The sequence below is a fragment of the Gopherus evgoodei genome, chromosome 4 (assembly GCF_007399415.2).
Source record: "Gopherus evgoodei ecotype Sinaloan lineage chromosome 4, rGopEvg1_v1.p, whole genome shotgun sequence".
In the NCBI taxonomy this organism is placed as follows: domain Eukaryota; kingdom Metazoa; phylum Chordata; order Testudines; family Testudinidae; genus Gopherus; species Gopherus evgoodei.
This window is the reverse complement of record NC_044325.1, coordinates 121,668,119-121,812,297: the sequence shown is the minus strand read 5'-3', so window position 1 is coordinate 121,812,297 and position 144,179 is coordinate 121,668,119. Positions and strand designations below refer to the sequence as shown.

Below are 144,179 nucleotides of genomic sequence, written 5' to 3'. Positions count from 1 at the left end.
ATGCATTTACTAAAATGCATTCTTACCCTTTAGCTTGCGGCCTACTTTTTAGATCATTTAAATGACTTTTGACACCTAAAATGAATAAAAACAAAAGAGGCCCCAGGACACTGAGGATTCTGATCCACCCCGTTTGAGCCCCACCCATGGTGGTACCTGCCTTTGAAGTTCCCAGGGCTGGGGCCAAAGTTGGTGTCTGCTCAGAGACATCACCAGTTTCATGAAATACCTTCTGAAATGCAGCCTGCTGGGGATGGGGTTATGTGTTTACAGTACAAACAGGGCAGGTGAGAGCAGATGCCAATGCTAGACTCCATTATAAAAAAAAACAAAACAATTTGACGAAAGTTGTGACTCTTCCTTTTTCTATTTCAATACATTTCTGCAAGTTGTTTCTTCTCTCAAGGTGGAAGGCCCACCCATGCCTGAGAAATCCAGGGAAACTCTGGTGACTTGAGGCCAGATTTTCAATAGAGCTCAACACTCAGTAGCTCCCACTTTGACACTTTGCCCAGATTTTTGAAAGACCTGCACCCGGGAAGCTGAGCTCTCCTGAAAATCTGCCCCCAAAGCACTTTCAGAGTGAACAGCAAAATCAGCCTCCTTTTTCAGCAGCTGTCCACCACTGGGGTTAATGCCCCTACCCTCTAATGCTCAGGAACCCCCCGCCCCTGCATTCTCTTCCTAGAACGTCAGACATGTGCCTGGAGGGCTGAGGTGCTTCTGCTGCCATCTTTCCCCACCAGTCCACAAACAAGGCCTCAAAACTCCACTTGGCAACATGTAGATGGATACAGCTCATCTCAGGGCTAGTTGTTTTCTTCTTTATTCCCAGCACCAGTGATCTTTTGCCTTTTGTCTGGATGATAAACAAGTGCCACGCCCCATTACACACCCTCCAGAGAAGAGAAAATACCAGCTGCTATCAAAGACCCCTGTCCTGTGTCAGTAATCTCCCTTTTCAGAGCAACCACCAGCACTTCCCTTTCCTTTCCTCCCCCTTTCTCTAGGAGTCAACACTGGGCTGCCCTTCTCTTGCTCACTGCAACTGCAGCTTCCTGTCCCCTCCTAAGGAGCGAGACCTACAGCTTTGGTTCCTCACCCCAATAGGGGACAGGAGATGCAGCAGTTCCTGGACCTTTCAGTGACAATCAGTGACTGGTCATTCCTCTCCCCATCCCACATCCCTGCGGAGAGTCTTATAGTGATGGTGGATCCTCTCCCTTGTTACAGCTGCCCCTTCTCTCCCCCATACAGTGTAGGAGGGTGGGGAATGAGTAACTCACTGCTAGTGATATGAGGGTTGGGGAGGGAAGACACAACACTGAAGAATGTCTGCATCACTTCTATGTTGCTCTAACAGATCTGCTGTGAGATCTACTCTCCCATGCAATAGTCTCCACATGGAACTGACGGAAGCACCATCACTTGGGACATCTTAATTCCCCAGTAGACAACTCACTGGAACACACATTGCAGAGAGCAATCCTGCACTGGCAGGGCGTGGTACTAGGTTAATTAATAAGGGTGGCTGTGAGCCTGGCATAGTGCCCCTTCCTACTCCCCCCCCTTACATTTTGGCTGTAATGTGCTGCAGATAAGGGGGTCTCTGGAGAAAGTGGAAGTGACAGCTCACTCCCCACCATCACCCACCAAGCCTTGATTGACAACAGCCACACAGAGATGTATGAGGCCTGCAAATGACCAACCAGGCACATTGCTGGTTGTGAGGGGCAGGGCGATGGACTGTCCAAAGGTTAATTTTAGTTTGCGCTTGGCAGACCCTCCAAGGTGTGGGGGGGGGGAGAGAGAGGGGGATGAAAATGTGATGTACTTTCAGAAAAGTCAGTGTCTCATAGCATGACCGTGTCAGGTGAACGAGAATGAGAGGAAGGAAAGAGGGATGGAGAAATGAGGGTGTAGTGTGAGGGAAGAGAGAGCTCACACAGAGATCAGAGGCCAGGATGCGGCATGGATACATAGGCAGCTTTGCCCAACCAGGGTTTAGAAGACAGAACTTCTTACAAATCTGATGCTGATACAGTGTGTTTTTTGGAACCCAAAGATGACTAAATTGGTGAGCTGGAAATTAGCTTTTTTTCTAAACCCAGCCAAACTGAATTTGGGAAAGCTGAGATAACACCACATTACTGAGATGTCAGAACTTTCAGGATCAATGCAGTTCCCTTCACTGGGCTTGTGAGATCTACTATCCCAGCTCCTTCCCTTTAAGAAAACAAGAATGGCCATATTGGTCAGACCATAGGTCCATCTAGCCCCGTCTCCTGACTTCAGACAGTGGCCAATGCCAGATTCTTCAGAGGGAATGAACAGCAATAATCAAGTGATCCATTCCCTGTTGCCCTTCCCAGCTTCTGGCAAACAGAGGCTAGGGACACCATCCCTGCCCAACCTGGCTAATAGCCATTGATGGACCTATCCTCCATGACTTTATCTAGTTCTTTTTTGAATCCTGTTAAAGTCTTGGCCTTCAAACATCCTCTGGCAAAGAATTCCACAGGTTGACTCTGTATTGTGTGGAGAAATACTTCCTTATGTTTGTTTTAAACCTGCTGCTTTTTCATTTAATTTGGGAGACTGTTGGTTCTGGTATTCTGTGAAGGAGTAGATAATACTTCCTTATTCACTTTCTCCACACCTATGATTTTATAAACCTCTATCATATCCCCCCTTAGTCGTCTCTTTGCCAAGCTGATAAGTTCTGGTCTTATCAATCTCTCTTCATATGGAAACTGTTCCATACCCCGAATCATTTTTGTTGCCCTTTCCTGTACCTTTTCCAATTCCAATATATCTTTCTAGAGATAGGATGACCACATCTGCATGCAGTCATGGGTGGTGGGTGAGTCTAGTGCTGGGGGAAGCAAGCCCCCAACCCCGCCCCTTCCACCTGAGGCCCTGTGGGAGTCAAACCTCCCCCCACTGTAGGGGAAGGCCTCCAGCCCCTGAGCACCCCCAACTTCCCTCCCACCCACTGAGTGGGCAGCGAGCAGCCACAGCCTCCCCAGCTCCAAAGCACGGGGTGGGCGAGTGGCCTTGGAGCACCGGGAGGATGGGCAGTGCGCAGTCCCAGCCTCCCCAGCCCCGAAGCACAGTCCCAGCCTTCCCAGCTCTGGAGCATGGGGAGGATGGATTGTGCGTGGTCACAGCCTCCCGGGCCCCAGAGCACATAAAGACCAAAGGTAGTGACCTCATATACATTCACCTGTACAAAGTCTAATCTATTTTATAAGTTTTATTAAAGTTACAATTAAAGTTTATGATTATCCAAGCATATAGCAATTCTATACAGACCTGTGCACAAGTTACAAATATATTTATATTCACATCCTTAACAACAGTGGTAGGGTCTGATGGTCTCTTACGGCTTAGTCATCAGTAGAGGGATGGTTCCTGCTGGACTCTCCCAGAGGGAGCTCAATTTTTCTGTTCTGGACATCCCAGAATGAGAACTCAGTCTTATGGACCTCACTAGGCCAAGTCCTTCCAACTTTTCCTAAGGATTGGGACCCTCTGTGGACCAGAGGTTCTATCCGTTTGCTGGATCAGGAAGAAGGACCTGAGTCAGTTTAAACACAAGTGCTCTCTTTGTCTGTGGGTCCCTGGAGAATCCAGTTTCAACTAGTAATGCAAACAGCTGCAGAGGTGGCTTCAAACACCTTCTGACTGGCGGAATTACATTAGTATACTCTGTTCCCCTAGCAGAGTTATATGCAATCTCACAATAACACAAACAATTGCACTTGGATACAATGGACCCCAAAGGTGTTACAATTTAATTCAGTGTGTTGTATCTTAATTCAATAAGGTTTGTCCATGGTATTACAGGACTGCCTGCCGCCACTATTTAAAAAAATAACTTATCTTGAATGGAATTATAGGGGTGAGGTAGCCACTGATACAAAGAGTTATTCCATCATATGTTGCAGAACCAACTTCAGTGTCCAGCTACTGATAGGAGAAGGAATCAGAGGACAAGAACAGTCCCTCAGCCTTGGGCGATAAGAATCAGAAAAGTTTCATCTCACCTGAGAGCATGTATAGTAACACAACACACATCATGTGCTTCACAATTGAATTGTAATGCAATATTTTTATTGTGATCTCAGGAACATGTGTATCTGCTAGACATCCATGCACAGGTGAACTGCATGCTGTGCCTTTTACCCCATGGAGAAGTAAAAGGTCAGAGTTAAGGGTTGCATTATAGTGTGACACTGAGGAATATGGTGTGAGGGTATTGTGTTATTCACAGTGGTATGCTTGACAGTTAATGACCGTGAATAATCATTAGGCTAGCGCAAGATAATGAGAATGACTCTCCTGTCTGAGAGTTGGTTGGGGCACTGAATGAGGATGTGGGAAACCTAAGTTCAAGTCCCTGCTCCACTCACTATTTAATTGTTTATAAGAAGTGGAACTTCAACAGGAGAGATTGAGAGAGCCCCACACCAGAATATCCCATAGCCCCAAATTCAAATCCATGTTCCATACTGGGGTATGGGGAACAGTACCTGGGACTCACAGATCGCACTGAACTAACACTTACCAACAGGGCACCGCCAGCACTTCCTCCAGCCATTTAGTGAATCTGCTCCTCTCTTGCTATTGTTAAAAGTGCCTGAAATCAAAATGAAAAATTTTGACTCAGGAGAAAATGAAATGTTTCAATTTGAATTTTTTTTTGACATTTCAACTCATCCAAAATTTTGAAAAGTTTCATTTTCTGTTCAACTCTAAGCGAAACTTTATTTTAATTGTTTGAAGTTGCCAGCAAACTGAAAAATCCATTCTATGCCCACTTCTGGTCTCCACAACAGCCTGCATTTATCTGGGGGGGGGGGATAACTTGGAGCCTGAAATCATGTGTCCCAGCTATGAAACATATTAAAAGAAGACAAGTATCAGGGGGTAGCTGTGTTAGTCTGTATCCACAAAAACAATGAGGAGTCCAGTGGCACCTTAAAGACTAACAGATTTATTTGTGCATAAGTTTTCATGGGCAAAAAGCCCGCTTTGTCATATGCAACCACCCAGACATAGGTGATGGTGGTAAAATAATCCAGGTGGTGACTGTGCCAGGGAATAATGCAGGGAGTGATAGTCGATGATCTGCCTGAGGATGTCAGTGGAGGCCATGCAAGTCTGTCTCCCAGAACAACCTCACAAGTCCAGGGCAGTGTTAAAGTCCCCACTCAGGACCAGACACTTGCAAGGATCCAAGGTGCTGAGGAAGGTGGATGCCTGGAGATAGAACCAGCCCCACTCTGCACCCAGTATCAGGATACAGATATTAATGAGATTGAGAATCAGCCGCTCCACCTGGAATCGGAGGTCCAGCAGATGACCTGGCAAGACTTTGACAAACCTCAGCTCATCAGGCCAGAGACCAGGGAGAGCGGGGTCACCTTCCCACTGAAAAATTTGATGACGTGCTAGCTACCAGCTACCCAGGGCTGGCTCCAGGCACCAGCCAAGCAAGCTCATGCTTGGGGTAGCAGATTATAAGGGGCAGCATTCCGTCCAATCCTAGGGCGGCATGACCGCCCTTTTTTTTTGCTGATCTGACCGCTCTGTAGGGGGTGGCAGCATGGAGTGAGGGGAGCGCCCTGCTGGGAGCCAGCTGAGCGCTCCATCTGCCCCAGCCGGTTCCAGGTCTGCAGCAAGCCTGGCAGCCTGCATCCTTCCCTCCCCGCCAACCGGAGTGGCGTGGAGCCCTCCTGACTGGTAGCGTGGAGGGAGGGGCTGAGTGGTGAGCACCCTGGCTGAAGGAAGCCCTGGCTGCCGCCCTTCTCTCTCTCTGCCCCACTCCCTTCCCTTCCCCGCTGCTAGCCGGGGCGCGTACTCCACTGCCTGGGGCACATCTGCAGCACAGGGAGTCCCACTAGCCGAAAGTTTGCACCCTGGCTCTGGCCGCCCCGCAGGTTTTTTTCTTTTTTTTTTGCTTCACCGCTCCAGCTGTCCCGCAGGTTTTTGGTTTTTTTTTTGCTTGGGGCAGCTAAAAAGCCAGAGCCAGCCCTGCAGCTACCAGCTGGTTTTGACAGGCAGCGGGGGTTGAAACTCTTGCAGAAAGATCACAGCGTATTCATCCCCTGTGTGAAGGTAGGACAGTACCTGGCACTTGTGGAGACTCACCTTGTCACTCCTGATGTTGAGAAATGTGATGGTGTGGGTCTGATTGGGGGAGTTGAGGATCCTCACAGCTGGTGGTGCTGCCTGTACCTGCAGAATGAAGCAGCAACCTGTGCTCGATCCCAGGGAGTCATGTAAGTTTCAGGCCCCCTGGTAGGCTGCAGAGCACTGTCCTTTGCTCCCTTTATCCTCCCCCAATAAGACTGTCACACTGTGGAAGACAAGATCAAAATCCCCCTAGTGCTAGAGAGCAAGCTGCATCTTGCTCCTAGATCTTCTTGAGTCTTCCAGGAACAATTACAACTTGTCCCACAGCATGCTGGGAGCTGAGAAGTCTGCAAACTCACCAAGCCCAGGGACACCCCTTTGCCCTCCAGCAGTGCTGGGGAAGGGATGGCGGGGGAGGAGAAGCCACAGCCAATAACAGGACTGCAGCAATTGCAGCCATCACTGCAGCGGTGGGAGCCTTCAGGCAGGGCTCTTGCCCTTTTTTCTGCCCTGGCCCTTCTTCCCAGTGCAGGGGGATATATAAGAAAAGGCACAGGGGGAAGCTAACCTCTTCTTCCCACTAGATTTCAGTGGAGTGAATCGGGAGCAAATGTCAACTGAGGGAATTAATTAGATAAATAGTATGGGGGGGATCTGCTTCTACAGCCACATTGAGAATGAAGGAGAGCACAAAAATGTGTGTGCGTGGGGGGGGTGCAGGTGAGTAGAACTCAAAGAAAATGAGGGGAAGCACCTGCACAGGCACACATGGGTGCGCAGAACAAGTGGGGCTGGGTGGGGCAAATGGCAGCAAGTAGTGAGGGGTCTGGTTGGGAAGGGCAGGGAAAAGAGGCAACACACCATGGGGGAAAGTGGATCACAAGGAGGACCACATGAGATGGGGGCAGCAAATTGCGAGTGGGGTACTACGCAAGGGGGGAGGAGGCCCAGTGACTGCTGGGCAGGCAGAAGGAAGAGAAGGAGGCCTACCAAGATACTATTGCAAATTGAAGGGAGAAAGGAGAAGAAAGTTATGGGGCGGGGGCACATGCACCTGCATACACTTGCAAAGAAGGAAGATTCTGCAGCATCTCCAGATGGAGGTAGGCAGGAAGGTGGATGGACAGCAGGAGCCAGGGAGGAGAGGGAGTTCCACACCACTTCTCCCCACCCCCAGCACCAGCAGCAACCAGAATTTCCTGCCCAGACTGAATCAAAATGTGCACACACAAATGAGCTAAATTAAGGTTGCCCAGACAGCCTAAAGCTTGGCGGTTCTGAATTTTTGGGTGCTTGGTCTTGCAGCCGTGATAGTCTCTTGATACAGAGGTTTTTTATATAAATAATTATATGCTAAGAGTCTACAACTTTCATTAGGCATCTTTTTATGATTATTTCAGTCAAAATCAATAGATAACATTCCTAGCCACTGTCTCTGAATTAATCCCTTTGGAGATGCACATGGGTGTCAGTGAGGGGAAATGCAGAAAATGGAGCATACACAAGACATTTTATTCTCTGTATATATCTGTCTCCTGCAGGGCTGCAATGTTGTAATCTCAGCACTGCATGTTGTGAGCATCTCTCCTTTGCTCTCAGCACCAGTCAGACCCTGACATACCTAGATCTAAAGCGGAACAAACTGGAGGATTCAGGAGTGCAGCGGCTGTGTGAGGGGCTGAAACATCCAAACTGCAAATTACACACACTAGGGTAAGTAACAGCTGGCTCCCTTTAGTCTGTGCCTGGTAAAACTGATGATGTGAGTTAAACTCAGTGTACGAGGATCACAATATCCTACAGTGCATGGACCCCAGCCACGGACCAGCCCCACTCTGCTCATCAAGTGAAGAACAGAGACCCACTGATTTGTTCACTGCTTGTATTTTACTAGTTAAACAATTGAACAGTGTAGTGGGCTCAGGCCTCAGCCCCTGTTGAGCAGGGAAAGCAGCTGAGCAACTGCCCTAAAGTGGCAGCCAAGGATCCCTCTGACTCAGGATAACCCTCAGGTGGTAGAAAGCAGGTACAGCCAACTCTGTACCACCCACTTCCCGCATCGCCCTGCCTTCATGTAGGGGGTGTGGAGGAGCATGGAGGTGTATGTCCAGACAGAGTGCATGGTGCTCCACCTCTCCTAGACCAGCACAGCATCTGAGGTATCTTAGGGCAGGCCTGAGGTTCCTCTATGTTAGACCAGAGGCTCAGGATCAGGGCAGTGCAGAGATGGCTTATAATCAGTTTCTTCAGTCTCATCGGCACTGAGTGTGAACTTGGTGCAGTTGAGGGCAGTGTCCAGTGGCTTTTAGCAAATTCCAGATGCAGCATATTTTGATGTTACAAACAGTATTATTTTAAGACAATAAAAACTACAGCCCAGTATTGCCAAAATCAAGAGAGCAAAAATCATGAGTTAGACCCCTCAAAATAATGAGATTACAAAAAAAAATGGAATTGTGGTGTTTTTAATGTCTTTTCACTTTTTAACTCCCTTCTGCTCCTTTGTCAAATGTAGTCAGATGTTTGGCTGGGTGTGTGTTTCCTCTGTGTGCTGTCTCAGCTCTGTGCAGATAGTTGGCACAGCAGACCTTGACCAAACTGCCCAATGAGACAAGAAGACCCATTTCAGTATCGAAGGCACCCAGCCAGGTTTATTGCCAATGAAGTAGAGTCCTAGCTCCCCAGATCAATGTCTGGAATTACACTAGCCTGTGTATGCCTGGGATAATGGACACAGCTCAGTGAATGGCAGGACTTTCCATTTTCCCTTTGGTGGGCCAAAGACACTCCCTCTGAGACTCCATTTTATACACCGATACAAACAAGTTACGTATTGCCCCTCTGACGTGGCTAGATCCCACCCATCATCTTGTACATGTTGGTTCGAGCAAAACATCTATGTCCATCATGCTGTCATCCTGACCTTATCTTTAAGACGGGACAGTGTGTTCCTGTTATCTTTGGGGAATATGTTGGTATCGAGATGTCCTGGTACCACCCTTCTGGAATGTGTTTGCTGGTATGTTTGGTGCATAGCACTCCTTAGGAATGTGTATTTCTGCAATATCAGCCCTGTTCTAGCCAGATTCTGTGAGCAGGGCCTGCGTCCAGTTCACAGCCTGACTTTGCTTTATGTTAGCAAAGCTTTGACCACTACTTTAGTCCAGGCTTCAGGCCTCATAACAGGCCTCTGATACAAGGGCTTCTGTCTCAATCTCTCTTCCTACTACACCAATGTGTGTATAATAACATCAGGTTGAAAAATCAATCTTCACTATGCACAAAAACACCTGCCTCTCCCTGGTTGCTTAGATGGAGTCTGCATTTATTCTCTCCTCACCCATAATGTAGAGGGACTTCTGTTCCTTTCCAATCACTGTCTTTACTTTCTCACCTCCACATTTATTTCCTTTGATAAAAGAAGGGCTGGATTGTAAATAGTCTGAGAACCACTGACCTAATTAATGAATCACAAGTCACACTCGCACATAGAAATTAAACTACTTTTTAGGGTTAATGAGTTACAGCTATGCATATTAAAGAACTTGAAACTTATTCAGATAAGGGTAAAAGCGACAAAGTCACAGTAAACACACGATGGAATTGGTTTAGCCTTTTCCAAGAAGCAGCACTTCCCTGAGCCCCTAATCTCCACTTCTCAGCCAGAGACAAGACAGCACTCCACCACTTGCATACTACACCCCTCCTTCAAACCCCTGCAATCCTCTCTCTCCTGCCCACCACATTATTCTGCAGCCCATTTTCCTGCACCTGCTAAATCTATCTCCTTCTCCCGCAAGTGCCCTGCTCCCCCTCACTTGCCTCATCCATTTTGAGCAGTGTCCCTTGAACTCTTCACAGTCCCTGTGCCGTGTCTAGCCCCCCCGAACTGGAGTGGCAGCCATTTTGCCTGTGGGCATGGCTTCCATCTCATTGAAAATAGCGGGAGGTGGCAACCAACTTTATCAAGGGCAGCCTCACTTCCACGTGAAGATGGACTGTAGGGAAATGGCAGCCATGTTGCTGGCTTCAGACTCACTGGCAGTAAGAAGGGATGGTGGCTATTTTTAATAAGGGAAAATTTGCAAGTTTTTGCCTTTCATTATGTTTTCAGGTCGAGGTGGGGAAACATCAGTATTGAAAACTCTAGTGATTTTAGCACGCTTCCATGTGGTCCAGACACTAGAGGGGGACAGAGACATGCTGGGTATGGTGGGTTACACTAGCACATCCCTTTCCTTAGACCAGGACTGTCAAGCTGTCTGGGAGGATTTAGAAGTGTGGGCATCTCCCAAGAGACTAGTCACTCACCAATGTCGATTTGCATCCTAGATCTCACACCAAAGAAGCAGGCAGCCAATCCTATAGTAAGCTATTTAGAGATTAATTACTAAGGGTATGTCTACACAGCAATGTAAGCCCAGGTTTGCATCCAGCCTAACTCCCCTTGTGTCCACAAACGGATTGTGTTAACCTAGGGCTTGAACCTAGGGTCACAAGATACTGCAAGGCTGGTGGGTCTGAACCTGTGTTAAGCTGGGACCTAGGGTCTGAGTCTTATTGCTTTCCTATGTGCATGTGGCCCTGGCTTGACTCAGTCCCAGAGGTCCTCCAGATGTATCACAGGGTTCCCTGGGCTGCATGTGCAGAGGTTCCCAGGCAGTGTGCACTGTGAGGGTGGTGAGTGGGAGTCAAGCCCTGGGGATAAACTTCACTGTTCCACAGCAGCAACCAGCCTGGGGTAGATGGGTGTTTTTCCCACTGAAAAACTTGTTTTTGTTTTGAAGTTTTTGTCAAACATCAAAACAAACTGGCAAAAATAAATAAAAAACAAACAAAAACACCTTGGTTAAATGGCTCATTTTTAAAATTAAGAGTTGCAAAGTTTCATTTAATAGTTTGACAGCCCTGGAGATTGACGTCCTAATTATCCTCAGAACAGGAGCACATGGGCATTTTCCTGCCAGTGTGACTCAGCCTAGGGATGGAGAGCCAAGTTCTCAGATTAGATGGCAGTTCAGTATCTTCACAAACTGCAGTCATTCTACTGAGACAGCCACCAAAGGAGCTAATTATGCAGTTTATGTACTTGTGTGCGCCTTATGGGCATCTGGGTCCCTTCAGTAGCTCAATCACAGTTAGGAAATAGGGAGGGCAGTAGAGTTTTCCCACAGTGCAATACATTCGTAGGGCTAGAGTGTTGACACTGGGGCAGGAGACGGGAGACCCACTCAGCACTCTGGGATTGGGTTACTTTGACTTGGGTCAGTGCATTGCAATGTGGACGACAGAGCCCTAGATTTGACCATATGTCAGAAAATTCTTAATTTAGGGTTGAAAAGCAGTGTAGCTGCTCAAGCCCAGGGTTCCCTGACACAAGCCAGCTGACTAAAGTCCCACTAACCCTGGGCTTACATTGCTGTGCAGACATAGGAAAAATAAATGAGTTATTGAGATGTTAAAGCAGATAAAATATATGTTCAAGTGAGTTACAGTCTATAGTTACAAAAGATAGCAGAGATGGTGGTAATCAGATCACAGAACAGGGAACCAAATTGATCACATTACAATTCAGCACAAATGGAGAAGAGCTTTACAAGATGTACATGGCTGGAATGAGGCACATGTAGGCAAAAACCACTTACTAGTGGTAACTACAATGAGAATAAAAATAAGACCAAATAAAAGATTCTCTCCTCCTAGAATCCAAACAGTCAAGAAATGAAGAATTTTTCCGTGGGTCCATATTTGAAACTTCTCACAGAAACCAAGCTGATAGGATGTGGGTTCTTTCTTCATGGCGGGAAAAGAGGAATGCGCTTAGAAACTTTGAACTCACACACAGTGACCATTTGCTTTGAATTTGCTGGATTTAACACCTTTCTGCTAGAGTTCTTCATTTGCATTACACAAGATTTCTTTTTTGTTTGATGAGTTACTTCATCACAGGGGTATATACAATGCAGATATTTGCTACTACAGGATAACGGTACAGATAAGTGAAAACAAAGCATGCAAAATCCTGCCAGTTTTTCATCAAGTTTAAATACTAAACACATTTAACATCTACTTTGAACTTTACTAAAATACAAGTCAGCTGGTCTAGCTTCCAGCTATAAGTTTGTCAGTTCTTAACTGATGCCTACGGCCTTAGCCAGAGCTGGCCCTTGGTTTATCAGCACCACAGGGGCCATGCTCTGAACTGAGCACTGGCACCCGGTCTCCCAAACTCGCTGCAGACAGACAAACCCCATTCTTCTGTTAAAGTAAATACAAGAGTAAGTGAAATGTTCCTGTCTTCCTGCAGCCAGGGTGGAGTTTCAGCCCCCACCTGATTTCAGCAGTGTCAGGCCAAGTCTGCAGCCCTACAACAGCTGTTAAAAACTCACCCCCTTCCTGAGCTGTGTTACTGAAGCCCTATGGGGAGGGGGCATGAGGAGCCTGTGCAGCAATGAGAGCTGAGATCTTGCTGCTTCCATGGAGAGATTCTATGTGCTGGATTTTGCAGCCCCTGCTCCCTGTGAGCGCTGAGTAGCCCCACAGCAATCAATGGGACTGTCCGTGTCAGTCAGTGCTCACTGCCCTGAGCAAGGGCTGCATAATCCAGCCCTTTACATGCAGAAAGGACATTACTGTCCCTGCCCAGAGCTCACAGGGTTAGTGGGGTGTGGGGAGAGCAGGCCAGGCTACAGACTGAACCAGTGCTTCTCCTCCCTTCCCCCAAGTGAGAGGCACCTGCTGGCAGTGAGATCAGCAGGCAGGGGAGTGTCAGTGACACAGATCCTGTGGGCTCTGGCAGGCAGCTGGGAAAGACCCCAGTGGTGGGCAGTGCAGTGACAGGGACTGTGGGCTCAGGCATCATGTCTGCAGAGAGAATTAACATCCTTTCCTTTCCTTATTTTCCGCACAGTTTGGGTGATGACCACTTAACTCCAGTAATGCAGGCAGAGCTGGATGCTGTGGAAAAGATAAAATATGATTTCATCATAAAGAAGTACCCGTATGCCTGAGTGGGAGCCACTGCACCAACACGGCTCTGGCCTGGCTGTCCTGCCACTAGCTGGGTCATCAGCCAGGGACAGCTGAGGATCTGGCTCACTTAAAAAGGATCCCACCATCCCCAGGGACTCCAGCATCATATTTCAGCATCTGTGGCAGGGGCCTGGGTAGATATTGTCAGGCCCCACCTTCCTGTTTGAGGGCAAGAAACTCAGAAGTAGGAGCTGGATTTGCTCCATGCTTGGCCTGCCCTTGCAGGGGGAGATGATTGTGGGGGCAGGGTGGAGCAGGAGGAAGAAGCGGGGCAGTGTATAGGGAGGGAGAGATGTGGGATTATGGGGTGGAAGGGTCTGTGACAGTGCAGGGGGGTGACCCAAGAACCATCCTTGGAGCCAGTGGATTCCGTTCCAGTAGCTCAGTCATTATTTGTTGCATGTTTCTGCCCCAATCCAATCCCCTTCCCTGCACAGCACCCAATTGCACACAATTCCCTGGCCATTAAGGCAATATTCTGTGTCCGTCTCCAGCATTTGTTTATGCCAGATGGATGTTTCTGTCTCAGTTTTGCTGGAGTCCAATGAAGATCATGAATCAAGAACTAATGCTGCACTTCAGAGTTTGTATTTTTTTTCTATAGTTTGTTCTGTTCTTGTGCTCCAGAATTCTCCCATTCGCCAAGGCTGGGGGAGTCCTCTGGGATGCTTTTCAGACCACTTTCTCAGGGCCAAAAAGCTTGCATAGGCAAAATGACAGTTTGGGCAGCTAAAAGAGGGTTCATTTACCCTTCTCTGGGTGCTCATGGCTTTATCAGAAAGGTGCTGTAGGTGGCCACAAAGGCCTGTGAACGCCCATTTGGAAAATAAAAAAGCAGGACAGGGAGATGATTAAGGCCTGGCCAGTCATCTGGTTGCATGTGCTGAGACAAATTCTACTGTTCTAGTTAAGCCTGGTTCATGACTAAGATATCCGCACAAGTGAAGACGCCCACTCGCTCACACAGCTACAACGCACACACAGACCCTAAGATGCACTGATTAAAATACTCCAAACACAGACTATGGGTTGGAGAGAGACACAGAGAATTCATATGTCTTGTGAGATTGGCTGGGGCAGAATCTGAACCCGAGCTTTGCCTGGCACTGAGCTAAATAGAATTAGAAGAAAATATGCATTTTAAAAGCAGGTCATGTTGGAGAGGGGCGGGCTGGGGATAGTGGGGGACTGTAGCCCAAGAGCCACTTGACTAAGTGAGTCCAATTTTCAACCACCCACTCCCCCCTAGGATCTCTACTGGCCTAGCAATTTTCATGGATTATTAAATGCTTAGAAAAAATCAGCTGCAAACTGCAACACAGGCTTAGCTATGGGGCAGCTCTTTTCCCTCCATAACTGAAAAGGGGCCTGTAGGAGAACCCTAAACTACTTTACAGAGGGTGACAGTAGGTGAAGAGCCATTACATGCCCAGTGGACACTTGTGCAGCATTCCCACGTGATATGATCTTGTAAGCTGAAATTTGGAAAGTCTTGAAAATAACCCGGAGGGGGGAGATATTTGAGGGAGAGCCCCAGGATCACTGGAAAAGTTATTGCCCATGAAATCTGAGATTCCCATGCATGTGGACACAGACTTCGATAGGCCATGTCTGCCACGAGGTGCTTGGTGACTGATAATGCCTGGCTGAGAGGTAACTAGCAATGAGAGTGCAGAGAAGGTCAACCACCTGTCTCCAAATGCTCCTTATCTCCCCTTGCTCCGTGGGGGTTACCACATATGTTTGTCCTTTGATTTAAAAATATTTCTATCTGAAGAAATGTATTTATTCCTTTCAGTACTGAGGCAACTTAGCTCCAGAGTCCTGAACTGGATGTTTCAGTCTGTAAGTTTATAGTGATTGGAGCAGCCGTGCAGCAGTTTATCCTGCTAACCCTATTTTAATTCCTCTCTTACAAGACTAGGGGGGAGACAATCGGTTACTATGACAAAAGGGCCAAATTCTGCCCTTAGTTACATATGTGCAGCTCCACTGCAGCACAGACGTTACACATACACAAGACCTGGAATCTTAGGGCTAGTGCAGGATGGTTCCTGCAGAAGCCAAAGTTGCTTCCCGGGGATAATTCAAGGTGGAATTTGTCCCTAACACACTCAGGGTGATTCTCCCCTGCACAGCCCCATGTGCTGGCAGCTGCGTCTGAGCAAAGCTGGTGAGAAGAGTGTATTAAATCTTACTAGGGAATATCACCTGATCTAGAGGCAATACTGCTGCTATTGGCGTCAACTGCAAAACTCCCATTGACTTCAGTGGGGCAGGAATAGGCTTTATGGGTCTGCTCCAAAGCCCACTGAAGTCAAAGGGAATCTTCCCTGGGCTTTGGATTCAGCTTTATGTGGAAAAACCACCTCTGGAGTAATCACCACGTCACACCAGCATGGAACCCTTTTTTTGAATGTGACTGGTCTGATTTGGAGCTTACGTTGGTGAGAGCTTTTTCCTCTCACACTAAGACTATGCCCCCATATGCGTCACATACTCATGGCCAAGAACCCACCGATGCTTTGATGGAAACAGGTATAACGCTGTACAAGCATAGCTCTGTGGCCACACTGCCACTGTAAGTACACAGCAGTAGCCCTGCCATTTCAGGGGTGGTATCTCAGGGCTCTGTGTGTCACAGGGAGACATTACAAGAACCGCTTTGCTGTGAGGTGTTGGTACTGTCCTCCACCTTCACATGCTTGCCTGTGGCAGTTCTTGATCATGTCACTCTCTGATTATTACTCCTCACAGAAGTGGGTAGAAGACATGGAGCAATTGGATGATGATCTGGTTCATCTCCCGTTCCTTACTGAGGGATAAATGGTTATGCAGTGAAGTGGGTGCTCAGCAAGCTGCAGAATGGAATTTGGGCAGCATTTTCTGACACATTGAAGATGGCTGACCCTGTGGGGCACTGACAAATCAGTTCTGCTCACACTGTATAGCTATGTGAATGCTCAGATTGTCGTGGTGAGACCTTCTAGTGACTGTCACATCTGGTGAAGTAGAACCAGCACCGTGTGATAGAATCCAAGTTTTGTGCTGAATGAGGCAATGGACCTTCATGTGATGAGCTTGTACTAACTCTCCAGCACCAGAACATTTGATTCAGGGAAGCTGCAGCAGTTCAGAAGTGGGTGGCTGTTGCTCTGTGGACGCTGGTTACACCAAACAGCTATAGGTCCATTGTAAACCACTTTGGGGTTGGCCCATCCACTGTCAGGGTTGTGGTTGTGCAGGTTTGTGAGGCAATGAACACTGATTTACCCACAGGTGGGTGTCACAAGAAAAGTTCCAGCACTACTGTTGGTTTTCAGAGAATGGAGTTTCCGAATTGTGCAGAGCCATCGATGGCACCCATAGCCCAGTACTTTGCCCCCTGCACTGGGCAAGTGAGTCAGTGAATTGAAAAGGTTACTAGTCAATCGTTCTGCAAAGCTTAGTGGATCACAGAAGCAGATTCCTGAATACAAATGTGGGAAAGACTGGAAAGGTTCATGGCACCACAGTGCTGAGGAGATCAGGATTGTACCTGAAGGGGGGAAAAGGATCTTTATTCCCTAGAAAAAAACTGTGTGTCTTGGCCAGCTATTTTGGGGGAGACCCCACATACTTGCTCTTGACTTGGCTCATTAAATCGTGGCTCCAACGTTAATGACCCTGGAACATTCAATTACTACATGCCAAGCAGCTGCAGGATGAACGTGAGTGCACGTTTGGTTTGCTGAAACATTGGTGTTGCCTATGCAGTCATCTGGATGCCAACGTGGCAAACATTATTCATAGAATTGTTACCTGCAGCACACAACATAACTTTGGTGAGGGAGAAGGGGAGTGCTTCCAAGCAGAGTGGGCTCAGTGCAAGTCTAGTTTACAAATGCTGGCATGTGCACAGCCATCCTGATTCCCAGTAGGCAGGGGAAATCAGGGCTGCCATATGTGCACACATCCTGGCACAGCAGGGAGGCAGAGGCTGACAGCTGCCTGTGCCGAGGGAAACCTTTCCACTCTGTAAAGCGGCTTGAAATGTACATAGGGGAACATTAGTACATACTCATGGGGCTATGTAGCTTTGGGAGGGTTTTGTTCCCTTGCAGTGGAAGGACATTAGCTGTTCGTTCAGGAGACATTGCAAACGTTAAAGACGATTATAACAGGGCACCTCCCTTGGATTATTACATTGGGGTTGGGTTTGTGCTGTTGAGAGTGACAGCTGAGTTGTTATGCAGTCATTGTTCAATGTTTTTTTCACTAGTCACACTTTTTAACACCACTCTTGTAGTAGGAGCACTTCAATGTTTTTAATGAGCTGATGATGGTATACTTTGGATGGGGAGTACTGCAGCCATTGTGGGGTTTTTTGTTTTTTTTTACTTTATTGTCAACAGTGCAAAGTGTAACTAACAGCCGTTAACCCTAATCCTGATACAGCTGATATTCCTAAAGGTTTTGGGTACACTCATAGGCCATGGCTACACTAGAGAGTTGTAGCACTGGTGAGGGGGTTACAGCGCTGCAACTTAGGATGTGGCCACACTTGCAAAGCACGGCCAGCGCTGCAACTCCCTGGTTGCAGCGCTGGCTGTACACCCGGTCGAGCCTCGGGTGTAGCGATTCCAGTGCTGGTGATCCAGCGCTGGTCAGCAAGTGTGGACCCCACCAGCACTTTTATTGACCTCCGGGGTATAAGGAGGTATCCCAGCATACCTTTTAAGCCTCTCTGGTAATCCTGCACACTCCACAGCCCTGGGCTCAGCTGACCCCATCTTTAAATGCCCCGGGAATTTTAAAAATCCCCTTCCTGTTTGCTCAGCCAGGTGTGGAGTGCAATCAATCAATCAGCGACCATGCCTCCACGCCCCAGACGAGCCCCAGCATGGAACAGTTCCGAGCTGCAGGACCTCATCAGTGTTTGGGGTGAGGAAGCTGTGCAAGCACAGCTGTGCTCCAGCAGGAGAAATTATGATACCTATGGGCAGATATCACAGTCCTTGCTGATAAGGGGCCATGAACGGGATGCGTTGCAGTGCGGGGTAAAAATTAAGGAGCTGCGCAGTGCTTACTGCAAAACCCGTGAGGGAAATCGCCGCTCAGGAGCTGCCCCCACGACCTGCCGTTTTTACAAAGAGCTGGATGCCATACTTGGGTGTGACCCCACTGCCAATCCTAGGAGCACGATGGAGAGTTCAGAACAGGGAGAAGTGGGGGAGGATGTAGAGGAAGCCGAGAGTCAGGCTACTGGGGTGGAGGGAGACACCCCGGAGTCCCAGGAGGCATGCAGCCAGGAGCTCTTCTCAAACCAGGAGGAGGCTAGCCAGTCACAGCAGCTGGAAGCTGCTGGTGAAGAAGAAGCAGAGGAGCGTGCTCGGGGTAAGCAGATTTTTATGTTTTGGGTGAGGACGGTTTGGGTTATGGCTGCCTGCATGCATGCCTAAACGTGGAATAGCCCATTGATTTGCTCTATCACGTCTCTGTAATTGGCCTCGGTAATCTCTTGAAAAGTTGCAGCCAGAGCGTGGGCAATGTGCTTTCGCAAGTTTATAGGGAGAGGCACCATGGTCCTTGTCCCGGTCAGGGTAACTCGTCCGATCCATTGTGCAGCGAGAGGTGGGGGTACCATGGCTGCACACAGGCAAGCTGCATAGGGGCCAGGGCGGAATCCACATTGCTGTAGAAGACCCTCCCTCTCTTCCCAGGTAACACGCAGCAGTGATATATCTGGCAGTAGGAAACCCTGTTGAGCATTTAGGGATACTTCAGTGCAGGGTGCCAGGTTCGCGGTCTCCCCACCCCCTTCCAGCAGGTAGCCAGCCCCGCGGTGTGTTCCAGTCTCCCCACCCCCTTCCAGCAGGTAGCCAGCCCCGCGGTGCGTTCCGGTCTCCCCCCCCCCCTTCCAGCAGGAAGCCAGCCCCGCGGTGCGTTCCGGTCTCCCCACCCCCTTCCAGCAGGTAGCCAGCCCTGCGATGCGTTCCAGTCTCCCCACCCCCTTCCAGCAGGAAGCCAGCCCCGCGGTGCGTTCCGGTCTCCCCAACCCCTTCCAGCAGGTAGCCAGCCCCGCAGTGCGTTCCAGTCTCTCCCCCCACTTCCAGCAGGTAGCCAGCCCCGCGGTGCGTTCCAGTCTCTCCCCCCACTTCCAGCAGGTAGCCAGCCCCGCGGTGCGTTCCGGTCTCCCCCCCCCTTCCAGCAGGTAGCCAGCCCCGCAGTGCGTTCCGGTCTCCCCACCCCCTTCCAGCAGGTAGCCAGCCCCACGGTGCGTTCCAGTCTCCCCACCCCCTTCCAGCAGGTAGCCAGCCCCGCGATGCATTCCGGTCTCCCCACCCCCTTCCAGCAGGTAGCCAGCCCCGCGGTACATTCCGGTCACCCCCCCCCTTCCAGCAGGTAGCCAGCCCCGCGGTGCATTCCGGTCACCCCCCCCCCCTCCAGCAGGTAGCCAGCCCCGCAGTGCATTCCGGTCTCCCCACCCCCTTCCAGCAGGTCGCCAGCCCCGCGGTGCATTCCGGTCTCCCCACCCCCTTCCAGCAGGTCGCCAGCCCCGCGATGCATTCCGATCTCCCCACCCCCTTGCAGCAGGTCGCCAGCCCCGTGGTGCATTCCGGTCACCCCCCCCCTCCAGCAGGTAGCCAGCCCCGCAGTGCATTCCGGTCTCCCCACCCCCTTCCAGCAGGTCGCCAGCCCCGCGGTGCATTCCGGTCTCCCCCCCACCCTTCCAGCAGGTAGCCAGCCCTGCGGTGCGTTCCCCCCCCCCAGTAGGCTGGCAGTTCCGCGGACCGCCCCCCCCCCCCGCCAGCAGCTCGCCAGCTTCATGTTCCCTACTGTCCCCTGTGCAGGCCACCAGCTACCTCCTCTACCCAGTGCAGATAAACCCCAGTGAGCCATCAGTCAGTTCCCCCTCCCAGGTGAAGTCGGGGCAGAAACACTCACCCTATTGCTCGCCATGCCTTCGCTTCCCTGGCCTCTCTATGTTATGTTAGGTATGTGGGAATGATGCTACAAAAAGTCTAAAAACTCCTTCACTGTGTGATAATAAACAATGTGGCCTCTATGTATTACATGTTTCTATCTATGTTTTTTCTAGTGACCTTGACTAATGCAGCCGGATCACCGGCCTCACGTCGCTTGCAGAACTTGAGAAAAAATCCGCGAAAATCAAAAGAAGAATTGATCAAAGCAGATATGAATCACTACAACAGAGAAAGTAGGAAGACACAGGAATGGAGAGAGAAAATGTATGAGTGGAGGCAAACACAAAGCAGGAGAAAGGAATTGGCTACCAAAAAAACCTCAAAGCACATGATAAGCCTCCTGACTCGCCAAACTGACTCTTTCGAGTCTCTCGTAGCCATGCAGGCAGATCTGTACTGTGGTAACCCTCAACCCTCCCAAAGCTCTCTTTCTTGTTCCCCAGTATTTGCACAAAACACCTTTCTCCAGCAGCCAGTTTCTTACTATCCCCAGCTGCCCCCAACACCTGTACGATCACCTACCAGCCCTGATAACTACAATGCTTACCCTGTGCACTCCACCCCCATTACTCTGCAGCATAGTAATCCTGAAGTGCAGCAGACATTGAACAGTAATCCAAACAGGACATATTCAAACCTCTGAATGTACAGTCCACCACCCTAACCCCCCTGGCCTTTTATGTACTGTACATTGAATAAAGGATTTTATGGCTTTTACAATACTTTTTATTATTGCAGAAAGTGGTAAATACTGTACCCCAAGGTAGAAAGGAGCACAGCAAAGGCACCAAACATTACTGTTGGTTCTCAGCATTAAATTGCTCCCTTAAGGCATCCCTAATCCTTGAAGCCCTTTCCTGGGCCTCTCTAGTAGCCCTGCTCTCTGGCTGTGCAAATTCATCCTCTAGGCATCAAACCTCGGAGGTCCATTCCTCACTGAATCTTTTACCCTTCCCTTCACAAATATTATGGAGGGTACAGCACGCGGATATAACAGCGGAGATGCTGCTTTCCCCCAAATTTAGCTTCCCATAAAGACAAAGCCAGCGGGCTTTCAAACGGCCAAAAGCACACTCCACAGTCATTCGGCACCGGCTCAGCCTGTAGTTGAACCGGTCCTTGCTCCTGTCAAGCTTCTCTGTATACAGTTTCATGAACCAAGGCATTAAGGGGTAAGCGGGGTCTCCAAGGATCACAGTGGGCATTTCGACGTCCCCTACTGTGATCTTGCGGTCTGGGAAAAAAGTCCCGGCCCTCAGCTTCCTGAACAGGGCACTGTTCCGAAAGATGTGTGCATCATGCAGCTTTCCAGGCCATCCTGAGTAAATGTCAGTGAAACGCCCACAGTGATCCACAAGCACTTGCAGAACCACGGAGAAATACCCCTTAAGATTAACGTACTCCGATGCCAGGTGGGGTGGTGACAGAATAGGAATATGCGTCCCATTGATTGCCTCTCCACAGTTAGGGAAACCCATTTGTGCAAAGCCATCCACAATGTCCTGCACGTTCCCCAGAGTCACAGTTCTTCTTAGCAGGGTGCGATTAATGGCTGTGCAAACTTGCATCAACATGATTCTAACGGTCGACTTTCCCACTCCAAACTGGTTCCCCAACCATCGGTAGCTGTCTGGAGTTGCCAGCTTCCAAATTGCAATAGCCACCCGCTTCTCCACTGGCAGGGCAGCTCTCAATCTCGTGTCCCTGCGCCGCAGGGTAGGGGCGAGCTCAGCACACAGTCCCATGAAAGTGGCTTTTCTCATCCGAAAGTTCTGCAGCCACTGCTCGTCATCCCAGGCTTGCAGGACGATGTGATCCCACCACTCAGTGCTGGTTTCCCGAGCCCAAAGGCGCCGTTCCACGGTGCTGAGCACGTCTGTTACTGCCACAAGCAATTGAGTGTCTTGAACGTCAGGCGTTTCAATATCATCGTCTGACTCCTCACTGTCACTTTGCAGCTGAAGGAATAGCTCCACTGCCATGCGTGATGTGCTGGCAACATTCATCAGCAAGGTCCTCAGCAGCTCAGGCTCCATTTGTAACAGAAACCTCAGAAATCGCGCTGCAGACTCACAATGCCGCCAAACTGCTCGGAATGTGTAGTAAAGCACCACGGGGCGTTGGAACAGGAAGCGGAAAGACCCGCACACTTCCTTCCTCTTCCCACAAGCCACAGCGCCAAAATGGGATGAGGTGCTCTGTGGGATAGCTGCCCACAATGCACCACTCCCAACAGTGCTGCAAGTGCTGCAAATGTGGCCACACTGCAGCGCTGGTAGCTGTCAGTGTGGCCACACTGCAGCGCTGGCCCTACACAGCTGTACGAACACAGCTGTAACTACCAGCGCTGCAGAACTGTAAGTGTAGCCATGGCCATAGACTCATAGACTTTAGGGTCAGAAGGGACCAATATGATCATGTAGTCTGACCTCCTGCACAAAGCAGGCCACAGAATCCTACCCATCCACTTCTATAACAACCCCCTAACCTATGTCTGAGTTATTGAAGTCTTCAAATTGTGGTTTGAAGACCTCAAGCTGCAGAGAAGCCACCAGCAAGTGACCCATGCCCCACACTGCAGAGGAAGGCGAAAAACCTCCAGGGCCTCTGCCAATCTGCCCCGGAGGAAAATTCCTTCCCGATCCCAAATATGGCGATCAGCTAAACCCTGAGCATGTGGGCAAGATTCACCAGCCAGCACTCAGGAAAGAATTCTCTGCAGTAACTCAGATCCCATCCCATCTAACATCCCATCACAGATCACTGGGCATACTTACCTGCTGATAATCAAAGATCAATTGCCAAAATTAAGCTATCCCATCATACCATCCCTTCCATAAACTTATCAAGCTTAGTCTTAAAGCCAGATATGTCTTTTGCCCCCGCTACTCCCCTTGGAAGGCTGTTCCAGAACTTCACTCCTCTAATGGTTAGAAACCTTCGTCTAATTTCAAGTCTAAACTTCCTAGTGTCCAGTTTATACCCATTTGTTCTTCTTCGAGTGATTGCTCGTATGCATTCCAGTTAGGTGTGCACGCGGCGCGTGCACGTTCATCAGAAGACTTCTTTACCCTAGCAACACTCGGCGGGTCAGCTGGGCGCCCCCTGGAGTGGTGCCGCTATGGCACCCTATATATACCCCAGCCGACTCGGCCACCCTTCAGTTCCTTCTTACCGCCCGTGTCGGTCATTGGAACAGTGGAGTGCGGCTTCACTGATCTCCACCTTCCCTAGCTACTCGTAGTTCTCGTTGTTATCATGTACATAGTTATTGTTCTTATATATATATCTAGTTAAACTCAGTTATAAGTTCTTACTTTAATAGTATAGTTAGTTTAGTATTATTTAGTGGGGTTCGGGGAGTAGCCCCTTCCCCACACCCGGCACCGGAGCTCATGCCTGGCTCACCGGGTTTCAAACCATGCTCGGCCTGTCACAGGCCGATGCCAACAGGAGACCCACACGACTCCTGTTTAAAGTGCCTCGGGGAATTGCACTTAACAGCTAAGTGCCCTATTTGCAAAGCTTTCAAGCCGCGCACTAAAAAGGAGCGGGACATCAGACTAAAACACCTTCTCATGGAGGCAGCCTTGACACCGCCACCTTCGGCACCGAGCGCCGGTCAATCGGTGAACAGAGGCACCCCTACAGCACCGGATCGCACCGATATGCCTAAGGACTCTCGGCACCGGCCGACACCGGCACCGAAGTTGACTCCATGTCGCTCCCTCTCCCTGAGGTCGAAGAAGACCAAGACGCTTGCTGCCTTGGTGCCAACTACGCCGCAGCCAGAGAGCGCGCCCAGTTCGGACCGCCCGGTGCCGATATCCGCCGCGGCACTGACAAAATCGTCACCGTTGATTCCAGTCCTCCAAGGGCTATTGAGTCCGGCGCCTCATAGCTCCCCGGCGCGTGCCACGGTAGAGCTCACCATGCCATCCATGCCTGAGGCGTATTCAGCGGCGAGAGACTTAATCGCCTTGACGGACTCGGCACCGCCTCTACCCCCGGCACCGCCGGTGCGGGTAATCCAATCTCGGGGCAAGCCGACCCTGCCTAGACCACCGTCCGTCAGCACAGCGGACCGGCACCGCTCAAGATCGTGGTCCCGTAGACGCTCCAGGTCTAGACAATGCTCCCGCTCTCGACGCCGCTCGCAATCCCGGCACCGCTGCCCTACACGGCACCGGTCAGACTCGCAGCACTGGTCAGACTCCCAATCTCTGCCTCACTATTCGCGGCATCGCTCCAGCTCTCGGCGTCGATCCAGGCACCGTACCTCTCTGAGCCATTCACACTGCAGAGATTCGAGATCTCGGTCGACCTCCTGGCACCGGTCTGGTTGCAGGTCCCGATCTCGATCCCGGTACCCTACGCACACCGGCACCGGTCCCCATTAAAGAAGGGAGCGAGGTCTGTCGGAACCTCAGCCCAAGGTTTCTCTGTTCCTCCATGGCCGTCCAGGCAGTCATAAGTGTCCTCCCATGCGGACAGTTACTACGACCGGGAACGAGATACGGAGGTGCCTACCAGAGCCTTCCAGGAGGTCCGGTCTCAGGATCTGGGACCTCACCAGTGGTCCTTTTGGACTCCCTGCGCGTACCATCAGGCCCAGGGTGCCCCATTGCTCCAGACCCGCTCCGCTTCCTCAGAGCATCGAGCCTCAGAGGCCACCATTAGCTGTCCCCCTCCAGCTGGGACAGAGGAGCTGACATCCCATCCACCAGGTTCCCTGGTGCCGCTGGAGCAAGAACCGACCCAGGAGCAGGAGCCCATCCAGGACCCCCTCATTCCTGGTCTATCGTCCTCTTCCTCTCCAGATGAGGCGGTGGCAGGGATCTCATCATCAGGGCCCCCGCCGATAGACCTCAGAGCCCATCAGGATCTACTTAGGAGACTGGCACTCAACATCAATCTTCCCGTAGAGGAAGTCCCGGAGGTTGAGGACCCAGTTGTCAGCATCCTGTTGGCAGATACCCCCACTAGGGTGGCTTTGCCTTTCATCAAAACCATCCAGGCCATGGCTGACACCTTATGGCAGTCCCCAGCCTCCATTCCCCCTACGGCAAAGGGAGTTGAGAGAAAATACATGGTGCCCTTTAGGGGGTACGAGTATCTATATGTTCACCCTCCTCCCTCCTCGTTAGTTGTCCAATCGGTCAACGAGAGGGAACACCACGGCCAACAGGCGCCAGCCCCCAAATCAAAGCAGGCTAGACGGATGGACCTACTGGGCCTCAAGGTGTATTCAGCAGGAGCCCTGCAGCTCAGGGTACCAACCAGCAGGCCCTCCTGAGCCATTACAGCTACAACACCTGGGCGGAGGTGGGTAGATTCACAGATCTTCTACCACTGGACTCTCGCCAGGAATTTGCGGCATTCCTTGAAGAAGGGAAGAAGGTGGCTAGAACCTCCCTCCAGGCTTCTCTCGATGCGGCCCACTCGGCAGCCAAAACTCTGGCCTCAGGTATCACCATGAGGCATATCTCATGGCTACAGGTCTCCAACCTGCCACCCGAGCTCCAATACACCATCCAGGACTTACCCCTTGATGGCAAGGGTCTGTTCTCTGAAGAGACTGACCCCAGGTGGCAGAGTTTAAAGGACAACAGGGTCATCATGTGCTCGTTGGGCATGCATACACCCATGACCCAGCGCAGACCCTTCCGGCCCCAACCTCACCGGCCTTACTCTGTGCTCCAGCACAGACAAGACTTCAGCAGAAGGCACAGGAGAGGTGGCCGTAGGCGCCAGTCCGGACCCCAAGGGGTTCAGAACAACGGCCCCACAAAAGCACCTCTGGGTCCTAAGTTTACCTTTTGAAGGTATGCACGAGGACGACATACCAGTTTCAGGACAGGATCCTTCTTCTCCCTTCTCCAACCGCCTCTCCTACTTCCTCCCGGTGTGGTCCCAATTGACCTCAGACATCTGGGTCCTACGGATGGTGAAACAAGGATACCACCTCCAATTTGTTTCATTCCCGCCTTCCCACCCCCCAACCCAGTCCCTTTTCAGGGACCACTCTCACGAGCAAGTCCTCTTACAAGAGTTGCAGTTTCTCCTCACCGCAGGAGCAATAGAGGAGGTACCACCGAACGAGAGGGGAAGAGGGTTTTACTCCCGCTACTTTCTGATCCCCAAGTCCAAGGGAGGCCTCAGGCCCATCCTAGAGCTGCGAGGCCTCTACAAGTTTATGGTCAAGTTGAAGTTCTGCATGATCTCCCTGAGGACTATTATCCCGTCCTTGGATCCTGGAGACTGGTATGCCGCCCTCGATATGAAGGACACGTACTTCCATATAGCCATCTCCCCTCCACACAGGAGGTATCTTCGCTTTGTAGCCAGTCACCGGCACTTCCAATTCATGGTCCTCCCCTTTGGCGTCTCTACAGCCCTGAGGGTGTTTACGAAGTGCATGGCCGTCGTCGCTGCCCACCTCCGCCGGCGACAGATCCATGTATTCCCGTATCTGTATGACTGGCTCATCAAGGGAACCTCCCAGACTCAGGTCAGTCAGCACGTGAACATAATCACAGACCTATTCTCTCGGTTGGGGCTGCTCCTCAATGCTGAAAAGTCCACATTGGTTAGCACACAAAGGCTGGATTTCATAGGGGCAACTCTGGACTCCACCTGAGCCAGAGCCTACCTACCTCAGCCACGCTTCCAGACACTAATGGCAATCATTCGAGGTCTGCAGAACTCCCCGGTCACCTCGGCTCACACGTGCCCCGGCCTACTAGGCCACATGGCCGCCTGCATTTATGTGACCAAATATGCCAGGCTCCGCCTCCGGCCCCTTCAAACGTGGCTCAGCTCAGTCTACTGTCCGGGCAGGGACCCAATAGACACTCTGGTGACCGTTCCTCCGAGCACCTTACGCTCCCTCGACTGGTGGCTGACTCCCATTCTGGTGTGTGCAGGGCTACCATTTTATCCGCCACAGCCCTCGCTGTCCCTAAAGACAGATGCATCATCTCTCAGTTGGGGGGCACACCTCGGTCACCTTCGCACCCAGGGCCTTTGGACATCACAGGAGCTGTCGCTCCACATAAACATCCGCGAGCTGAGAGCAGTCCGCCTCGCATGCCAGACGTTCCAGCAACGCCTTCATGGCCGTTGTGTCTCAGTGTTTACGGACAACACAACGGCCATGTATTATATCAACAAACAGGGAGGGACTCGCTCTTCTCCCCTGTGTCAAGAGGCCATTCGACTCTGGGACTTCTGTATAGCCCAGTCGATAGACCTGGTAGCATCCTTTCTCCCAGGGTTTCAGAACACTCTAGCGGATCAGCTGAGCAGATCCTTCCTCTGTCACGAATGGTCAATAAGAGCGTACGTTATTCATTCGGTCTTCCAGAGGTGGGGCTTTCCCCTCATAGACCTGTTCACCTCTCGCACGAACAGGAAATGCCAAGCGTTCTGCTCCTTCCAGGGTCTTTCGCAGGGATTGATCACGGACGCATTCCTCCTGCCATGGGAGCACCATCTGCTCTATGCCTTTCCACCGTTCCCTCTGGTTCACAAGGTCCTAATAAAACTCCACAGGGACAGGGCGCATATGATCCTGATCGCGCCAGCGTGGCCCAGACAACACTGGTACACCACACTGCTCAACCTGTCCCTGGACAACCCGATTACCCTACCTCTCCTTCCAGACCTCATAACGCAGGACCATGGCAGTCTTCGCCACCCAGACCTGCAGGCCCTTCACCTCATGGCATGGCTCCTGCATTTCTAAACAGATCGGAGTTACGCTGTTCCACTCCAGTACAGCATGTTCTCCTAAGCAGCAGAAAGTCTTCCACTCAGTCTACATACCTGGCCAAGTGGAAACATTTCTCCTGCTGGTGTGCAATGCAGAATGTTGCTCCTTCTGAGGTCTCGATCCCTGCTGTTTTAGACTACTTCTGGTCTCTTAAGCAACAGGGCCTGGCAATATCTTCTCTGAGGGTGCACTTGGCAGCTATCTCTACATTCCATCCTGGAGAAAATAGCCACTCCGTGTTTTCCCACCCCTTAGTTTCTAGATTTCTTAAGGGCCTGGAGCACCTCTACCCCCCAGTACGCCACCCTGCCTCCACCTGGGACCTCAACTTAGTCCTAAGCAGACTTATGCATCCGCCCTTTGAGCAATTGGCAACTTGCTTGCTCCTATACCTGTCGTGGAAGACAGTCTTCCTGGTGGCCGTTACATCGGCCAGAAGGATCTCCGAACTCCGGGCACTTACGGTGGACCCACCGTATACGGTCTTCCACAAGGACAAGGTACAGTTGCGACCTCATCTGGCGTTCCTCCCTAAGGTGGTGTCGGCTTTCCATGCCAACCAGGACATTTTCCTCCTGGTCTTCTTTCCGAAGCCCCACTCTTCTCAATGGGAGCAACAGTTACACTCCTTAGATGTCCGTAGGGCGCTCGCTTCTTATATCGAGAGGACAAAGCCCTTCCGAAAATCTCCCCAGCTGTTTGTGGCAGTAGCTGAACAAATGAAAGGTCTACCCATCTCCTCCCAGAGAATCTCCTCCTGGGTAATGGTGTGCATACGCATGTGCTATGACCTGGCTCATGTCCCCTCGGGCCATCTCAAGGCGCATTCTACCAGAGCTCAGGCTTCGTCAGCCGCCTTCCTGGCCCACGTGCCTATCCAGGAGATATGTCGCGCAGTGACCTGGTCATCGGTCCACACCTTTGCTTCGCACTATGCTCTGGTCCAAGAGCCTAGAGATGATGCAACTTTTGGCTCAGTAGTTCTGCACGCTGCCAAATCTCACTCTGACCCCTCCGCCTAGGTAAGGCTTGGGAATCACCTAACTGGAATGCTTATGAGCAATCACTTGAAGAAGAAAAGACGGTTACTCACCTTTGTAACTGTTGTTCTTCAAGATGTGTTGCTCATATCCATTCCAAACCCACCCTCCTTCCCCACTGTCGGAGTAGCCGGCAAGAAGGAACTGAAGGGTGGACGGGTCGGCTGGGGTATATATACAGTGCTATAGCGGTGCCACTCCAGGGGGCTCCCAGCCGACCCGCCGAGTGTTGCTAGGCTAAAGAAGTCTTCCGATGAACGTGCACGTGGCGCACGCACACCTAACTGGAATGGATATGAGCAACACATCTCGAAGAACAACAGTTACAAAGGTGAGTAACCGTCTTTTCTTGTGTCTACATTGGTACTAAGATTTAATAATTCCTCTCCCTCCCTAATATTAATCCCTCTGATATATTTATAAAGAGCAAGCATATCCCCCCTCAACCTTTTTTGATTAGGCTAAACAAGCCAAGCTCTTTGAGTCTCCTTTCATAAGATGGGTTTTCCATTCCTTGGATCATCCTAGTAGCCCATCTCTGAACCTGTTCCAATTTGAATTCATCCTTCTTAAACATGGGAAACCAGAACTGCACACAGTATTCCAGATGAGGGCTCACCAGTGCCTTATATAACAGTACTAACACCTCCTTATCTTTGCTGGAAATACCTCGCCTGATGCATTCTAAAAGTGCATTAGCTTTTTTAACGGCCATATCACATTGGCAGCTCATAGTCATCCTGTGATCAACCAATACTCCAAGGTCCTTATCCTCCTCTGTTGCTTCCAACTGATGTGTCCCCAATTTATAACTAAAATTCTTATTGTTAATCCCTAAATGCATGACCTTGCACTTTTCACTATTAAATTTCATCCTATTACTATTACTCCAGTTTACAAGGTCATCCAGGTCTTCCTGTATGATATCCCGGTCCTTCTCTGTGTTAGCAATACCTCCTAGCTTTGTGTCATCCGCAGACTTTATTAGCACATTCCCGCTTTTCGTGCCAAGGTCAGTAATAAAAAGGTTAAATAAGATTGGTCCAAAAACTGATCCTTGAGGAGCTCCACTAGTAACCTCCTTCCAGCCTGATAGTTCACCCTTCAGTACGACCCATTGTAGTCTCCCCTTTAACCAGTTCTTTATCCATCTTTCAATTTTCATATTGATCCCCATCTTTACCAATTTAACTAATAATTCCCCATGTGGAACCATGTCAAATGCCTTACTGAAATCGAGGTAAATTAGATCTACTGCATTTCCTTTGTCTAAATAATCTGTCACCTTCTCAAAGAAGGAGATCAGGTTGGTTTGGCACGATCTACCTTTTGTAAAACCATGTTGTAATTTGTCCCAATTACCATTGACCTCAATGTTCTTAATTACTTTCTCCTTCAAAATTTTTTCCAAGACCTTACATACTACAGATGTCAAACTAACAGGCCTATAGTTACTCGGATCACTTTTTTTCCCTTTCTTAAAAATAGGAACTATGTTAGCAATTCTCCAGTCGTACAGTACAACCCCTGAGTTTACTGATTCATTAAAAATTCTTGCTAATGGGCTTGCAATTTCACGTGCCAGTTCCTTTAATATTCTTGGATGAAGATTATCTGGGCCCTCCGATTTTGTCCCATTAAGCTGTTCAAGTTTGGCTTCTACCTCAGATGTGGTAATATCTACCTCCATATCCTCATTCCCATTTGTCATCCTTCCATTATCCCTAAGCTCCTCATTAGCCTTATTAAAGACTGAGGCAAAGTACTTATTTAGATATTGGGCCATGACTAGGTTATCCTTAACCTCCATTCCATCCTCAGTGTTTAGCAGTCCCACTTCTTCTTTCTTTGTTTTCTTCTTATTTATATGGCTATAGAACCTTTTATTATTGGTTTTAATTCCCTTTGCAAGGTCCAACTCTACATGGCTTTTAGCCTTTCTCACTTTATCCCTACATGTTCTGACCTCACTAAGGTAGCTTTTCTTAGTGGGTAGGAGCAGAGCGAGTACTGGTAGATGTTATTATTTCCAGTATGTTCCTTCTTTCTTTGTTATTATTCTTGGGTTTTGATTGTCAACATGTGTAATAAAGCCCTTAATTGACCCCTTTTGGGCGTTTTAGACATCTGCTCTGTAGAGAAATAGAAATGCGTTTTAAAGCACATGATGCCAGACACTGCGTTTTCCCCATCCTGTCTGTGTATCTGTATGACTTAAGCTGCTTCTGATCCACCTGGGGAACACTGAAAAAATTTGCACTATGATGACACCAGATTTTTACACACTATTCCATTATGTGCAGTCCGAAGCTTGCGAGCCCTTCAAAAATGAAAAACCATATTCAGTTCATCATAAAGAAGGAGGACCAATACATAGTTAAAGCATAACTTTTATCTTAAATATTTGATAGAAGGTTTAATGGAAAGATGTGAAATCTTGAGAGCTGGGGATGGCCCGTGCGAGAGGTTTCAGGGGCTGGAACATAGTGTTCCAGGTTTCCTGCAGGCTTAGTGTTCTCCTGCTGATCAGTCAATCTCCAGTAGAGATCCTCAGGGGCTCAGCATTAGACATGATTCACACCCTGAAGCTCACTAACCCTGGATTGGTGTGAAGGCCTGCCGAGAGCAGGGTTGGGCAAACTACGGGCCGCAGGCTGGATCTGGACCGCCAGCCATTTTAATCCCACCCTCAAACTCCCTCTGGGGAGCAGGGTCACGTACTGTTCCACACTCCTGGAAGCAGCAGCATGTCTCCCCTCTGGCTCCTACTTGTAGTGGAAGGCAGGGAGCTCCACTCTGCACACTGGCCCTGTCCCAAGCGCGACTCCCACAGCTGGGGAGTGGGGTCTGGAGCTTGCCCCACTCCAGCCAGGGAAGAGGGTCAGGGGCCGCTCCATGCATCTCCCAGAAGCAACGGCATGGCTCTTCTCTGGTGCTCCAGCCAGGGAGCAGGGTTGGGGGCCGATCCGTGTCGCTCCCAGAAGCAGTGGCATAGCCCCCCTCTGATTCTTACAAGTAGGGGCAGCCAGGGGGTTCCTCTCTGCATGCTGCCCCTGCCCCAAGGGCCGCCCCCACAGCTCCCATAGGCCGGGGGCAGAGCCGGAGAAGGGACATGCCGCTGCTTCCAGGAGCCACTTGAGGTAAGCAGCACCTGGAGCCTGCACCCTTGAGCCTCTCCCTGTGACCCAACCGCCTGCCCCAGTGCTGAACCCCCTCCTGCCCTCTGAATCCCTTGGTCCCAGCCCAGAGCACCCTCCTGCACCCCAAACTCCTCATCCCCAGGCTCACCCCAGAGCCCCCTCCCCCCAGTGAGAGCCATCACCTCCCCAGAGCCCTCACCCCCCGACTCTGCTTCCCTGTCCCCGCCCACAACCCCTTTCATTTCTGGCCCCAACCCAGAGCCCGTAACCCCAACCAGAGCCCTCACCCCCTCCCAAACCCCAACCCCAATTTTCAGAGCATTTATGGTCCACCATACAATTTCTTTCCCAGATGTAGCCCTCAGGCCAAAAAGTTTGCCCGCCCCAGTCTACCACCTTGAAGATGTGGACAGATATCAATGGATGAAACTAAAAGCTCAACCAGCTCCACATAATAAGCCTTTGATTCTCACAACCCTGAGAGTCTCTTCCAGCCCTGCGCCTGTGGAGGCTGAATGTGTAAATTCAACAAGCTCACAAAACAGGAGCATATTTTCCCCATAGTGTGAGGGTCTCACTCTTAGCACCAGTCAGGAGAATATGCATCCGGAGTCCTTGGTGATGGCACAGATGCCTTAAAAGAGGCAGGTCCTGTCCCTAGCTGCTGTCCCAGCTAGCAGACCGACAGCCAGGCCAGAGAAGTGTCAATGCAATGGCTCCTGCTCTCCAATTCTTCCATATATGTATGACCATATCAGGTTTTCTCTTTTTCACAGCATCTAGCTCTCTCTGTGTGTCTTCATTTACATTGACATTGCTCAAGCTGTGGGGAAAAACAAGCCAAGAAAAAGTGTTAGACATAATGCCTGAGCAGAGTTAGCCGCACACCATTGTTTTCAGTGAAATCATCTCTGAAATGGACACAAAAGACTATTGCAATGAATGTTCAGACATAACTATCTGGGCCCATCTTCTTTCCCCATCCCACACATTTTTGGTCCACCCAGTAGTCACCATCTGCACTGGATTCCCTATGGAGTCTGACCAGGCCCGTTCTTTCCTGCTGATGACGCAGCTGTTGAGTGACATGCGGAACTCTCGGCCCACTCAGAGGGAGGGATATGCCAGCATGTGACATTTATAGCAAGCAAGAAAACAGACTTTGGGAAAATTATTTGTTCCTGAATTGTTATTAATCAATAAAGTTATTGTTTTAAATCTAAATAATTTTGAAAGCTGCCATCATGTGTTTTGGTTGTAACATCCCAGAATGGAGGATGTCTAGGACTGTGTAGAAATCTGGATGTTGTTCAAATGTATTTGCTATCTCAATGCTCCACAGAACTTGCTTCCATTTTTTTAATTCCCATCAGTCTTTTATCTTCCTTTATCTCTGGTCCTTTTAGTTTTTTCTCTTGTATAGATTTGCCTTTTCCCCTTCAGGCCAGTGGTCTAGAAATTTCAAAACATTCTCTTGTAGCTGTGGATTTAAAACTCCCACCTGGCTGGCTGTGCTGGATTTAAATGCTGCTTAACCTGAAACCCTGGTAGCTTTTATGAACTAAGAAGATCTTTAAAATCGTTTAAAACTGCCTGACATTGTTCTGGAGAAAAAGGCAGATGTCAGTTGCCTAAGGAACCAGCTGGACCTTCCAGTCCTACCAATATCTGTGTGAGCTGCTGACTAGAGAGACAACAAAGAGGAGGAGGAGAAGAGTGAAGGAACTGGGTTGCCATCATAGATAGAAAAAGAAATTAAACAGAAACAATTGGGTATTCACTTTGTATCCTTTCCCTCTTTTCCTTTGTCTGTTTGGCTTTGTCCCAGAATTATTTGTTGAAATGATGGTAAATTATCATTTGAATGGAAGGTTATTTTAATTAAATTGTGAAGCACCCCAGACTTGTATTCTCAGTCCTGCTTCCTGAGTATAATAACTGAGATTCTAACATAAAACTATGCTGCTTTTGGAGTGCTCAAACAGCCATTTCATTATCTGATGTTTAAGCCACTAGAACTGCATGAATAATACATTTTTCGGGTTGGTGGCTGAACTGTAAAAAAAAAAAAAAGGGTTCATTTTGAATTAAAACTGCATACATACGCCACCCGCCCACAGGGCAGGTAATCATACATGCTCCACTCAGTGCAATAAACTGGATAGCCCCCACTCTGCTGCTGGGCTTCTGCCTGCATTGTCTCCTAGTTAATGAAATAATTGTTTAATGCAAGAATTTTTTGAATGTAGTTTGGTTTATCGGTTTTACGGGGAATAAAGGGAAACAGATAGAACCGGCAAGGGACCCCCACTCCCTTCCCAAACTCTCTTGTAAAACTCCCTGTTAGCAGCCCTTGGTTGCTTGTTGTGTGCTGCTTTATAAAGCCCTGGTCTGTGTAAATGCCCTGCCCACTGATTAAGGCTCAGCCAATTACCAGAGGCTTTTAGCTTTCAGACCTTCCTTTGAAGCTCACAGCTTCCAACTGCCAGCCACAACATGTGGTCCTTCAAACAAACAAACAAACACAAACAAAAGCTCAGCTCAGTGTCTTCTAACACTTCTTAGCACAGAGCTAAGGAAAGTCCAGTCCTCCTCCTGCCTGGTCAAACCCACAAAGAAATACAAACTCTGTGTGTTTGGAAGTATCTTAATTGTTGTCTAATGGGGCCTGCATGTGTATTGTATCCGTACGAGCAAGGGAGTGGTTGTGAGTGAGTGTGTTCACTTGTCCCTCCTCAATCTTGCACCAGGCTTAACTAAAGCAGCAGCATCTGTCTAGGCACATGAAGCACCTGTTAGGGCTTTTGAAAATACCAGGTGATCGGCCATGTTGTCCTTAACCATCTCTCTGTCCTGCTCCTTTGTTCTCCCCTCCTGGCTGGATAGTCTGAGTCCTTTGTTGTCACCCTCACCACTTTTCGGAAAAAGCCAGGAGCATCCAGCGAATGGGGGGAAACACCCCCTCCCCCTTTTAGCCAGCCAAACTGTCATTTTGCCAGCTCATACCTCTGAAAGTGTTGACTGGCATGAATAAGAAACTGGGACCATGACAAAATCTCTGTGAAAGAATCCCTGAGGACTTCCTTTCCCCCTCACTACCCTCAGCTCAGGAGAATGGGAAAATTCTTTTCCATTTAGCAGAAATTCTAAAAGTGCAGAATTATTTCTTGATACATTATCTTTATTGAACTCCAGCAAAACTGATGCAAATATACATCCAGGATGAACCTCTGTTGGAGATGGATACAGAAAAATGCCAGCTTAAGCTGTGGAGTTGTGTAAAATTACAACCCCCTAGTAAATATACATATAATAGTATGAACCATTGTAAGAGAAGAAAAGTGCCCTTGGGACCCAAGGATGGTTCTTGAGTCTCCTCCCTGCACTGACAGACTGAAAAAGGGAGGTTACCAGACCCCTCCATCTCATAACCCCCCATCTGTCCCTCCTTTAGGCCCTGATCCCCTTTCTCTATTCTGCCCCCCCCCACACTCATCACTCATCCCCGAAAACCACTATCCCATTGCACAGTGAGAATAGAGCAAACCCAGCCCCTACTCCTAAGCCCGGACAATCTCTACCCAGCCTGTGCCACAGATGTTGACATTTGCTGCTGAAGTCCCTGAGGCTGGCGGGGTTCAATTGTAACAGGGGCAGGTGTTCTCTTTCCCACTGCCCAGCTGCTCCCTCAGCTAGTGGCAGGGCAGCCAGGTCAGAGCTGCATTGGTGCAGGGGCTCCTGCTCACCAACTCTACCATGTCTGTATGACCGTTTTTCACAGCATCCAGCTCTGCCCACATTTCTTCACTTACATACCCTTTCGTCAAGCTGTGGGGAAAACAGGGAAGGAAAAGGATGTTAACTCTGTCTGCAGACACAACATCTGAGCCCACTGCCCCTATGAAGCCCAGCACTACACCCACAGGAACTGTGTCACTGTCATGGCTGAGCTCACTGCCAGCAGATGCTTTCACCTGGGGGACAGGAAAAGCGCTGGTGCAGTCTGTAGCATGGCTTGCTCCCACCACACCCCACTGATCCTGTAAGCTCTGGGCACAGACAGCAATGTCTTTGCTGCACATAAAGGGCTTGATTGTGCAGTGCTTGCTCAGGGTGGGGAGCACTTACTGACACGGACAGTCCCATTGATTGCTGTGAGGCTATTCATTGCTCACAGAGAGCAGGGGCTGCAAAATCCAGCTCACAGACTTTCTCCATGGAAGCAGCCTGGTCTCAGCTCTCATTGCTGTACGGGATCCTCACACCCACTCCCCATAGGCTGCAATAACACAGTTCTTGAAGGAGGAGAGTTTTTAGCAGTTATTGTGGGGCTTCACACTTGGCCTGACACTGCTGAAATCAGGTGGGAGCTCGAACTCCACTCCGGCTGCAGGAAGACAGGAACATTTCACTTACTCTTGTATTTACTTTTACAGCCAGTTCAGGAAAATGGGGTTTGTCTGTCTGCACATTCTCTGCACTCATATGGCTAGTCACACCTCAGCCAAGCATTACTGTCATTCCAAGCACCTGGAGGCAGACAGAGACTAGGAAAATCCACCTCCTTATGCACTGGAGGCTCAGATTTAATGTCCAGTAACTTCATCAGTAGTTCTGGGAGTCTCCCTAAAACATCTCACCCATCTGCATTGTTTTCAACTCTTTTTATAAGACTGTACTGTAGGAGAAAGCTGCAGAGGTGCTACTGGGCGTGTAATGGATCTTCATTCAAACTAGCTTAGGACTCTCCCTGAGGCCACTTTTCAATTACAGGGGGGTTCTGTTGCAGTTGTCAGGAACAGCTGAGTTTTGAAAGTGCTTTGAAGTCACTTGTGTAATTTGCTAAGCCTGGAAATTTCCAGGCCAGTAGAAGGTCCAGGGTAGAGTTTGTGGTTCAAATTTGGACTCATTTGGTCAAGGGGTTCCCATGTTACATCAGTCCCCGTCCACTACATGAACAACTTACTTTCAAAACTCAATAGTCTTCTAACACTTCTTAGCACAGAGCTAAGGAAAGTCTAGTCCTCCACCTGCCTGGTCAAACCCACAAACAAATACCCCCAAATACACAGAGTGTGTATCTTAATTGTTGTGTAATGGGACTTGCATGTGTGTTGTATCCATACGAGCCAGGGAGTGGGTGTGAGGTAAGTGTGTTCACTTGTATCTTCTCAGTCATGCACCAGGCTTAACTAAAGCAGCAGCATCTGTCTAGGCACATGAGGCACCTGTTAAGGCTTTTGAAAATACCAGGTGATCGGCCATGTTGTCCTTAACCATCTCTCTGTCCTGCTCCTTTGTTCTCCCCTCCCAGCTGGACTGTCCGGGTCCTTTGTTGTCACCCTCACCACTTTTCAGAAAAAGCCCAGGAGCACCCAGAGAATGGAGGAAACACCCCCTCCCCCTTTTAGCCAGTCAAATTGTCATTTTGCCAGCACACGCCTCTGAAAGTGTTGGCTGGAATGGATAAGAATCTGGGACCATGACAAAAATCTCTGTGAAACATCCCTGAGGACTCCCCCCGGCTCCCCTCCCGTTCTGGAGAAGGGGAAAATTCTTATGCATTAGCAGAAATTCTAAAAGTGCAGCATTATTTCTTGATACACGATCTTTATTGAACGCCAACAAAACTGACACAAACACATCCAGGATAAACTGCTGTTGGAGATGAATACAGAAAATGCTGACTTAATAGCTCTGGAGTAGTGTAGAATTACAAACTCCTTGTTAATATACATGTAACAGTATGAACCATTGTACCTATTGGGTTTTTGGGAACTGGGCGGGCTTGGATCCGCCTCAGCCTAAGAGGAGGATCTACAGGACCTCAAAAACTCAAATGAGTTCAGGGGACAACTAATAAAAGAACAGGGACAGGAGTGCGATCAAAGGGTCATAAGAAGGGAGCCTGAGGGGGACACCGAGCAGAGAACCCCAGACAGCGCCCACTGCTCCTCGAAGGCGTCAAGGGAGCCAGTGGATGCTGCCCAGAGGAACTCTGCCCGGATGCATGAACGGACGGAGGATCGGAAACAAGCCCCACAGTCACAGGAGTCTCCATTGGCCAACCTCCTCACCCTGTTGTGTAGATGGCCATTTTAGCCAGGGCAAGGAGGAAGTTGACCAGGAGGTCCCGTGACTTTGTGAGGCCATGGATAGGGAGTGCATAGAGATGGAGGAGAGGTGAAAAGTGCAGCCAGAAACGTAACAGTATATGGGTGAGGAACCAGTATAGGGGCTGCAACCTGGCGCACTCTAAGTAAACGTGCACGAGGGTCTCCCTCACACCGCAGAAGGGGCAGGTGTCTGGGGCAGGGGTAAACCACGCCAAATACACATCTGTGCTCATGGCCCCATGAAGGAGCCGCCAGCTGATATCCCCGGTGGGCCTCGGGACCAGAGTAGAGTATAGGCTGGCCCACCGGGGCTCCTCACCCTCCAGAGGTGGCAGGAGGCCTCCCACTTTGTGTCGGGGTGGGACATGAAGGTGAGGAAGCAGGACAGTTCCCCTTCAGATTTAGGGATGTTTCTTGTGTTTCCCTCCTGCACTGACAGACTGAAAAAGGGAGGTTAGGTTACCAGACCGCTCCAACCCATAATCCCACACCTCTCCCTCTCCTAGGCCCTGATCCACTTCCTCCCTCCTGCCCCCCTCAACTCCTCCCCAAAAACAACTACCCCATTGCACAGTGAGAATAGAGCAAACCCAGCTCCTACTCCTAAGTCTCCTGCCTTCACGTAGGACAGCTGGCCCACACAATCTCTACCCAGGCCCCTGCCACAGATGTTGACATTTGCTGCTGGAGTCCCTGGGGATGGCAGGGTTTAATTTTAATAGGGGCAGGTGTTCTCCCACTGCCCAGCTGCTCCCTCAGCTAGTGGCCGGGCAGCCAGGTCAGAGCTGCATTGGTGCAGTGGCTCCCGCTCACCAATCCAGTATCTGTATAACCAGGTCAGGTTTTGTGTCTTTCACAGCATCCAGCTCTGCCCTCATTTCTTCAGTTAAATACTCTTTCTTCAAGCTGTGGGGAAAACAGGGAAGGAAAAGGACTTGTTAACTCTCTCTGCAGACACAAAACCTGAGCCCACAGACCCTGAACCCCAGTGATGCTCCCACAGGATTTGTGTCACTGTCACTGCCCTGCCTGCTGAGCTCACTGCCAGCAGGTGCCTTTTCCTTGGGGGATAGGAGGAGAAGAGTTGGTGCAGTCTGTAGCCTGGCCTGTTCCCCCAAGACCCCACTCACCCTATGAGCTCTGGGCAGGGACATCAATGTCCTTTCTGCACGTAAAGGGCTGAATTGTGCAGCCCTTACTCAGGGCAGTGAGCACTTATTGATATGGACAGGCCCATTGAGCACTGTGTGACTAATCAGTTTTTACAGGGAGCAGGGCCTGCAAAATCCAGATCACAGAATCTCCTCATGGAAGAAGCATGATCTCAGCTCTCAAGTGTTCCTCACACCCCTGCCCCACAAGCATCAGTAACACAGCTCTTGAAAGGGGAAGAGTTTTTAGCAGCTGTTGTGGGGCTGCAGATTTGGCCTGACACTGCTGAAATCAGGTGGGAGCTGAAACTCCACCCCGGCTGCAAGAAGACAGGAACATTTCACTTACTCTTTATTTACTTTTACAGCCAGTTCAGATGAATGGGGTTTGTCTGTCTGCAGCCAGTTTGGGAGAGCAGGAGCCAGTGCTCAGTTCAGAGCATGGTGCTTGTGATGCTGATAAACCAAGGGCCAGCTCTGGACAAAACCGTAGGCATCAGCTCAGAACTGACAAACTCAAAGCTGGAAGCCAGACCAGCTGACTGGTATTTTAGTATAATTCAAAGGAGCTGTTCAATGTACAATAATGTGTTTAGTATTTAAACTTCATGAAAATCTAGTGGGATGTAGCATGCGTTGTTTTCACTTATCTGTACCCTGTTCTAATGTAATAGCAAACATATGCAGTGTATGTGCCTCTGTAAGGAAGTAATTCATCAAACAAGAAAGAAGCTGCCTGTAATGCAAATTAAGAATTCTAACAGACAGGGCTGGATTTATACCTTATGCACCCCTAGGCACAGCATCTTCAGCACCCTCAACCCAGATACCCCCACCACAACTGCACAGCATCCTGCACACCACGCCCCCCACTGCCTAGCACCCACCACACAGCCCCACCAGCTCAATTGCCCAATACCATGTACAGATTCCCAACTGCCCAGCAACTCAAAACACACAGATCTCCCCTGCCCCTCACAAGCCCTGCAATGCCCAGCACCCAACTCCCTCAATGCCGAGCGACCCCACAAGCCACCTCAGAGACCCACTCTCCTGTGCCCTTCCCCCAGGGCCGCCCGGGGGGGGGGGGGGCAAGTGGGGCAATTTGCCCCAGGCCCTGGGCTCCGCAGGGGCCCCCAAGAGAACGAGTGAGGCTCCCGCCCTGGCCCAAATCCGCCTCCGCCCCTCTTCCAGAGCCTCGGCGCACCCAGGACCATCCGTGAACAGCAGTGCAGCATAGCTCCAGCGGGGCCTGAGCTCCTCCCCGCTCAGAGCTGCATGGTAAGGGGGCGGGGCTGGGAGCTCAGGCCCCACTAGAGCTCGCAGCCCCGCCACCTTACCATGCAGCTCTGAGCAGGGAGGAGCTCAGGCCCCGCTGTAGACATGCTGCACCATTGTCAGGGACAGTCCTGGATACAATGTGCTGAGGATCCGGGAGAGAGGGGTGCCAGGGGTAAAGGGCTGGGACAGAGGGGGCTGGATAAGGGGCAGGGAGTCCCGAGGACAGGGAGGGGGCAGAGGCTGGGGGGGTGGTCAGGGGACAGGGAATGGGGGTTTGGATCGTGGGCGTTCTGAGGGTCTGTCAAGACTCAGCAGGGGGGGTGGATAGGGGTTGGGACAGTCAGGTGACAGGGAGCAGGGGTGGGATCCTGAGGTGGTGGTTGGGGGGTCTCTGGGGGACAGTGAGGGGGCAAGGAGCAGGATGGGTCATGGATTCTGAGGGGGGTGGGCAGTTGGGGGGCAGGAAGTGGGTGGGGTCTGATAAGGGGCAGGGCCAGGCTGTTTGGGAGGCACAGCCTTCCCTACTCTCAGGGGCGGCTCCAGACACCAGCATGCCAAGCATGTGCCTGGGGCAGAACACCACGGGGGGTGCTCTGCTGGTCGCTGCAAGGGCGGCAAGCAGGTTGCCTTTGGCTGCATGCCTGCGGAGGGTCTGCTGGTCCCATGGCTTTGGCGGACCTCCCGCAGGCGGACCGCCGAATCCATGGTATGGGGGACCTCCCGCAGGCAAGCCGCCGAAGACAGCCTGCCTGCCGTGCTTGGGGTGGCAAAATACCTAGAGCCGCCCCTGCCTACCCTAAAGCTCATTCAGCAGTTTGAGGCTTGCAGAAGAGCCAAGCTGTTAGCTTTTCCATTAGGGCTACTATCCCTTTCACTTCTCAAATGCCAAATTATAGTATATATATAATTTCAGTGCCATAGGGAAATATATGTCAGAGGAGGGTAGCTTCATTTAAAATTGGCCACTGGGGGGAGGGATCACATGAGAAGAGCAATATCCTACACCATTTGGCTCCTTCTCAATCCTACCAAGGGAGATCCCCCTCCCCTGCATTTCCTGAGTCTTCAGAGGGGTTAATTCAGTGGTTCTAGAACTTTTGTCCTGGTGACCTCTTTTACATAGCAAACCTCTCAGTGCAACCCCCACCTTTATAAATTGAAAACACTTCTTTATATATTGAACACTATTATAAATGCTGGAGGCAAAGCGGGGTTTGAGGTGGAGTCTGACAGCTCGTGACCCCCAGTAATAACTTTGTGACCCCTTGAGGGGTCCCGACCCCCAGTTTGAGAACCCCTGGGTTAATTTAATTTTAGCGCCCTGTGTCCATTCACATGCATGTGGCTAGTTTTCACAACATAGGCTCATCCCAGATTCTGGGAGAAGCTCAAATGCTCTGTTTGTGGAGTACAGAATCATACAATCATAGAGTATCAGGGTTGGAAGGGACCTCAGGAGGTCATCTAGTCCAACCCCTTGCTCAAAGCAGGACCAATTCCCAACTAAATCATCCCAGCCAGGGCTTTGTCAAGCCTGACCTTAAAAACCTCTAAGGAAGGAGATTCCACCACCTCCCTAGGTAACCCATTCCAGTGCTTCACCACTCTTTGAGTGAAAAAGTTTTTCCTAATATCCAACCTAAACTTCCTCCACTGAAACTTGAGACCATTACTCCTTGTTCTGTCATCTGCTACCACTGAGAACAGTTTAGATCCATCCTCTTTGGAACCCCCTTTCAGGTAGTTGAAAGCAGCGATCAAAACCCCCCTCATTCTTCTATTCCGCAGACTATACAATCCAAGTTCCCTTAGCATCTCCTCATAAGTCATGCACTCCAGCCCCCTAATCATTTTTGTTGCCCTCCACTGGACTTGTTCCAAGTTTTCCACATCCTTCTTGTAGTGTGGGGCCCAAAACTGGACACAGTACTCCAGATGAGGCCTTACCAATGTCGAATAGAGGGGAATGATCACATTCCTCGATCTGCTGGCAATGCCCCTACTTATACAGCCCAAAATGCTGTTAGCCTTCTTGGCAACAAGGGCACGCTGTTGACTCATATCCAGCTTCTCGTCCACAGTAACCCCTAGGGCCTTTTGTGCAGAACTGCTTCCTAGCCATTCAGTCCCTAGTTTGTAACAGTGAATGGGATTCTTCCATCCTAAATGCAGGACTCTGCACTTGTCCTTATTGAACCTCATCAGGTTTCTTTTGGCCCAGCCCTCTAATTTGTCTACGTCCCTCTGTATCCTATCCCTACCCTCCAGCATATCTACCACTCCTCCCAGTTTAGTTTCATCTGCAAACTTGCTGAGGGTGCAGTCCATGCCATCCTCCAGCTCATTAATGAGTATGTACATAGTCTATACTAAAGGCAAGGAAGGACAGGCAGGGCAGAAAAGGCGGGGGAGTTGCATTGTATGTAAGAGAGCAGTATGACTGCTCAGAGCTCCGATATGAAACTGCAGAGAAACCTGAGAGTCTCTGAGTTTAGAAGTGTGAGCAACAAGAGTGATGTCGTGGTAGGAGTCTGCTATAGACCACCAGACCAGGGGGATGAGTGGACAAGGCTTTCTTCCAGCAACTAGCAGAAGTTATAGATCGCAGGCCCTGTTCTCATGGGAGACTTCAATCACCGTGATATCTGCTGAGAGAGCAATACAGCGGTGCCCAGACAATCCAGGAAGTTTTTGGAAAGTTTAGGGGACAATTTCTGGGTGCAAGTGCTGGAGAAACCAAGTAGGGGCAGAGCTCTTTTTGACCTGCTGCTCACAAACAGAGAAGAGTAGTAGGGGAAGCAAAAGTGGATGGGAACCTGGGAGGCAGTGACCATGAGATGGTTGAGTTCAGGATCTTGACACAAGGAAGAAAGGAGAGCAGCAGAATACAGACCCTGGACTTCAGAAAAGCAGACTTTGATTCCCTCAGGGAGCGGATGGGCAGGGTCCCCTGGGAAAACAACATGAGGGGGAAAGGAGTCCAGGAGAGCTGGCTGTATTTTAAAGAATCCTTATTGAGGTTGCAGGAATAAAACATCCCGATCTGTAGGAAGAATAGTAAATATGGCAGGTGACCAGCTTGGCTTAACAGTGAAATCCTTGCTGATCTTAAACGCAAAAAAGAAGTTTACAAGAAGTGGAAGACTGGACAAATGACCAGGGAGGAGTATAAAAATATTGCTCAGGCATGCAGGAGTGAAATCAGGAAGGCCAAATCACACTTAGAGTTGCAGCTATCAAGAGATGTTAAGAGTAACAAGAAGGGTTTCTTCAGGTATGTTGTCATAAACAGATGGTTAAGGGTTAATGTCTCTTTTTCCTGTAAAGGGTTAACTAGCAGTAAACCTGGAACACCTGACCAAAGGACCAATCAGGAGACAAGATACCTTCAAATCTCGGTGGAGGGAAGCCTTTGTTTGTGCTTTCTGGGTTTTTTCTTTGTTCTCTCTGGGTTTTGAGAGGGACCAGACATGTAAGCAGATATCTTCAAGTTTCTGAAACAGCCTTTTCTGTTCAATTTAGTAAGTACCAGTTAGAAAGGCGGTTTAGTCTTTTTGTTTGTTTTCTTTATTTGCAAATGTGTTTTTGCTGGACAGATTGTATCTCTATTTGCTGCAACCTGTATTTGTGCTGGGGGGGGGGGAAGAGGATTCTCTAGTGTTTATAAGCTGAAAGACCCTGCAACATTTTCCATCTTGATTTTACAGAGACAACTTTTACTTTTTTCTTTCTTTTATTAAAAGCTTTTCTTTTTAAGAACCTGATTGATTTTTTGGTTATCTTGTGTAAGACCCAAGGGGAGGGAGTCTGCACTGACCAGGGAATTGGTGGAAGGAAGGAGAGAAGTGGGGAGGAAAAGCCTGATTTCTCTCTGTGTTAAGATTACTGTCTCTCTCTCAGGGAGAGTCTGGGAGGGGGAGAGAAGGGGGAGAAGGTGAATTTCCTCTCTGTTTCAAGATTCAAGGAGTTGAATCACAGGGATCTCCCAGTGTTACCCAGGGAGGGGAGAATCTGGGAAGAAGAAAGGAGGGGGGAATGGTTTATTTCCCTTTGTTGTGAGACCCAAGGGGTTTGGGGTCATGGGATCCCCAGGGAAGGGTTTGTGGGCCAGAAAGTGCCCCAAAACACTATATTTTTGGGTGGTGGCAGCTCTATCATTTCTAAGCGAGTAATTAAGCTTAGAGGAATTCATGCTGGTACCCCATCTTTTGGACTCTAAGGTTCTGAGTGGGAGTTCATACCATGACATATGTTAGCAACAAGAAAAAAGTCAGGGAAAGTGTGGGCCCCTTACTGAATGAGGGAGGCAACCTAGTGACAGAGGGTGTGGAAAAAGCTAAAGTACTCAATGATTTTTTTGCCTCTGTCTTCACAAAGAAGGTCAGCTCCCAAACTGCTGCACTGGGCAGCACAGTATGGGGAGAAGGTGACCACCCCTCTGTGGAGAAAGAAGTGGTTCTGGACTATTTAGAAAAACTGGATGAGCACAAGTCCATGCGGCCGGATGCGCTGCATCCAAGGATGCTAAAGGACTTGGCGGATGTGATTGCAGAGACATTTCCCTTTATCTTTGAAAACTCATGGTGAACGGGGGAGGTCCCAGATGACTGGAAAAAGCCTACTGTAGTGCCCATCTTTAAAAAAGAGAAGAAGGAGGATCTGGGGAACTACAGGTCAGTCAGCCTCACCTCAGTCCCTGGAAAAATCATTGAGCAGGTCCTCAAGGAATCAATTCTGAAGCACTTAGAGGACAGAAAAGTGATCAGGAACAGTCAGCGTGGATTCACCAAGGGCAAGTCATGCCTGATTAATCTAATTGCTTTCTATGAGGAGATAACTGGGTCTGTGGATGAGGGGAAAGCAGTGGATGTGTTATTCCTTGACTTTAGCAAAGCTTTTGATACCGTCTCCCATAGTATTCTTCCTGGCAAGTTAAACAAGTATGGGCTGGATGATTGGACTATAAGGTGGATAGAAAGCTGGCTAGATTGTCGGGCTCAACAGGTAGTGGTTAACAGCTCCATGTCTAGTTGGCAGCCCATTTCAAGTGGAGTGCCCCAAGGGTCGGTCCTGGGGCTGGTTTTGTTCAATATTTTCATTAATGATCTGGAGGATGGCATGGACTGCACTCTCAGCAAGTTTGCAGATGACACTAAACTTGGAGGAGTGCTAGATATGCTGGAGGGTAGGGATAGGATACAGAGGGACATAGACAAATTAGAGGACTGGGCCAAAAGAAACCTGATGAGGTTCAACAAGGACAAGTGCAGAGTCCTGCACTTAGGATGGAAGAATCCCATTCACTGTTACAAACTAGGGACCAAATGGCTAGGAAGCAGTTCTGCACAAAAGGACCTAGGGGTTACAATGGATAAGAAGCTGGATATGAGTCAACAGTGTGCCCTTGTTGCCAAGAAGGCTAACAGCATTTTGGGCGGTATAAGTAGGGGAATTGCCAGCAGATCGAGGAATGTGATCATTCCCCTCTATTCGACATTGGTAAGGCCTCATCTGGAGTACTGTGTCCAGTTTTGGGCCCCACACTACAAGAAGGATGTGGAAAACTTGGAAAGAATCCAGTGGAGGGCAACAAAAATGATTAGGGGGCTGGAGCACATGACTTATGGGGAGAGGCTGAGGGAACTGGGAATGTTTAGTCTGCGGAAGAGAAGAATGAGGCGGGGATTTGATAGCTGCTTTCCACTACCTGAAAGGTTCTAAAGAGGATGGATCTAAACTGTTCTCAGTGGTACCTTATGACAGAAGGAGTAATTATCTCAAGTTTCAGGGGGGAGGTTTAGATTGAATATTAGGAAAAACTTTTTCACTTCGAGAGTGGTGAAGCACTGGAATGGATTACCTAGGGAGGTGATGGAATCTCCTTCCTTAGAGGTTTTTAAGGTCAGGCTTGACAAAGCCCTGGCTGGGATGATTTAGTTGGGAATTGGTCCTGCTTTGGGCAAGGGGTTGGACTAGATGACCTCCTGAGGTCCCTTCCAACCCTGATATTTTATGATTCTATGACCAGGACCAGCGCTAGGAGTTTGAGCGCCCTAGGCGCACGGCCATTTCGCTGCCCCGCGCGCTGGTCCCCTGGCTCCGCAGTCCTGCCTGCGGACGGTCGGCTGCTCCTGCGGCTCCGGTGGAGCTGCCGCAGTCGTGCCTGCAGGAGGTCCACCACAGCCGCGCGAGTAGCTAACCATCCGCAGGCACGACTGCGGCAGCTCCACTGGAGCCGCAGACCAGCGGACCCTCCACAGGCACCACTGCGGCAGCTCCACCGGAGCTGCCTGGCACCGATTGCCTAAGCCGCCTAAACGCAAGCGCTGGCCCTGTCTATGACAAACCCACAGTAACCATCTCCATTTTGTGAGGGACCACATGGAGCCAGTCTCTAGGAAACAGATAAATGCATGGAAGTTAAGTCCATTAGTGGCTATTAGCCAGGATGGGTAACGAATGGTGTCCCCAGCCTCTGTTTGTCAGAGGGTGGAGATGGATGGCAGGAGAGAGATCACTTGATCATCGCCTGTGAGGTTCACTCCCTCCGGGGCACTTGGCATTGGGCATTGTCAGTAGAAAGGATACTGAGCTGGATGGACTCTTGGTTTGACCCAGTATGGCTGTTCTTATGTTCTAAATGAACCCAAAGTTATGGAGACAGATAAGAGTCAAGGAAGCCTGCAGAGTATCAGAACCCTGGAAAAGTCTCTGACTGGATGGGCTCAGGTGTTTGGTCACAAGCTGAGGTGGTTCAAAAGTTTTGCATTTTTTTTAGCAGAATTTTTTATTGTTTCTTTAAACAAACAAACACAGCAAGCAGCAAATATTTGGCCACACACTCTGAAACCCCAAGCCATGTTCAGGTTTTAGCAGAATAATTTAAGCTTTTCAATTAAAAAAAACACAACAAATTTTGAAGGAAAGATGAAAATTGTCCATGATTTTTTTCTGCTTTTTAAAAACCTCTAGTTTTTGATCCAAAAAAAGTTTTGACGGAAAATATTTTTCCAACCCTTTTAATGAGCTTTAGTGCCTTTTAGCACTAGCTGATTCTGAGAACCAGTGATACCTTGTAAAGAAGTTTTCTCAAAACTGGGCTTGTGCCAAGACACAGAAGGTTTATTTTTCCGAGGGCCGCCCGAGGGCGGAAGCAAGTGGGGCAATTTGCCCGGGCCAAGCCACGAGAATATAGTATTGCAATTTTTTTTTTTTTATGGAAGGAGCCCCCAACATTGCTTTGCCCCAGGCCCCCTGAATCCCCTGGGCAGCCCTGCCTTCCCCCCCAGCCACACTGAGAGGTGACTGTATCTGCCTGGCTGAGCTGGCAGCAAGGCCAGGCCGAGTTAGGGATCACTCTGGCCCCTCGGGAGCAGTGATCAGCCAGGCTGGAGCAGGGCCTACCTAGATCAAGCTCCCTCAGGACCCACTTGCCTGGCACGGCCCCCTGTGTTGGTCTGCTGAGCTCTTCCCCTGCCATAAGGGTCTGCTTTCCCTTTCCTGCTGGCAGGAGTGCTCCAGCGGGGCCATCTCCCCTATCAGCTGCCCCTGCCGGGAGTGGCAAACCTTGACTTTTTAAGGTGTCCCTAGAATGACAATGCCATGAGCCATGTTCCTCCTGCGCCTAACTGGAAATCCGGCCCAGCTAACAGAAAAGTGTTAATTCCTGTGCATTGAAAGCAAATGGTCACTCTGTGTGAGATCACAGAATCACAGAGTTGGAAGGGACCTCGGGAGGTCATCTAGTCTAACCCCCTGCTCAAAGCAGGACCAATCCCAGACAGATTTTTACCCCAGTTCCCTAAATGGCCCCCCTCAAGGACTGAACTCACAACCAATGCTCAAACCACTGAGCTATCCCTCCCCCCGATCAAAGATCAATCTCTCAGTTCATTCCTCTTTCCCGCTATGAAGAATGAAACCATGTATGGCCATCATGAGCACTTAATTTCTGTGAGCAGAAGCTATAAATGTGGACACAGGAAAAAAAATTAATCATTTAACTGTTTGAATTCTTATTTTTATTCTCATTTTAGTTATCACTAGTAAGTGTCCACTCCCACACATGCCTTCTTCCTGCTGTGTACATCTTCCAAAGTTCTGCTCTATTTGTGCTGAATTGTAATGTGATCCAACTGGTTCCTGGTCTGTGATTTGATCACCTCTATCTCTGCTACCTTTTGAAATTACGGACTCTAACTCACCTGTACATGTATCTTTACTTGCTTTAACCTCTTAATAACTCATTTCTTTTTCTGGGGGTTTGTCTACACAGGAATGGAAGCCCAGGGTTAGTGGGACTGGAGTCACCTGACCTCTGTCTGGAAACAATCAGCTTGAGCATCTACTTTGCATTTTACCCCTAGGTTAAGAATTTTCTGACCTGTGCTTGAACCTAGGACTCTGGCACCTACACTGCAATGCACAGACCCCAGTCAAAGTAACTCAGGGGTCGGCAACCTTTCAGAAGTGGTGTGCCAAGTCTTCATTTATTCACTTTAATTTAAATTTTCACGTGCTGGTAATACATTTTAACTTTTTTTAGGTTTCTCTCTATAAGTATATATATTTTATACCTAAACTACTGTTGTAGGTAAAGTAAACAAGGTTTTCAAAATATTTAAGAAGCTTCACTTAAAATGAAATTAAAATGCTGATCTTAAGCCGCCGGCCTGCTTAGCCCACTCCCGGCCTGGGGTTCCATTCACCTAGGCCAGCAGTGGGCAGAGCAGGGCCTGCGGCTGGAACCCCAGCTGGCAAGGGGCCGGCAGCCAGAACCCCAGACTGGCCGTTGGCTCCTGCCAGCCAGGGTCCTGGCTGCCGGCCCCACTCAGCCCACTGCCGGTCTGGGTTTCTGGCTGCCAGCCCCTTGCCAGTTGGGGTCCCAGCCTCCGACCCCGCTCAGCCTGCTGCCAGCCTGGGGTCCCACCCTGCCCACAAACAGTGGGTACCTACCTTCTCCCTAGATCTGACCCATTCTCTTCCTCTCTCTCTCTGCACTGAGCTGAGGGTGGGGGTGCACTGAGCACAGGGTTGGGGTACAGGATCTGGCCAGGAGCTAGAATGAGGGAGGGGGCTCAGGAGGTTTGGGTGGGGCAGGAGGTTTGGGTGTGGAGCACTTACCTGGACAGCTCTCCCATTTGGTGCAAGGGGTGCAGGTGGGAATGTGCGAGGGGGGTGCAGGAGCTCCCATTTGGTGCTCAGGGTTGGGATGTGCAAGAGTCAGGGCAGGGGGTGTGGGGGGGCTGAGTATGTGTGGGGAGTGCAGGAGTCAGGGCAGGAGGTGTGGTGGGGCTGGGTAAGTGTGGAAGTGCAGGAGTCAGGGCAAGGGGTCTTGAGGGGGATGCAGGGAGCTGGAGTGCAAGGGGGTGCAAAGGTCAGGGCAGAGGGCTGGGGGCATGTGAGAGGGTGCAGGAGACAAGGCATAGGGTGTGAGGGGGTTGGGTATGTGTAGAGGGTGCAGGAATCAGAGATGGGGTCATGGGCGATATACAGGGGGCTGGGGTCAGGGGTCAGGGCAGAGGGCTGTGGGAGTGGGCTGGGATCACAGGGGTGCTCCTAGCCCCCTGCCCTGTGCAGCTCACGGCAGGGGGCTGGAGGGATATGCCCCACTCCTATCCCCCTTCCCCAAGGCCTCGCTCCTGCCTCCCTTCCCCGCCTCCTTACCGGTCGGAGTAGCGAGGGCACTGGGGCTGCTCTCCCCTCCCTCGCAAGGGCCACTGGCGACAGAGAGGAAGAGGACGTGGGGCTCAAAGCAGCATGCTGGGGGAAGAGGCAGGGAAGGGGGAAGCTTGGCTTCTGGCAGAGCCTGTCCTACAGCAGCAGCCAGCAGGACCAAGCTTGATTCTGCTCCCTGCCGGAAAGAGCGGTAGGTGGAAAAGAGCAGGCTGGGTCGGGCAGCATTTTTAATGGCACGCTGCTGCCTGCTGGGGTCCGGCTCAGCCTGCTGCAGGGGTTCAGGAGCAGGCTGAGCAGGACCCCGGCAGGCAGCAGCATGCCATTAAAAATCAGCTCACGTGCCTACCCCTGAAGTAACCCCATCCCATAGTGCCTAGGGACCACTCCCCCTCCAGTGTCAACACTCCAGCCCTACGAATGTGCTGCACTCTACTTACTGCCCACCCTATTTCCTAATGGAGATGGTGCTGTTGGAATTCAGGTGCCCATAAGGACACACGAGTACAGAAAACCCATAATTAGCTCCTTTGGTGGCTGTCTCAGTAGCACAACTGCAGCTCGTGAAGATACTGAACTACTGTCTAATCTGAGAACTGGGCTCTCCACCTCTAGGCTGAGTCACACTGGCAGGAAATGCCCATGTGCTCCTGTTCTGAGGATAATTAGGATGTCAGTCTCCAGGGCTGGTAAACTATTAAATGAAACTTTGCAGTTCTTAATTTTTGAAGTGGGCCGTTCAATGAAGGTGGTTTCATGTGGTTGTTCTTTTATGTATATTTGTTTGGAAGTTTGACATAAAATGTAGGTTTCAGAGGGAAAAAAAAACCACACTCCCACCCCAGCCTGGCTGCTGCTGGCTATGGAGCGGTGAAGTGTATCTCCAGGGCTTGGGATGCAGTGTGCTCCACCATCCCAGCACAACCTGGGAAGCAGGGATAAGGGATCCCTGGGAATCTGTAGGGAAGTTCTGAGGCTGACTCCCTCTCACTACCCTCACAGTGTGCGCTGCCTGGACACATCTGCACAAACAGTCCAGGGAGTGCAGGGGGGCAGAGTGGGGACCAAGCAGCTACCCTGTAGGGAGGGGGAACAGCCAGGGTGTTAGGAGTCATATAACCCTTCCTTGGGCTGTTTGTGCAAGGGCACCTGGGCAGCTTGCACCAATATCTGGCTGTGCTCTTGGGACCAGGAAGCAGCTGTCTTTGCAAAAAGCTTCTTCTGATCAGTCTCTATTGAAAACCCTGCAGGCTTGCTGACAGTGTGCTGGCAGATCGCTGTCCAACAGACAATGGGTTAATGCTGATCTGAGCTGCTGCAGTTTGCAAAGGGTGATGTGGCTTCTGTTTGCAGTAGAGTGCAACAGACTGTACCACCAATTGTACCTTAGAGAGGACTAAGGTACTTTCCCCAAGGAACTCTGGGATACATCTGGAGGGACCACGTGCACAGAGGAAAGAAATAGGGCTCGGACTTAGGTCCCAGTTTAAAACGGGCTCAGATGCTTCAATCCTGCAGGGTCCTGGACACTAGGTTTGACTCCCAGATTAATACAATTGATGTGTGGACACAAGGGCAGTTAGGCTTGAGCCTGGGCTTACATTTCTGTGTAGATATACCCTTAGTAATGAATCTCTCAATAGCTTACTATAGGATTGGATGCCAGTGTCTTTGATGTGAGATCTAGGATGCAAATTGACCTTGGTGAGTGATTTGTCTCTTGGGATGTGCCCATGCTCTTAAGTCCCTCCCAGACAGCTTGACAGTCCTGTTTTAAGGAAAGGAATGTGCTAGCATAACCCACCTTACCTAGTATATCTCTGTCCTTCTCTAGTGGCTGGACCACATAAACGAGTTGTGGTAAAATCACTAGAGTTTGCAATACTGACATTTCCCATCCCGACCTGAAAACATCACAAAAGGCAAAAACTTGCAAATTTTCCCTTATTCAAAATGGCCACCATCGCCTATTACCGCCAGTGAGGCTGAAGCCAGCAGCATGGCTGCCATTTCTCTATAGTCCATCTGTTCGTGGAAGTGAGGCTTCCCTTGATAAAGTTGACTGTCACCTCCCGCTGTTTACAATGAGATGGAAGCCATGTCCACAGGCAAAATGGCTGCCACTGTGGTTTTGGGGATAGACAGGGCACAGGGTCTGTGAGGTGTTCCAAAGACAGGGCTAAATGTAGATGGAGCGAGTGAGGGGGAGCAGGGCAATGGGGGAGGGAGAAGGAGGCAGATTTAGGGATGCAGGAAAATGGGCTGCAGGGTGATGTGGGGGACAGAAGGGAACATATTGAAGGGGGGTCTGGAGGAAGAGGAGGAGTATTTGCGGGGTGGAGCGCTGTTTAGTCTCTGGCAGAGACGTGGGGGTTGAGAGATCAGGGGAGTGCTGCTTCTTGGAAAAGGCTAAAACAGTCCCATAATGTATTTACTGTGACTTTATCACTTATACCAGGAGTGGGGAACCATTTTTGTATAAGAGGCCACTGACTCACTGAAAAAATGAATGGTGGGCCACACAATTGAACTCATCTGCCTGAGGGGGCATGGAGGCTCGGGGTTCCCCCCACAGTGGGATAAGCCAGGGACACTGAGATTCAGGGCTTCTCCCCCCACATATGGTGGGACAAGCTGGCGCTTGTGTCTTCAGGCCCACGGGGCTGGGGGGTGCCAAGGGATGAGCCAGCGCTTTCAGCTCCAGTGCTGTGGGCAGGAAGCCCTGAGCCTCAGCGCCCCCCATCGGGCTGGAGCTGTGAACACTGGCTTGTCCTGCTGCAGGTGGAAGCCCAGAACCTCAATGTCCCTCCCCAGCAGGCGAGTTGAACATGTGTGGCCCAAGGGCCGAACAAAAATGAGCAAGGGCTGGATCCGGTCCGTGAGCCATAGGTTCTACATGTCTGGCTTATAGCTTTATATGAATACATTTCTAGTTCTTTAATACGTATATCTATAACTCATCAACCCTAACAAGTAGTGTATGTTGTATGTGTGAGTGGGAGGTCAGTGGTCCTTGAATTATTTACAATCCAACCTTCATATTATCCAAGGAAACTAATTTGGAGGGGAGAAAGTCAAGATGGTGATTGGAAAGGGGATAAAAAAGTTCCTCTACATTATGGATGAGGAGAAATTCAATGCAGTCTCCATCTGAGCAACCAGGGAGAGACATGAATTTTTGTGTACATTAAAGATTGATTTTTCAACCTGATATCATCTAACACACATTGGCAAAGGAGTAGAGCAGAGTTTAAAAGTCAAAAGGTAGACTAAAAACCCACCGCAGTTAGATTATTTTTTTAAGTCTATTGATTTTCGAGGGTCTAATTCATGATTTTTGATGTGTTAAAGTTGCCAGTACTGGGTTGTTGGGTTTTTTGGTCTTAAAATAATTGTGTCTAACATCAAAATATGCTGCATCTGGGATTTGCTACAAACCACTGGACTCTGTTCTCAGCTGCACCAACTTCACGCTCAGCCCTGATGAGACTGAAATAACTGGTTGCAAGCCACCTCTGCACTGCCCTGATCCTGGGCCAGGTGAGGGACAAAACAACCTCTAGTCTAACACAGAGGAATCTTAGGGCTGCCGTAAGTTGCCCCAGATGCTGTGCTGGTCTAGGAGAGGTGGAGCACCATGCACTCTGCCCCGGACATATACCTCCATGCTCCTCCACACCCCTTAAATAGAGGCAGAGTTTTACAGGGAGTGGGTAGTACAGAGCTCTCTATACCTGCTTTCTACCACCAGAGGATTACCTTGAGTCAGGAGGATCCTTAGCTGCTCCTTAGGGCAGCTGCCCAGCTGCTGTCCCTGCTCCACAGGGGCTGAAGCCTGAGCTCACTACGTGCACTGTAGGATGCTGTGATCCTTCCTGGTACCCTGAGTTTAACTCACAACATCAGCGTTACCAGGCACAGCCTAAAGGGATCTGGCTGTTTCTTACCGCAGTCTCTGCAGTTTGCATTTCGGGTGTTTCAGTCCCTCACACAGCAGCTGCACTCCAGAATCTCCCAGATTATTCTCACCCAGCTGCAGCTCTGTCAAGTTCTGGCTGGCTCTGAGAACAGCAGCGAGATCCCAACAGCCAGTGGCTGTGACACCGCACTTCCACAACCTGCAGGAGAGAGAAAGGCAGAGAAGGGGGATCAATGCTTGAATGGGGTCCATCACAGCTGTTCTGACAGGTGGCCCAACCCACCAGCCCCTCTGCCTGACCAATCAGCATGAAGAATGAGTCCTGCTACAGACTCTGGGTATGTCTACACTACGGGATTATACTGATTTTACAGAAACCGGTATTTGGAAACAGCTTATATAAAGTCGAGTGCATGCGGCCACACTAAGCACATTAATTTGGCACTGTGCGTCCATGTACCAAGGCTAGCATCAATTTCCGGAGTGTTGCACTGTGAGTAGCTGTCCCATAGTTCCCACAGTCTCCCCCGCCCATTGGAATTCTGGGTTGAGATCTCAATGCATGATGGGGCCAAAACAGTGTCACGGGTGATTCTGGGTAAATGTCATCACTCAATCCTTCCTCCGTGAAAGCAGTGGCAGACAATCATTTCCCACCCTTTTTCTCTGGATTGCCCTGGCAGATGCCATAGCATGGCAACCATGGAGCCCTTTTAGCCTTTTTTAACTCTCACCATATGTGTACTGGATGCTGCTGACAGATGTGGTACTGCAGTGCTACACAGCAGCATTCATTTGCCTTTGCAAGGTAGCAGAGATGGTTACCAGCCCTATTGCACCGTTTGCTGCTTTGGAAATTGGCGATGACGGTTACCAGTCCTATTGTACTGTCTGCTGCTGTCATAGGTGTTCCTGGCTGGCCTTGCTGAGGTTGGCCAGGGGCGCATGGATAAAAATGGGAATGACTCCCCAGGTCATTCTCTTCTTTATGTTTTGTCTAAAAATAGAGTCAGTCCTGCCTAGAATATGGGGCAAGTCTACTAGAGAACCAAAGAGCACATCCACTCCGGGTCAGAGCCCCGGACATTCCTCAGAAATGATGAGCTGTGTGCCATTCTAGGGGGTGCCCCTGCAATAACCCCACCTGTTGCTTTCCTCCTCCCCCACCCCTCCTGGGCTACTGTGGCAGTGTCCCCCCATTTGTGGATGAAGTAATAAAGAATGCAGGAATGAGAAACACTGACTTTTGAGTGAGACAAAACGAGGGGGAGGCAGCTTCCCGCTGCTATGATAGTCCAGGCAGGACAGAATCTCCATTAATCATTGAAGGGGAGGAGAGGAGCACAGCCTCCAGTTGCTATGGTATTCCAGGCAGGAGTGAATCTCCAGGAGACAAAGCTTAAAGAAGCCACTTTTGCCCAGGCACCCTCAGCTGACCTCACAGAGGCCAGTCAGGAGCACTCACAGGATGATGACAACAGTTATCAGTCCTATTGCACTGTCTGCCATCAGGGAGAGGAGAGAAGGGGATGCTGCTGTTTAGCGCTGCAGCACCCCGTCTACCAGCAGCATCCAGTAGACATATGGTGACATAGAAAAAAGGTGAGAAACTATTTTTTCCCCTTTTCTTTCACCGGGGAGAGGAGAGGGGAATTGACAACATATACCCTGACCCACATGCAACAATGTTTTTAACCCTTCAGGCATTGGGAGCTCAGCCAAGAATGCAAATACTTTTCGGAGACTGTGGGATAGCTTGAGTTCTCAGTCCCTCCCTCCATGAGCATCCATTTAATTCTTTAGCTTTCCGTTATGCTTGTCACGCAGCACTGTGTTGAGTCCCTGCTGTGGCCTCTGTTTGTCATGGCCTTGGAGATTTTTTCAAATGCTTTGGCATTTCGTCTTTTGGAACAGAGCTCTGATAGAACAGATTTGTCTCCCCATACAGCGATCGGATCCAGTATCTCCCGTACAGTCCATGTTGGAGCTCTTTTTGGATTTGGGACTGCATGGTCACTCATGCTGATCAGCGCTCCACGCTGGGCAAACAGAAAATGAAATTCAAAATTTCACGGGGCTTTTCCTGTCTACCTGGCCAGTGCATCCAAGTTCAGATTGCTGTCCAGAGCAGTCACAAAGCTGGTCTGTAGGATACCGCCCGGAGGCCAATACCGTTGAATTGTGGCCACACTAACCCTAGACCAACATGGCAATACTGATTTTAGCGCTACTCCCCTCGTCGGGGAGGATTACAAATATCAGTATTAAAAGCTCTTTATATCAATATAAAGGGCTTTGTTGTGTGGACGGGTGCAGGGTTAATTCAGTTTAATGCTGCTAAATTCAGTATAAATGCGTAGTGTAGACCAGGCCTTATTCCCAAGTACCATCTCTTGTCCAATGAGAAACCAGCAGTGGGTGGGACTTCCTGTTTAAACTCCACCACTTGCCCTTTTCCCTTCACCAATCAAAAGTGAGAATGGCCTAGACACTTCAAATGTCTGCCACTGACCAATGAGGTTTGGAGTAAGACTCCCTAAGCACCGCCCCTTCATCCTTTACATTGACCAACCAGAATTCAGAAAGGGTAAAATGTTGTCCTTTAAATCCTGCCCACTCCGCACTGATCAGCCCCGGGATGGTGGGGGGGAAACAAAAAAGAAGAAAAAGGCACAGCTGGAGCGGCAAAGCAGGTGAAAAAAAATCCTGAGGCGCGGCAAAGGCAGGGGGGAACAAAACAAAAACACAGCGCTGCCAGAGCAGAAAAACTGAGGGGACAAAGGTGCGGCTGGCAAAGCAGGGGGGAAAACAAAACAAAAAAACGCTACAGGGTGGCCGGAGCCAGGGAGCAGGGGGACTCCCTCTGCTGCAGAGTGCACGTCTGGTCTAGTGGGGCGGGGAAAGAGAAGGGGGGTGGCCAGTGCTTCAGTGTGGAGCTCACCCTGTGGCCCCGATTGCCGCGCCACCTGCCAGGAGGGCTCCGCGCTGCTCCGGTCAGCAGGGATGGAAGGACGTGGGTTGCCCTGCCGAGTTTGCTGCAGGGTGCTCCCCTTCTCCACCCCCTATAGGGCAGCCAGAGCAGCAGAAAAAAAAAAGCAGCCATGCCACCCTAGGTTTGGATGGAATGCCACCCCATAGAATCTGCCACTCCAAGCACCAGCTTGCTCAGCTGGTGCCTGAAGCCGGCCCTCAGTGGGGCTGCACAGGGGAACCACTCCCTGCCTCAGTTCATCTCCACACTGCCTCCTCCGCTGAGCACACAGCCCCCACTCTAAGCCCCCTTCTCCAATTGGTGCCACAGGCCTAGGAGAAGAGGAGAATAAGAGTGGCACTGGCGTGCTCGGCGGAGGAGGTGGAGCCAAGGTGAGCTGGGCAGGGTCGCTGGGTGGGGTTAGCTGCCATGGGGGGGGGACTGCCTGGGCGGGGTTAGCTTCCATGGGAGGGGAAGTCTCCCCATACGGGCTTAGCTGCCATGGGGAGGGGGTATGTGTTTCTCTCCAGAAGGGGTTAGCTGCCACGGGGGGGGGGAAGAGGGGCTCCCCGGGCAAGGTTGCTGTGGGGGGGATAGCTGCTGGGGGGGGGCTCACCAGGCAGGGGGAGTGGCAGGATCCCCAGGTGGGGGGCTCGGTTAGCTGCCACGGGGAACAGGATAGCGGGGAGGGGGACAGCGCAAGGTGGAAGTTTTGCCTAGGGTGCAAAACTTCCTTGCACCAGCCCTGGATACGGGGGCTGCCGGTCTATCCTGGTTCCAAGCCCTCACCAGCTAGCTGCAACTGGCTTCTCTTCCTGCAAACAGTAGACAAAGCAGGTGGCTGCCAAACGAAGTCAGAATGGAGCATTGCACAACTTTAAATGAGCGGTGTTCTCTAACTGATCAGCAATGTAACAATGAAACAATGTTAAACGGGATGACTTAAAGTGAGGAGTTACTGTGCAGCACTTAAGTATTTGTTGAATAAATCCTACGTTCTGAGCACTGCAACCTGCCAGAATGTGACGAACGGTTGCATGGGAGGCCCTGACCAGGGGTGGGGTGGGGAGTGAATCATGTCCTGACCCTGGGGGTGGAGGTGGGGGTGGAGGTGGGGGAATGAGAGGCACTGGGGGTGTACAGCCCACTATGCACTCACCCTGTAGCAGCAGCTCCTGCTCCTTCAGGGCTGGTTAGCTCTCTGATCTAGCTGTTGTAACCTGGTACATGGGGTCACACTGTCACTCACTGAAATTTGAGTGAGCTCCCTCTAGTTGGGCCAATTCAGTGGCAAAACTTTTACTGTTTTACAGATGGAGCAAAATCAAGTGTTCAGGGACAACTGTTTACAGAGTAACTGATACTCAGTACTACAGGAGGTGGTGAATGAGAAATAGGTCCCCCTGCACTTCCCCTTCCCATGTGGTCAGAGAAAAATCACTGAATCAGGCTTCGCCCTGCCCGCAAAGAGAATGGCAACCCCTGTGCTTGCAGTGGAATCACAACTCAGAAAACCTCCCCTCTGCAATCCGATCAATCTGGTTGCCTGCATCTGTGTGCGTCTCTTGCAAAAATGAAATGTCTACTTTTTTCTGGGACGGGAGCTCAAAAAGAGCCTTATATTTTTTAACATCTCTGTGCCCACTCACATTCAGAAAGACACATACAAAAGTAATCCTCAGACCAGTACTCATCAGAAAAAATAAGAAAAACAATCACCACATGTTCCTATATTCATTAATTCCCTACGTTTCCATTGGTGAAAGAGACACGTGATTTGGTGACAACTTTATTCATTCTATACCACTTTTGTCTGAAAAACTCAGACACAGAGACATCTCATAGTATACTGAACAGACAATAAAAACAGATTAAGATCAGGAAACCAATCTGCCACTTTTACACCACGTTTCCCCTTAGTCTCATCCAGAAGCCTACCAGTAGCATCCAGGCTGTATTCCCCACCTCTCCCTGTCATGGAGTTCAGGACCCAAAGAATCCATGAGTTTGTCGTCCCACACACTCAGACTCAGAGTCACTACTGATTTTGGGATGTGAGGAGGGGCTCAGACAGACCAGAGGGAGGGGGCTGCTAGGACTGAGTGGCAAAAATACCTGAGGATTCTCTATGCCTCCAACCAAAGACCCACCCTCAGAAGCACCCACAGCCAGCATGTGCTCCCCGACTGCACTGACTCAGTTAATCAGTTGGGGCCGTCACTGGCTGTTTTTTATTCTGGAGTTTTGCCAGCAAGCTCGAATCCACAAAGCCATGGAAACCACAGCGACAGACTCAGGCCATAGCTACACTGGCGTTTTACAGCGCTGCAACTTTTGTGCTCAGGGGTGTGAAAAAACACCCCCCTGAGTGCTACAAGATACAGCGCTGTAAAGCCTCAGTGTAATCAGTGCCGCAGCACTAGGAGCGCAGCTCCCAGCACTGCAAGCTACACCCGTAAGGGATGTGGTTTACGTGCAGTGCTGGGAGAGCTCTCTTCCAGCGCTGGCGTTCCGACCACACTCACACTTCAAAGTGCTGCCGCGGCAGCGCTCCCGCAGCACTGCCGCGGCAGCGCTTTGAAATGTCAAGTGTAGCCATACCTTCAGCCTCCATTTCTCAGATAGGCTCAGGCTGAGAGTCCATTGAATCAGGAACCACAAAACCAGTAATACCATCTCCCTCCAGGTGTAAAGGGGATACTACTCCCCAGAACTAACATCCCAAGAGATATCTGGAGCCTGCTGGCACTCAGTCCCCGCCTCAGCCACTCCATCTTGTGCTTTACTCTCAGAACCCCCGACATTCCCAGCCACAGGGCACCAGGAGCAGCCTGCCTCTTCTTAGGGCATTGATTGACTCAATGTATCAGACTCCCACAACAAAAACAGGCCACATCCTCAGTGGCAACAGAAAATGATGTTGTCACACTCCCCAATCCTATACTTCAGGGACACTTTAAATACTTTGGAAGTTCTGTTTAATATCATATAGACCTGCCTACGAAAGGACAAGACTGGCTGAACCTCTGGGCTTTACAGACCAAAGGAATCCTCCTAATAGGGCTAGTGATCTTACCAGGCCTTTGCTCAGCTGCTCATTCCTAGAAATGGAGGGACATTAGAAACAGCGACTGTAACAGCAGGTGTTGAGAGGGGCACAACATGGACAAACACACCTAATCCCCCCACAACCACCTGCTCAAGGAGGCTACGTGTGGCAACAATCACAACAGCCTTGCTCATGCGGGAGGCAATACTTCATGTTCTTAAACCTAGTGACTTTCCCACAGCTAAATCACACTCTTCCACAGAGGCAGAATCTGGAGGCAAAATCCAAAACCTATAGCCACACATTAAGCCCTCAGAATCTGCAATGAACTGCAGTTTTTGTCCCCCTGGGCCCTCAACTTGGAGGTAATTGTCAGGTGTGGGCTCAGCTTTACTTAGTTTCCATCTTCCAAACATGCCAATGCATGTTGTGAGCCACTGACACATGCTGGAGACATTGAACTCTCAGCTTCTCCCTATAGCTGCCTGGAGCAGTCACCAGTCACGCATCCTGTTTACTTAAAGGACATCTGTAAACACAGAGAGGAACCCAAATATTACTTACGACAGACTCTGTAATTTGCAGTTTTGTTTCAGTCCCTCACAAAGCAGCTGCACGCCGACATCTCCCAGTTCATTATCACTCAGCTCCAGTTTTGTCAGGCTCTGGTTGGTTCTGAGAACAGTGGCGAGATCCGCACAGCCAGCCTCTGTGAGATGACAACCCTGCAAGCTGCAGGAGAGAGAAATACAGAGAAGTGAGATCATGGAGTGAACAGGACTCGTCACATCTGATCTGACAGGTGGCCCTATGCACCAGCCCCTCCCTGACCAATTAGCATTGCGAAAAAGCCAGAAATTCTACCGGAGGCCCTGTTCCAGGCCCCACCCCTTACCCATGAGTAATCAGTGTTGGGTGGGTCTTCCTGCTTAACCCCCCATTGCTTCCCCTTCAGAGAGAACCAATCAGCACTGAGAATGGCCCAGACATGTCAATCCCCCAAACTCTGCCACTGACCAATGAGGAATAAGATTTGCAGTAAGGTTTCCTCCCTATGCAGCTCCCCGAACCCTTTCTACTGATCAACCAGAATTCAGGATGGGTACAAGGTCCCTTAAGTCTTGCCCACTCAGCTCTCAACCAGTCAGTCTGGACTTTGCACATATTAACCACAGGATGAGGGGGAGGGATAGCTCAGTGGTTTGAGCACTGGCTTGCTAAAGCTAAGGTTGTGAGTTTAATCCTTAGGGGGGCCAGTTAGGGGTCAAGGGCAAAAATCTGTTTGGGGTGAAGGATGGGGCTGAGGGATTCAGAATTGGGGGTGGGGGGGACTTGGGTGTTTGAAGTGCAGGAGGGAGCTCTGGGTGTGGATTTACCTCAGGCAGCTCCTGGTCATCAGCACAACAAAGCTAAGGAAGGTTCCCTGCCTGTCCTGACACCATGCTGTGTCCCAGAAGCAGCCAGCATGCCCGGGGGGGGCAGGCAGGATGCTCCATGTGCTGCTCTTGCCCACAAACACTACCCCTCCCTGCTCCCATTGGCTGGCAACTGGCCCATGGGAGTGTGGAGTTGGGGCAGTGTGCAGAGCCTCTTGGCCCCCTTGCTTAGGAATCAGACCTGCTGGCTGCTTCCAGTGTGTAGGACAAGTGGGGATTAGCCTGCCTAAGCATTGTAGCACCGGTGACCAGACTTTTAATGGCATGTTCAGCAGTGTTGACCAGAGTTGACAGGGTCCCTTTCAACAGCGTATTCTGGTCAAAAAATGGACACCTGGTCACCCTATTGGGCACACTGCTGCATGGGGGATGGGGGAGGAGTTTGCTGCATAGAGTCAGGGTTCCAATCCTAGTAAAAGAGTGGTGAAGTCACACCTGCACAGCATGGCTCTGCGTGCTGGAAGATGATGCTCAGGAAAGAATTGTGAGTCCAGAGCTGGATAAAAAGTTCTGCCATAGTTTGCCCAACCCAGTCTACAGTCTCTGATCTCAGTTTTGACACCAGCCTGTCCCTGGATCTCATTTACAGCACCAATTCATTCCAATTAAAAGTTTATTGATTAAACACAAGAACGAACAAGACAAAACAGTAATGTATATTGAAAATCTGGCTGAGTGATTATGCAAAACAAACAGTCAAAACCTTCAAAATCTTTCTTCTTTGGAGGCAAAATATCAGGTCACTTATTTTCAGAACAACCTTTCCTTGATGAAAACAAAATGACTAATTTTACTATCAGTCCTGATGTATAGAAGGCATTTACTTACCTTTTTTTAAACAGACAGACACAAGGCAGAAGAGAGACAGGATAGAAAAGATGGGTGCAATAAGGGTTTTGTGGATGTTTTTGGAGCACCGTATTGCCGATTATTTATGTGTGGATGCTTTTTGGCTGGCAAGTGGATCACGACACCTGCTGTTTGGATCCTAGTTTACAATCTGGTTAGGGATGTTATCTGAGCGGATCTTTTCTTCTTAGACAAGGATGATAGTGTAGCTGACTTCAGGATTTGATGAAAAGCCAAAAGAGCAAGAGGGAGAACAAAAGGAAAGAAGGGGGCAGGGGGCAGAAAAAAACACAACAAAAGGAAGGGAGAACAAAGCAGGTTCTTATGTGCTTCTGCAGTGCTCGTAGTTACATACCCTACTGCTGGGCTGAGGACTGGACGCCAGTTCACACTCACAGGTGAAAACAAAGCTCCTTGAACAAGTTCAAGGCTAGCCGGCCTTCCTCTCAGGAAGAAAGTTCTTTAGATGAGCTGAGGTGAGTTGCAGTGCTGGCAGTTTGGAGGATGAGCTGAGATGCAAGATGGGATGGGAGATGAGATGGAATGCTCATCTGAAGCGATCTGTATATTTTTCTCTCCAAGGCTCTTTTTAAGGAACTCAGAAATAGGAAAAGTGGGCATCATAGTTCATCTTCCTTATCATTTTGTCCACTAATTAGGCCTAATATACATCATAAAAAATGTTGGCTCCACATCATGTGTTTTTCACAAGCATAATTTAAACAGTCCTTGGATTATATGAACATGGCCTTTTGGTTTAGATTAGTCTATTTTCTCTATCTGGTTTTCTTGCACCTCTGATAAGATTCAATGTTGTAAACAGCTTGGTCTATTTTTTTGTGGTTATTGTAACATCTTATGGATTCTCACATGCTTTTTACATCAGAGGTCACTATGGGGGTACAGCTCATAGGCCTAATAATCACACCCACTCCCATCTGTGGCCATCACACCTGGGGAGGAGACGCAGCCGCCAGGCCCAGAACTGGCAACATCACACCCACCTTCCCACTGAGACCAGGGATCAAAGGGGGGAAAGACAAATGAGAAAAGAACCTCAGAGCAAGTGTGATCCCTGATATTTGGGGAGAGAAGAGCACTGAAAGGGTGGCGACCATGTGAAACCATTGGCAGGGCCTGTTTCACACTCTCTGTTGAGCTTGTAAAAGCAGAAGCTGTCATAAATATAAAGGCAAGGAAATGCATAAGATTATCTTTTGGTTTAGCTTGTGAATTTTCCCTATGCTGAGAGGGAGTTTTATTCCTGTTTTATGTAACTTTGAAGCTAAGCCTAGAGGGGAATCCTCTGTTTTTTAGATCTTTTTATTTAACCTGTAAAGTTACCTTCCATCCTGATTTTGCAGGTGTGATTCTTTAACTTTTTTTTTTTAATAAAATTCTTCTTTTAAGAACCTGATTGATTTTCAGTGTCCTAAAAACCAGGGATTTGGTCTGTGCTCACTTGTTACCAATTTTTTAGTATATTATTCTCAAGCCTCCCCAGGAAAGGGGATGAAGGGGCTTGGGGAATATTTTGGGGAAACAGGGACTCCAAGTGGCCCTTTTTCCTGGATTTTTGTCAAAATCACTTGGTAGTGGCAGGAATACCGTCCAAAGAGTAGGAAAGGATTTGTGACTTGGGCAAGTTTTAACCTGAGCTGGTAGAAATAAGCTTAGGGGGTCTTTCATCTGTACCCCAGAGTTTAGAGTGGGGAGAGAACCCTGGCAGAAGTTCTGCTGGTTTTTGTAATGCTCCAGCAGAGTCTGGGTTCCTGATAAAGCTGCCACCCATCTGAATGGGTATCCATGGCAGCAGGCCGGCTATGAGCATGTGCACCTCAGGGACCAACCCCAAGTATGACTGTCTTTGTTCTCCTTCAAGGTCTCACAGGGAGCACCCTGCACACCCAAGTACGAGCCATCCCCACCTCCAACACCTGCCAAATTCTGTACATACATCAAGACACTACATCCACCAGAACTGGACACAGCATTGACCCCTCCATCACTACAGCTGGTTTGAACCTATGGTCATCCTACTGAAGGGAGAGCAGAGCCCCCAATGCTTGGGAGAGAAAAAGAGCCACTGAATTTGTACAAGGGAGAGAAGCCCTCAATCCCTGAGTGAGCCCAGAAGTTCTTTAAGAGAGAATAGATCCCCCAAGATATTTTGGATGCAGGATGAGAGGAGCCCCCAGTGGGATGAAGGACTCTAAGGTTGAGGTGAATATGGGGAGAAAAACCCCACGGGTGTATGTGGGAAATTGAGGAGCTAAGCCCTAACTTGGGGGACAGAGGCTGGGGAGAGAAGAGGGCATTCAAGATAAAGCGATGGAGAAAATTCACATAAAATTTACAGATAAAACAAGAGAGAAGACACCTGAGCAGATCAGGAGAAAGAGACCCCAAAGTGGGGAGAGGAAATTTAAGGGAAAAGAAGGACCACAATTGGATTCCAAAGGAGAAAACCCCATCCCCCCAACAGTAGTAAAGGGATGTTGTTATATTTTATTAAATTTTCCCATCAACATTTGTTATTATTGGTGACTGAACCTGTGATGGGTTGGACCCCCTGGGGCATCATGTGGGGCACTGAAATACCACTGAACCTACCTTTCTGCCAGAATGGGTGCCCCTTAATGCTCTCTTTCTTAGCCGCTTTTCCACAGCTGGGCATACAACCCAGGTAGGACTACCAAAACCAAATTATTACTAGTGGGATTATGAAATAACCCCCTTCCCTTCCATCATGATATGTTCAATGGAAGAGATAAGGTTCAGGTGGGGTAAGTAAAGACACACCATGACCCAGAGTAAGAGAGAACTTCAGGGAAGAGCAGTGAAATGGGCAATTTGTCGTATGTTAATCCGTATAACTAATTACCTGTGATGCTTGGGAGATAGGTCCATTTGAAAGTCTCTAGGATTGCCTATTGTTCACCCAGGATTGAATGGTCAAGAGGCTGCTAGAAAACTGTATATAAAGACCCTTGGGACCGGATCCTTTTGTTTATCTCAGATCTGCTTGAGGTTTCATGCAGGGGAACTCTAAGGCATAAGCAGGGCCTCCAATGGGGCAGGGGGGGCAGAGGGGGAAATTGCCCAAGAGCCAGGGTGACTTAAAAGGGCCTGGGACTCCCAGGGTCACCACTGCTGCTGTGGTAGTGGTGGCTAGGAGCTCCCTGCCACTTTTAAATTGTGGTGCGGCACAATGTGATGGCAATGGGGTGGGCCACCCAGGGCTCCCTGCTGCATTTAAATTGTGGCACTGAAGGGCTACTGAGGGAGGCTAGCTGTGCTGTCTCTTTGCCACCTTCCAACTTTAAATCCCATTTCACTGTCAGACTGCTAAATTCCCATTCCCCACAAACGAAGCTTGAATCACTCTGTGACCCTGGCTTTAGGGATCTAGCAGCTTCAGCACTGCAGTGACCAGCATTGTGAAAGATCTGACCCTGAAGTGGCTGCCAGGAGTCAGCTAAGACCCACAAGGGATTCCAGTGAGTCCGGCTGAAGTCAGGAGAGGAACCTGTCCCACTCAGGCATGAATTCAAAACAAGATGACTTTAGGTTAAGCTAGCCAACACCACAGTGCTGCCACACTCCACCTCAGGATGCAAAGATTGGGCAGTACCACTCACCTTGGGAAGATGCCAGGGATAGAGGTGGGGATGGAGGAGCTTGAGAGTGTTAGGATGCAGAGGATTGGGTTAATTGTTAATGTTTTTTTCATTATTAGATAACCATAGTCCCTTCCTTCCCCAGACCCTATTCTCCTGTGAGTAATACAATTCCACTCTCTGTTACTCATTGTGTGTTCTTCATTTGTTAAGGTTTACTTTATTTACTTTATTGTCCCCATCATCCCCTGTGCACTGGGCTTTACACTCCTTTCCTGTTCGTAGTAGTATTATGGATTTCTCAAGGAATAGCCACCTTGTGCACTGGGCACAGTGAGTCTCTTTAAGAGGAGGGTCCAGGGGCACCAAAGATGCTAGCTCCACTCCAGTGTGGTTTCCACTCTCAGGGGCTCCACTTGACTCAGTCCTTCCTCCATAGCTGCCTACTAGCAGCCCTTTATAAGTTCAGGTGTAGCCCAGCCCTCTTTAATTAACTAGACTGGGCTCACCTACTCTGGTCCAGGGGAGCTGGGCTCAATCTATCAACCCTGTGACATACCCCCCACCTTTCCAGAAGAAAAAATTATGTATTCTTTTCCTTTTTGTAAGGTGCCCCCCAGGGCTATTCTAACCCCATACAATGCAAAAGCACCTGTCCACCTCGACATTCTGCAACATCAGTTATTACAACCTTTCAGGGCCCAAAGTTTTCTTAAACTTAACCAAAATTATTTCCCTCAGTGGTTTAACATAATACCATTCTCTGCAGTTCCTACCCATAACGGAGTGTTCTCTGAGTCCCAGAAACCACAGTCAGCTTCCCTCAGGCACAAACTGTGGTTCCCAGTCACCCTGAGTTTTATGCAGTAAGGCCAGGCTTACATGCCCAGGACTACTGGGTACAATCTCTAGGTGATCTTATCTCTGTCAAGGCTTTTCCATCTCTGCATGAAGAATCTCTACTTTAGTCTCAAGTTCATGAACCATGCAGAGTAAACAGTTTCTTTCTTTCTCAGAGAACTGGAGATCTGTGGCCCGTTGTTCTTTCTGGAACTTTAGATCTTGTAAATTAACTTTCCTCCAACTCCACTCACTCTGTAAGCTCATTGGCCCTTATAAGGGGGATCATAAAACAGGGAAGTGCTATTTCTTTCCCTGCACTGGAGTCCTTTTTCCAGCCCTGGTCCCCTATTTGGGTGTCTACTTATGGAGAGGTCCTGTCTGATTCCCCATGCTAGGTCGTTCAATGGCCACCATGGCTGGGACTCATGCTGATGCTGAAACCAAAGTTGAATATTTCAGCTCAGATAGGGACATTTACAATTCCTTGGTGTCAAAAGTCATTAAAATGATCTAAAACAGTCTGGTGAGTGAAGGGTAAGAGTTAGCACTTTTTAATAAATATATTTTTATTAAGAGAGAGTTTTTTAAATGTATCTTTATCCCCAGGGCCAGTGCAAGGATGTTTCGTGCCCTAGGCAAAACTTCCACCTTGCGCCCCCCCCGCGCCCCTGCCCTGAGGCACCCCCCCATGGCAACTCCCCCCCTCCGCCCTGAGGCGCCCCCCCGGCAGCTCCCTACCCCCCACCCTCCGCCCTGAGGCACTCCCCTCCGCCCCAGCTCACTCCAGCTCCGCGCACGAGCACCCCGAGCACGCTGTCGCTGCTTCACTTCAGCATAGGCGCAGCAAGCTTGGGAGGCAGGAGAAGTGAAGCAGCCATGGTGTGCTCAGGGTGGAGCCACGGCAGGGGTGAGCTGCGGCGGGGAGTTCTCCTGCATGCCACACCCCCTCCCACTTCCTGCAGGCGGCCCTCCCCGTGGTCCCCTGCCCCAGCTCCTTCCGCCTAAATGCCGGTGGCGACCAGGGCAGCCGAAGATCCTGCCGCCGTGGTCACTGCCGAAGAAAATGGTGCCTCCCCAAATCCTAGCACCCTAAGCGACCACCTAGCTTGCCTAAATGGTTGCACCAGTCCTGTTTATCTCCCAAACACCAGGGGATGGTGGAGCCTGCTGTTTGTTGTGGGACAAGCCTTACTTAAGATTTCCATTTTCTAAACAGGGCAGGCTGGGTGCATGTTGTGAGCCACCAATGGAGGTGTTGGAGAGACACTTAATGCTCAGCTCCTCAATGCAGCTGCAGGGAGCAGACATCAGACACCAGCCACACCCCCTGTCAAGTGCTTTATATAGAAGATACCTGTAAATACACAGAGGAGGCTAAATGTTACTTACCCCAGTCTCTGCAGTTTGCAGTTCGGGTGTGACAGTCCCTTACACAGACGCTGCATGCCAGCATCTCCCAGATAATTGTAACCCAGGTCCAGATCTGTCAGGCTCTCCTTGGCTCTGAGAACAGCAGCGAGATCCTCACAGGAAGCACCTGGGAGATGACCACTAAACAAGCTGCAGGAAAGTGAAAGGCACAGAAGAGTGATCACAATGTGATCAGGGCTCATCACAGCTGTTCTGACAGGAAGCTCCATCCACCAGATCTTCTCCCTGACCAATCAACATTGAGAATGAGCCAGAAGCCCTGCCCCAGCCCTGGACCAACCCCCACCTGTGTCCAATGAGTTACAAGTTTTAGGCGGGACTGCCTGCCTAAGCCCAACTCCTTGCATCTCACCCTTGACCAATCAGTATTGAGAATGGTCCAGCCACCACAATCCTTAAACTTCTGCCATTGACCACTGAAAAATAAGGTTCTGGATAAAATTCTACCCCCAGATTCATTAAGGGTTGGTAGAGCCCCTGAGATATTTTGGAGGCAGGAAGAGAGGCACCCCCAATGGGGTTAGAGACTCTAACTGTGGGTTGAACAGGAAGAGAAAAAGTCCATGGGTGTATGCGGGAAACCAGGGAAATACACCCTAACTGGGGAAGCTGGGGTGGGGCGGGAAGAGGGTGTCCATGATGGAGCAATGGAGAAGAGCTCCACAAGTTTTAAAGGTGAGAAAGGAGGGAAGACAAGTGAGAAGTTGAGGAGGAAGAGACATGGGGAAAAGACACATGAAGGGAAAGAAGGACCCCAACTATGATAAAAAAGAGGAAATGAGGAATGGTGTTGGTGGTAAGCTTTGGGAAGGAGGTAACTGTTCCAGCAGTAGGAGAGTTTATTCTTTGCTCTGGGCTCTGACTAGAGTCCATTGTTGAGGCTGAGTTTCTCCTTGGGAATTTGGTGCTGGGCTCAGATCTCTTGAAGAGGTGCCCACCCTACGTGCTGTGTGACCATATCATTCCAAAACGGGTGAATAAATGTGAATATGACAAGTTTCGCTTAGAGTTTATCCAGACCCCCTGTCACAGATTTCTCCTCTGATCTGCAAGGTGCAGAACATCTGCCACCACTTGGCTGAGGGTAATTCAGGTGTCAGAGCAGGACACCGGTTTTATAAGAAAAAGAAGCAACATAGACACAGACAGTCCTTGCCCTGAGGATCCTATGATCTAAACAGACCAGACAGACAAAAAGTGAGGGAAAGAAAATATTATTATCCGCATTTTTCAAATGGAGAGATGAGACCTATAAGAGATTGAATGACTTGCCCAATGTCACTGAGAGTCTGAGTTTTGATCCAGAGATTTAATTACACAACTAGCCTTTCTCTTCCTTTGTGTTTCTCTGTTTCAGAAGGGCATTTTTAAGGAGGAGCTACTTAACAATTAGGGGCTGAACATTATGGCCTGAGCCACTGATGAGGCTTCTTACCATATTGATACCCATTGTGATTTGTTAAAGTGTGTTAGAAGAATTCAGTCTACTGACCAGACCAGACCCAAGGAAACACCTGAAGACTATAAAGAGCTGTAAGAAGGGCAAACAAAATTCATATAAAGTTTCCCAGAGGTGAGCAAGGAGTAGGGTGCAAAGTGGCCTGTCCCAGACATTTTTGAAATGCCATGTGCCATTTCCAGTATTTTAGAAATCTGTCATATCTTTCAAAGGCAAAATTCTGTTCAATCAAAATTACAAGAGCTTTCATGGTTTTCATCTGGAATTCTGCACTGGGATAACTGGCTATAATGTCATATTATGATATACTGTTAAGAGAACTGCGTACACCAAAGCCACATGACCCCAAATATATTTGATTATTTCCCAGCAGGTGCATACACAAACATTCTAAAAGCAAGCATCAACTCAGTGAGAGACAGGAACACATGCACAAGTAGTACCAGCTCCATGCTTACATTTCCATGCAGATTTATAGCTGAGGCAGGACTGCAAACCCTTTTTTCTCACTAGTCTACCAGCCTGGACTCATTTGCGGCACTCCAGTTAACTCACCACCTAGAAAATTTTATTTTTACTACATTAGCACATGACTGGTGGTCATTACCAGGGTAGAAGTAAATGCCAGAAGTAGTGCAGTTTTTCTGTACCATGTAATGTTTAAAAGTTATTGGACACTCAATCTGAAAAAACAGTTGACAAGAAGGTGTGAGTAACAGCAAGGGGAACCTAACCCAACCAGTACAAAAACTAACTTCCCCCCCCCTGCTGTTATTCATACCTTCTTGTCAACTGTTTGAAATGGGCCACCTCGATTACATTGAAGACATTAGCACTACAAAGGTGATTTTTCCTTCATTCTTGTCAACTGTTGAGAATAGCCCACATCCACCTTAATTGAATTGGCTCATTAGCACTGACCACCCCATTTGGTAAGGCAACTCCCATCTTTTCATGTGCCGTGTATTTATACTTCCCTACTGTATTTTCCACTCCACGCATCTGATGAAGTGGGTTTTAGCCCATGAAAGCTTATGCCCAAATAAATTTGTTAGTCTCTAAGCTGCCAGAAGGACTCCCAAACATGAAGTACTCTGGCTAGTACTTAAGAATCCATTGCTTGATGCAGCCTGATTTACAAGCTACCTCCTGTGCTGTTCAGTGATCATGCAGAGCCAGGGAGTGTGACAGAGCTCTGCTACATTCACTATCTAACTGATATGCATTGCTTAACAGGAGCCTCTGTACAACATAACAGCCAGTTTCAGCTGGTTCACCACCCGGTATCATCTGATCTCCCACTTCCGAGCAACCTAATGAAGAAGCTACTGAATAACTGCATCCACGTCACCTGGCCGTTGGCAATATCCAGCTGGATTTTAGGCCTGGACAGAGAATAGAAATGGCACTACTGAAGCTGAGAGTGCTTCACTTCCAGCTCCCATGTTTCATCTGCTTGGTCTCAGAGTAGCACAGACATCTCAGTTCATTGATTGTAATTTCATCTCCTATGTCAGTCGGGTTAGACCCACTAGGTTTGTTTTCTCTGGATAACAGTAGTACCTGCAGAGCAATCAAGAACAGGCTTCCATTGTGGTAGGTCCTGAGGAGTTTACAGTGTAATTAGGCAAGACAGACAAATGCAGGGGACAGAGCCAGAAGACACAAGCAGAACAAATGACATGATTGTTTGTCATTTTGTTTATTATTTTGCTTGGTGGAATTTTTATTAATTGTTTTTAATTCTTTGGGTGCGGTTTGTTATGCGGGGATTAGCTTAAAGGAAAGAAAGAGGAAGGGAAAGGGGATGAGGGAGGGAAGGAATGAGGGGAGAATGGAGGGCAGGTGGAGGGAGGCGGATGTGAAGACACTGTGAGAGAGGAGGAAGGAGGAGTTGCAACAAACTAATCAGCACATGAGAAGAATGTCAAGAGTAACACCATGCAGCAGGCAACCTGATGACATCAGTGTTCATTAGTCCATTGGTCCATGCTGAGGCTGATTCTTTGTCTGCTCCTACTGCCTGGGAGTCTCTCTGGGCCCAGGTCTGGCTCCTCCTGGGAATTTCATGGAGGATTAAGACTTAAACTGGCAGCAGAAACTGACTGGATGCCAGTGAGGGGACTGGAGTATTGCCTTGATGTAGTCATAGCAGCATAAATAATGGAAGGGGTGGACAGTCCCTTTTGTACTATCTGGAATGTAGGCATCATTTTTACATTCAGCTTTAGGTGCAGTGAAATAGAGAAATTCAGTCTGGAGAGGAAATGTGGATTGAATAATATGGCTAGGTTCTCGTCTGGGCAGAATGTGTAACGTTTTTGAGCGCACTGGCAATTCCTAATTAAACTATGATTTAATTTTTAAATCAGAATTACATAATGAGAGACTTTAAACAAGGTAAAATGACATTCTAGTCACTTGGGACAGTATGATCTTAATCTCATGCACAAAAAAAGACACTACAGAGGTAGAAGTTAATAAGAAGCTACTGGAAAAAAATCCTAGCAAATGGTGAAACCGGAGAAAAGGAGAATAAGAAAAGGAGAGCTAAAAGGCACTAGAGATGAAAGGCCTAGAGAACATACTGGGAATGGTGGAAGTGAAACAGAACAGGAGAACCCAGACACCTGAGGAGTAATCTAAATATTAACCAGAAGGGAATTATTGGAAGTCATCCAGAACAAGCAGACGAACAGTAAATATTTCAACACTGTAAACCAAATAGTCTGAAGTTGATTTAATTGGAGTGGGGAAAACTCTGTGTTATCTGTGCTCTGTATTAAAAATAGAGAAAACAAAGGATATGAAGGAGGAACACATAAGGGGATCTCAGAGATGGAGGAGACTGGAGAAAAGAGAAACAGAATCAGAGGGGCCCTCTGGGGTTCTATGTAAATCCTCCTTATGTAACCAAAATGATCAGATGATAATTTATCCCTGAGAGTGAGGGTTGAGGTCCCATATATGGAGAATGCATTTCCCTTGTATTGTTCCTCTTTCAGTCCAAGTATTATTGGGAAAACACAGTAATTTGGGGACAGATGTATATTATATTTTGGTATTTTATGTTTGGATTGAAATGAAGAGGAGAGCAGCAGCATGGAGGGAAAATAATAAAAGGAATAGCTGTGCAAGTTTACAAACAGAAATCAAGATGTAGCCAGGCACACAATTTTAATACAATATAATTGGAAATGGGAAAGACATTTGCCATACCAACAGCCTCTGTGCAGACAATCCTTGGTCATGAAACAGAATAAAAGACTAGCTGAACTGATATCTTTAGTGAAAAGACAGGGAAAAATCTAAACAAAAACAAAACCCTCCTCTCTGTCCCCTTTGTGACAGGATTACCCGTGTCCACAGTTTACACGAGGGGTGAGCAAACTTTTTGGCCTGAGGGCCACACTGAGGTTCCAAAACTGTATGGAGGGCCAAGTAGGGAAGGCTGTGCCCCCACAAACAGCCTGGCCCCTGCCCCCTATCTGTCCCCTCCCACTTCCCACCCCCTGACTGCCCTCCTCAGAAATCTGACCCATCCAACCCCATTCCTTGTCCATTGACCGCCCGCTCACAGGGCATCCCACCCCTAACCACCCCCTGGAACCCCATCCCCTCACCAACCCCCACTGTTCCCTGTCCCATGACTGCCTCAACCCCTGTCCACACTCCTGCCCTCTGACAGGCGCCTCCAGGACTCCCACACCTATCCAACCACCCCCTGCTCCCTGTCCCCTGACTGCCCCCCCGGACCCTCTGCCCCTTATCCAACTCCCTGCTCCCTGCCCCCTTACAGAACTGGCAGCTGCGCCGCCCAGCCGGAGTCAGCCATGCCACTGCACTGCCCGGCAGGAGCTCACAGCCCTGCCTCCCAGAGCACTGGTGGTACAGCAAGCTGAGGCTGCAGAGGAGAGAGGACAGCAGGGGAGAGGTTGAGGGCTAGCCTCTCCAGCTGGGAGCTCAAGGGCTGGGCAGGATGGTCCCATGGGCCGGATGTGGCCCACAGTCCATAGTTTGCCCACCTCTGGTTTATACACTATTCTAATAATCTTTGTCTAAATTGTGTCTTGTGAGGTATCATTTGAGAACTCATGATTTGCTGGTCATTATTGTCCTGGTAAAATGAGTGTGGCAACATCATGTGTGAAGTATAAGATTCCACTGTATGATGTTACTAACACATGTTCCAAACTGAGGTTGGCTAACAGGTCAGCCTCAAACAAAGGAATGTGTGCTCTGCACAGTTTGCATTCAGGTAGGAAACAATCATCAAGCAGGAAGGGGAGATAAAGGAGGGTGAAACTGGGGAGGGAAAGGCAGCAGGGGACATCCTTCCACATAGATATTTTGTCTCTTGAATCCCTGGAAATGCTTCTCAAAGGGGGGACAGGACTATAAAAAGAATGGGCAGACACACCAGGATATCCTTCTGTCTCTCTCTCTGCCCATTGCACCTGACAGACAAAGGAAGCAGTGTTGGACTGCGGGAGGGGTCTTGACCTAAGAGTTTGGTCTGTAATCATCTGAAGTATGTGGTAAGAAAACTGAGCTTTGAATCTAACATAGCTTGTTAGGTTGGCATTAGTAAACATGTTATCTTTATTTTTCTCATAACCACTGTTTACCTTTATGCATCATTACTTGTACTCACTTAAAATCTCGCTCCTTGAGGTTCAAAAACTTGTTTTACTGATTTATTTAACCTAGTGTGTTTAAATTGAAGAGTTTGAAGGACAGTTTGAAATAGTAAAATGGCATATAATTTCTATTAAAGAAAAGATTGATTTGTACTGTCCATGAGAGGGCCAGGCAGTACAGACCACGCATTTTGTGGGAGAAATCTGGGCCTGAGGGTGTGTTGGGGTCACCCTGAAACATAACCAAAGCTGGTGAGAGCCAGAGGGTAACCCGAGTGTGGCTGTCAGGCTGGAGTTACACACACAGACTCAGGGTGTGGCTTGCATGCTGGAAGGCTGATTGTGAGCAGTCCAGGTGAAAGCTACTTCAGCAAGGCATCGTAAGACAACCAGTGTTGCAGGGCAGGGTTGACACAGCTGGTCATTAGCTTTCCATTGTACAATGGTATGTCACACGCACAGACACACACACACTTTTTAAATCTTCAAAAAAACTAAATTATCATCATCAATGGTTTTGCCCTTTAAAATAACCTCTTGAATGTCAAAGGAATAATGTCAGAACTGGCAAAAATCAAAGAAAAAACAAACAAACCACTTCCAGAACATTTTACTTTCAGAGACAGATTTTCAGGAGGGGCAAATTATGGGCATGAGAGATAATTAGTTTCTGCAGATTTTTTTTTCTTTACCTGAAGAAACAACAAGAAGAAGGGACATAATATTTGCTAAACATTTGGCCCTTTCAGGTTAAAGATCAACTGAAGGAAGAGGAGGAACCCTTTATTTTATTAAAGAGCACAATGGCAGGGTGCTGAATAACAGTGCGCCCAGTGTATGCTCCCAGTGGAGTTTAAGATGTTGACAGCCTGATGACTTATCTGCCTGACATTAAAAAAAAGAAACAATTTAACTCGTTTTTAAAAAATATATGTACAAGTTTAGCTATTGACTTTATGTCAGGACATTTTCACATTGCCAGACAAACCAATTCACTTCTGACTATATCTTCTGGAGCTTTCTTCTTCCTGCACAATTTCCCTTCAACCAGTTGGGAGGGGTTTCTTTCAGAGGGCTCCTGAAGAGTGTCTGTTGTTTTTGTGGAGTCTGCTGGTTGGGTCAGACTTTGCCCACTCTGTTCTAATAGCGAATTCATGACTGTGACAACTCTTTCAGCGTCAGTTTCAATAAATACATCTATTCCCCAATACATTATCAGATCGTCGTTATGTCATTCGAGCCCCCAGTCTATAAGCAGTAACATCTGTGACCAATATGAAAGTGGTTTTGAAACATGGCTAGGCCAAGACAGGAGCAGTCACAAGGGGATTTTCCAACTCTAAAAAAGCTAAATCACACTCCGATGACCACCGAGATGGTTTCCCTTTCTCACCCAACCTATGCAATGGCTTCCTTCTCAACCAGAATTTACTAGATCCACTGGCTCACAGTTCGCAGCCGTGGTTTCCTCTATTCCTATTTGCTGATTGTCAGAACCATTCAACAAAGAACAGAAATCCTTTCCTGCTTCAGATTCACATGAGTTTTAGGAACTAAAAATCCCTTTCCCTCAGAACTCTGGATTGCAAAGCAAGTCTCAACCCCGCTCCATCTTTCCCTTGCTGAAAAGCTAGTACAGCATGTAGCTGTTATTTCTGCACCTAGAGGCGGGACAAATTGCTCACTGCAAACCAATTCTCTACAAATCATTTGTCTCAGCTGGGCCACAACTTTAAAAGGAATTTCCACAGACTGTGTCACACTGTCCAGAATAGCTCACAACTGTGAGTGCCTACCTCAGGGCAAACTGCAGAGAAAAGGCAGAAACTCCAAACTGGTGGTATGTTCTGTAATTAGGTTTCAACAAGCCAGTTACAAATGTGAACTCCCGGATCGCTATACCAGTCCTACCAGGGAGTCACAGACAGTCCACTTAGACTGGAGAGTCTATCTTGCCACCCAGACAAACTGAACTTTGTGACAAAGGGTCACTTACACCAAAAATCACACCTCATCAGGTTGCTTCTGGCCCCAAGAGACCAGTCACTTACCCCAGATCAACTCATACCCTGGACTTTACATCAAATACAAAACTGGCAGTCAATTTTATAGTAAAATAAATAAAGGTTTATTGGCTAAGAAAAGGAAATGAGAGCAATTGAAAGGTTAAAGCGAGTAAAACATATTAACAGGTGAGTCACAGTTTGTAATTCCAGATTCTGGCCATGATGTAATAAACTGCCAGTTTCCTAAAAGTATTTTCAAGGTACCCAGACTGTCTCTGGTGATCTCAGCTTTGCATCTGGTACACTTCCCTGTAAGAGTCCAAACAGTCAGAGATGAAGGATCATTCCCTGAATCCATATTTATAGATTCTTCAGTCAGAAAACAGGCTGACAGCTTCTACCCGCATGGGCTTTTCCTCTGATAACAGGAAGTGAGGAATGCCTGTAGAGTCTCTGACCTCCTGTCATTATATACAATGGACACTTGCTTTGAAACTAGCATTTCAGAAGGCTTCTTTGAAATGAATGAAATATGAAATTCCTCTGACTAAGAAAAGCTTCTGAGAGATTTGTTGTACATCAGCACCACCTACTGGAGAGCCACACTTGTCATTCTCTCTGTGCACTGATGGGCCAAGTGTCCAATAGAAAATCAGAGAGTAGCCCTTGCCAGCAAGCCCTGAAATCAGGGTATATAAGACTGAGGTCACTGTGTGGGACTCCAAAGTTGCTAAATCTGTTGAAGAAGCTGCAGGACTGATAAGCGCTACCTGGCACTTGATAACTCCACAGACTAACTCTCCCCATTCTAGGGTTACACAAACTGAGAAAGATAACAAGGAGTCCCGTGCCACTGGACTCCTTGTTGTTTTTGTGGATACAGAATAACATGGCTACCCTCGATACAAAATGACAAGAAACCGTGAGATTTAATTTCAAAGATTGTATTTCTTTCTGTGTTTTTTATACATGTATATGTCCAACAGGGGGACTGGAGCACTGACCTGATGTGGTCATAGTGGCATAAACCACAGAAGAGGTGGAGAATCCTCTTCTATATTCTGGAACGTATGCAATGTTAGACTGAGTGTTAAGTGCAATGAATTACAGTGATCCAGGCTGGAGAGGAGAAGTAGATTGAACTATGTGGCTAAGACCTTGTCTGGGCAGAATGTGTGAAGTTTCAGAGCAAACTGGTGATTCTTATTTAAACTTTCTGTCACAGGTCATATCTCTAGGGCACCCCTGTGGGGTGAAGGTGGGTGCCTCTCTCATCCCTAAGGTCCCTTCCTGGATGGAGGTGTTGCTATAGAGCTGGTTTGGAGTGCAAGGTGCGGTCTCCTGGCTGTTAGACTTTGGGAAGAGCCTTCTCCCCCTTTAAGGCATAGCCACACTCCAAGGCAGAAAAAAAGCAAACAAAATAATCCTGTAACCCACAAAATAGTCTGGGCTCACCCCGCTGTTCCTCGAAATGTAACAGGCAAATAGTCTCTGAGAAGGGGGCTGGGTTCCCAACACCCTGAGTGTCTAAGAGATCTAAGCTGAGCACCTGGGCTCCAGTGAAAAGCAAAGCAGAGTAAAGATAGTTTCTCTGCTTCTCCAGAGGGCTCCGGCAGCAAAATCTCTTCTGTAGCTTCCCTGTGGAGCAGGGGATCACTAGTTCTGCTTCCCTCTGAATGCCAACCTGCACTGGCCTTCTATCCTCCATTTTAAGGAGCCACCCCTCTCCATGTGCAATTGGTGTCACAGTTGTGCCAGGTTGGGGCTGTGCCCAGAGGAGTTCTTTAACCCCTTCCTGACTGGGGTGGGAATCTCCCCCACCACATACCACACCCTTAAAGATGGAAGTTAGGATCCCCTGACCTAATCCTGATTTCCTGATTTCCCCACCAGTCCCAGTCAGGGCTAGCTCAGCCCTCTGGAGCCCCAGGGTGGAGCAAGCTCAGTGAAGAAGGGAACTTTGGAAACTGTAGCTGCAAAGCTGAAATAAGTCTCTATGCAACATCAACACTGAGATTTTTCAAATTCTTATAACTTTGAAAATTGGGGCAGATTTTCATAGGAACAGAAATAGGCACATCCCTGGTACGAATGCTCCCCGCCTGCCAAATTTCAAGTTCCTGCTCCAAATCATGGGATTGATAGAGCTTTTCACTGAAAAGTTCACCAAAATTACTTGGGGGAAAAGTGTGTTTCCCCAGCCTATGGATGAATGATTGAGGCTAAAATTTCACAAAAATATCCAGCTTGAAGCAGCACGGAAAATGTAGGTCAAAATGGTTCAGGTTAGCAAAGTTATAAGCAACAGAAAACAAGGTCTACTGATTGAAGTCTCAGGGCACAATAACAGCAAGTAGCACTTCCAGCTTCACTTAAAATATATGCACTCTACAAAGCAAAACACAGCTTTTCGCATTAGCAAATATAAAACCTTTCAAAGGCATGATGCATCCATTGTACATCCTATTACAGATTGGACAGAGCCTTCATAGCTCTTGTAATGTAATATTCAAAAGAAAGAGAAAGATACACCATAATACAAGAAAATGTAAAAAGCTGACTGCAGAATTCTAGCCCTGGGTGACATATTCAGTGCTTTCTAACTTGTAGATAACCATGCTGTGCTATCTTGGGTGTATATTTTTAAGGCACAATTTCTGTGTAAGGTGAATAAGCTGCAACATTAATTGCTTCCCAGAAGGAGTGTATGTATGCCTCCTTTTCATATTGCACTGCTTCTTCTTTTATTAATAAACTAAGCTAAACTGGATTATTTGGTCTCTTAAATACTTTTAATATTGAACCGGCAGTGTTGCCAAGCAAGTGGCTAGACCTCAGTGACTACTGTTAGACTGAGTGGATCATGAAGAGCACCAGTAGCTTTGGGTGTCGGTGCTTACAGTGATGAGGAGCTGCATTTTTTTGTTTTTAATTAATTTCTTCAGTCATGTTTGTTAGCTTCTTAAACAGAATTTCCTTGCATGGTGTCAAGTATCAGACGGGGTAGCCGTGTTAGTCTGGATCTGTAAAAGCAGCAAAGAGTCCTGTGGCACCTTATAGGCTAACAGACGTTTTGGAGCATGAGCTTTCGTGGGTGAATTCACTCACGAAAGCTCATGCTACAAAACGTCCGTTAGTCTATAAGTTGCCACAGGACTCTTTGCTGCTTTTACAGAATTTTCTTGTTTGTTTAAATTTTGTTATTTTTTCAGTTGTTTTGTTTGTTTAGTAGCTAAACTCAGTTTCTCTCTATCTTGTGTTTTCCTTTGAATGAGAGCGCTCTGAGCCCAAAGGAAGAATATCCTTGGGATCCTCCATGTAGCCCAGAGAATGCTCACCAAAGCTCTTCCCCACCTGCTATAGTGGAGTCCCTTGGGGATGGAAGGATGGGAACTATCAGAGGGTGATGGAGAACCATGGAACCTGTGTTCATGCATACAAATCAGGGGTTAGTCAACAGTGCCATGGTGTAACATTTTATGTTTTTGCACAAGAATTCCCAATGCACCAAACAATTTTTTTAAGTTGACAGATGTTTGAAGTTCTAATGCTATATAACATTGTATTTTTCATTCGTTGTGACTTTGTAAATCTGAGGGGTGGGTGTTTGGAGCCAGGCCGAGCCAAGACCAATGAGTCTCCCCAGGCTGTTCTGAGGCTGGCATGCAGCAGGAATACAAATGGCAGATATCGCTAAAAAAATGGACAGAATTCCCTTTGGAATATTTTGCTTAATATTTCATCCATTTTTTAATCAAAATAATATTTTTTTCCAACTAACTCAAGTGAGTGGCTTGGCAGGTGACAGAATCAGCTTCATAGAGCTTAAGGTCTCAAGAGACCATTAGCTCATCTAATCTGCCTTCCTGCACATCACAGGCCATTATGTTTCCCCTAAAGTTCCCTGTGTTGAGCCCGGTGATTCTGAGTTATCAAAACACTTGTGGAAGGACGGGCAGGGGCAATATGGAACTGCACTGGGAGAAGACTCATTGTATGACTGCAGCTGCTTTTCCAGTGCTTGTGCTAAAATCATGCAGAGGGCTGTGGTGGTGGAAAATATATGATTGCATTACCTCTGAGCAGGTTAAACACCAAATGTGATGGGATCCCTTGTGCACTCCTGTAAGCATGTTTGTGTATGGCTGTGCAGAGTTGTTATGGAGTTGTGCTATTGCTGCCAAGCCCAACCGCCTGTAGCAAACAGTCTCAACTGTGCTCCACAGGGAAATCTCACTGGAGATGCCCAGGTTCAGAATCTTGGGCATTGCAGCAGAGTGTTCTCAACAGCTAGAATTCAGAGCAAAATGCAAGATAACTTCTTTGCTAAAGCCGTTACCAGGAACAACACCAGGGACCACACGAGATGGAGATGGTTTAATAAAAGAAAAGATAAAAAATAGGAGAAAAGAAAATTGGGTTGGTGTGACACAGAGCGGCCTTGGCAAAGGGGCCCCTGTTCTTTGCAACCAGCTGTCATCTCAGGACTGACAAACTCAATACACCAAACACTTCTTATAGGATATTTATTCATCAAGTATAACATGTAACATATCTACAAAACTCTATGTTGTCTACCCTTGCCACATCCCAGAACATTCAATGGAAAAATGTCAAAGACAATGGTGAAAGATCAAAACCACTTGCCGGTGAAAAGGAACATCACAGCAGGCAGGGGATCACCAGCTAGTTCTACAACTGACTGAGATTTCTGGGGAAAACCTGGTTCATTAGATAGGAAAGGTAACTACTGACAAGTGTAGACCCTGGATCACATGTTAAGAGTTTTTTTCTGCATTGTAACCAGTTGTTTCTATCACCTTCTCTCTTTCTTGGATAAATATTTATTCTTTCTTAAATAAACTTACTTTTGTTTTCGTATAAGTGTTCACAAGTGCTGCGTCAGGGGCTGGATATCACAGGAGAATGAATCAAGGACTCAGTGATTATGATGCCCCTCTTATCTTCCTACAAGGCAAAGCTGGGGCTGGCATAAGCCCAGAGGAGAGTGCTTGACTGAGAGAAAGGCTAGTGATGTCATGGAACTGACACCCAGCTACTACTAGTAAGATTCCCTCTACCTGTAGGCAGGGGGGTAACGAGGTGACTCTCAGTCCCTGAGAAACATCAGAGTGAGGCAGAGAGGAAAAAAATCTTCTCCTTTTCACCTTCTCTCACTGTGTAAAGCACTTTAAATAGTGAACACCTGTGAATACACAGAGGAGGCCAAATGTTACTTACTCCAGTCTCTGCACTTTGCAGTTCGGGTGTTTCAGTCCCTCACACAGCAGCCGCACTCCAGAAACTCCTAGTTTATTATCACTCAGGTCCAGCTCTGTCAGGCTCTGGCTGGTTCTGAGAACAGCGGCAAGATCCCTGCAGCTAGTCTCTGTGAGACCACAACTCCACAACCTGCAGGAGAGAGAAACATAGAGAAGGGGGATCACAGTGTGAACGGGGCTTGTCACAGCTGTTCTGACAGGTGGCCCCGCTCACCAGCCCCTCTCCCTGACCAATCCACATGAAGAATGACGTAGAATTTCTGCTCCTCCATCTCTCCCAACCCCCATCCTACTGTAATGAGGAACCAGAGTGGAGTGGAACTTCCTGCCTAAGCCCCATCAGGGATAAAATGTCAGGCTCCTTCTCAGAATTCTGACTGGTCACAAAACAGGAGTCGCTGGAGAAAATGTGATCCTCCACTTAGGACTCTGATCCCTGATCTTCTTGACTGGTGAAAGACAGGTCTTGCTGGAGGCCTAGGCATGGCTAAAAGTATGAACCAAAGTAAGGCTGTGGACAAAAGTAGGCCATGTCAAAATAGTAACACTTGGTATCAGACAACCCGGTAAGTCCATTCCTGACCTGTGAGGCTGGTACAGGAACCCAAAGACCCCATCTGAGATAAGGAGAGAATAGCAGGATAATGGATGAGAATGTTTTGTTCGAGCTATCAGGTACAAGGATGATAACTAACACATCTGCAGTGTAATATGTAACTCGTTTGTATCAATGTATAAAAGGAGAAGTCATAAGAGGGGTAGCTTTGTTTTGGCCCTAGGGGACAACATTATGTTGATTAAGCTGGTACCTTGTCATGGGCATACATGTGTCAGTGTACCTGTAACCTCTGAGCCTGGGCTCTGATAATGTTGACAATGAACCTGGCTGAGCCTCACCAGAGAACCGAGCCCGTGGTCTTTCTTTATGATTAACACTGAGATATGCTGAATCATAAAGCTACAAGCTATGCTGGTACAGTTAGCACTGGAGCTCCACAAACAGCCTAGGAGCAGCACTGACCCACAGCAGCACAGGACATCATCATCTGCTCTCCCATTTCTGAGCAGCCTGATTAGGAAACTACTGAACAACTGAATCCAAATTCACCTGTCCATTGCAATATCCAGCTGAGATTTAGGTCTGGACACAGATCAGAGATGGCTCTGATGAGGCCGAGAGTGCTTTGTTCCCAGCTCTCACATCGTTGGTCCTGGGCTTTGTGAACTGCAGTGTCCCAGAGGAGCCCAGCAATCTCAGCAGTTCACAGATCAAAATTTGGTCCTTCATGTTACTGGGGTTAGATCTTTGTTTTTATTATTATTTGTATTACAGTAGAACTCATCTTTATCTGCATCACTATGTTCCTCCGTTGGAGCACAGCACTGTATAACTGACATCTTCAGGAATCTGGTTTGGAGGCTGGCGTTGATGATGCACCGGTTAGTAGGTTCCCAGCTGATAAGTGATTTTTCTGCAGAATCTGTCATAATGAGAACTGCTCCCTCTGAGTGGTTGTGGTAACTATGCCCTGAGTAAATCAATGTTTCTTTTCTTGCCTAAAGCACTTCTTATTCACATCTCTCAATCTGTGCCCACCAATACCCAGGCTTTCAAGTCTATAGTTGTCCATAACTCTCATGAATCAGCCCTGAAGTGTTTTCTTGCTGTTAGCATCAAACTTTTCAGGGCTGACTTCCAGAGACTGGCTTTCATCAGGAGCCTTCCTGAAGCACAAAGGAGCAGCTGTGTTCATTGTTATCGGAATGGTAGCCTGGTTCTGTTTCTATAACTGGTGAGGTGTTCTTACAAGACTACATGTTTAGCTCTGCACTCAACTCTCTCCACTTTATCCAAGCTTGGGACTGACAGACCCAGGCACAAGATGCAGCAATGAAGAAGTGTATTAGTAACACAAACACCAGTCTAGCATAGGTAGACTGCAAATGCCAAGATGACCAAAACTTAGCTAATGATATTGTGCTACTGAGCAACAGCCCCGGAAAGATACAAATTCAGACAACTTGGGGAAAATAGCAGGCCAAGCAGGGCTCAGAGTTAATTATACTAAAGCATACATCCTTGAAATGCAGAGGTCAAGCAGTAACTGCACATTAGAACGCAAAAATATCAGACAAATTGTTCTAGCTTCTTATCTCGGCAGCACCATATTGACTAACAGATACTTCGAGAAGGAAGTGATGTCAAATATAGGAAAGGCATTTACTAAACTCAGCAATGTATGGAAACCAAAAATATTTGGCACCAGAACAAAACTGAGAATCTTCAATTCAAACGTAATCACAGTGTTAACATAAGGCTGCTAGAGCTAGAGAGCTATGATACTTTACTCAGAAAGCTAGACGCCTTTGAAAATAAGTGCCTACAAAAGATTCTTGGCATTGGTTGGAAAGATGTCATCATCAACAAAAAGATGTGAGAAATCACCAACCAGCAGCTCATTTCCAGCACAATCTGAGGGCACACTGACCATAATTGGGGCATGTACTACAGATGCCAACTAAGACTCCCACATGAAGACATCAAATGGAAATCGAATTCTGTGTGAAAACAGGGGTGCCCAAGAGAAACCTCGAGAAGAAGCCTAGGAAGGAGGGCAGAATACCTGAGAGCAAATGGAAGCAACAGTAAATCACAGAGGATAATGGAAGACACTGGTTTATGCCATGTGCCAACATTGGCACAGGAAGGATGTAATAACATAGTGTAGTAATTCCAGCAATGCCGGGTGTAGCAGAGCAGTCACCCTGCTCTGAGGGATTAGTAGTGAAAAGTAGCTGAGGGAGGCCGATTAGGTAGGCAGCCACAAGTTGGGCCACATCCAGTTAGAGTAAAGCTGGCCCTGATAAAAGGACTGGAAGCTAGGCAGAGGGAGTCTCACTCCACTGAGGGAGTGGGAAGGACCTGGCTGCTGGCTGGAGGAGGGTATACCAAACAAAGCAGTCCTGGGGAGCTGTGGCCAGGTGAGTCCCCAGGCCTAAGGCCTTGCTAAAAGGTCCTATGGTGGTACTGAGGCTGCAGCAGTGCAGCCAGGCCATGAAAAGGCATCAGGTCCAAACCCCCTTGCCGATGATGAGTGGACACTTCAGACTGCAGTTTGCCCCTGAGGGAAGGGGCTTGATGAACACTGAGGCAAGGTGGGCTTAGGGGATTGGGATTCCCCAAGGAGGGGAGGATCCCCAGTGTGGGGGCACTGCTGCAGGGCAGTACCCAGGAGAAGGGGCACTGTGGGCTGGGAGGGACGTGGGACCTGAAGTACAGTGGTGAAGAAAAGGAAGAAAAAGGTGGCAGCAAAGAAGACACTGGCCAGCAGAGGGTGGACCAGAGCTGGATAAGCTAATTCCCAGACAGGCCAGCAGGAGGCGCCGCAGCAGTGATTTCACTGGGACTCATCCAACAACAGGGCCCCATTGTGCTAGGAGCTGTACAGAGTAGTAGCTAGTCCCTCCCCTGAAGAGTTTATGATGTAATTAGACAAGACAGACAAAAGGGAGGGGACAGGGGCAGAACATACAAACAGAATGAACAGTGCAATGGTGATCTTTTGTTTGTTATTTTGCTGTGAGGGGAAGGTGAGTGAGTCTTTGCATTTGGGTTTCGATTAATTCTTTGAGTGGGAGTTGCTAGGTGGAGATTAGCTAAATGGAAGGAAATAGGAAGGGAGGGGGGAATGAATGAGGGGAGCATGGAAAGAGGCTTAGGTGCACAGACTGTGAGGTAGGGGAAAATACAGGGTTGCAACAAACAGCCAGTAAGCACAAGGAAGAGAATGTCAAGAGTGACAATTTGCAGCAGACAGTCTGATGACATCAGTGTCCATCAGTATCTGCTACTGAGGCTGCTTCTCTGTCTTCTCGTACTGATTAGGCATCATCTCTAGTCCTGGGCTTGGTTCTGGAGTTTCATGGAGGATTAAAACCATGGCATTAGGCTGGCAGCAGAAACTCACTGGAAGCCAATGTAGGGATTGGAGCACTGATCTGATGTGGTCACAGTGGCATAAAACACAGAAGAGGTAGAGAGTCCTCTTCTATTTGCTGGAACATATGCAGTGTTAGACTGAGTTTTAGGTGCAGTGAATCACAGTGATCATGTCTAGAGAGGAGAAGTAGATTGAACTATTTGGCTAAGTCCTTGTCTGGGCAGAATATGTGAAGTTTCTGAGCAAACTGGCGATTCCTGTTCCAACTCTGTTACAGGTCGTACCTCTAGGGCACCCCTGTGGGGTGCATGTGGGCACCTCTCTCGTCCCTAAGGTTCCTTTCTAGCTGTAGGTGTCGCTATAGCGCTGGTTTGTAGTGCAGGGTGCAGTCTTCTGGTGGTCAGTCTTTGGGAGGCAGCTTCTCCTCCTTTAAGGCATGGCCACAAGCCAAGGCAGAAAAAAGCGATGAAAATAATCCGGCAGCCCACACAACAGTCTGGGCTCACCTCGCTGTTCCTTGCAAGGTAACAGGTAAATAGTCTCTGTGAATGGGGTTTGGTTCCTCACACCCTAAGTGACTGAGAGATCCAGTCTGAGTGTCTGGGCTCTAATGAAAAGCAAAGCAGAGTAAAGATGGTTCCTCTGATTCTCCAGAGGGTTCAGACAACAGAATTTCTTCTGCAGCTTCCCTGGTGAGCAGCCCTTGCGCTGTGGAGCAGGGGATCACTAGTTCTGCTTTTCTCTGAATGCTAACCTGTACTGGACTTAGATCCTCCCTTTTAAGGAGCCACCCCTCTCCAGGTGTAATTGGTCTCAGCAGCGTGCCAGGTTGGGGCTGAATGTGCCCAGAGGAGATCATTAACCCCTTCCTGACTGGGGTGGGAATCTCTCCCACCACATATCCCACCCCTCAAGATGGAACTCAGGATCCCCCGATCCAATCCTGATTTCAACACCAGTCCCAGGCAGGGCCAAATAAGCCCTATGGAGCCCCAGGGTGGAGCATGCTCGGTGAAGCAGAGACCTTTAGAGACTGTAGCTGAAATAAGTCTCTACTAAGCATCAGCACTGAGATTTTTCAAAGGCTTATAACTTTGAAAATCGGGGCAGATTTTCATAGGAACAGAAATAGGCATATTCCTGGCACAAATGCTCTCCCTGCCAAATTTCAAGTTCCTGCCCCAAAGCATGGGGGTGATAGAGCTTCTCACTGAAAAGTTCACCAGAATTACTTGGGGAAAACAGTGTGTTTCACTAGCCTATGGATGAACCATTTAGGCTGAAATTTCACTGTAATTTCCTTTAGAAGCTAGCAAGGAGGGTGCTGTGGGCCAAAAGAAAGCATATCCTTCGGGGTTCTCCATGCAGCTCCAAGAATGCTCACCAAAGTTCTTCCCCACCTGCTATAGTGCAGTCCCTTGGAGCTGAAAGGACGGAAGCAATCAGAGGGTGATGGAGTATCATGGAAAAGAGGATTTAGTTGGGGTGGGGGAATGCAGAGGGTAGGGTTCATCCAGGTGTTAATTTGTTAACTAATTACCCTGTTCCGTGTTCTCTTAAGCACATCTCAGGAGTGTGGAAATCACTGTGGATGCTGTCAGCAGGCAGTCATTATGCATTGTGGGGCGTCTGTGTTCATGCATATAATCAGGGCTTAGTCAGCACTGCCCCGGTGTAGTATTTTATGTTTTCGCACAAGAATTCCCAATGCACCAAACCATTTTTTTAAGTTGACGTGTGGTTGAAGCTCTAATGCTATAACATTGTATTTCTCGTTGACTGTGTTTTTGTAACTCTGAGGGTTGGGTTGTTTGGGGCCAGCCTGAGCAGAGACCAACTCTGCTCTGGGGGTGGTGTGCAGATATTGCTGAAAAATGGAAACAATTCTCTTTGGAATATTTTGCTTAATATTTCATCCATTTTTGAACCAAAACTAAGAATTTTTCCAATTAACTCCAGTGAGCGGCTTGGCGGATGACAGAATCAGTTTCACAGAGTTTAAGGCCAGAAGAGATCATTAACTCATCTAGTCTCCCTTCCTTCATATCACAGGCCATTACATTTCACCCAGATACCCCTGTGTTGAGCCCAATGATTCTGAGTTATCAAAGGGCTCGTGGAAAGATGGGCAGGGGCAGTGTGGAACTTCACTGGGAGAAGACTCACTGCACGACTGTAGCTGCTTTGCCAGTGCTTGTGCTAAGAAGTGCATGTAGCTACACCCAGCTACTACTAGTAAGACTCCCTCTAGCTGTAGGAAGGGGGTAATGAGGTGACTCTCAGTCCCCGAAAAACATCAGAGTGGAACAGAGAGAAAAATAAATCCTCTCCTCCTCTCCATCATCTCTCACTGTGTAAAGCACTTTGCACAGAAGACACCTGTAAATACACAGAGGAGGCCAAATGTTACTTACCGCAGACTCTGTAGTTTGCAGTTCAGTTGTTTCAGTCCTTCGCACAGCAGCTGCACTCCGGCATCTCCTGGATTATTAGCACCCAGGTCCAGCTCTTTCAGGCTTTGGCTGGTGCTGAGAACAGCGGCAAGATCCCTGAAGCCAGCAGCTGTGAGACCACAACTCCCCAAGCTGCAGGAGAGAGAAACACAGAGAAGGGGATCACAGTGTGAAGGCGGCTCATCACAAGTAATCTGACAGGCAGCCCCGCCCACCAGCCTCTCTCCCAGACCAATCCACCTGAAGAATGAAGTAGAAGCCCTGCTCCACTGCCTGTCCCAATCCCCACCCTATTGCAATGAGGAACCAGTGTGAGGTAGAATTTCCTGCCTAATTCCCAACCCTTACACGTCACTCTTGACCAATCAGCACTGTGAATGGCCCAGACACCCCAATCCTTAAACCTTTGCCACTGACGTAAGACTTCATCTCTAAGCATCGCTCCTCAACCTTTCCACTGACCAACCAGAATTTAAAGGGCAGCTGTCTGGGCATCCTAAGTCCCACCTACCTACCTCTCAGCCGATCAGAATGGACTTGGCATTGATCAGCCCTGGAATGGTGCGACCCAATCATAGGAGGCCCCTCTCCATACACCTGGGCCAAGCTCAGAGCAGCAGGAGCTGGGAGATCCTGCCCCTCCGCATCCCTGGCGCAAGCTCATCTGCTCCCCTGCAGGACATAGACGTCTCCTGTCTCTGCCCCCAGCTCTGAGCCTCAGACCTGGGATGGGGAGGCAACTGCGAGGTCCAGCACTGGCAGCATCACACCCACCTTCCGCTGAGACCAGGGATCAAATGCTGGGGGGATTGGATGACAAAGAGGAGAACAGTTCCACAACCAGAGGGACCAGGGCCTGTTCCAGAAACACTGGTGGGGTTATTACAACAGATTTTTTTTTTTACTGGATTCTGCATCCCCCCTGCAGAATCTGGACTTCTTGGGAACTTCCAGCCAGTGGAGTGTGGAACTATGGCAGCAGCCTGGCCATGACCATGTGCATCTTAATGACCAGCCCCCAGCATGACTGTCACATACTGCCACTCCTCTCTCCCTTCAGGGCTCACAGGGAACCCTCTACACCCGTGACAGCAGCCAAATCTTGTGCACATGTAGAAACATACTACCCACCAGAACTGTCACCAGCTCGGCCTCCTCTCCATCACTACAGTTTCCTTGAAAATATGATGTGACGCAGTAAGGACTATCTGCATGGGGGATAGGAGAGTAGGGGATGACTTTAAGTGAGGGACAGGACCTGAGCCTGTAACCTGAGCCAGGAACGGGGATGGGGAGAGTCAACACCTTTGCCCGGGAAGCTGGACAAAGGAAGAGAGTCTGCTGGAGAGGTTTTTAGTTTCAGTTTTGGGCTGGCTGGGAAGAGGCAGGGAACCCCAAGTCTGAGGTCTAAGATCCTTGCCCCCAGAGGAACCTGACTGAGGGGTCCTGGTTCTACCTACAAGCCCTGCTTGGGACTGTGTTCCTGTTATCTAATAAACCTTCTGTGTTACTGGCTGGCTGAGAGTCATGGTGAATCGCAGGAAGTGGGGATTTCAGGGCCCAGACTCCCCCACACTCCGTGACATATGGTCACGCCACTGAATGAGGAGGGGAATCCCAAAGTTCCAGAGAGAAAAAGATCCCTGAATTTGTATAAGGGAGAGAATCTCCCACTTCCTGGGATGGGGGCAGGTTCAATCAGGATTGGTAGAGGCCCAGAGATATTTTGGAGGCAGGAAGAGAGGCACCCCAATGCGATGAGAGACTCTACGTTTGAGTTGAACAGCGAAAGAAAACAACTCATAGGTATATGTGGGAAACTATGGAGAAAAGCCCTAGTCAGGGGAGGTGGGGAGAGGGTGTTCTTGATGAAGCAACAGAGAACAGCTCCACAAGACTTAAAGGTAAGAAAGGCGGGAAAACAAGTGAGAAATTGAGGAGAAAAAGACACCAAAGTGAGGAGAAGACACATGAAGGAAAAGAAAGACCCCAACTGGGATTTAAAAAAAGGAGAGACACCCCCCAAATGAGGAGTGGTGTGAGGAGGAAGCTTTGGGAAGGAGGCAGCTGTGCCAACTGTAGTAGAGGTTATCCATTTGCCCTGGGTGCTGATTAGAGTCCATTCTGGAGGCAGATTTTCTCCTTGGGAATTTGGTGTTGGGCTCAGATCTCTGGAAGAGGAGCCTCTGCTGTTTCACCATATCATTCCAAAACAGGTGAATAAATGTAAATATGACAAGTTTCACTTAGAGTTTACCCAGACTCCCTGTCATCGATTTCTCCTCTGATCTGCAAGGTGCAGGACATCTGCCACCACTTTGCTGAGGGTAATGCTGGAGTCAGAACAAGACACTGGTGCTAGAAGAAAGAGCAACAGTACACACAGACAGTCCCTGCCATGAGGATCCTACAATTTAAATAGATTAGAAAAGCAAAAGGTAGGGAAAAGAAATATTATTATTGTCATTTTTCAAATGGAGAATTGAGACCCATAAGAGACTAAATGACTTGCCCATGATTGCACAGAGAGACTAAGTTTTGATTTAATTACACGACCATCCTTTCTCTTGCATAGAGCTGAGCTTAGTCCCTTGTGTTTCTCAGTTTCAGAAGTGCCCTCATATTTTTTAACCAGCATGACCTCTTTTTTTCCCCTCATAGACTCTTAAGCAAGAGGCACCTACCAATCAGGTATTGAACATTAGGGCCTGAGCTACTGATGAGGCTTCTCACCATGATACCATATTGTGATTTGCTAAAGTGTGTTGGAAGAATTCAAAAAGATCTAACTACTGACCAGACCAGACCCAAACAAACGTTTGAAGAGTTGTTGGAAGGGAAAACAAAAATTCAAAATGGGTTCCCTAGAAGTGAGGGAACTCTAATGTGTGTGAGTGTGGGGGCGGGGAAGAGTTGAACTGGCTCAGATGTTTTTTAAATGTCAAGTGCCATTTCCAGTACTTTAGAAATTTGCCATACATTTCAAGGGCAAAATTACATTCATTGTTTTCATCTGGATTTCTGTAGTAGGATGGCTTGCTAGCGTGTCATATTATGATGTACTGTTAAGAGATGGGGATACATCAAGACCATGTGACCCCAATAACTTAGATTAGATTATTTCCCAGCAGATGCATACACAGTCAAAAAGCAAGCATCAACTCAGTCGGAGACAGGAATGGATGCAAAAGCATCGGCAGCTCCATGATTAAGTTTACATGTAGATTTACACTTGAAGCAGGACTGAAAACTGTTTATTTTTACTAGATTACCAGCCCAGACCCATTTGGGGCTCTAAGGGGTAACCCATCAGATAGAAAAAATTCATTGCTACCATGGTATCAAGTATCAGAGGGGTAGCTGTGTTTGTTGCTTTTTACAGATCCAGACTAAGAGTCCTGTGGCACCTTATAGACTAACAGATGTATTGGAGCATAAACTTTTGTGGGTGAACACCCACTGCGTCTGACGAAGTGGATAGTCACCCACGAAAGCTTATGCTCCAATACATCTGTTAGTCTATAAGGTGCCACAGGACTCTTAATTGCTACCATGTTAGGCACATATCTGGCAATCATCACCAAGTGGACATAGATGTGGAAAGTGATGTGTTTTTTCTCTAATGATTAAACATTATTGGTTATCCAATCTGAAAAAAAATTGAAAAATCACAAAATTGGCCACAGCTCATAAAAAACGTATAATTTTCACCATAAGTGGCAGAAATCTTCTAAATATTACTGATAATGCAAGTATGTACTCAAAATAGCACTGTTTTTTGAAAGTTTGGGAAATACTTAGACCCAGGTGATAGATTGTATGTATTTTCCTATACTTTTTTCCTTTGGTTGAAGCAAAATTCTGTAATAATAGAACAATGTAAGCTTGTAGACTGGACTGATTTGAGAACAGTTTTTATGCCTGCAATTTTTATGAACATATGCAGACAAGAAGACTCCTACCCCCTAGCTATAAAATGTTTTTGTTATTACCACTTCAGCTCTGTGGCCATCAGGGATAACATGACCCCCTCCTTCTCAGAATTCTGCCAATTCACAAAAGAGGAATTCCAGAAACACTAGAGGAAATCTAAGCCTCCACTTATGACTCTGATCCTTAATTCTTGGAGACTGATGAAGGACAGTAAGAGCACTTAGAACACCTACAAACAACTATTGTCACCACCAGTGTTCCCTCTATTTTTCCCCCTCATGTGTGGAATGAATCTTGTTATGTGCACCAATTCGGAGGTGATGTGTGACAAATCACCTCTATATTGGTGCACATAACCAAAATTAATGAGGTGGGTCCGAAGGTTTCAGAGTGTGGGAGGGGCTCAGGGTAGGGCAGAGGGCGGGGGTGTGGCGGATGAGGAATCTGGCTGGGGGTGAGGGCTCTGGGTGGTGCTGGGAATGAGGGATTTAGAGGTGTGGGCTCAGGGCTGGGCAGAGAGTTGAGTTAGGTCAGCTCCTCAGCTGATTACATCTGATGCCATATTGCATCAGAAGAGATGTGGTTTCTCAGATAGCCATCACCCAGTCCATTTAAGATTTTACAGATGAAAAGGGGACCTCTACATTTTGCATAACACCAGTAGGAAGCCAGTGCAGACAATACAGCACAAATGTGTCAATGTTCCACTTTATAACTAAGCATCTACAGTCTAACTTAGCTGAAGTTTCTGAATTGTCTTTTATGATCCCAAACAGAGCACACTGCAGTAATTCAATCTCAAGGGGATAAAGACCTCCAGAATTGTGACTAGCTCTGCATCTGAAAGGAAAGGTTGGAAACTTCTTGACATGTGCAGAGGGGGAAAAATAAAACCCCACATTCTTGACTACTGCCAGATACAGGGATCCTCTTTGACACTGACAAATTAATACAGGGCCATGGGCAAAATAATATAAAGCTATTGGCAAATTAATTCAGGGCCACTGATAAAGCTACTTAGTGGTATTTAAAATCAGAACTAGGGTAAAAGGCAATGTAGGATGTTGTCACAGTCACAGTAAAATTACCCATGAGGTCCCCCGGGTAAGCACCAGCACTGTATATTGCTAATGCTTTGAGATGCACTGGAAGGGATTTCGGGAAGGGTTGAAGGTGTGAGTGTGGAGTGAAAGATTCCTCTGCAGGTTGCAAAAGGCCGAAGAGAATGGGTTAACTCGACACTCCATTTAGGTTGGAAGATAAGACGCTGACTCCAGTCCAAGGCCACGGCACACAACCGACTCTCAGCTGTCTGCCAAGAAAGATAGGGGCTTAAATTCCAACCCTGACCAGTCATGAGAACAGAGCAGTAAACTGAACAAAACTGCAGGAGACTGCAAAAAAGCTAGTGAAACAGTGAAGGCCAGTGAGGGGGAAAACAACAGTTTTGCATCCCTGAAGCTGGTGTAGTTTTGGAAAAGCTGAGGAAGCCACAGAAAGCCAGTTTGGACTGGTACAAAAAGCATGAGGAACAAAAAAAAAAAAAAAACCTAGGGCTTAAAGCCCTCCCAAAAGCTGAAGCAAGGCAAAAATCAACAGTGGACCCTGGAAGGCCTGTGCACAGGACAAAACTCTCATCCACCCTTCCTCCTCTTCTTACGTTACACCCAGGCTTGGCCAGCCCTGGATTGTATGTGTGTAAGTATAAAAGTAGGTTAGGGCATGGGCACTAATGCTTAGTTCCTTCCTTTGAGTGATGTGGGATGCACCCCGCACTCACCACTGTTATTTTATTAATAAACCTTTAAAATTTAGACACTCGATGTGCTCCTTCATCTCCTCCCCTAACAATCCTGTGGCCTCAGCCTAGTCACCTAATGCCTCAGGCAAATTGGTGATATAAATATGTCAGAATGTGCTATTCTTATCCACTGGCAGATGGAAAGATATTCCCACGACTGCACGCTGCACTACCCAATTTCTCTGCTTCATCCCCATGACTGCAATCTGCACTGCCCAATTGGTCTGCTCCATCTATTCTCACATTTTTAACTTCCCCTTCTGTGATTTAGAAACAATAAAGCACACTGGGAGCTGGATCTCATACTCTTAAGATTTCCTAGAGGCTGGAAATATTGCAATATATCAAAGTAAAAATGAAGGCAATGAAGAGTGCTAAGGGGAAGCAGTCAGTCCAGTTTAGAGGCCTATAGTGTTATCTTCTTTTTGAGGTCATTTTCACAGCTAATGAAACTCTCTAGCTGTGTTTCAAACATGAAAAACAAATCCACTGCCAGCAGCCTTGCTTTCATTATGAATAACTTGCCACAACAAACCAGTCTCAGTCAGCCAGTCTGCCCTGGGGCTGGGGCTAGAGCACTCCCCACAGCCCTCTCCCCTCCAGCAGCACAGAGCTCTAGGGGAAGGGGTGCTTCTCTCCCCACTGGTAGCATGGAGCTCTAGGGGAAGGGGCCCCTCTCTCTCCGCCGGCAGCACAGAGCTCTGGAGGAAGGGGCCCCTTTCTCCCTGCCAGTAGCATGGAGCTCCAAAGGAGGTGATACAAACAGCTCCCTGGCAGAATTTCCTGTCTAGGTTGTACTGAGCATTCTCAGAGGAACTGAGCCAGCTCAGTAACTTTGCCCTGATTTTGCTGTTACACTGAGATCACATAGCTCATGGCAGCCATGCACACCCCAAATTGCTCCACTCCCCAGTTCCTGGGCACCCCCTACCTCTGTCCTCTCCAGGTCCTTACTGTGTTGCCCTTTGGAGCTGCTGCACAACCATTTATAGTCTGTGGCCACGCAGTTTAGAACAAACTTAGGTCACTGTCTGCTATTGATAGAATGACCAGGTGTCTGGTTTTCGACTGGAACACGCAGTCAAAAAGGGATACTGGTGGCTCCAGTCAACACTGCTGACTGGGTCATTGACTGCCTGGTTGGCGGCATCACTCAGTGGGGCTGGTAGGTTCCCTGCTAGCCTCCGCAACGTGCAGCTCCTGGGAATCAGACAGCATGTTCCCACTCTGGCTCCTACATGTAGGGGCTGACAGGGAGCTCTGCATATATGGGAACCGTGGCCAATAGAAGCGGCGGGGGCGGTGCCTGTGGATGGTGCAGTGTATTGGCCCCTAGGCAAATTCATAAAGTAGCCCCATACTGACACTTACAGTTGTGGGTTATGAATGGCATTTCTGGCATTTCATATTGTATTTTATTAGGACAGTGTCCCTTATATGCAATCTCACCATCTGCAGCAATTTCATTTCTATTATTATTAAATTATAATGAGCTTCCTCTCCTCCAGTGGCTGGCCTGCAGGGGGTCATCGCATCAGAGAGACTGAGGGAATGGGAAATTGAAACAAAGCATTCTTATGGTACTGGTGCAGCCCGTCACCAGCTCCAGGGGAAAACAGCACTGCTATGTTAGGTCTCTCATCATATTTTGGATTGTATATAACATGATCTGGCCTCATTCCTTCCAATACTCATGATATTACAATATATTTAGCACCAATATTGTCTTATGTTAGGGGCACCTGGGATTTTCCCCTGATCAGACCTCTAGAATTACTTTGTCATGCTGTTGTCAGGTTGGGCATTTTTTGTTTCTTGTCTGAGCTTGTCAAACTTTGTCTTTGAAATGGGTAGTATTGGAACCAAACTCTTTCTCTTTCAGCTCCCTGATTTCACTATTTATAGATGCTCTTGCAAGTACAGCTGCTTTAAGAAGCTCCTTTCTGGGTCTTTATGTTACATTAATGAGAACTTTTGCAAAGTCATAATAATTTTCTGACATATTAGCTGTAGTAACTCGGAACCCTCCCCATCTAGTGTCTCGTGTCTACCAGTTGAGGATTTTGGCTACAGGCAGTCCCATCATACCTCCCCCGCTATATGCTTATCCAGCTCAGTTTTGAAGTCAGTTAGGGTTTTTGCTCCCCTTCAAAGGCTATTCCAGAACTTCACTCTTCAGATAGTTGGAAACCTCCTAATTTCAAACCTAAACTTGTTGATGGCCAGTTTATATCTATTTCTTCTTGGGTCAACACTGGCACTTACCTTAAATAATTCCTTTTCCTCCCTGGCATTTATCCCTCTGATGTATTCATAGAGAGCAATCCTATCTCCCCTCAGCCTTCTTTTGGTTAGGCCTCATAAGCCAAACTCCCTGAGTCTCCTTTCATAAGGCAGGTTTTCCCTTCCAAGGATCATTCAAGTACCCATTCTCTGCACGTGTTCCAGTTTGCATTCATCTTTTTTAAACATGGGAGATGAGAACTGTACACAGTATTCCATATGAGGTCTCACCAGTGCCTTGTATAATGGTACTAACACATCCCTGTCTCTACTGGAAATATCTCACCTGATTCACCCTAGGACAGCATTAGTCTTTTTCATGGTTACACCACATTGACAGCTCACAGTCATCCTGTGATCAACCATTACACCTCCTTTGTTACTTCCAACTGATAAGTCCCCAGCTTATAGAAAAAATTATTGTTCTTAGCTCCTAAATGACTGACCTTGCATTTTTCACTATTAAATTTCATCCTGTTTCAATTATTCCAGTTTACAAGGTCATCCAGACTTCTTGTATGATATTCTGGTCCTCCTCCGCATTGGCAATACCTCCCAACTTTGTATCTGCAAATTTTATTAGCATGGTCTCACTTTTTGTGCCAAGGTCAGTAATAAAAATGTTAAGTAAGACTGGTCCCAAGACTGATCCCTGAGGGACACAGACAAGGTCAGCCCTCGGTTTGCTGCACTGGGCAACACAGTATGGGGAGGAGGTGAGCAGTCCTCAGTGGTGAAAGAACAGGTTAAGGACTATTTAGAAAAACTGGACATGCACAAGTCCATATGGCCAGATGCAATGCACCCGAGGGTGCTGAGGGAGTTGGCTGATGTGATTGGAGAGCCATTGGCCATTATCTTTGAAAACTTGTAGTGATTGGGGGAGGTCCCAGATGTTTGGAAAAAGGCAAATATATAGTGCCCATCTTTAAAAAGGGGAAAAAGGAGAATTGCAGGAATTACATTCTGGTTAGCCTAACCTTAGTCCCTGGAAAAATCATGGAGTGGGTCCTCAAGGAATCCATTTTCAAGCACTTGGAGGAGAAGAAAGTGATCAAGAACAGTCAATATGGATTCACCAAGGGCAAATCATGCCTGATCAATCGGATTGCCTTCTATTATGAGATAACTGGCTCTGCAGATATGGGGAAAGTGGTGGACATGATATATCTTGACTTTGCAAAACTTTTGATATGGTCTCCCACAGTATTCTTGCCAGCAAGTTAGAAAAGTATGGCTTGGATTAATAGACTATAAGGTGGATAGAAAGCTGGCTGGATCACTGGGATCAATGGGTAGTGATCAACGGCTCCACGTCTAGTTGGCAGACGATATCAAATAGAGTGCCCCAGGGATCGGTCCTGGGACTGGTTATGTTCAACATCTTCATTAATGATCTGGATGATGGGATGGATTGCACCCTCAGCATTTTCGCAGATGATACTAAGTTGTGGGGAGATGTAGATATGCTGGAGGGTAGGGATAGAGTCCAGACAAATTGGAGGACCTAGACAAATCAGAGGATTGGGCCAAAAGAAATCTGATGAGGTTCAGCAAAGACAAGTACAGACTCCTGAATTTAGGATGGAAGAATCCCAGGCACTGGTATAGGCTGGGTCCGACTAGCTAAGTGGCAGTTCTGCAGAAAAGGACCTGAGGATTACAGTGAGCAAGAAGCTGGATATGAATCAACAGTGTACCTTGTTACAAAGAAGATTAATGACATATTGGGCTGTATTAGTAGGAGCATTACCAGCAGATCGAGGGACATGATTATTCCCCTCTATTCAGGACTGGTGAGGCCACATCTGGAGTGTCCGTTTTGCCCGCCCCCCTCGAAAGGATGTGGACAAATTGGAGAGAGTCCAGCGGAGGGCAATAAAAATGATTGGAGGCTGGAGCACATGACTTCTGAGGAAAGGCTGAGAGAACTGGACTTATTTAGTCTGCAGAAGAGAAGTGGGGGAGGGATTTGATAGCAGCCTTCAGCTACCTGAAGGGGGTTCCAAAGAGGATGGAGCTTGGCTGTTCTCAGTGGTGGCAGATGACAGAACAAGGAGCAATGGTCTCAAGTTGCAGTGAGGAAGGTCTAGGTTGGAGATTAGGAAAAACTATTTCACTAGGAGGGTGGTAAAGCACTGGAATGGGTTACCTAGGGAGGTGGTGAAATCTCCATCCTTAGAATTTTTTAAGGCCTAGCTTGTGTGATAAAGTTCCTCCTCTATCTTGGTGGGTCCTGCACTTATTGGCAGATTTGTTCACCTCAGAGATTCACCATGTGGGTTGGGGAACAGCCCAGAAACCTTTCCCTCTGGTAGAACCCACAGTCCAGGTCAGTTCTTCCTCTGTCTGATCAGGAGTTGGGAGGTTTGGGGAGAACCCGGTCCTACCCTCTGTTCCAGATTATAGCCCAGGGCCCTGTGAACTGCAGCTGCCTAGAGTGCCTCCGGGAACAGATGTGCGAAAGCTACAACTCCCTCAGCTACATTCCTGGCCTCCTCCCAACACCTTCTTTATCCTCACCACAGGACCTTCCTCCTGATGTCTGTTAACGCTTGTATGCCTCAGTCCTCCAGCAGCACATCCTCTCACTCCCAGGTCCTTACACACACCTCAATGAGAGACTTTTTATACCAGGTGTCCTGATTAGCCTTAAATAATTCTAGTAACTTCTCAATTGGCTACAGGTGTCCTAATTAGCCTACCTGCCTGCCTTAATTAGTTCTAGAAAGTTCCTGAGTGTTCTGGAATAGTCCCTGTGATCTCACCCAGAGAAAAGGGACCTGCTTAACCTGGAGCTAATGTACCCACTCTCCTATAGCCATCTGGCCTGACCCTGTCACACTTGACAAAGCGCTGGCTGGGATGATTTAGTCCTTGGGATGATTTGGTCCTGCTTTGAGCAGGGAATTGGACTAGATGACCTCCTGGGGTCTCTTCCAACCCCAGTCTTCTGTGATCTCCACTAGTAATCTCCTTCCAGCCTGACAGTTCACCTTTCAGTATGGCCCATTGTGGTCATCCCTTTAACCAGTTCCTTATCCACATTTAAATTCTCATATTAATCCCCATCATCTCCAATTTAACTAATAATTTCCTATGTAGAACTATATCTAATGCCTTATTGAAATCCAGGTAGATTAGATCTTATTGAATTTCCTTTGTCTAAAAAATCAAGTTATCTTCTCAAAGAAGGAGATTAGGTTGGTCTGGAGGGGATGGCATGTTGGGACTGCTTACAATAGTATGTGGCCCATCAATGACTGACAGCAGCAAAAATCCCCAACTGCCAGACATGAGACACTAGATGGAGAAGGCTTTGTATTACCACAGGTAATTCTTTCTCATGTATCTGCCAGGCAAGTCTTGCCCACATGCTCAGGGTCTAACTGATGGCCATATTTGGAGTTTGGAAGGAATTTTAGCCTGGGTCAGACTGGCTGAGACCGTGGGGGTTTTCATCTTCCTCTGCAGCATGAAGCATCATCATTTGTCGGTTTAAATTAGTGTAAATGGTGAATTCTCTGTAACTTGAAGTTTTTAAACCATGATTTGTAGACTTCAGTGATTCAGGGGGTAACAAGTTCACTCTCAGTCCTGGGTGCCCTGAGAACCATCACAATGATACAGAGAGAGAGAGAAAAACCACCACTTGCTCCCCCCCAAACCCCACCTTTGGATCAGAGAGAAATGAGATCCAATGAGGATACATGAATATAAACAAATAGACTGGTACAGGGCTTAGACACCATGGTGATGGGCACCTAAAAATACCTAAGATTAAAATACCTAAAATGTTCTTATCAATCTCCTGAGTCTTTCCTCAACTTAAACCACCCCCAGCCACACTGCTTAGCTCTGTCTCTTCTGCTAGCCTATTGCTGTGGCAATTGGGGTTAATGTTGTTGAACCGCTAAGCTGCCATGTAAGCCAAACCCACAGATATTCCAGCAAATACTCAGCTGGTACAACTTGACTTCAATGGAGCTATGACAGTTTATACCAACTGAGAATCTGCCCTATTGACTGGACAGTTAAACAAATTCCTAAGCAGCCATGGTGAAGAGCTGCATGGCTGCAGCATTTCTGGAATAACAGCAGTTAAAGGGCATTTTTAAAATAGGAAGGAACAATTTCTCACCTTAGTTTTTTTAAATTACAGTTTGAAGCCTTCAATGCTTGACAAAGCAGGTAAATAGATGAATGATGCAGCTCATCCTGATGTTGTGCCCTGAAAAGAGAGAAAAGAGATTTTCTATGTTGTTCTCTGGAGACAAGTTTTAATTCTATTTCCAGAATACTAAAAAAGGCTCTTATCTATGTGATCATGCCCTATGTAGGAGTTATTCTGCCATTTTAATTAAATACATGCATACCTATATCCTCCAAACCAAAAATATATCAAATACATTAAGATGTACTTGAAATACACAGAGTCAAATAGAATAGGTTCTGCTAAGTGTAACCTATTATTTATTGAACCTGTGGTTCTCTGGGCATTCACATGCAGTTCTAGAAACTCACACTAATGGAGATGTCTCCAGTGGTTTTATGCTTTTCATAGAATCATAGATCAGAGTTGGAAAGGACCTCAGGAGGTCATCTAGTCCAACCCCAGCTCAAAACAGGACCAAATCATCCCACAGACTAAATCATCCCAGCCCGGGTTTTGTCAAGCCAGGCCTTAAAAACCTCTAAGGATGGAGATTCCACCACCTCCCTAGGTAACCCAGTGCTTCACCACCCTCCTAGTGAAATAGTTTTTCCTAATCTCCAACCTAGACCTTCCTCACTGCAACTTGAGACCATTGTTTCTTGTTCTGTCATTTGCCACCACTGAGAACAGCCGAGCTCCATCCTCTTTGGAACCCCCCTTCAGGTAGTTGAAGGCTGCTATCAAATTCTGCCCCCTACCCCTGACTCTTCTCTTCTGCAGACTAAATAAGCCCAGTTCTCTCAGCCTCTCCTAATAAGTCATGTGCCCCAGCCCCCTAATCATTTTTGTTGCCCTCCTCTGGACTCTCTCCATATTGTCAACATCCTTTCTGTAGTGGGGGACCCCAAAACTGGACACAATACTCCAGATGTGGCCTCAGCAGTGCCGAATAGAGGGGAATAATCCCTTCCCTTGATCTGCTGGCAATGCTCCTACTACTGCAGCCCAATATGCTGTTAGCCTTCTTGACAACAAGGGCACACTGTTGACTCATATCCAGTTTCTTGCCTACTGTAATCCCCAGATCCTTTTCTACAGAACTACCGCTTAGTCAGTCGGTCCCCAGCCTGTACCAGTACCTGGAATTCCTAAATGCAAGACTCTGCACTTGTCTTTGTTGAACTTCATGAGATTTCTTTTGGTCCAATCCTCCGATTTTTCTAGGTCACTCTGGACCTTATCTCTACCCTCCAGCATATCTACCTCTTGCCCCAACTTAGTGTCATCTGAGAACTTGCTGAGGGTGCAATGCATCCCATCATCCAGATCATTAATGAAGATGTTGAACAAAACCAGCCCCAGAACTGACCCCTTGGGCACTCCGCTTCATACCAGTTCCCAGCTAGACATCAAGCCATTGATCAGTACCCATTGAGCCCAACAATCTTGTCAGCTTTCTATCCATCTTATAGTACATTCATCCAATCCCTTTTTAACTCGCTTGCAAGATCATTGTTTATCACTATCCATTGAGCCCGACTATCTAGCCAGCTGTTTATCCACCTCATAGTCCATTCATCAAATCCATCCTTTTTAAATTTACTGGAAAGAATACTTTTGTGTTGGTCAATTGTTTTTTAAATCAGTTCTGGATATATACACAATCATTCCTATTGTATCTAACCAAGAGAGTTGACTTTAATTTACCCACTAAAGTAAAAAAACAAAAAATAAGTATTTGCTTACAATTTTAAGTATCATTATCACTCAACAATGTGTGATTGGTGTTACACTTTGTGAAGTGACATCATATAACTAAGCAGAAACGGTGGCATATTAGATCCTGACACCAAAGAGCATATGAGGGCAAATTAATTTTAGGGCAGCATCTGTATAAGAAATAGTGCTGGATTACCATCATGGAATATCTCAAATGAACATAGCCTCCTTGCAGATCAAGTACCACTCAATTGCTACCTGAGAATCCAACCAGACCATCGTAAAATCCCAATCTATGTATATTATGCTCATTCTTATTGCACCACCAAAGTGTTTGGCTCCCATATGACCACTGACCATGTAGCAGCATTCTTTGGTAAACATATTTTTGTAATTCGTGAATCTCCCATCCTAATAATGTGTCGATGCCAAGAAAGTCACCAAAACCAAACAAGTGCTGATGGAAGCGGTTGCTGGGTTCAGCTATGGATAACCTCATTGCTGAACTTGTCCTGCCACTTAATATGTAGCAACTGACAAAGACAACAAGAATCAAAAATGTCAATCAACCCCTCTTCAACCTTCCTCAGTGGTGATTTTACAAATGTAACATGGCGAGACTGATACTGGAATGTTGTGTCCGGTTCTGATGTCAACTTTTTTAAAAGGTCATTGAAACACTGAAAAGGAGCCTCAAAAATGATCTGAGGGCTGGAGAAAATGCCAGTGAGAGACCGGAAGAGCTCAATATTTTTGTAGCTTAGCGAAAGATCAAGATGTGACTTCATTACAGTGTCCAAGTACCTAAATGGGGAGGAAACAGCCGGTACTAATGGGCTCTTTAATCTAATGGAGAAAGGCCTAACAAGACCCAATGGCTTGAAGTTAAGGCCAGACAAACTCCAATGAGACATAAGGCACACTTTAAAAAAACAAAAAACAAATAGTGAGAGCGTTAACCATTGCAACAAACTACCAAAGGATGTGATGGATTCTCCATTTCTTGATGGCTTCAGATCCAGACTGGATGCCTTTCTGGAAGAAATATTTTAGCCAAATACAACCTATTGGACTCAATACAGGAGTAAGTTGGTGAAATTCTACAGCTTATATTATATATGAGGTCAGAGTAGGTGAGCTATTGGTACCTTCTGGCCTACAGAGATGATGCCTGGGGAGGGGCACGCAGGGTCATGTGCAGCTCCGCTCCCTGATTTCTGCCAGGGGTTTGCCAGCTGGGCCCCCTCCCTGTGCAGAAGCTCCTGGAGCTGGTGAGCTGCAAACTGTGGCTGTGGGGAGAGGCAGCAGCAAACAGCTGTTAGCTACAGGGAGGAGCTACCGAGGATAAGGGGAGGACCTACCGGGGGGGGGCATGACTCAAGCTGGTGGGGAGGTGAACCTTTAAATGTGTATTTGATCCTTTGACCAGCCCTATCTTCAGGCAAAGACAATGAAGGCCCATTTTTACATATCAAGTGAAAAAAGACATCAAGCATCTATACCCAGCAGGCAGGGGCTGCTCCAGGCACCAGCACGCCAAGCGCGTGCCTGGGGCGGCAAGCCACGGGGGGGTGGTTTGCCAGTCGCCATGAGGACGGCAGGCAGGACGCCTTTGGCGGCATGCTTGCGGGAGGTCCAATGGTCCAGCAGCTTCTGTGGCAATTCGGCAGTGGGTGCGCCGAAGCCGTGGGACTGGCGGACCTCCCGTGCTTGGGGTGGCAAAAAACGTAAAGCCACCCCTGCCAGCAGGAGACAGAAGCTTGCGGCACAAAGAGACTCCCCCCGCCACTCCTGTCCCATTCTCCTCCTATCAGACTGGGCTGGAGGGAGCTTGCGGCTTCTGCTCTGCAGTAGGGTGTGGGACAAGGGTTTCTGCCCTGCAGGGAGGGGGGTCTAAGAGATTTATCCCCATGGGGAGCATCAGGGCAGAAGCCCCATGTCTTTGGTACCTTCTGAATTTCACCCACTTACTCCCGTATTTAGTCCAATAGGTTGTATTTGGCTAAAATATTTCTTCCAGAAAGGCATCCAGTCTGGATCTGAAGCCATCAAGAAATGGAGAATCCATCACATCCTTTGGTAGTTTGTTCCAATGGTTAACGATCTCACTGTTTGTTTTTTGTTTTTTAAAAGCATGTCTTGCAGCTCAGAGGGTCAGTAAATTTGGCCACTCCTGGTGTATAGAGTGAGGTCTTTTCTGAAAACTAATGACACTGGTGATTAATATCACTGTAAAATGTCCATATTAACACTACATAAGTAGTTTTGGACACCCATTGATATTGGGCTTTACAGTCTTCCCAGATAGGTGAAACTTCATAGCTCTCCACCTGGCTCTTATGTAAATTAATCATGGTAGCATGAGAAACAATGGAAGCCCTATTTGCATAGAAATTAGCAGGGGGATGGGAAGCCCCCAGGAAGAGAAGAACAGCAGGAGGTCATTTTGCCTCTTGGAACAAGGACGTTTAGGAGATAGAAGCAGAAACAGAAAGCCATTTTTGGCATCCATCACTGGACAGATGCAGGAGGGGGGAGTTCTTACAGGCTGAGTGTCAGAAATCAGGGCCTGCAGCAAAGCTAGTCTCTCGGCAGCCTCCTCAGTACAGCTGGCCTGCAGCAGGCTGTTGGATTAGCCATGCAATAGGAGGCTGCTGGATTGGCCTGGGCTTTACTACTCCTGGAACAGTCCAGCCCCCTCTTGCAGCAATTAGACAAATTCATTCACACTATGTTCATCATTTTTGGTGACCCCAACAGAGTGCAGACCACCTTCATGCCTTACAGCAGGAGATCAACCCATAGCCAAGTACACTGCTGAATTTTGTCATTTGGCTTCTGACACTGGGTGGAATGAGGCAGCACAGTGCCACCATTTGCTCCTGGGGTTAAATGAGGAGATTATGGATGAGCTTGCCTGGGTGGAGTCTCTATCCAGTTTGACAGCCTGATTGAATTGTGCACCACAACTGATGATCGCCTCACAGAGTGATGTGAGAGTTACCTCAATTTTTCTAGAAGTCACCACCCCTCAGGACTCCAACATCCCATGCACTCAGGTCTTCCTCAGCATCAGAGCTCATGCAAGACCACCAGGTTTGCTTGCACTTCTCTGACTTGGAATAGCACCAATGCTGGGTTTCAGGCTTGTGCCTATCTTATGGGGGATGTGACCATCTTGCCTTGATGTGTTCGGTAAAGATTTGGGTGGAACCGGGGCTGGGAAGTGCCACGTCCCCAGCCCTTGGGGTGCGGACCAGGCTGAACTGTTCTTCTTCCCTCTCCAGCTGTTCCCAGTGCCCATGGGCAACAATTATCACAGCACAGAGATCCCACATCAGCTTCCAACGCAGCTCCGGACACCTCTATTAATTTGACTGCTGGTAAACAATGAAATATCACCCTAGAGGCTCCAACTGGGTCCTCTAGGTATCTTCATAGATGTAAACTTTGTTAAGACCCATGCGGTTCACACCCTATGGGAGGACTCTCCAGAGCTGGTTGAGACTATTGATGGGTCTCTCTTCTCCTCAGGATCCGTAACCTGCCATGTCATGCCAGTAACAGTTATCACCCTCTGGGGCATCAGGAAACCCTACAATTTGGATTAATGTGGGCCCCTCATGTTCCCATTATCCTAGGTATGCCCTGGCTTACCGCCCATGACCCTCACATTCACTGGCAGAACAGGACCCTATATTTTATTTCCAGGCATTGTTGGCTATCCTGCCTCCCAGGATCCTAGAAACATACCACTGCAGTCTGTGATTCATGTCATCCACTGGAAGATCCTGACCTGCAGGCAGGAGGACCATCAAGATCCTCAGTGCCCTGCGTGGCCGCACCTGCTGTGGCCAAGATTGAAAAGGGGAACATGAACATCCTGTCCCCACATCAGACTCACAATTCCCCAATTATCTCCAGCCAGAAGCCGAAGCTCTATTTGATTGGATGTCTGCCCTCTCCAAACCCAAACTTTGGGCTCTCCACCTGTATTTGTGGGAGAACTTTCAGAAGGGTTTCATCTGCCCATTCACATCCACAGCAGATGCTCTAATCTTTTTTAGTCAAGAAGAAAGATGGCTGCTTGTGTCCATGTATTGACTATTGGGTCCTAGACAAGGTGACTATACATAACCACTACCTGCTCCCGCTCCTCCACCAATAACAGTTCAAGGCCAAGAAGAAAACATGGTTTGGCAGATTCTAGATTCTTGTCGAGCGCAGGGAAAACTACAGTGTCTAGTTGACCGGGATGGGCATGGCCTAGATGAGTGTTCATGGGATCCCACAGAGCACGTCCATGCCCTGATCCTTCTGCACATCATCCACAACACTGACCCTGAGAAGCCAGGTCCTGAGGCCCCTAGAGAGTTCCCTCAAAGGGGAGGTAGTGTCAGGAATCAGGGCCTGCAACAGAGCTAGTCTCTGGGCAGCCTCATCCACACAGCTGGCCTGCAGCAGGCTGCCTGATTAAGCATGCAACCTGATTGGCTGCAGAGGCCAGCAGATTAGCTCTTAAGCCAGCAGTGATAGCAGCAGCTTGCTGGCTTCTCAGTGCTCATGCCCACCACTGTGCCTGCTCCTGCCTTGCCCCCCAACTTGCCTCTGTTCTGCCCTTTGCCTTGAACCCATCCTTGCCTGATACCCTGCCTGCTCCAGTTCCTGACCTCTGGTTTTAACCTTTGGCTTTCACTCCTCTCTATGGACTCTAGCTTGACCCTTCATTCTGGTACCCAGTTTCTGTCTCTGAGTTTTACCATGGACTTTGACTTCTGACCACTGACTATGGCTCTGACCCTGGTCACTAGGCTAGACTGCCCTCATTGCAGTTGTCTGACACTGAAAAGGATGGTCCTTCAACTTGGGCGGGGGTTGATGTCTCTGGGAACTGTATATAAGTAAGAAAGCTACTTTGGCAAAAATTGTACCTTGCTAGATTAAGGTTTAGACTTTTAGAAGCATATTTTGTTTTGTTTTACTTCTAACTTTCTCAGTTTTTTCGTTATACTTCAACTCACTTGAAATCCTATCTGTGTTTGTTTATAAACTTGTTTTACTATTATTCTAAACCAACACTGCTGTCAGTGTACTAAAGTGAATATCATCTCCAGTTCATGTGGCAAGTTGGTGTGTTTTGTCTCCTTAATGGAACAAAGGAACCTTATTATTTCTCTGAACTTCCCAGGAGAGGGATGGACATTATAGGCACACGGTTTTGGGGAAATTCAGGACTTGAAGTGTGTTGGAGTCATCTTGCTGTTTGTAACTAAGGCTCGTGGAAGCCAGAGTGGCTGGTGTGTTGCTGGCAGGCTGCTGGGGTTAGAGTCTGCTGGACCAAGGCTGTCGCTATACACAGGCACTTAGTGTGTGACCTGCATGCTCGTGTTGGCTGGCTGTGAGCAGCCCAGGTTGGGAGCTACAGCAGCAAGGCATTGTGAGGTGACACAAATTCTCACTGGTCTGGTTTGCACTCCCTAAACTGTGAAGCCCAAAACACTGTGATTACAAGTGTTTTAGGTCATAATCATTTGGTTATTGCACGGTGTCACTACAGGGGAAAGTTGAGGTTGCCTGGGTGCCCTAACTATGCATTTCTATGTCTTAAAATAAATCCAAACATGTTAAGTTTAACCTCAACCCTGAAGTTCCTAGGTTTGATAAAGTTTGACTGGGGGATAATTTCACCATCTCTGTTATGTAATTTACCATAAATTACAGATATGTATTCTCAACTTTGTTTTCCCGGAAATATATAGAACACTGGGACAACATTCACTATTAATTGGGGGAAATAATCTACTTTGTTTTAACTTTAAAAAGTGTGCCTCCTCTCCCACAAGTGGACTCACTGTTAAAGGTGTAATTTCTGTTCAAAGACAGAACAATCGCAACTGAAATTACCTATTGTTCTTTGCTTGTGTGATGTTAATATGACCTGTAACCATATAGATCATTGTTGCAACCACTGTTACATCTTTGCAGCAAATATTGTACAAAGGTTGTCGTGTAAGGTGTCTGTGGAAAGGTTATGATTTGCTGATTATGATTATGCTAGCTGTATGCGTGTATCATTTTGTAGTTAAAGTTATAAATATTGGCTATGTACTTGTATCTCAATGTGTTCTGATTCTAAGAAGCCTTAGTAAAGCATTTGGTCAGCTTCTTGAGAAAGGATTTTGCAAGAAGTTCCCAATCAAGAAACACTTAATGGACAATGGATCTTGGGAGACTCCAATCCACATAAGAAGTCTCCCTGGAAATGTTCAAGATAGCATGTGAGCAATGGCTGCTGCCTGTAAAGAATTGAGTCATGCATGGACATGTGACTTGCCTATGTAACTCCAAACTCCATTTTGCTGTAATTTTGCACAGTAAGAACAAAGAGGTGTCCTTACACCTGGAAAAGACTATAAAAGGCAGCTGTCTCATCTCCATCTTGTCTTCACTTCTGCTTCATACCTCTGGATGGACTTAGCTACAAACTGAAGCTCTGAACAAAAGACTGAATGTTGAGGAGGGATATGATTGCTCTTTATAAATATATCAGAGGGATAAATATTAGGGAGGGAGAGGAATTATTTAAGCTTAGTACCAATGTGGACACAAGAACAAATGGATATAAACTGGACACTAGGACGTTTAGACATTAAATTAGACGAAGGTTTCTAACCATTAGAGGAGTGAAATTCTGGAACAGCCTTCCAAGGGGAGTAGTGGGAACAAAAGACATATCTGGCTTTAAGACTAAGCTTGATAAGTTTATGGAGGGCATGGTATGATGGATTAGCCTAATTTTGGCAATTAATTTGGCAACTGATCTTTGATTATCAGCAGGTAAGTATGCCCAGTGGTCTGTGATGAGATGTTAGATGGGGTGGGATCTGAGTTACTACAGAGAATTCTTTCCTAGGTGCTGGCTGGTGAGTCCTGCCCACATGCTCAGGGTTTAACTGATCGCCATATTTGGGGTCAGGAAGGAATTTTCCTCCAGGGCAGATTGGCAGAGGCCCTGGAGGTTTTTCACCTTCCTCTGCAGCATAGGGCATGGGTCACTTGCTGGAGGATTCACTGCAGCTTGAGGTCTTCAAACCACAATTTGAGGACTTCAATAACTCAGACATAGGTTAGGGGTTTGTTATAGAAGTGAATAGGTGAGATTGTATGGCCTGCATTGTGCAGAGGTCAGACTAGATGATCATAATGGTCCCTTCTGACCTTAAAGTCTATGAATGACTCATCCCAGCTGTGGATGTACTCCAGAGACTTGATTTGTGCCTGCAGTTTATTCCATCACTGCTACCAGCCTGAACCAAGAACTTTGCTATTACTGTATGTAATTAATTCCATTTAACCAATTCTAGCTCTCATCTCTATCTTTTTCCTTTTATGAATGAACCTTTAGCTTCTAAAGGATTGGCAATAGAATGCTCTGTGGGTAAGATCTGATTTGTATATTGACCTGGGTCTGGGGCTTGGTCCTTTGGGATCGGGAGACCCTTTTTTCTTTTACTGGGGTGTTGGTTTTCATAACCATTCATCCCTAGGACGAGTGACACTGGGGATGATACTGGGAAACTGGAGTGTTTAAGGGAATTGCTTGTGTGACTTGAGGTTAGCCAGTGGGCTAAAACGGAAGCCTTCTCTGTCTGGCTGGTTTGATTTGCCTTGGTGTGCAAAGGAACCCCAGCCTTGGGCTGTGACTGCCCTGCTATAAACAATTTGTCCTGAACTGGCATTCACGGTTGGGTCCCACCAAAGCCAGCATCGTTATAGCTTGTTTTTGTTGTTTTTTCATAATTAATAAGAACTTTTGCTAGCCTTTAATCATGGGATCACCAAAACCACGTGTCTAAACCTACTTGTATCTAAAATAATGGGAGTCATATCCCTGAATTGGAAGATAAAGACACTATTATTATTTGCATTACTATTGACTGTTTCCATAGACTATGGTTTTCAAAAAAAAAAAAAAAAAGATCACTCAGCTCTCAACACTTCAAAGGATCCCATTTTCACCCACAACCCCTTGGCAATGGACCTTGGGTACTTTCAGTACTTCCAGGGGAACAAACAAGTTGAAGTGCATGCAATGAATGTGCATGGTTGTGTAGTGCAGGGGTTCTCAACCTTGGGCTGTGACTTGTTCAGGGTAAGCCCCCGGCGGGCCGTGAGATACTTTGTTTACTTGAGCATCCGCAGGTATGGCCACTCACCGCTCAATGGCAGTGTTTCACCATTGCCAGCCAATGGGAGCTGCAGGAAGCGGTGGCCTGGTATAGTGCACAGCTCAGCTCCCCAGAAAGCACATATCTGCCAAGTATGTGCTCTTCCTGTTCAGGTTCTTGGTCTTAGGCAAAAATCTTGCTCAGCTCCTCATAGTATGGACATGCACTTGGCACACTACCATAGCCCTCGTTCTTCTTGCTACTTTTATACTTCTGCTGCTACTCTTTGGCTTTGTCCTATTCATGTCTCTGGAACTCAACCCAGTAGTATCCTTCTCTTCCATTTGCTGCACTAGCTGCTGGTAACTTTAGGTATCCTGGTGACTACTACAGAGATGAGATTGGACATGCTCCTCTGCCAAGAGAGTGGGAAGTCCAAGACCTCAGCATGGAACCACGCACAGGGCATGCCTGTGGCAATGGCCTCAGGATCCATGTACTTGCACTGAACTCTAATTGCAAATGCATGCTGTTCATAGTTCCACATTTAACTTCCCTGTGCTCTGCTTTCAAAACATGCACAAGGCAAGGCATCCCTGATTCTGGGTCCCCTGGTGATGAAAATGACTATTGATTAGAGGAAGCTCTCTGACTGTTCATTAAAAACCAAAAGTGACTCCACTCTCCCTCCAACCTATCGGAGAATCTCTTGACCTTGCTCTCACATATATTGTGAAAAACTCAACAAGCACTAACAACACGAGTTAGACGTCTCCCAGAAGAATCAGGCCCTGTCATGAGACACCTACATCTTCCTTTCAGGCTTGTACGTGCACAGTCGGGTTACATCTAAGCTTGGAGCCAGGGGTCTGATTCCCAGCTCACATAGACATACTCACGCTAGCTCAATGAGAGCTATGTGAGCTGGGAATTGCATCCTTAGTTCCAAGTGTAGATGCAGCCTTTGTGCCAAGGACATTAATGAAAATATTAAATAAGATCAGTCCTAAGACTGATCCTCGAGGAACTTCATGAGTAACCTCCCTACAGCCCATTAGTTCACCTTTCAGCATAACCCACTGTCATCTCCTCTTTAGCCAGTTCCTTATGCACCTTACAATTCTTATACTAATCTCCATCTTTTCTAATGTAATTAATCATTTTTCATGCAGTACCATGTCAAATTCTAAACTGGAGTCCAAACATATTAGACCTACTGCATTTCCCTTATATAAAAATAGTTATCTCAAAAATAATATCAATGTAGTCTGGCACGGTCTACCTTTGATAAACCGATGTTGTATAACTTCCCCTTTCCTGTTCACCTTCATGACTGTAAGTGTTCTTTCCTTCAACATTTGTTTTAAAACCTACAAGTCTTTCTCAAAGTCTTATTTCCATGCTTTTAAGGCTTGGGTTGGATGGGGCATGGTCCTTCCCAGTCTTAAAGGTCTGTCACTAAATTGAGTCACTTTTATGGTGGGTCATTTGGCCATTTGAGCTATGAAGACCTACGGGAGGAATAAATCAATGTTTAAGTTTTAAAAAAAATTAGAAGTTACATAGGTATTTTTAGAGCTCAGATAACACTCACCGATGTGGCCACTCGCATGGTCCTGGGGAATCTTCATTCAGGTCTTCAGTTAGAAACGTAATGTTCTCTAGACAAACTGACTCCAGATTACAGCAATTCTTTATACAGAATTGAAGAACAATTTGATCCATTTTGGTAAAGATATGATGAGTTAATTTTAGCTCAATGAAATGATTCATTGCACTCTGCACAAATTCAGTTTCTTCAATTTCATATAAACAGTAAAAATAATCCAGATAGAAAAACATTGTCTCCTTATCAGAAGGCAATTTATCATAGTTGAACAACAACGAAAAGGGTTTTTCTTTAACCCATGTTAGTAAATTATTTTTAACTTTGGGTGAAAATTTGCAGCTAAGATTTTTCTCCATCTCCTCCATTCTCTTTTTATTTAAGAGACCAAACAGGAATCGCACTGTTAACATTAAATAATTCCTAGATTTTCCACATTTTTCAAACAATTTTTCCACAGGTTGTATAGCAGTTGCTGACTTTTTCACAGTTTCTTCTTGCTCTAACACATAAAACAAAGCTGCAAAAAATTCCTGAAAACTCAAGTGAATGAAGCTGTAAACACGTTCACAGCCAATGCCTTTTTGAAACATGTTCTCATTCAGAAAAAGGGAATCAGGTTTATCTAAGCCATGTTTCCTGACATCTTCTTCCTCAAACAGTATATTCTTCCTCCAGATTCCATCTGCAGCCAAGGAGCAAAGTTCCTTCAAGTTACCTTGTACCTGTTGCTTTGAATTGCTGCTGTGACCCTCTAATAAACTGAAGAGATAGAGCATGTAGACTCCAGTGATTGTAGTGGAAGTTTGTGCAAGATCTTCACCTGCTTCCATCTGCTGTTTCAGAACCGTGCAGATGATCCAACACGCAATGGGGACAAAGCACATGGTGAACAGCATTTCGTTGTCTCTTACAAAGTTAAAGGCTTTGCTTGCTTGCTCTTCCTTCTCAAAGAACTTGTAGAAATATTCTTTTCTCTCATTTTCAGAAAATCCCAGGATCTCTGCATGACGTTCATCTTTCAAACACTGCCCAAGTTTCTCCAGGGCAATTGGTCTTGTAGTAATTAGTAAGTAAGATTTGAGAAGCACTTTTTTCCTAAATAAACTGCTCAGTATGATTTCCACTGACTGCTTCTCACAGGGATCAGAGCACAGATTACTTGCTGATTGATTAAAGGAAAATCTCAGTTCATCAAAACCATCAATTATGAACAGGAGTTTTTCTGGAGTCATCAGAATCTCTTTAGTTGGTGCATTATGATCAGGACAATTTCCTAAAATCAAATCTTCAACACTTCTCTGCTCTCTGTCAAAGTTAATTTCCCGGCAATTTATGTAGAAAACATAATCAAACCTGCTCTGATATAGTTCTTCATTTGCCCAGTCCAACATGATCTTTTTTGCTGTCAGTGTTTTTCCAATCCCTGCAGCTCCCTGCAGCACGACAATTTGTGGTGACTGTCCATCATCATCTGATTCAAATAAATCACCTATAGTGATAGGAGTAGCATGCTCCGTCATGATCTCTGCATGTCTCCGTCCCAGGGCCATTATTTCATGTTCTCTCTGCATTTCATGACGATGTTCATTTGTAATGATCAGTTTTGTGTACCTGCTGTTTAGCTTTACATTCTCACCAAGACGAGCGTTCATGTCTTTTATCATGCTGTATTCATTTTTTATATGTTCTCTATACGTCACGCTGTAAACTGAGTGACAAGAAGCATTAGATATGATTGTAATGTTACAATAAAGCTATTTAAACAGTAATACTAGTACTGTAAGTCTGTAGTGCTCCTTGCATCGTAAAATGTCCCCAAATAAATTAACTATGGTCCTAGTCCTTACTCACTTCAGTGGTCCCATTGAAATCAGTGATGTGAGAGAAGTGTAGGCTCAGACCTTCTGTGCATATACATAAGAATCACTTCACCAGTTACTGAAATGCAGCCACCTCTAGGGTGAAACCTGTCAGATATTAACAGTGCGCAGTGAAACTCTGTAACAAAGTAGGGCATGAAGGGATGGAGAATGACATGTATAATGGAAACAATAATGGGAATTTAGGTGCAAAGAATATAACTAAATAGAACCTAAAATTTGTGCAGGGCCCAGAGGTTTCAAAAAGTGCCATAGCACCTACAGGGACTACAGATGTTGACCTCTAGTTATTTTGCCTCATTTAAAAGATGGCGTCCCTAGCAGGAGAGTGTCTTCCAGCACCATGCTGCTGCATTGGGTCAGTACTGCCTCTGAGATAACATCTCCACCTACTCACCAGCACCATGTTCTGCAGCACCTGATTCTTTCCTGGAGATCTCCCCATTCATTTCCTCATCTCCCATCCAACTCTGCTTAACCTGTGTGATCTGATAAGTTTACACTCCTGAGGTGTTACTTATTATTTCTACTAGTAAACCAAATGACTGGCTGATCTATCCTAACGCTAGTAACCACTGGTAATCACGCAATGCAATTCTTTTTTTGAATGTCACGTACCATTTACTGTTCTTTCAGATGTTTGCCGAGGACCCAAAGCTGAAAGAGAAATTTCACATGAATGTCAGTGTAACAAAAATCAGTGTCACGCAGCTCAGGACATTGGGACAAATCATTTATACATGGTTCTCTGCAGTAATAGCTCCCTAGAAAATCCGCAGCTGAGGCAGGCAGAGAGACTCTCTTTGGAGACACTAGTTCAGTGACCTGTTCAAAATGGCCATCAGAAGCAGGGCTGGCGCTTCCATTTAGGCAACCTAAGTGCTCGCCTGGGGCGCCAGGATTTGGGAGGGTGGCAGACTGCTCCGGTGAACCTCCCACAGACATGCCTGCAGACGGTCCACTGGTCCCGCGGCTCCGGTGGAGCATCCGCAGGCAGGCCTGTGGCAGGTCCACTGGAGCCGCCAAACCAGCGGACCATCCACAGGAACGCCTGCAGCAGGTCCACCGGAGCCACAGGACCAGCAAGCCGGCCCTCCGCCTAGGGCGCCAAAAACCCTCGTGCCGCTCCTGATCAGAAGCAATACTCTTTTTCTTTTAAACCACTAGAGTAGCCACTTTCAGTATGTCTACACAACAGTGTAAGCCTGGGCACAAGTCTAATCCCTTGTGTGCCGTGCAACAATTGTGCTAACCTAGGGCTAAGATCTAGGGCCCCAGGACCCTGCAGGGCTGGAGGATGTGAGCCCATGTTAAGCTGGGACCTAGGATCCAAGCCCTATTGCTTTCCTGTGTGCACGTAGCCCTGGCTTGACTTGGGTCCTAGAAGCCCTCTGGGTGTATCCCAGAGATCCTGGGGGCACAGGAGCAGCGCTGCAGGCAGCCAGACCAACAGCTGGAAGGACCAGTAATGGCTGGCCAAACACGATCCCTGTTCCTGCTCCTCTCACAGTGGCAGCAGCTCCTGCTCTGCCACCTCCTCGCTGCTGCACAGAGCTTCCCTGAACCAAGGAGCAAAGCTGCCAGGCGGGAGGCAGGTCCCAGCCACTGGGATGTTCGGAGTCATTCCTCTCCTGGCCATGCTGAGCTGGGAGCCCCATTGCTTCCCCTCCCTGCAGGAAAGCCGCTTGGTCCCTACTCTGCTCTCTGGCCCTTGGCCCAGCCCCTCTGGGCTGCATATGTAGGGGTAGCTGGGCTGTAAGCACTGTTGTGGAAATCAGCCCCCAAAGTTTCCCTACAACCTCCTTCTGTGGTGGCAGCTCCAGGTCCTCCTTGCTGCATGGCAGTTGTTGTTCCCACTGTGTTCTCTGACCCTTGCTCTCAGGCCCCCTGGATCTGCTTGTGCAGGGATGCCCCAGTTGTGGCACTGTCAGGGTGGCAAGTGGGAACCAGCCAAAAACTGGGAACCAGCCAAAAACTTTCTCCACAGCCTCCTCGCAATGATGTGGCACCCACTTCTCACAAGTGTTCCTTCTGTTTGGGTGCATCTTCAGTCTCAGCCCTAGTGTGGCAATGCTGCCTGTGGGAGCCAGCTGAGGTCAGTCACTTAGGGTGAACTGGAAACAAAACGGGGCAGGCAAACCCCAACTGCTGGTGGATATTCCAATACTTCGATTTACCAAACCAGCACAAACAACCTCACTGGTTACTCAGAAGTCCAAACAATGCAGTTCCCTCAAAGTGCCCAGCCTCAGGCCTCCATCCAGGCACACCTGTCAGATATGATGATGATTACTGAAAATCTTATCTCATCATATAAAAGAAAAGGTTCTTCCAGCCCCAGAGGATCAGCCCCAGACCCAAGTCAAATGATAACTTAGATCTTACCCAAAATACAAGCTTATAGCCAATTCTTATTAACTAAGGTAAAATGTATTAGAAAAGAAAAGAGAGAGAGAGTTGGTTAAAAGATCAATATACATACAGATTTGAATTCAATTCTTGAGGTTCAGATAAATAGCAGAGATGAGCTTATAGTTGCCAAAAGTCCTTTTAGAAATAGTCCACCGATTATAGTCCAATGTCCATATTTAGGATGGCTCCAGTCAATGACTGGGGATCTCAATCTTTGTGGCTTAAGGTATCCCCCTCTTGAAACCCAAAGCAGATCTGAGATGAAGAAAAATTGTGTCCCAAGGTTCTTATACATTTCCAGCAGCCTTTTGGCCTGAGAAAACAATATGTTTACCTTCCCTTCTCCTAAACATCTTGGCAATTAACACTGGATAATTTATCCATTAAACAGCTCAGATACAGGTTACCACAACCTTCAAAGACAGATATATACAATAATACTATTTCCCTCAAGTATCATCTTAAATACTGATATTCCTTTTTTGATCTTTGAATCAAAGCTACAGCAAGAGACAAGACTTGTTTGCTTATATCACAAGAACTGAGCAAACATCTATCCTTCTATCTCTAACAATGTAGACTTGTATTTAAAAGCTCTATTCATTCACATACCGTCCTAACCACTTTCTAAAGTTTGGCCATGAGTCAGGTCAGTCTGTGAGTTAATTCAGTCTTTCTGGCTCTGTCACCTTCCAAAGAAATACTATATTACACTCATAACATCACACCTGGTATCAGGCCATAGCCCAAGGGCTTCTTCCCTGGTGGCAATGGATTCATCCTCTCTGGGCCCTTCTGGCCCCAGCTCTCCAGCTGTGCCATGAAGTAGTTCAGATCCCCTTCTGGGGAGATATTGCTGTCCAATTGTAGGCCACTTTCCCAGTGACCTATGGGGGGCACCCAGGTCAGCCCACTACTCTGAGTCTCAGGCTAGGCACCCTAAGAATAGTGGCCACACACTGCAGTGTCCCTTTAACTAAGCTGCTTTCAGTTTCCTAGGTCATTTCCCTGCAGCCTCAGCCTTCACCAGTGCTTCACTCTTAGCTCAGGGCTCTTCTATGTTCAGGCCCAGGAGCCAGCCAAAAACTCTTTCTTGCTCCCTCAGCCCCTGCCCGCAATGAGCTGCCCATGGTGCTGCAGTTTGGCCAGCCAGAAGCACAATTTGAACTCCTCTGGCTCCAGCAAGAAACTGCCTGTCTCTGGTTTTGCTGATTCTTTTATATGGTCTTCATGGGCCCTAATTGGCTGCTTCCATTGCAGTCACTCTAGGCTGCTTGGAGGACTCTTCTACTACTCCTTTCCTGGGACAAGAGTAGCAGGGGCCTGTGACATTGCACTACATATGCTTTATGAAAATATGCTGATGAATATAAATGACAAAACTGGAATATGCTTTATGCTAAATATGCCATGGAACATATCTTTGCAAAGGTTAGGATCTACTGAATATATTCATCCTATTTGTATGCATGCATCTTTTTTTATATCTGGAGTTGGGAGAGCTGGCTCTATGCTTGTATTTGAAGTGTTTGCTGTGGGGAACACATAAGGAAGGTTTGGCCAACATATTGTGAAGGGACTATTCAAGTAACTGGAAGTACTTAACTAAGATGCCCCCAGACTCCTTGTTGTTATTGTTAAAGACTAACAGATTTATTTGGGCATAAGCTTTCTTGGGTAAAAACCCACTTCTTCTGATGCATAGAGTGAAAATTACAGAGGCAGGCATTATTATATTGACACAAGAAGAGAAGGAGTTACTCACAAGTGGAGAACCAGTGTTGACAGGGTCAATTCAATCAGAGTAGATGTAGTTCACACCCAATAATTGAGGAGGAGGAGTCAAAACCAAGAGAGGGAAAATTACTTTTGTAGTGAGCCAGCCACTCCCAGTCCCTATTCAAGCCCAAATTAATGGTATTAAATTTGCAAATGAATTTTAGTTCTGCAATTTCTCTTTGAAGTCTGTTTCTGAAGTTTTTTTGTTCAAGTATGCCTACTTTTAAATTTGTTATAGAATGTCCAGGAAGATTGAAGTGTTCTCCTACTGGCTTTTGTATGTTACTATTCCTGATGTCTGATTTGTGTCCATTCATTCTTTTACGTAGAGACTGTCCGGTTTGGCGAAAGTGCATGGCAGAGGGGCATTGCTGGCACATGATAGCATATATCACATTAGTAGATGTGCAGGTGAATGAGTCCCTGATGGTGTGGCTGATGTGGTTAGGTCCTCTGATGGTGTCGCTAGAGTAGATATGGGGACAGAGTAGGCAACAAGGTTTCTTACAGGGATTGGATCCTGGGTTACTTTTTCTGTGCTGTAGTGTGTAGTTGCTGGTGAGTATTTGCTTCAGGTTGGGGGGGCTGTCTGTAAGCGAAGACTGGCCTGCCTCCCAAGGTCTGAGATTGAGAGATCATTTTCCAGGATAGGTTGTGGATCTCTGATGATGTCCTGGAGAGATTTTAGCTGAGAGCTGTATGTGATGGCCAGTGGTGTTCTGTTATTTTCCTTGTTGGGCCTGTCCTGGAGTAGGTGATGGGTACCCAGAAGAATTTGGGCTTGGAATAGGGACTCCTTGTTAGTTTCTGTGGATACAGACTAACACAGCTACCCCCTGATACTTATCTAACAATGAACTTTGGGAGACATCTGAGCTTTCATGGGAATGTTCAAACTAGCATGTAAACAGTGGTGTTGGCCTGCAAACAGCTGAATCATTCATGGACATGTGACTTGCCCATGTGTCTACAAACTTCATCTTGTTGCTGTGATTTTGCACAGAAGAACAAAGGGGTTTCCGCCCACAAGAGAGAGACTATAAAAGGCCCTGGAAGCCACACATCCCCATCTGTTCTTCATCTATCTCAAGAGATGGCCTCTCCACCCCAAAGAGATATCTGAAAGCAATTGGAATGAAGGACTGTAATTACAGGGGTCTGAGTGATTGCTTGACCCAGGCCATAAACTACAGCTTTGGTCTGAAAAGGATTGTACCTGAGATAACATCTAGGGTGAGAAGTTAGTAGCTGTAACTAGATCCTTAGAATATTAAGTTAGCCTTGCATTTATGATTTATTTTGCTTTTGTGACTTACCATGTTCTGTCTGTTAGTCTTTGAAATCACTTAAATCCTACTTTTTATACTTAATAAAATCACTTTTGTTTATTAATAAATCCAGAGTAAGTGATTAATACCTTGAGGATCAAACAGCTGTGCATAGCTCTCTATCAGTGTTATAGAGGGCAGACAATTTATAAATGTACCCTGTATAAGCTTTGTACAGAGTAAAATGGATTTATCTGGGGGTTAGGCTCCCGGAAGGACTGAATACTGGGTGCTGGGAAAGTCCCTGTTAACTGAGAAGCCCCTGGACTGAGTGAATCTCAGTTTCTGTAAACTGCAGGGGTGCATAGCCCAACCTCTTGGTCTGCACTGAGGCTGACTGGAGTGTCTTAACTCAGCAGGACGGAAGTGGAGGGGTTTTCGGGCAGAGGGGTTGTTCTCAGTTGTATCCCCAGCACATCGAGTTACACTCTTGAGGGGGTCTCTGTGACTGAACCCATCACAGGCCTCTGAGCTTAGTCCACCGCATCACACTCCTACGGTGTTAGCTTCCCCCCCAGCACATTCTTGCTTCTGTGCAGAGCTTGCCAGGAGCAAAGCTGACAGGTGGGAGATGGCTCCCAGGTGACAGGGTATTCGGAGTCATCCCTCCCCTGGCTGTGGTGAGCTGGGAACTCTGCTGCTCCCACTTCCTGTAAGGCAGCTGGGCATGATATCTCAGTGGTTTGAGCATTGGCCTGCTTAAACCCAGGGTTGTGAGTTCAATCCTTGAGAAGGCCACTTAGGGATCTGGGGCAAAAATCAATACTTGGTCCTGCTAGTGAAGGCAGGGAGCTGGACTCAATGACCTTTCAAGGTCCCTTCCAGTTCTAGGAGATTGGTATATCTCCAATTATTAAATTTAAATTTCATCTCCCATTCTATTCTCTGTCCCTTGCTCCTGGACCCCTACTGCCCTCCCTGGGGTTACATCTCTAGAGATATGTGGGCAGCATGCACTGTAAGGGCAACGTTAGCTCCAAAACATCCCATAGACTCCCAAGGTTCCTTTATCCTGGCCTCCTGTGGTGTGGTGGGTCAGGGATAAGGAATCCCTGGGGGGTTCTGTAGCACACTGCACCCCAACCCAGTGGAAACATTGCACCACTCCATAGCAGGCAGCAAACGGCATGGGGTAGTAGTGTCTTTCCTTTGCCCCACTTCAAAACAGATAAAAATAATTTAAAAAAAACACAACAGAAACAGCTTAATTCAAAAGTCCATTTTTTAAAATTAAGTATTGCAAAGTTCCATTTTACTAGCTGGGCAGCTCTGGAGACTGACGTCCTAATTATTCTCAGAACAGGAGCACATAGGCATTTTCCTACCACTGTGACTCAGCCTAGAGGTGCACAGCCCAACTCTCAGGTCAGATGGTAGTTCAGTATAAAGCCTTTACAAACTGCAGTCATTCTACTGAGACAGCCACCAAAGGTGCTAATTATGCAGTTGTGCTCCTTATGGGCAGCTGAATCCCATCAATAGCACCCTCCCAGATAGGAAACAGGGTGGGCATTAGATTTTTCCCATAATACACTGTATTCGTAGGGCTAGAGTCTTGACACTGAGATGGGGGGAGGGGCACCAGGCATTCTGAGATACGGTTACTTTGATTCAGGACTGTGCACTACAGTGTGGAGGCTAGAACCCTAGGTTCAAGCACAGATCAGAAAATCCTTAACCTAGGGTGAAAATACAGTATAGATGCCCAAACCCAGGGTTCCCTGACATGGGTTAGCTGACTCAAGATCCACTAACTCTAGGCTTACATTTCTATGTGGACATACCCATAGAATCTTTCTTTTTGATATATGATCACTGAGATCTGCAAATGAAAAGTCCTATATTAGAGCTGGGTATTATTATAAAAATCAATCTGAAGGGTTGGAAGCAAACTACCAAAGAACAAAACAAAAAATGTTAATTAAGTGGTGTTTTCCTTGTTTAAAAAAAAAGAAGAAATTTCAGTACAGCTGCATTTAGTCATCCCCAATTTTGGCAAGGATCTCACTGCAAGCCCAGATAAGTGGTGTGGAAGCTTTTTCAGCCCTATAATTAAAGGGGCAGATGTTTTAGAATAGAATATTAGGGTTGGAAAAAACCTCAGGAGATCATCTAGTCCAATCCCCTGCTCAATGCAGCACCACTACCAACAAAATCATCCTAGCCAGGGCTTTGTCAAGCTAGGCCTTAAAAACATCTAAGGATGGAGATTTCACCACCTCCTTAGGTAACCATTCCAGTGCTTCACCATCCTCCTGGTGAAATAGTGTTTCCTAATATCCAACCTAGACCTTCCCCACTGCAACTTGAGACCATTGCTTTTTGTTCTGTCATCTGCCACCACTGAGAACACCCTAGCTCCATCCTCTTTGGAACTCCCCCTCCGGTAGTTGAAGGCTGCTATCAAATCCCGCCCCTCCACTCTTTCTTCTGCAACTAAATAACCCCAGTTCCCTCAGCCTCTCCCTGTAAGTCATGTGCCCCAGCCCTCTAATCATTTTTGTTGCCCTCCGCTGGACTCTCTCCAATTTCTCCACATTCTTTCTGTAGTGGGGGGACCAAAACTGGATGCAGTACTCCAGGTGTGGCCTCACCAATGCCGAAGAGAGGGGAATAATCTCTTCCCTTCATCTGATGGCAATTCTTCTACTAATACAGCCCATTATGCCATTGGCTTTCTTAGCAACAAGGGCACACTGCTTGTTAGGATACAGATATTCAAGTCTGTCTGCAAAGGCCTATACCGTAAAAATTTAGGTCTATTTTTATTACTTAGCTAGTTATAGAGGTATAAAAGAAAGAATTAAAATCATTGCCTATCTGTAAGTGCCTTCTCTCACAGTGACAGTCTGAGGCCCTGTTTAGTTATATTGAAATAAGGTAATCTGAGGCTGTTAGGAAGGTGATCCGATCTATCACCTCCAGAGAAAGGGAAGAGCCTAGAACCTGTAAAACAAAATTTAGTTTGATAGTTTTCTGTCTGGTAAGAACTCAATTTATCAATAGACACAGCTGGAAAGCCCTTATGTCTATATAGATGTAGTTGTAAAACCCTTACGTCTGTATAGATGTAATTGTGAAATCCTCACTTCTGTATTGTTTTGTATGTTTATTTGCATGGTCTCTGTCTGGTTCCATAATTGTTTCTGTCTGTTGTATAATTAATTTTGCTGAGTGTAAGCTAATTTAGGTGGTGGGATATAATTGGTTAGCTAATCATGTTACAATATGTTAGGATTGGTTAGGTAAATTTTAGTAGAATGATTAGTTAAGGTATAGCTGAGAATATTACTATATAAATTAGGGGCAAACAGGAAGTTGGGATTTGAAAATAAGGAAAAAGGAACTTGGATTTAAGCTTGCTGGAAGTTTACCCCAATAAACATCAAATTGTTTGCACCTTTGGACTTCAGGTATTGTTGCTCTCTGTTCATGCGAAAAGGACCAGGGAAGTGTGAGAGTGAAGGAATAAGCTCTCTAACATCTTGGTGCCAGTGACTCAGATATATCGAATTGGATAGGTGAGTGGCAGCCTGTAAGTCCCCCTCCCCAACAGTCCGCGTGGCTGCTTGGACGGGGTATGGCGAACTCTCGTGGTGGTAGTTCCGGGTTCTGGCAAGCTGAGGTAACGGATTTTTTGAACAAATAGAAAGGAAGAATCAGGGCCCATACCAGGTGCAGGGATCCACCTGGGATGAGATTGAGAAGGAGATGGGGGAGGTTTTGACAAACCCCAAGGGAAAGCAATGTAGGAAAAAGGGAATGGTATTATAAGGTTTGTGTGCTGGGATGGCATACTGGGTAAAAAGGGAAGCCGATCTCCTCCAACACATTAAGGATTTGGAGGGGATTGTGGATCAGTAACGGATTTTACCAGAAAAATCTGTGTTAGCAGTAGAGGTAGCAGATTTGAAGGCACGGGATACTGCATGGACAGAAGAGTCTTCTAAGGCAATCTGGAGAGAACTGCTGGGGAAAGTAGGAGATTTAGAGGAGGAATTGTATCAGCGTAAACATGGGAGCAATGGACTTGGGGACCCCAGACCATCTGCCCCACTAATGGAGCTGAAAGAGACACCCCCACCACCCTATCCTGAAAAAGACATTGTACCCACCTCTGCCAGTGAACATTGTAAGCCGGTGATCCATAGTTACAGCCCCTGAGAGAGGCTACCTGGGAGAAATTATAGGAGACAGGAATAGTAGTCCCAGTTGCAGCGTGGGGGGATCATGCCCCACAAGTAGTAAAACAGGCAGAAATCCACCCCTTGTCCCTGAAGGACCGGAAGACAGTACTGGGCCATTTGGGAAAGGTACCCCAGGAGGATTGGGATCAGTTTGTGCTGTGGCTAGTGGAGGTGGGCAGGGAGATGGAGGGTCTAACTCATGAGGACCAGGTGATCATATGGTGTAGTCTTTTGGGACAGGGCACCTTAGTAATCGATGTGGCAGGAGTGGCACACCCATTTCTAATTCCTGGACAGGAGGCAAAATAGTTATTTGATGTGTACTCTTGTACTGTGGGGATGAATAAGATGAAGTGAATCCCTGGGGAAACAGGACGAGATGCACTTAATCGCATACAGGCATGGGCACGGTGCTGGGTGGATCCTCTGGACAGTCCATAGGTGATACCCCAGACAGGGGCACCAGGACCTGGTGGGGGTGTGGAGCATGGTAGGGGTGTGGAATTGCTGGAGAAATGGTTGGAGCTGAGAGATCCTCAGTTTGTGGGGCATTTAAGGTTGCAGCACCCTGAACTTGCTCCCAATCAGCTACCCCAGTTTCTGGAACAGGCAGATGTATAGAGGCAGATGCATCATGGGGGAGAGCTGGTCCTTGTTATTACTGAAGGGGATTAGTACAAGATGGAAAAGGGTGGGTGAGCCCGTAGGGGAGGAGGTAGAGGGCGAAGTTGTGGCTTTGGGGGGTGGGGTAGTCAGGGACAAGCAGGCAGCTATAGAGCAATAGATCCAGAGATTGCAGGCTAAACTGACTACCCAGGATCTCACCAGATCAGGGGGAACGTGGCCCCGGAGGCCAGGGGACTGGGACTGCCTGAAATGCCAGACACACAATTTTGCTTCGAGACAGAAATGTCTTCGGTGCCAGGACCCCCCCTCCCCCATGAACCAGTGGGAGGGCAGAGGTGGATGCTACGACTCAGGCGTGCCCTGGGAGGCATCCTGTCCATGTTCTCAGTTTAGGATGAGATACATCTGGTCACCCCATGCTCCAGGGGGCAATCGAAGGAAGTTCCATGAGGGATTTTTTGATAGACACTGGACCAGCCATCAGTTTAACCAAATAAGAACATAAGAACAGCCGTACCGGGTCAGACCAAAGGTCTATCTAGCCCAGTATCTGTCTACCGACAGTGGCCAATGCCAGGTGCCCCAGAGGGAGTGAACCTAACAGGCAATGATTAAGTGATCTCTCTCCTGCCATCCATCTCCATCTTCTGATGAACAGAGGCTAGGGACACCATTCTTTACCCTTCTTGGCTAATAGCCATTTATGGACTTAGCCACCATGAATTTATCCAGTTCCCTTTTGAACATTGTTATAGTCCCAGCCTTCACAACCTCCTCAGGTAAGGAGTTCCACAAGTTGACTGTGCGCTGTGTGAAGAAGAACTTCCTTTTATTTGTTTTAAACCTGCTACCTATTAATTTCATTTGGTGACCCCTAGTTCTTGTATTATGGGAATAAGTAAATAACTTTTCCTTATCCACTTTCTCCACATCACCATGATTTTATATACCTCTATCATATCCCCCCTTAGTCTCCTCTTTTCTAAGCTGAAGAGTCCTAGCCTCTTTAATCTTTCCTAATATGGGACCCTCTCCAAACCCCTTATCATTTTAGTTGCCCTTTTCTGAACCTTTTCTAGTGCTAGAATAAATGGGGGTAGGGGAGGCCCTCAGAAGGAAATGTAACAATTGTAGGGGCAATGGGAGGGGAAGATACAGTTAACTCTGAGGCGGGGACAGATCAAAGGAATCTGCGGGGAGGGGGAGATTATGTGGGGTTGTAATGATATGCTTAATCTGTTGGGGGCAGGAAATTTACACAAGATGGGACTTGTACTGGACTTAGCCAATTGGGTGTGTTTACTGGGGCAGACGCAGGATGGTCATGGCTATACCATTCCTGTGGGGATAGCCACTATGACCATTAAAACAGCGCATGCCCTCCCACTACCCCTGGCTGGGTGGGAACACATCCTTGTGTGGGCCCAGGGCCGCCCAGAGTGGGGGGCAAGGGGGCAATGTGTCCCAGACCCCAGGCTCTGCAGGGGCCCCCAAGAGAACGGGTGAGGCTCCCACCCTGGTCCAACCCCGCCTCTGCCCCTCTTCCGGAGCTTCAGCGCACCCAGGAGCTTCCCTGCACAGCCGTGCAGCGTGGCTCCGGCGGGGCCCCTGAGCTCCGCCCCACTCAGAGCCACGTGGTGAGGGGGAGGGGCTGGGAGCTCAGGCCCCGCCAGAGCCACGCTGCACGACTGTTCAGGGAAGCTCCTGGATACGACATGCTAAGGCTCCAGTTGAGGAGGGAGCTGGGGGTAAGAGGCCGGGGCTGGGGCCGGGGGAGTTGGATAAGGGGCAGGGAGTCCCGGGGACAGGGAGGGGGAGAGATTGGGGGGGGACAGGGAATGGGATGGTTGGATCGTGGGCGTTCTGAGGGTCTGTCAGGACTCAGCGGGGGGGGACGGATAAAGGTTGGGGCAGTCAGGGGACAAGGGAGCAGGGGTGGGGTCCCGGGGTGGTGACGGTGAGGGGGCAAGGAGCAGGATGGGTCAGGGATTCTGAGGGGGGCATACAGTCGGGGGAGCAGGAAGTGGGTGGATGGTCAGATAAGGGGCAGGGCCAGGCTGTTTGGGAGGCACAGCCTTCCCTGCCCTAAAGCTCATTCAGCAGTTTGAGGCTTGCAGAAGAGCCCGGCTGTTAGCTTTTCCATTAGGGCTACTAACCCTTTCACTTCTCAAATACCAAATTATAGTCTATATTTAATTTCAGTGCCATAGGGAGATTCATGTCAGGGAAGGGTAGCTTCATGTAAAATTAGCCACTGGGGGAGGGATCACGTGAGAAGAGCAATATCCTACATCACCTACTTCCTTCCCAATCCTATCAAGGGAGACGCCCTACCCCCATCCCCTGCATTCCCTGAGGCTTCAGAGGGGTTAATTCAATGGTTCTCAAACTTTTGTCCTGGTGACCCCTTTCACATAGCAAACCTCTGAGTGCGACCCTCCCCTCCTTATAAATTAAAAACACTTTTTATATATTTAACACTACTATAAATGCTGGAGGCAAAGCATTTGAGATGGAGGCTGACAGCTCGCGACCCCCAGTAATAACCTCATGACCCCCTGAGGGGTCCTGACCCCCAGTTTGAGAACCCCTGGGTTAATTTAATTTTAGCACCCTTTGTCCATTCACATGCATGTGCTATTTTGAGCATTTCAGTTTTCACAACATAGGCTCATCCTAGATTCTGGAACAAGCTCAAATGCTCAGTTCGTGGAGTATGTACATAAGCTATACTAAAGACAAACCCACAGTAACCATCTCCAGTTTGTGAGGGACCCATGGAGCCAGTCTCTGAGAAACAGATGAATTCATGGAGGTTAAGTCCATTAATGATTATTAGCCAGGATGGGTAAAGGATGGTGTCCCTAGCCTCTGTTTGTCAGAGGGTGGTGATTGATGGATGGCAGGAGAGAGATCACTTGATCATTACCTGTTAGGTTCACTCCCTCTGGGGCACTTGGGGATTGGCCATTGTTGGTAGACTGGGCTGGATGGACCTTTGGTTTGACCCAGTATGGCTGTTCTTATGTTCTAACCTAAATTAACCCAAAGTTAAGGAGACAGATATGGGTCAAGAAAGCCAACAGAGTATCAGAAACCTGGAAAAATCTCTGACTGGATGGGCTCAGGCATTTGGTCACAAGCTGAGGTAGTTCAAAAAATTTAGATTTTTTTTTAAGCAGAATTTGTTTATTGTTTTTTTAAACAATCAGACACAGCAACCAGCAAATATTTGGCCACACACTTCTGAAACCCAAAACCATATTCAGGTTTTGGCAGACTAATTTCAGCTTTTCAATTAAAAAACCACAACAAATTTTAAAGGAAAGCAGACGCTGTCCATGATTTTTTTCTACTTTTTAAACCCCCCCCTAGTTTTCTATCCAGAAAAAGTTGACAGAAAATATTTGGCCAACCCTTTTAATGAGCATTAGTGCCTTTTAGCACTATCTGATGCTGTGAACCAGTGATACCTTGTAAAGAAGTTCTCTCAAAACTGGGTTTGTGCTGAGATGCAGAAGGTTTATTTTTCCCAGGGCCACCCGTGGGTGCGGAGCAAGTGGGGCAATTTGCACCAGGCCCCACAGGGGCCCCCATGAGAATATAGTATTGTATAGTATTGCGATTTTTTTTTATGGGCCTTTGCCCCAATTGCTTTGCCCCAGGCCTCCTGAATCCTCTGGGTGGCCTGGTGTGGGCTATGGATAACCTGGACTGTGGTAGGGGCAGGATGGAGGTACTGCTAGAAAGAGGGGACCCTCTCCCACAGAAACAATATCCTATTCCTTGGGAGGCATTGGCAGAGGTGGGGGCAACCGTTGGGGAATTGGATCAAAGGGGACTGATTAGAGCGGTTGCATCCCCTTGCAATGCTGCTGTGTGGCCAGTAAGAAAGCTAAATGGCACCTGGTGCCTCACTGTGAATTACAGGACACTAAATGCTCTGGCTAATTCACCAGCCTCAGTAGTGGCAGCGTACCCTGAAATGGTAGCCTGCATTGGATCCCAGTTCCGAATTTTCACTGTTTTGAACATAGAGAATGGATTTTGGTCTCTGCCACTAGCTACTTCATGTCAGTATAAAACTGCATTCACATAGGAGGGCAGACAATTCTGCTAGACAGTCCTATCCCAGGGATATTAGGACTCCCCTGCAATTTTTCACAGATACATGAGACAGGCTGTGAAGGGGGTGGATTTAGCAAGGTGTGTACAATATGTAAACGACCTGCTGCTAATGTCACAGACAGAGGAGGAAGACAGGGAACTAACCAAGCAGGTCCTGCAAGTGTTGGCAAGAGCAGGGTTGAATGTCAATGGGAAAAAGGCTCAGATGAGACAAACAAAAGTGACCTACTTAGAAGTGAAAGTGTCCCAGATGGGAAGGGAAATCAATAAGGGACGGGTGCAACTGATCCAGTCCCTGCCACTCCCTATGGATGTTAAAAGCTTGCAAAGTTTTCTGGGTCTAACTGGATTTTGCAGGGATTTTGTGGCCAATTATGCAGAAACATCCCAGCCTCTATTTGACCTAACCCGATCCTCAGCTTGGGAATGGTCAGAAAAGTGTACTGAGGTAGTGACAGTACTAAAAGAAAACCTGGCCAGTTCTCCAGTGCTGGCCTACCTGGATGGGGAAAAATTCTTTTATCTGTACCCTTTGGTATCTGACACTACCACTGGTTGTGCATTAACACAGGAGTGTGGAGCAAAGGACCGACCTGTGGCCTTTGCCTCTTGACTTTTGAGTGCTGTAAAACTAAAGTATAAATGGAGTGAAAAGGAGCTGTTGTGCACCTACCGGGAGGTAGGGAAATTCAAATACTTCACAGGGATGCAGAAACTAATAGTCCAATCTCATCATGATCCCCTGCGGCTGTTAAACATGCAAACTATCTTACAGGGACAAGTGAGTGGGCAGCAGATTGCCAAATGGTTGCTGGGTCTACAGGCAGAAAACATTAAAGCAGAAGTGTTAAAGGAACCCATAGTCTGGGTAGCCGGATTACATCTGCCTGGCACCCCACACCAATGTGAAGCTAGCCCAGGTAAAACCCATCATCAGGTGTTTCGGGCGGCTAACCCCAATCAGGTAAAGGAGGGGACACTCATATGGTTTTTAGATGGAAGTTGTAGGTATCAGGGAGGACAGAAAACTGCAGATTTAGCTGTTGTGGAAATCAGAGGAAATGAGACTGCACTTTTGGTTCCTCACTAGAAGCAAGGTCAGCTCTGGAGGCAGAACTGGCAGCCTTGCTAAGAGCTTTAAATGAAGTGGATCCCAAATTTGAGCCAGAATGTTGTGTGGTGGTAGATTCAGATTATGTATTTCGTAGGGCCACATTAATGCTGAGATGGTGGGCAGATAATCATTTCAGGGCAACAAATGGCTCCACAATCAAGCATGCTAACTGGTAGAAGCGAGTGGAGGACCTCAGTCACCATTTTACATGAATCAAGATGGTAAAGGTAAAGGCACACAAAAATACAGGACCCCCAAGCAAAGGAAATAATCTGGCTGATGCAAAGGCCAAGCAGGCACCCCCATGGCTCTGAAAGCCAAAAAAAGTCTACTTGTAGCAGTGATAACAAGAAGTGGGGTGGATATAGACTGGGGAGGGCAAATTCGAGAGTTGCAAGAATCTGACCCAGAACTGGCAGGCATCATAAAACTTGGGAACAGGCATGTGCCAAAGGTAGAACTAATGAAAGGAATTTGGTGTCTCTTAACAGCTGCGGGACCAGAAATGCTGTGCCCCCTGGGAAGCCAGACGGCTTTCTTAAGCTGGTGCATGGAAACTTGGCAGAGGGATACCCCGGGTTTGAGGAGGCACTGGGAACTTTAAAAAGGTTGTGCTGGTGGCCAAAAATGGCAGCTAATTTAAAATCACATCTGGAATGTTGTTTAGATTGTGTCAGGCACAACCCACCTCACAAGGTGCTAAGGGGAAAATTAATAAAACAAGCCCCCAGGGGACCTTGGGAAAGGATAAAAATTGACTACACAGGACCCCTACCACCAGATCACAGGAAAAACCAGTTCATGTTGATGGCAGTGGATGCTTTCAGCAGGTGGGTGGAAGCTTTCTCCACAAAGTATCAAACTGCCCCGGTAACTGCTGAAATACTGGTAAATGAGTTATTCACTCACTGTGGGGTCCCAAAGGTAATTGACTCAGACCAAGAAACTGCCTTCTGGTCAGATCTGTTAGGGGAGCTATCAGCCCTCACTGGAATCACACAATTGTACCATATTGCTTATTACCCACAGGCTGCGGGGCAGGTGGAACCCATAAATCGCACCATTAAAAGTGAGCTAAGAAAGGGAGTGGAAACGGGAGAAAAAAACTGGTCACAGTTACTGCCCTTTGTCTTAATGAGAATAAGGGTCCGAGATAAGGACACAGGATTTCCATATGAGGCTCTCATGGAAAGGCCCATGAAACGGTGGGAAAATCTACTTACCTGGGGAAGTCACTACACACGGCTGAACAAAAGAATGGATTTTAACTCTAATCGACCATGTAAAACAGGTACAGCAGGCAGTGGCCTGCTGAGACGAGCAAGGAGAAGCAAAAGTCAAAGCATGGGATGACCTGCCCGAGGAGAGTGATTTACCCATGGTGGGAAATCTAGTGATGTACAAAATTCCAGGTCAACACCATCCATTCCCATCTCCTAAATAGAAGGGCTCCTATTTTGTCCTTTACCAGTTAGGGTCCAGTCTGCTATTATTGGGTAAAAAGAATGGAGGACGGGAGTGGGCTCACTGCATGCAAATAAAAATGTATAAAAATGGAACTGGGAAAGGGGACATGTAAATTTTGTTATGTGAGTATTACAGGTTAATTCAAAAAAGGAAAAAAAGAATAAAAATTCCCTGGCCCTGAATGGAACAATTACTAGTGCTAATCACAACTGTCACTTTTACAAATTCTATTCAGATCCCACAATGTCAAGTATCAAAAGGAGGAAACACAAGGACAGTTACACATTCAACCTGTGACAATAAAGCTAATAAAAACTATAAAAATCTCCCCATAAAAAAAATGTGCCACTAATACTCCAACAGAAATTTGGCAGTGTTGGTACATGGTTTATGGATTAGATGGGGGAATCCCAACCCGATGAAAAATATCAAATGTATCAGGAAATATTGCATGGTATTCACTGGTGCTGCAATAATTAATGATAGTGGAAAACACAGTCAACCAGCTATGTGGTTTGTTACAGAGAGTCCAAAAAATATAACCCTCTGGTCTCCTGAAGCAAATACACCCTCTGAAAAAAATAGGGCCCCACATTTAGGGTGTAATGTTACCATATGTAGCCACAATGGTACTTCCATAAAAGATAATCCCCAAAGGTGTGATTGTTATGTACATATTGCATTGGGCATAAAATTCCCTTTGGGATGCTGAGTGTATAATAAGTTAACTGTTTTACAGAATGTAACCCTACAGGTGATATGGATGCCAAGCTGAAAAAATCCAAATTTAAAGTGGACATAGCCTGGAGCCAAAAATATTCCCCAACGAGCAAATGTATGGGAGCCATTGTGGGAGCAGGTGCTATCAGCACTTTTTAATGTGTCCTTTCACTCTATTACATGGGTGGTACGCCCCAAATTCATCCTAATTGTAGTATGCACATAAAACAATTAAAACAACAATTCAGTTGGTGGGTAAAGGGACACACTTGGAATCATCATCAGAACTGTGGGCAGTTGGAAACAATATGCTGAGTACATAAAATCTGGGGAACAAGTGGGTAACCAAACAACTAGTAAGCCAAAATGTAAAATTTCAACAACAAATTAATGAATTAATGGCACAGAAACTATCGGCAGTTGCCACAGGGTGGAGAACAGCAGTCGAGGTAAACTAGCAGTTAACTCATTGGGCAGGGGACTTGGTAACATGGGTAGGGAATGGCTTCAGAAGATTAATATGGGGAGTATTGTGTGTGGGTATTCAAAGTGCTCAGTTAATAATGTTAATAAACATTATGAAAAATGCTTGGTCAGAACAATGGCCTTCAGTATTAAATAGTAAGGCTAGCCCATATTTATCCACAATTGCAAAAACATACCCATCTACATGGAAAATAACATCCCCCACCTGTGGGGAGAGTTCTTGTGTAATTGTTACTATAATACCATAGGAAGGAAATGCAAATAAGGTGGTCCCCTTGAACCCTATGGGTGTAATGAGGGTAGGGGGAGCACATTGGGAGCCACTAGGAAATAGGTGGAGGGGGCAAATGGGGTAAATTGAACTGTCATCACATTAAGCAGTTGTAAGAAAAAAAAGGGGTGGAGTGTTAGGATATAGATATTCAGGCCTGTCTGCGAAGGCCTATACTTTAAGAATTTAGGTTTATTCTTATCACTTGGCTAGTTATAGAGGTATAAAAGAAAGAATTAAAATCATTGTCTATCTGTGTAACGGCCTTCTCTCACTGTGACAGTCTGAGGCCCTGTTTAGTCATATTGAAATAAGGCAATCTGGGGCTGTTAGGAAGGTGATCCGATCTAGCACCTCCAGAGAAAGGGAAGAGCCCAGAACATGTAAAAGGAAATTTAGTTTGATAGTTTTCTGCATGGTAAGAACTCACTTATCAATAGACACAGCTGGAAAGCCCTTATGTCTATATAGATGTAGTTATAAAATCCTTATGTCTTTATAAATGTAGTTGTGAAATCCTCACTTCTGTATTGTTTTGTATGTTTATTTGCATGGTCTCTGTCTGGTTCTGTAATTGTTTCTGTCTGTTGTATAATTAATTTTGCTGGGTGTAAACTAATTTAGGTGGTGGGATATAATTGGTTAGCTAATCATGTTACAATATGTTAGGGATTGGTTAGGTAAATTTTAGTAGAATGATTAGTTAAGGTATAGCTAAGAATATTACTATATAAATTAGGGGCAAACAGGAAGTAAATTAGGATTTGAAAATAAGGAAAAAGGAACTTGGATTTAAGCTTGCTGAAAATTCACCCCAATAAACATCAAACTGTTTGCACCTTTGGACTTCAGGTATTGTTGCTCTCTGTTCATGCGAAAAGGACCAGGGAAGTGTGAGAGTGAAGGAATAATCTATCCAACTTCTCCTCCACTGTAATCCCAAGGTCTTTTTCTGAAGAACTGCTGCTTAGCCGGTTGGTCCCAAGCCTGTAGCAGTACATGGGATTCTTCTGTCCTAAATGCAGGACTCTGCACTTGTCTTTCTTGAACGTCATGAGATTTCTTTTGGCCCAATCCTCCAATTTATCTAGGTCACTCCAGACCCTATCTCTACCCTCCAGTGTATCTACCTCTTCTCTCAGCTTAGTGTCATCTGCGAACTTGCTGAGGGTGCATCCCATCCTGTCATCCAGAGCATTAATATTTTGAAGATATCTTTTCTCACAACCATATATCAGAAGCTTGAGTTGAACAAAAAGATACTTTAAACGCTCATGTCTTCTTTATATATAATAAAGCAGGACAGAATTTTTTTAAACGGATATTTCGCCCCTTCTCTCCTCCACTCCCCCAGGTAAGCAGCTCAAGTAGATGAATGTATTATGATACTTCCCAAAACTTACTTTTGGGCTGTCACACAGCATGAGGAATTTAATCCCCAAATAATATTTTTATAGAACTGAAAACAGGGAGTCTGATTCTCCACTGCCCTGCACCTTGGGTAGCCATTTGCACCTGTGAAAATTGCAACACATCATCAGCCTTGATATGGCCCATTTGTGCCTCTTTGATGATGCAGGAGGGTCATACAGCCATTGTAAGCAGCCTCCTGGGGATTTCCACTGTATGGGGCAATCCTTGGGGAGAGGGACAGGGAAGGCCTATGTAACCAGCAGTACCCACTGCACCTTGTGGAGATCAGCGTAGGAGCTGTGTTGGGGGCATGTCTGTGGAAAGAGTGTGTGCCTTGCCAGCTGCCTGAATGGATCCTTATGGTTCCGCTGCCAGAATGGGCTATTGTTAAACCACCTTCGCCTTTCTTCCATCAGCTGCACCTGGTGCTGCTCTCACACAGCTGAGGATTGAGCCCAGTGAGTGCAAAAGGGGCTGCAAAAAGCTACAATATCAGAACTCTCCACTCAGCTTGTACTGAACATAGCATTGGACATCCACCGAGTGCTCATTTTACACAGAGATTAATGACGATACAAAATATAAAGCAGTTTAGAATCAGGCCCATTATTGTGTTCCTAACACCACATTATCCTGGAATGTTGTATGGCTAATACAATCCTACTATTTCTGGATGGAGTCCGCGGCCTTAGGAACTGCAGTTCTCCAGGATTGCTGGCTACTTAACTCAGGAGAATAAAATAACCTCTCCTTCCATCTCAAAAATAGAGACAAAAAAGTGTTGGCAGTTTGTATTGCACTGAATTTGTTTCTTTAATTAAAAACAGCCTTGGAGATAAAGTTCCTGCCTGGAACACCAGAAAGGACTCATGGGGCCAGTCAGCTGTTTGGGGAAACATACAGAGCCAGCCTCTCTGCTGTGATCAGCTTCTAGTTACAGATCCTTGATTCTGCATCCTAGCCCTAGCACAGTCTAGGCATGTCCCCAAAGAATGGTGCTGTGGCTGGGCATGAACTCCAGTTACTTCTCCTCCCCACCATTCTCTGTCCATGACATTCTGCACTGCTATGTTGGCTCTGCAACCACAGGGGACTCCCCTACACTGAGGATATCTTCAGATGGTGAGTTACAGGCTGACTCTGCTCCGCTCGTGTCTGCTGAATGGTGAAAAGGGATTGGAGCAGGTCAGAGAATCTGGTCCACTCTTGGCATCTCTGCTCTGCATCCCCCTGGCTTCCTGCTGGGATTTAGAACTTGTCATTTCTGCCATCAGCCTTTTTCTCCTTTTGCTCCTGCCTGGGGGCAGACTCCCAGGTTTTACAATAACTTAGGCTACGTCCAGACTACCCGCCGTATCGGCGGGTTAAAATCGATTGCTCGGGGATCGATATATCACGTCTAATCTGGACGCGATATATCGATCCCCGAGCGCGCTTATATCGATTCCGGAACTCCATCAACCCCAACGGAGTTCCAGAATCAACAGGGAGAGCCGCGAACATCGATCCCGCACAGTGTGGACGGGTGAGTAATCCGATCTTAGATATTTGACTTCAGCTACATTATTCACGTAGCTGAAGTTGCGTATCTAAGATCAATTTCCCCCCCGTAGTGTGGACCAGCCCTTAGTTTCTTACCTTTCTCTCTCTCTTCTCTGAGTTTAGCAGCAGCGTCTCTGAGGTTGATCTGAGTGAAAACATCTGTGGTTACTTCTACCGCATCAATTTCACCATAGAATTGGATCAGGAGGTTCTTTGTGTCTATTCTGTCGGCATTCTCCAGCCGACCTTGAGGGATGTTACCTTTCCCCTCAAAGTCAGAGTGTGATAGTTTGTCTTTAAATCTTTTGAACTCTTCCTGAGAAAGGTTGTCGAGGGTTCGTATGAGCAGATCACTTCTCATATGAGCAGTGAGATTTCTGCTGCTTCGGTTTCCCATCCGTAGGTATCAGGAAATAAAACTAAAATACCAAGTAAATTTCTGTTAATAATTAATATGGAATAATCACAATATTTCCCATGTAAAAAAAAGCAGCTCAATATTGGGGCTTGCTACTCTTCAGTGCTTTGCCTCACACAGGACTCACTGAACTTCATCTCTCTCCGTGCCTCAATTTCTCCCTTTGTAAAGTGAGGATAATCATACAGCTCTAGCTCCCAGGGGAGTTGTGCAGATTAGTTAATGTATGCAAAGGCTGTTGAGGATCTAGGATGAAAGATGCTATAATAATATTTATCATTGATATGGCTTTCAGAACACAGAGATGGGATCCCCCTAATTTAAAATATTTCAGAAAACAACCCAATGCAGTCTGGAAACTGTACATCACAGTCCTGGAGTATGAGGACTTGTGTACTGAGACTCACTGTTACCTTCGTATGTTCTCAAGAGGGTTTTGGATATCAGAGCAGCAAGGTGAAGGATAGCAATGGTAACTTCTGATATACTGATTAGGGCCCATTCTGGCAGGTCCCACAACCTGAATGTATAAACTGTAACATGTTCAGATTAGAAGTAGCTTATCCCCAGAGAATGATGTATTTACCATTAGCCAGGCGCTATTGGAAACAACAGCTGGTAACCCTCATTTGATTTGTTCTCTCAGTCTTCTCAATGCTCAAACACAGATGAGTAGAGTGTGTAGAAAGAGGACCAGGAAATGTTTTGCTGAGTTTATTTCTGCAGTAAAGGAAAAGTAACACGTCTCCAGTTAATGATGATCTTCAGAGCTCTCTCAGTTTCTATAGCAGCCCTCATATTTTTTTCAGACTTACTAGTACTAATTGCATGTGTGACTGTCATAGGTTTCACCCACTCTGGACTTTAGAGAACAGATGTGGGGACCTGCATGTGAACCCCTAAACTGAATTACCAGCTTAGATCTGCCACCACCCAAATAGTTTGAGTCATTTGGGAAACTCTGTCTTCCTCCCAAAAACCTTTCCCTCTCCGAGTAGCCTTGAGAGACTCCTCCCACCTATTCACTGGTGAACACCAATCCAAACCCCTTGAATCTTAAAACAAGGAAGAATTACTCGTTTCCCCCACCCCCCTTTCCTCCACCAATCCCTGGTGAGTCCAGATCCAATCCCCTTGGATCTAAAAACAAGGAAAAATCAATCAGGTTAAAAAAAAAGCTTTTAATTAAAGAAAAGAAAGGTAAAATAAAACACTCTGGGAGATAGCATACAAGCTGATCTCATAGACAACAGATTCAAAACACAGGAGATGTTCCCCTGGGCAAAAACTTAGTTGCACAAAAATTACCCAATTTGATTATTCCTTAATGCCCAAGACAAGTTACAAAGCAAATAAACATAAACCTATTTATTCCCTTCACTAATACTCACTACTTGATAAGAGGCTGATTTCTGGAGCTTTCCCACTCTGGTCAAAACTGAAACTGACTCTAAACAAAAGAAATGTCTCTTCTTCCTTTTGAAACATCTTGTCCCCTCATTGGTTCCTCTGGTCAGGGGTCAGTGAGGCTAGGTGAACTTCTTAACCCTTTACAGGTAAAAGAGGCATTAATCCTTAACTATCTGTTTATGACCGTGACACACACACACAAATCTTTGTCTGTTTTTTATTCCTCCTAGAAGCTTGCCTTTTGGACGCACCCTTTGGCCTCAGCAGTTTGCACAAGTGTTTTCTGCGACTAGTGACATCACAAACTCCATAGATGTTTTCATCTCTTTTCCCCTCCCACACACCCTGTATTGGAAGAAAATAAAATACACAGATTCAAAGTAGTGGAGAAGCTTTAACCAAGACAAACAAACAACGTATAAAGTACAGAGTGCGATAGAGAATGGGGAACATTCTCTGCATCTGCTAGATATGCAAGTATTAGTGATATCAGTAGCGGGTGGGGAGCAGAATCATTATTTTAAATTACAAATCATGAAAACAGGGTTTTTAACAAAAATAAATTGAGCAGAAGTGGACCTTCATGGTCCAGGAATTTCATGAGCTTAAAAAAAGAGCATGAAACAGCTTTATAAGTCACGTTTACAATTATGCAGGAGTTGTTGCTTGACAAATGGAGGGGGAGAGGAGGCATTGCTGATACACCCCTGTGAAATACTTTACTGCCATTGTCTTTCCAGGGTAAACTCCTTTATTCCCTGAAAGATTTGCTCCTCTTTGGGTGCAAAGCCCCCAGAGCTGACTCCTTTCTTGACACCCTGCACCATTTGGGGCTTTGTGTTCTCATTTTGGTTTCTGTTACAATAAGAATTTATCACATTTGTTGTTTTCGTTTGCAGTCCCCAGAAACTCCTGTCCCTACTGAGAAGCGGAAACAGGACATTCACCATTCATTTCAGCAGAGCAATGAAACGAATGCTGACAATGAATCCATAGGTCCCGCTCCACTTAGGAAGGGTCCCAGAATGGGGGGGTTTCTGCCTGGTTGAGAGCTGGGGCTTGATCCTCCCCTAGGGTAAGTCAATGCAGCTCTGCTGACATCACTGGAACCATCCTTATTTATACCAGCTAAGGATCTGTCCAAGGAAAGAGATGGAGGGGCTGGGAAGAACGCCAGGAGGTCGACTGTACGTAGCTTCCCACATGAGGGGCTTCAGAGGAGGCCTGGATTTCTTTGTATAAAAACTCTGGGCAGAGTGACTAGTATAATCACTGTTGCAGAGACCTCATCTGTTGAATATGCAAGGGCGGCTCCATGGCCCAGCACGCCAAGCGCGTGCTTGGGGCGGCAAGCCGTGGGGGGCGCTCCACCGGTGCCATGAGGGCGGCAGGCAGGTTGCCTTCGGCAGCTTGCCTGCACAGAGTCCGCTGATCCCGCAGCTTCGGCAGACCTCCCGCAGGTGTGCCTGCGGAGGGTCCACTGGTCCCGCGGCTTTGGCAGACCTCCCGGAGGTCCTCCGAAGCCACAGGACCAGCGGACCCTCAGCAGGCACGCCACCAAAGGCAGCCTGCCTGCCGTGCTTGGGGTGGCAAAATACCTAGAGTCGCCCCTGTGAATATGGTGAGGTGGATGCGATGGGTCCTCACTCTGCTTGGTCTCCTATTGTATCCGTTAGCCTGTACTCACAACTCCAGCCCAGACAGACTCCCCAGGACACCTCCTTCAGGAACGGCTCTTATACATGTACCATATACTCCCATTTATCCAAAATCCTGTCATCTGAACCACAGAACTATCCAAATTTCTTCCTTGTCCCCAGCCTGAGATACATGCTGCAGAGGGGATGTATCTCAGAGGTTCAGGTAATAGTGCAGAGACCTTCTGCCTGCAGGGGAGTGGGTGTCACCAGCTCCATGGCACTGCAGGGAGCCCTCTGCAGACCCATTGTCATGAGTGAGGAGGACCATGACAGCAAAGCTGCAGGGAGCTCCCTGCGCTGCCACAGGATCATTGACACCTGATCCCTCCAGGTGCAAGGAGAAGAAGGGAGGCTGTGATCCTAGAGATGCAAAGCAGAGAACACCGGCCAGGACTCTTCTCTGCCCTGCCAGGACTGCAGCCTTCCCTGCACCTTGTGCCTGCAGGCATCAGATGTCACTAGGCCTGTAACAGCACAAGGAGCCCTCTGCAGTCCTGCTGTCCCGGGAGTGAGCAAGTGGGGCCACGCCCTGGCCTCTCAGTTATCTGAATTCCTGATAATTCCAAATAATCTCTGTGTCTCCCATGCTATTCAGATAATTAGGAGTACACTGCCATACATCAAACAAATAAACCCTACGTTAAAATAGTTATGTTACAAAGTCATGCAGTCAAAAGGCTGAGTTTGCCCCCTTGTGTGTCTGCAGTATGATACAGTCTTTCGTCACAAACCATTTTGCCACAGGACCCCACCTCATTCACTGAAAGGACAGTGAGTCAACATTTCTTTTCACCCTCCTGATTCAATGTGTGGCCCCAGGTGTTGTTCCACATACAACAGGCAACCTCTGCACTGAACACAGAATTATTAATTTCTCCAAGGGCCTTTCTAGGGTGCTGTCACCTTACTGAGCAATTAACAACCACAGATGGATTTATCTTCACAACATCTCTGTATGGGGTTATTGTTACCCCCACTTTACAGCGGAGAAACTGAGGCATGGAGATTAAGGCTGAAATTTTCAAAAGCATCCACTCATTTGGAGAGCTCAACTTGGGTTAACTGGGGCCTGAATTTCCAAATTATTTAGCATTTTAAAGCACATTAGCTGATCAAACCATGGTGTGATGTTATATGAGAATAATATAATATCTCATTGAAAGGTGACGCAGGGCCAGAAAGAGTTAACTAATTCACTGACATGACACATGGCCAAACTTTAAAGACTTGTTAGGAGGATATGTAAATGATAAGTGGGGTATCCCATTAGGTTAGAATAGACCTATAAAATTTAGAAAGTCCCAAGCCAATAACATACGGTTGCAGTGCTCATTTGATGCACCTCCTAGCAAACACTTCAGTGTTCCAGAAATAAAGGCTAATGTTGTTGAAATTACAAAATACTTCTGTAAATTTGCAGCAGCTGCTCTGAAAAAAGTGGGAGTAACCAAGCTAACTCTCCCACAAGACGTGTGTTTGGACTCAGTAGTGGACTGTTTTGAGCACTCTATCAAGAACTGGCCTAAGCTAACGACAGATTGTGAACAAAATCGTGACAAAATAGATGGCACTGTCACAGCCAAAGTTCCCAACATCGGGCTTAAGAGAAATGTTGACCACATGCGGAGTACCCTGAGGCCTATTTCTATAGCCTTGAACAAAATGCAGGGATATAGCTGTTTTATTGCTGATGCTTTTGGAAGGAACTGAATGAGCTCTTAAAATGAGAACTATGCCTTGACAGAGTTAACTTATAAGAAATACAGGTATAGAGCCAATACTCATAACTTCAGATACAAACATGATACATGCATATAAATAGCATAATCACATTCAGCAAATCATAACCTTTCCAATGACACCTTACCTGACACACATTATATAAGATTTGTGGTGATTATGTAACAGTGGTAGCAACAATGATCTACAGGGTGATATTTTAATCAGATAACATCACACAGGGCCAAACCAGCCTCCCTTGCTGGTTTTCTGGCTTTTCCTGGCTCCCCCCTGCACCCACAGAGTTGTTTTACATCATGCTTCCCCCGAGTCATAATCTCCCACTGGATACACGGCCCTGGGAACATCCAGCCATACAGGGGCTGAGACCTCACAACAATAACACTGCCCAGACCAGGCAGAGCCAGCATAGACATATTTGTCCTTAAATAGAATTCTGCACAGAGCTACAAACCAACCCGCATCTGAACCACCAGTACAAAGAAGCCAGGATCAAAATGAGAAAGAAGGAAATGGTACAATAGGGGCAGTAACAGTTATGAAAAGTGGTGAGAAAACCAAACCACACACAGATTTGCAGTCCAGGGCTGGGGCATCTGATTCAGTCATCCCTTCACTTGGGGAAGCAGAGAAGAACATTTCACACCATTACAGCTCCTACCCCCACTGCAGTTATGTTCTTTTACTTCTTCTAACACAGCTCCAGAAATCATCATAGGAGATATACCAATCTCCTAGAACTGGAAGGGACCTTGAAAATCATCAAGTTCAGCCCCCTGCTTTCACTAGCAGAACCAAGTACTGATTTTTGCCCCAGATCCCTAAGTAGTCCTCCCCTTAAGGATTGAACTCACAACCCTGGGTTCAGGAGGCCAATGCTCAAACCACTGAGCTCTTTCAAGACATTTTGGAACTAGAGCAAATGGAATCCATTATTCTCCCTTCTGGCTTTAATACAAATATATAAACAAACTATACAAATATATGAACCTGCAAACATACGCCCTCTGTTTCCGGGAGGGAGCAGAGAGCTTGCTACACCCATATATTCCTTTGTCTATCTGCACTGAAGATTCTGGCTTTCTCCATATAATTCGATTACCTGTAATATGATCTTAGCTCACTAAAAATATCATGTATTGTGAACTCACCATGAGGCACTGGAAAGAGCTTGTTTAGACTGAGTTTCAGGTATTTCTTTTTCCATTCAGAAATGGAGGACAGCTATTCTCTGCAATCTGCTGTGATCAGAGCATAGTTTCACTTTTGCATATGGCCCCTGCATTTCCTGTCTCTTCAAAAGCAGTGTTAGCCCTGCCCTTTTCCCAGATGGGGAAAAACATTCTTAAATTGAAGCCAAGGTTAATTATGTAGTGACAGCAGGTGTCCATAATAACTGGTGGGCCTGCAGGTATCTATTGGGTGTCTGGGAAGTGGGCGGGCAAAGCCCGCCCACTGCTAAAGGGGTGGGCCTGCAGGTATCTATTGGGTGTCTGGGAAGTGGGCGGGCAAAGCCCGCCCACTGCTAAAGGGGTGGGCCTGCAGGTAGCCAGGCACGATCCCTGGCACACACACAGCCTTCTATTCTCATTGTTTTTTGAGGGGGTTTTTAAGTGAAAACTTGGGAAGCCGTTTGTCAGGGGCGTCACAGGGAAGACTTTTGCTGGGGAAGTGGTAAGAAAAACAGGAACCATCTCCCCACCATGGCCTCTTTCAGAATGAAAAACTAGCACTTTACAGGAAAGGCTGGAAGGGAGAAAACAACTAGAGTTGCAAACTCATTAATGTATTGTGAATGGTGTGATTTTGGCCTCAGCTTTAGTCCATATTGTGATGTTGTGAAAAGCTGCAGTTTTCTCACAGGTTTAGGAAGCAAAATGAGAAATCTTTGATCTGTAGCCTCATGGACAGTACACTGAACTGCAAAACCAAAATCCATGAGTTCCCCTCCCAGCTCTTTCACTTACTGCTAATATTTCCGCATCCTTTATATAGAGATCAGTTGGACACTCTGCCACCCTAGCACAGGTCAGTTTGTGAGTTAATCAACTCTTTCTGTTTAAGAGTAAAATAATTTGATATTCAAGACGTTCATTTGATATTGTGCCTGCTGCACTAGTGAAGAAAATCAAGGAAAGACCTTCTGAGGGAGCTTTCAGAATTTTCTGCTTCTAGGAAAAATAAAATAGACATATTCTACTTTTCCTTTAGGTAACATTTCTTGATGAGGAAGCTTAAATTGTAGGAAATATTTTTGCTTTTTTCCCTTCACTAGACTGAAGCAAAATCTGACAAGGTTTATTTTGTGAGATTACAGTGGCCATATTGTAAGCATTATAGGGGCCAGTTTACAAACTCTACCAATTCTCAGATGCACAATGTTTAACACAGTGGAATGTGGAACCGACAGTTCTATCACATGTGCGAAGAGAAAGCTGAAGAGATAATTTTGCAAATCAGGCCACTCTAAACATAAATTACTTCATTTGCAAAACACAAAGCTAAAAGAACTAACTAGGGAGCCAATCCTGGAGGCCTCAGTAAGGCAAAATGTATATGTACATTCCATTGTTGTCCCCAGTCCCTGAAAACATTCCTCCAAAAGGGAGGCATTACAGGCAGCCTGGTAAATTTGGTGAATATCACGGAGATGGACTATTTCTCTCATCACTCATGACTGTTCCCACTCCAGCTCAGTGGAGGGAAGGAAGAGGAAGATGGAATATGCAGGCGCTCCTCCCTTCTTCACACCTAGGGTTTGAATGGCTGGTTCAGTCGTCCCTTCACTTGGGGAAGCAGAGAAGAACATTTTGAGCTTCATACCATTACAGCTCCTACCCTGGCTGCTGCACCTCAGTTACTTTCTTCTTCTAACACAGCTCCAGAGATCTTTCAAGACATTTTGGAAGCAGAGCAAATGGAATATGTTATTCTCCCTGCTGACTTTAACACACATATATAAACAAACTATACAACTATATAAAGCTGCAAACATACACCATCCATTTCAGGAGGGAGCAGAGAGCTTGCTACACCCATATATTCCTTTGTCTATCTGCAGTGAAGATTCTGGCTTTCTCTGTAAAACTCGACTGATTGTAATATGATCTTAGCTCAATACAAATATCATGCACTGTGGACTCACCTTGAGGCACCGGTGAGATCTTATTTAGGCAGAATTTGAGATTTTTTTCCATCCAGAAATAGAGGACACCGGTTCCCTGCAATCTGCTATGATCACAGCATAGTTTAACTTTTGCATGTGGCCCCTACGTTTCCTGTCTCTTCAAAAGCAGTCACTGTTAGAACTAGCCCTGTCCCCTGTGGAGGAAAAAACACTCTTAAATTTGAGCTAATGCATTGACGTTGCTGTCCAGAATAACTGGTGGGCTTGCAAACATCTACATACCACCCCCTGTGTCCACACAACCTTCTGTTCTCATTGGTCTTATTTTTAAAAGTGAAAGCAGAAGACCAGAAGTCCAAAGTGCAGGCAACACAATGTTTACTGGGGTTAGTTCCTTAGCAAGCAATAGCTCTACATGTCAGCAGTCAGTTTCCCAGTGTTCTGTTCCCAGCTCTGATGCCACAGAGACTTTACTCATGTCTCCATTCCCCAGCTCAGAGCCTGTGTCCCCGTTCCCCATTCTCACCTCCACTTTCTTAGCAGG

At 47.3% G+C, this 144,179-nt stretch overlaps 1 protein-coding gene across 1 annotated transcript; it reads right to left on the bottom strand.

Annotated features, from left to right (window-relative positions):
- Positions 1-38,278: 38,278 nt before the first annotated feature.
- LOC115650594 (NACHT, LRR and PYD domains-containing protein 3-like) lies at positions 38,279-141,736 on the bottom strand. The gene is made up of 12 exons (XM_030560781.1): positions 141,660-141,736; positions 136,245-136,378; positions 135,337-135,659; positions 114,385-114,423; positions 111,872-113,594; positions 100,376-100,465; positions 88,179-88,349; positions 81,783-81,953; positions 68,395-68,565; positions 60,822-60,989; positions 54,266-54,436; positions 38,279-39,117 (listed from the first exon to the last, which is right to left on the bottom strand). The coding sequence occupies exons 3-12, from the start codon at positions 135,635-135,637 to the stop codon at positions 39,021-39,023; spliced, it is 3,102 nt and encodes a 1,033-aa protein (XP_030416641.1). The 5' UTR covers positions 135,638-135,659; positions 136,245-136,378; positions 141,660-141,736; the 3' UTR covers positions 38,279-39,020.
- Positions 141,737-144,179: the final 2,443 nt, after the last annotated feature.

Bases quoted from the DNA above. Each gene is read 5' to 3' on its own strand.
- LOC115650594 (XM_030560781.1), bottom strand. From the start codon at position 135,637: ATGGGAAACCGAAGCAGCAGAAATCTCACTGCTCATATGAGAAGTGAT. The intron at 100,466-111,871 runs GTGAGTGTTATC...CTCTCTTTTCAG, and splicing joins CCATGCGAGTGGCCACATCG to GGCACAACATCAGGATGAGC. The intron at 81,954-88,178 runs GTAAGTAACATT...TCTCTCCTGCAG, and splicing joins TGCAAACTACAGAGTCTGCG to GTTGTGGAGTTGTGGTCTCA.